Below are 144179 nucleotides of genomic sequence, written 5' to 3' on the forward strand. Positions count from 1 at the left end.
TCTATCAACTCTCTTCTTTGAGCAGACTGTGCCACATGACTTGTTCAAAAGGAAAGGACCTAATTGACTTGGTGAGAAGTTAAAACTATTTTGAGAAGTAATGTATCTCTACATAGATTTTTTCCCAGAGAGTACTTACTTTGCACACAGTAGATTCTCAGTAAATATTTGTTGAATAACATTGAATTTTAGGGTAGAGCACAATAAAAAACATTTGGTGCTCATCAACTAAAACAAAAACCAAACAAACCAGGAGTAGAAAACAGTAGCAGAAGACCAAGGAATTACTAGCCAGATGGAAGAAATAGATGGTGTTTTCCTACCATAAATTACAAAAGCAAAACTGAAGCATGATATTACAGAAATGAAGAGAATAGGATGCACTTTTTACTTCATTTAATAATTGATTTATTTGGACCCCCCCAAATGCCATCGCGGCCTGAATTCTGACCAGCAAGAACGAACCCATTTGTGAAAGGGTTAGAGCAGAAATCTGTGAGAAAGCTGTTCACGCCGCCTCAGCGTTGACATGGCCGAATAAGGGCTGGCTGGGCGTGGGTAAAACGCACCTGAGGCTTGAAAAAAGCAGATGTCAGAAGTTCAGAGGAAACAATTCCTCATCTGGGACACATCAAAAGTAAGTTGGAACTCTGAGCATGGGCAATGCTCCCCGGCAGTGGCGTCAGACTGGTAGTCCAGAGGCACAGGCGGCCGAGAGCACGCGTGCAGTTAAAAATAGTATCTCTAGCAGAACCAGAGCCTATGAAACAGGGGGGCCCTGGTTAGCAACAGAGTTCTGTAGGGAAAGAGGAAAGTAAATATCACTATCACCCTTCAGGATCCAGATAAAGTTCTGCTTTGGAATGCAGCATGACTTATTCATAGAATGAGATGTGTAGACAGTAGGGAAACTCATTTTCTTCCATGAGGAATACATTACAGAAGACATTTTTATCAGTTAGAAAATGGACTGGTCTTCAGCAAAGAATCAGTAAAACATGGGTCATGGAATTACTGTGACTGAGCTTGTTTCCCAAATCCTAAAATACTCTGATTTTTGTCCTGAGGCACTGGATTTAAAATAGAAACAATAAGGTTTAGTCTGCGTGTTACTCCTGAACTTTCTTTCATAGCTTCCTCATCTTTCCAACCACAACTGGAAGAAAGCAAATGGGCTGCTGCTGACCAGCATCACATGACTCCACAAAACCTAACTGGTCTGTCCCCAAATCCCAAGCTGTTTGTGTGGTGATGTTAGGATATAAACTCTAGTGGATCGTAAATCTAAATGTAAAAACTGAAACTACAAAACACTTGCAGGAGAACAGGAATACATTTTATGACTTTGGGCTGGGTGATGATTTCTTAGTTACACACCAAAAGCACAAGTGATAAAAGAAAAGATTGATAAATTGGAATTCATCAAAATTAAAAATGTTCGTGGTTCAAAGGACACTATCAAAATAAAATGACAACCCAGAAAATGGGAGAAATATTTACAAGTCATATATGTGATAAGACACTTGTATTTAGAATGAAGAATCCTTAGCTCGATAATAAAAAAATAGCCCAATTTAAATATGGGCAAAGGACTTGAATAAATATTTCTCCAAAGAAGATTCATGGTTGGTAATAAGCACATGAAAAAATGTTTTTCTAGGAAAACACAAATGAAAATCACAATGAGCTACCAATTTAAATCCACCAGAATGTCTATAATAAAAAAAAAAAAACAGACAATAACAGGTACTGGTGAGGATGTGGAGAAATTGGAACCTTCACACATTGCTGATAGGAATGTAAAATGGTGCAGCCGCTTTGAAAAAAGCTTGCCAGCTCCTCAAATAATATGAGACCCATATATCCCACTCCTTGCTATCTATACAAGAGAAATGAAAACACAAGTCCACACAAAAACTTGTGCATGAATGGGCATAGCAACATTATTCATAATAGTCAAAAGTAGAAATAATCCAAATGTTCATACAATGGAGTATTATTTGGCCATAAAAGGAATGAAGTACTGATTGATACATTCTATATGATAGATGAACTTGAACCCTCTAAGTGGCTGAGCTTCATAGTATATAAATTTATGTTAATAAAATCATTTAAAAAACACATATATGTATATCTGTAATGATACACATATACATGCATGTTATATATGCACACATGTATACACATATGTATTTAAACACTAAAGTGGCATGGCATTCTTTGGCATTGCAGCATGCAGCATGATCTTGGAGTTATAACATGTGTAACATTTTGTAGGTTCTCTGAGAGGGAATCGTGGGGTCCTATGAGAAGCCAACACAGTAATTTGGCTTTTTAAGTGCCTAGTTTCGAGGCAGATTCTCTGGACAGGCCTGGGTTCAATATTATGCTGAGCTGGAACCAAAATGATAAGACCAAGGACCTTCCACCTAGGATGCTGTATTCTGAAGTAAAACTTCTAAGGCCCATTTTCATTGTTCTCAATATCCAGGTAAGTTTATAAAAAATTGTATAATCTTTGCTTCCTGAGCACAAACTTCTTTATATACATTAGACCTGCCTTTTAACCGTGTTCAACTCCTGTGCAATTTATTTTGACCTACCTGATTTATCCATGTCTCAGAGGAGTGTGTAAGAGATTTCCATGAAAGTTGTGAGTTTTTCAACATGTGTTCGCATGCCCGCCGGTCCTTCCCTGATTTAGTAATGCTCTAATGTTAGGGGGTGGGGTTTGTGATTGCTCTGCCCTTTTAGTGAATCGTTCTTCCTACCAGTATGAAATGTTTCTCTTTATTCTTCTTGATAGATTTCATCTTGAGTTCCATTTTGCTTGATACGAATACTGCTACTTGCTTTCTTAGCTTTTGCCTGGAAAATGCCTTTTTTTTCCTTCTCCCTATTTCAGGTGTGTCTATTACAAATAACACACAGTTGAGGTTTGTTTCTTTATTTTGTTTTGTTTAAGCCAGTCTAAGAACCTCAACTTTTTGATAAAGAAATTTAATCCATTCATACTATCATGGTATTGATTATTATACTTATGTCTGCCACATTATTTTTACCTTTTAAAAATAGTTTCATACTTGTGGACTATTTGTAAGGGTAGTACAAAGACTTCAATATATTTTTTTACCTACATTCACTAATTGTTAGTACTTTGCCACATTCTTTATCATTCTCTCTCCTCTCTCTCTCTCTCTCTCTCTCTCTCTCTATATATATATATATATATATATATATATATATGTATATGTATACACACACATCAGATATATGAAATCTCTGATTTCAGTATTATTGATGAGATGAGATGTGAATATGATTTTTGTCCTCTGTTGGACATCTATTTTTTACCCTCTCAAAGCCTTCAAAATACCCTGTTTGTTCTTTTGTTTCTCAAATTTTACAAGAATGGATCTAGATGAAAATTCTTTTTTTTTTTAAATTTATCCTGCCTGAAACCTGGTGGATACCAATATAAATATTTTCTCTCTCTGAGAATTTTATTTTACTAATTCTTAATTATTTCCTATCTTACATTCTTTCTGTTCTTTCTTTCTGGAATCCTTATTAATGGTTATGGAAATTTCTGAGTCTGTTCTTTCTGAGTCTGTGTTTCTGAACTCTTTTTTTCATATTTTTTGTGTATTTTCTCATTCTATTTAAAGAGAATTCCTCAGCTTGGTATTTCAAAATACTATTTATATATGTCAATTTTACTATTTAGCTGCCAAATTGATTTCTTTATTTCAATTATCAAAGTTTTAATTTCTACAATATTCAGTTATATTTTAGTTACAGTATCCTACATCTTTCCAGATATATTTTTATACTTATTCTAAAACCTTGTGTGCTCTTTTAACTCTGATTCTTCAACATATTTTATTTGATGAGCTTTGGCCTTTGTTTTAAGGTGTTCATTTCCCTCAGTCTAAGTTGTTTGTTTGCCTTTTGAGAATCAGTAAGTTTGTCTGTTCTGTTTAAACTCTCTGTGAGCGAGGTGAAATGCACTTGGGGTTCAGGTTGGTGCTGGTACCTTTCCTACTGTATCTTTCCCAGCCGATAGAGGGCACCCTTGGCTTCTTAGTCTGCGTCGCAGACCAGGGCACAGCTTCACTGCCTTAGCTTGTGAGTCAGTATCCCGCTTTTCTCCATCTCCCTGTATCCTTCAGACGTACTTGGCTGGCCCACTGCCCCCTTCCCGTCGCTGGCTGTAATTTCCTGAGTAAAGGAGAGAAATACGATGGTGAGGTCTCTGTTATTCTTGAATTGTATTGTTTTAAAATATGTTTTAGGAGCTCAGGGAATTACATATCTTGAGGGGGGGAAAAACATGAATGTTTCACCAAGAAGTTGAGGTCCCCGCCTCAAACTATATACCGTTAACGTCGTTAGCCTGAAATAGCACTTAAAGCCCGGACACGAGGTCAGGAAAGCAGGTGTTTGCTTTCTGCTTGTGCCAAGTTTCCTAGGTGTTGTGATCAATCTCTAAGCCTTCATTTCTTCATCAATGAGTTGACGATAATAAGAGTATCTGCTACGTGTGTTATGTGGTGATGAAACATAGCAGGAATGTAAACATCTTTTGTGAGTGTCAAAGAGCAACCGAAAAGCTATTCCCCATCAGACGAAATAACGCTTCCCTGCACCTTCTGTGTGTGGGCGGAGAGGGGGCGGGGAGCAGGAAGTGGGAGAACACAAGAAGGGGAAGAGGGGACCGCCGCAAACTCTTGGCCCAGACCTCTGGGTTAAAATCACGGGTCTCAATTCCGCAGAATTCATAGCACAAGATTTTCCGTATGACAAATACTGAAACCCTGGTTTCCTTATGGTGTGAAACCTAGCCAAAAGAATCATTGTTCACAATTTAACTTTGCTCCCATTTAACTACAGCCCATAATTGGTTATTGGGGGCCCAGGTAAGGGAGGGGGGTGATAAAGGATGGCTATTGACAGTAAATAGAATTATAAAATTATATTAATTATTTCTTTGAAACTTTATCAGAGTAGCAGTGTTATATGTATCTTGTCCCCTGTGTTAAAAAAAAATCACAAAACCTTGGAGTTATCTAAAATCAGAATCTGAAAATATCTTCTATAAAGAGAGGACTTTGACTTTTTTTCCTCAATGATGAAAATCTAGATAGAACTGTAAACATCTAAGGATCTGAAATCTGTGTGGGCTAGAGTCCCAGACAGAATTCCCACCAGGATCCCTCTCCTTGGAGGATTCTCATGCTTTTTCTTTCTTCAGGGACTACAGGTTCCCAGGCACCTCAGCTCAGTTACAGGTACTCATTTGGGGTTTAATGTGAAAAGTCACAGTGAGCATCGACACAAGGCAATGCGTAGATTTCTTTCCAATACACTTTCACATGGGTTATAACAGATGGCCCTTCCTAAGATTGGAATTCTGTATTTTACTTCTTAATTAAAATAACCCTTCGCCAAAAAGTTTTCTCACTAGTGTGAAACCGTCTAGCTGAATGAAAATGGTGCTGCCTATGGGTTTCTTACATGGGTGATTATGGTTTTTGAGAGAGGGAAGAATATTTGTTTCCCTCCATTTTCATTCTTCAGAATCATTCTATTGTACAGGATTCGCTATGATTTATTCAACACTCACTCACTCTTTTGGGTTGAATTAAAGGATGAGTTTGGTCCGAGGTTTACCATATTTTAAAATGGAGCCTCATGCTGGTCAGGATTTGGGAAGAAAGTGGATTTAATAGACCCAGGGAAGGGAAAGGGACCGGACATCATCTGGGGCTATTTTTAACGAGATCAGCCAGATTGTACTGACCAGAAGCAGGCAGGTTTTCTGTGGCCTACACAGCATGGACATAGTGAGCTCGGCCAGTTCTCAGCCGACAGGCACTCATATCTCTGGACTTTCCAGGAGTGGTTCCCAGAAAGTAGCTTCACGGACAAATACAATAAAAAATAAAAGATGGGAGTCAAGAGGACTCTGGCCAAGATGGAGGCATAGGTGTAAATACTGTGCCTCCTCGCACAACCAAACTTAAGGACAACAAAGATTTAGAAACAAAAACACAACTGAAACAGACAGAAAATTGAACTGTACAAAAGTCCAACAACGAACCATTCATCCAGACCAGTAAGGGGGTGGAGTCAGCGGCCAGTGGACAGGGGTCCTGGCAGGAAAAGGTGGTGGTTGGCGACCCAGGCTTGGGGAGGAAACCAGCAAACCCAGTAAGGTGTGCAAGGTGGTTGGCTGGCCGCAGACACATTAGTGCACAAATAAACCAGGCAAAAAATGGGCAGTGAGACAAACCGTGCAACTCATGGCCCCAGCAATGGAAAATAAAGCCTAAAAGCACCAATCGAAAAAACTTGTGGGAGTTGAGGTGAATGGAGAGACTCCCAGCCCCACAGGAGAGTTTGTTGGGGAGACCCACAGGGTCCTAGAATGTACACAAGCCCACCCACCTGGGAACTAGAACCAGAAGAGCCCAATTTACTTGTGAGAAGTGGCAGAGGGGACTGAAATCCGAGAAAGCCCAGAACAAACAAATGCCATTGCCCCCTCTCTAACCCCACCCCCACATACAGCGTCACAACCCAGTAACTGGGTTGCCCTGCCTGGGCGAACACCTAAGGCTCCACCCCTCATACATAACAGGCGCAAACAGACCAAAACATTATGGCTCAAATGAAAGAATAAATTAAAGCCCCAGAGCCAATACTTTTAAGCGACCAAGAGATAGCTGACATATCAGATGTACACTTCAAAACACTGGTGATCAGGATGCTCACAGAACTGGTTGATTTTAGTCACACATTAATTGAAAAAATGAAGTCTACACTAAGTGAAATGAAGAAAAATGCACAGGGATCCCATAGTGATGGAAAGAACACTGGGCCTCAAATCAATGGAGTGGACCAGAAGGAATAAAGAAACAACCAAACAGAAAAGTACGAAGAAACAAGAATGCAAAAAAATGAGGAGAGACTTAGGGCCTCCAAGACATCTTTAAATGTTCTAACATCCAAAGTATAGGGGTACCAGAAGGGAAAGAGGAACAGCAACAAGTGGAAAACTTATTTGAACAAATAATAAAGGAGAATTTCCTCAATCTGGCAAAGGAAACAGACTTTCAAAAAATCCAGGAAGCTCAGAGAGTACCAAAGAAGTTGGACCCAAGGAGGAACACACCAAGGCACATCATCATTACTTTAGCCAAGATTAAAATGAAGGAGAGAATCCTAGAAGCAGCAAGAGATAAGGGGACAGTCACCTACAAAGGAGTTCCCATCAGACTGTCAGCAGATTTCTCAAAAGAGACCTTATAGCCAAGAAGGGGCTAAAAAGAAGTATTCCAAGTCATGAAATCCAAAGACCTACATCCAACATTGATCTCTCCAGCAAAGCTTTCATTGGAAAGAATGGAAGGGTAGATAAAGTGCTTATCAGATAAGGTCAAGTTCAAGGAGTTCATCATTACCAAGCTCTTATTATATGAAATGTTAAAGGGACTTATCTAAGAAAAAGAAGATAAAAATATGAACAGTGAAAGGACAGCAAACTCACAGTTATTAACAACCACACCTAAAACAAAAGCAAACTAAGTGGACCACTAGATCAGGAGCAAAGCCACAGAAATGAAGATTGCATGGAGGGTTAGCAACAGGGGAGTGGGAGGAGGAGAAGGGGGGAGAAGGTACAGAGAATAAGTAGCATAGATGGTAGGGAGAAAATAGACAGGGGAAGGGCAAGAGTAGTGTGGGAAATGTAGAAGCTAAAGAACTTGTGACACATGGACATGAAGTAAAGGGAGGATTGTGGGGAGGAGGGGTATGCAGGATGGAGGGGAATGAAGGGGGGAAATGGGACAACTGTAACAGCATAATCAATAAAATATATTTTAAAAAATAAAAGATGTATGAAGGTACATAGAAGACCAAAAAAATCTTAGAATAAAGATCAGGTCTTTAAATGGAATAATGTCAAATATATGAAAAACAGACTCACTATAATGTCCTTAATTTTCTCATTTTTTTCCTGACCAGTGAAAATCAAATCCTGGGTCAGCACTGGGACCCACACCCAGATGTTAAAGAACCACTGTCTCTAGTTTGTGGAGGAGTCTGTCACTTTTCTTTTGTTTTTAATATATTTTATTGATGATGCTATTACAGTTGTCCCAGTTTTTCTCCCTTTGCCCGCCTCCAGCTGGCACTCCCATTTCCTCCAGCAATTCCCCTTTCATTCATGTCCATAGGTTGTGCATATAAGTTCTTTGGCTACTCTATTTCCTATGCTATTCTTAACATCCCCCTCTCTAATTTTGTGCATACCAATTTGTACTTCTTAATCCCTATACCTTTTCCCACATTCTCCCCTTTACCCCCTCAATTGATAACCCTCCAAATGATCTCCACATCTATGATTCTGTTCCTCTCCTGCTTGTTTGCTTAGTTTGTTTTTTAGATTCAATTGTTGATAGTTGTGAATTTATTGTTACTTTATGTTCATAGTTTTGATCTTTTTCTTAAATAAGTCTCTTTACCATTTCTTATAATAATGATCAACTCCTTTAGTATCACCTTGTCTGGGAAGCACTTTATCTGCCTTTTCATTCTAAATGATAGCGTTGCTGGATAGAGTAATCTGCATTGTAGGTCTTTGCTCTTCATCACTTGGAATATATCTTGCCAATCTCTTCTAGATCGCAAAATTTCTTTTGAGAAATCAGCTGAGAGTCTTAGCTGATTGGAACTTCTTTGTAGGTGACTCTGCTTTTCTCTTGCTGCTTTTAAGATTTTCTCTTTATCTTTAAACTTGGCATTTTAATTATGATGTGTCCTACTGTGGTACTCTTTGGGTTCTTCTTGTTTGGAACTCTCTGTACTTCCTGGACTTGTATGTCTATTTCCTTCACCAAATTAGGAAGATTTCTTTAAATATTTTTTAAATAAGTTTTCAATTTCTTGCTTTTTCTCTTCTCCTCCTGGTGTCCCTATGATTCAAATGTTGGCACTTTTGAGTGTGTCCCAGGGGCACCTTAGCCTATCTTTGTGGGTTTTTTCCCCTTTTTCCTCCTTGCTGTTCTGATTGAATGCTTTTTTCCCCTTATGTTCAAATTAAATTAAATTTGAATCAAATTAGATTCTCAGCTTCATCCTCTCCGCTGTTGGTTCCCTGTAGATTTTTCTTTATTTCATTTAATGTAACCTTCATTTTTGCCTGAGTCTTTTTTTTTATGCTGTTGAAGTACCCAATGAGTTCCTTGAGTATCCTGATCACCCATATTTTGAATTCTGCATCTGATAGGTTGGTTATCTTCATTTTGTTTAGTTCTTTTTCTGGAGTTTTCTTCTATGATTTCATTTGGTTCATATTTCTTTGTCTCCTCATTTTGGCAGCCTTCCTTTGTTTGTTTCTGTGTATTAGGTAGAGCTGCTTGGACTCCCTTAGTAGTATGGCCTATTGTAGAAAAGCGCACCTGTAAGTTGTATGGGGTGGAGCCTTACATAATTGCCAGGGTGGGGCAACTTGTGCCATGCCTCTGTGGCTCTGTGTGGGGGGAGGACTTGGAGAGGGGACAATGCCACTGCCTGGCTTCTAGGGCTTAGACCAAGAGAAAGCTGTCTCTCAGCACTCACACCTTAACTTCCCCCCATATGCCATTGGAGCCCTTCCAGCTATTGCCCTGGTGCTGAATTCCAGAGGGAGTGAGTCCTAAGTCTGTTGTCTCATGGAGTCTCCTGAGAATCCTGCAGTTTCTTCTGCTGCCCCAACCCCCACTGATTTTTATAGCCAGAAGTTATGGGAACTTATCTTTTTTGTGCAGAAACCCTGGGCTAAGTGGTCTGGGCTGGGGCTGGAATCCCTCATTCCCAAGGTATTCCTCCCAATACTTATCCATCACACGTGGATGTGGGATCACCTGTTCCACATCTCCATGCCTCTCCATTCCTCTCCTGATCTCTGCCCCTCCTACCCATCTGGATGAATGTGGATTCTTTAATTGCTTGGTTGTCAGACTCCCATACAGCTCAATTTTCTAACAATTCTGGCTGATATTTGTTTTGTAGTCTGGTTGTAATTTTTGCTATAGTTGTGAGAGGAGATGAGGCATGTTTACTTACACCTCCATCTTGATCAGAAGTCATCTGTCATTTTCAATCTGCAAATCCACTTCAAATATTTAGAGAGTACCTACCATGTGGGAATAAGAAAGTGAATAACAGTTCTCCATTGCAAACAAACCTGTGCAACTATTTGTTCAGAATCCTTCACCAGTAAGGTCTTATTTGAGTTCACTATTGCTTTTAAATAAAAGGTGTATTTGTGCAATTAAAATCACTCAAATAGCCAGTTTTGGCTATTGTTTCAATCACAAATCTCAATGGCCCTGAGGTGAGGAAAAAGGTAATGTTTAAACATCAAGAGTACTTTTATATTTGAGCTGATGACTTTAAACCTCTGCTTGCTGAAGAAGCAAGAAAGCGTGAGAAGCCTGTGCTGTGTGTGTCTGTGGGCCCATTTCTTTGGTGTCTGCATGTGAAACTCAAGCCAGAACTCAGATGAATGAATTGCAGTGTTAATATCAGCTCCAGGAAGGCCAAAACTGCATTTCTCTTTTGTCAGGACTGGAAATATGCAAACCAATTGCCCAATTAAGGAAAAGTTGACTAAAGGTAAGGAAGATTTTACCCTTACTGCTCAAAAAGCTTGTTGAACAGGCTAGCCAGGAGCAAGGCAGTGTTCTGGGGGTGGGCAACAGACTATTTCTCTCCAAGTATTATTGGGCAGCTGCCAAAGACCGTTTAAAATAAAATAAAATAAAATAAAATAAAATAAAATAAAATAAAATAAAATAAAATAAAATAAAATAAAATAAAATAAAATAAAATAAAAAAATAAAACTGCTCAAGTGTCTTAATGCCATGAAGTGCATGACTGACATATTGGGGCTCCCAGTTTTAGTTATAGCAAACTACTTTTCATACAAGTAATTTCTACTTATGGGGTGATTTGTACGGCATCTAGTACTTTTTATGTTAATGTTATCTCATCCTGGAATCTGCAAATTAGTAGCGGTGATATATCATTACAGAAAAGGATTGACTCTGGCAATGATCTCAGACACTGAAGGAACCAGCTGTCCCCCAGCACATGTAATTTTTCATGCTTCTTGGGAGATGGCGTTCTTAAACTTTAACTGGTATTTGTTTTTAGCAGTGAGTTTTACCCGGCTGGCCTTAGGTGGCAGCCCACAAACTGATGTCACAAGCTAATGCTCTGCCTTCTGCCAGGAGTCTCTGCTGTGGGCACACTTTCCTGATGACAATCTGCCCTGTTTTGACTCTTGATGGCATTGGTCTCTGCAATTACTCTTGTGAAAGAAAAACCTTTTTAAAGCCTGCAGTGTGTTTGGTTTTTACACAACGGTCTAGTCACAAACTCTCTGTGACAGCTCTGCCTTGAGTAGTCCCTTTGGAAATCAGAAGAGCTAGGGTCAACAACTGTAATAGCATAAACAATAAAATTAAATTAAAAAAACAAAAACAAAGGAAAAAAGAGCTAGTGTTGCATTTGGACTCTCTTTTCACTACAGCATTCTGTTGGCATTTATACGGGACTAAAACCTGGCATAAACAGTGATTTTTGTACTCGCTGACTGGTGTTTCCTCACCCCTTTCTGTCATCAACTCAAAAGAAACATGAGGTTGTAGAGAAAAGGGAACCCAGGGCACCGCTGGTGGGAACACTGACTGGCGCAGCCACTGTGAAAAACAGTATGGAATTTCTTCAAAAAACTAAACATGGAACTTCCTTTTGACCCAACAATTCTACTGCTGGGATTATGCCCTAAGAATCCTGAAACACCAATCCAAAAGAACCTATGCACCCCAATGTTCATAGCAGCACACTTTACAATAGCCAAGAGCTGGAAGCAACCTAGGTGTCCATCAGTAAATGAATGGATCAAAAAACTGTGGTACATTTACACAATGGAATTCTATGCAGCAGGAAGAAAGAAGGAGCTCCTACCCTTCACAATAGCATGGATGGAACTGGAAAGCACTATGCCGAGGGAAATAAACCAGGAGGTGAAAGACAAACACCATATGATCTCACCTGTAAGTGGAACCTAATCAACAAAACAAGCAGCAAAATAGAACCAGAGACATGGAAATAAAGAACAAACTGACAGGGACCAGAGGGTAGGGAAGAGGGGGAAGGGGAGGAAGATAACTGGGAAATAAGGGGAAGGGTCAAGTCAAAGAACATGTATACAGGACCCAAGAACAAAGACAAGCAGGGAGAGGATTGAATGTGGGAGGTAGGGGGTAGGTAGGGCAGAGGAGATAAATGGGGGGAAAAGGGGAGCAACTGTAATTGAACACAATTCTTAAAAATTGTTTATTTTTTTACATGTTTAAAAAAAGAAACGTGGGCTATGGGCCCACAAGTAAGATAGTCACAATAACAGGTCACCTTTATTGTGGGCTTCCTATGTGACAGGTGCTGTGCTGAGGAATTTAAATTGTGCTGTCTGTCCCATTAATCCCTCACAGCCACTCTGTGGGATGGACATAAGTTCCCATTTTATGGTTGAGGAAACTGAGACTGAGAAAGATTAACAAAACCTGTCCCGGGCCTGGCTGGTGTGGCTCAGTGGATTGAGTGCTGGTCTGCAAACTGAGAGGTTGCCAGTTGAATTCCCAGTCCAGGGCACATACCCAGGTTGCAGGTCAGGTCCCCCACTGGGAACATGCAAGAGGCAACTGATTGATGTTTCCCTCACACATTGATATTTCTCTCCCTCTTTCTCCCTCCCTTCCCCTCTCTCTAAAAGAAAGTAAAGAAAATCTTTTTAAAAAGAAAAGAAAAAAAAACTGCCCCAAATCACTTAGTTTGTATGTAGCAGAGTCAGGACTTCAGAGTCAGTCTGAGTCCAAAGCCATGTTCTTACCTCCTTACAAGCCATTCTCCTAGACAAGCCATTTGTCCTTGGGCCCCATGGGGAATCCTGGAAGAGATCAGGCAACACGCACACACATAGACACCCCCCCACCCCACCCCAGCTTCATCTTTGCTGGGCGTGTCTACTGTACTGAGGACATAACGTCTCTCCAGAGGAAAGCCCTTTCTTCCAGCCTCACCTGGTGTGGGGTGCCTTAATGAATACTTTTTGTTCTGGCTGGTTTGGCACCCAAAAATGGAACTTTGCCTCTAACCCACCACTTAAGGATCGCTCTCTCAAAGGAAGGCCAAGCCAGTTTCCTAAAAGGCCCCAGGGCATGCTGGATGCCTCTTTGGGCAAGACAGAAGGCATGTTTCCCAGCTTACTCCCATGTCATGCGGAAGTTTGATCTGAGGCTCTGCTTGTGATCTGTGCCATGGCACCCGTGTAAGGGGGGCACCTAGGGAGGGCAGCCTCCTTTGTCGGGTGATGCTTCCCTCCACTCACTTGCCCTGTAACATAAACCCTCTTTACCAAACTCCTTTCTGTAGTAAACAGTGTTAGGAGGTTCTAGTCTAGATTTAGTGAACATAGGGCGGCGTAATAAAAGTAGGTTTGCTGTTGTGAGTACATGAAGCATAGAGTTTATTCTTGCGTTATTATTTATTAATTATTATATTATTTTCCATATGAAAAACTGGAAACCTATTGCCTCACCCCATATACAAAGTATTCATCCCTCTCCCCCAGAGTTGGGAAAATAAGAAAAATAGCCCTTTTTACAGTACTGTTTTGAGAACTTGAAGCTAACAAATAATACAGAATAAATAGGAATTCCAAAATGATAAAAATTTCAGCATGCCATTCTAAAGTGATGATGAAGAGAGCTCTCCTTTCTAAAAGCAACTGAGCTCTGATGAGGCGAGGTGTGTTGAAAGTTTTCTGTTCACTAAGGCTTTTCGAATTCTGCTTGGTAGTCAGGGGTAACTGGGATATCATTTAGAAAATGAGAGAGCCCAACACTCAAAAAGGGCCTGGTTGGAACTATCCCCAACGCTGCTGAATTCTTTTTAGCTTCAATGATAAGAGAGATGAATTGGGCAGAAATATCTTCCTTTGAAGGCCCCTTTGATGAAAGCTGAATCATTTCATTGCAAAGAGAAGCTGAAATGATAGGAATTATATTACCTAAACTTTCTCTATTGAATTTATCTTTAGGAAACATTCTGGAAGATCTTAAAAATGGTTAACTATTTGCTCAAATTACACTGAGTGATACTGCCTTAGATATGACCTTGGACCTGTTCACTGCTCAGTCCATGGGCTGGTCTGCAAGGAAGCACGGCCAAGGTCTGCGGTTCATGATGCATTGTTCTAGGTAATGGATGATATTATTAGACAGTGGTTGGCCTGGCTCATTTGTCTTGAGCTAACTGGTATTTTGAGGCATATTTTAGCCTCAGGTTCTGCTGTGTTCCTGTATTCGATGTGAAACCATTCACTTTTTCCAGAGACAACCCTTAAATTCAAAGGAATTATTGGTCTGGAGTTGAAGATGAGGCAGTCTGAAAATTCAGCAAAAGCCAGACTAGAAGAACACAGCGATCCGTGTGCCCAGTTAGACATGGGTTGATGCCTCTACTCCCCTACCTAAAAGGAAGGAAAGTAAAATAAAATGGTCCCAGGAATCACCGGATCAGGCAAATTCCATCCCTAGCTTCCCGGTCAGTTCCAAACATGGATTGTTTTCAGAATAGTCTTTTTAAGTGTTCTTCAGAAGTGAAGGTACGAGTTGAGACACAGAACAAAAGATAAAGCAGCATGGACGATTTAGACTAGAGCACAGTGAGTCCTTCCCCAGCAGCAGTGGCACTAAGGGGAGCATCTGAGTCCGACACACTGGATTTTATTCCTTAAAATTTCTTCAGGGAGTGAAATTTCATAAAATGTGGTCAAAGAAGCCTGAGCAGAGAATCTCTGGGACCCACTCTTGGTGTGGGGCTTGCATACTATTTCCCCACCTGGCTCTGGATTATATACATTACATTCAGGTAAAGGTGGGGAGCAACGACAACACTCTGCACACACATGTGCATATCTACAAGTTCTAGACTCATTAATATCTCCTACAGATATATTCTGAGATGCTTATTTGGTCATTAGCAAAGGCTATGTTTAGTCTGGTCTATGAATGGACCCTTGACCTTGCTTTCTTCACATCTGGACCACATAGAACTGTCTGAGCTCCAATCATGGCTGACAAGGGAGCTCTCAGCCGGGCCTTACTCTGCTCCAAGGTTCGGGGAACTGCTGGCCGTCTTCTCCCTTTCCCTACACCCGCCTTTGCCTGCCTGGACTCCCCTGTGCAGAGTCTTTGAGGTCGTCTCCCTCTACAAGCTCTGACCTGGCCCAGTTCCTGACCCTGTTTTTTCTGAGTTAAATAGGATGTGAACAGATTTAGATTCCTACTCCAAACCAGCAGGATTTAAAATTTAAATCACCTTCCATCCATTCAACAGTATATGAAGTACATGCTCAATGTTTGAGTGCCTACTACGTGCCGGGCGTGGTTCTAAGCACTTGGGATAGATACATCAGTGAACGCAACGCAGGGATCCCTGATTTACAGAGCTTATATTCTAACAAGGGAGACAGACAACAGACAATACATATTATTAAGCAATAAATGTTATGAGGAAATGTAAAAGTAGAGCAGGGACTGTGTGTGAACTGTGGTGTTGCAGAGAATGGTCAGGATAAGCCTTGTTAAGGAAGTGAGAATTGTGCAAAGATTTGGAGGGGGAGGGTGTTAGCCAGAGGCTATTTGTGGGAACGCTCTAGCCCCAGGGTAAGCGAGAGCAGGGGTGTGACTGGCAAGTTCAAAGAACAGCCGGGAACATACAGAATATCCAGAGACACATGAAGAGGTGCTCAATATCGTTAGCTATCAGAGAGATGCAAATTAAAACCACAATGAGATACCACTTTACACCAGTCAGGATGGCTATAATAGACAAAGCAACAAACAACAAATGTTGGAGAGGGTGTGGGGAAAAGGGGACCTTAGTTCACTGTTGGTGGGATTGCAGACTGGTACAACCATTATGGAAAACAGTATGGAATTTTCTCAGAAAAATAAAAATTGACCTGCCTTTTGACCCAGCAATTCCACTGCTAGGATTATACCCCAAGAATCCTAAAACATCAATTTCAAAGAACCTATGCACCACAATGTTCATAGCAGCACAATTTACAATAGCCAAGAGTTGGAAGCAACCTAGGTGCCCATCAGTAAATGAATGGATCAAAAAATTGTGGTACATATACACCATGGAATTCTATGCAGCAGAGAGAAAGAAGGAGCTACTACCTTTTGCAACAACATGGATGGAACTGGAAAGCATTATGCTGAGTGAAATAGGCCAGGCATTGAAGGACAAATACCATATGATCTCACCTTTGACAGGAAGCTAAAGAATAAAACAAACAAGCAAACAGAATAAAAACAAAGACACTGAAATAGAGAACAAGTGGGCAGCGACAAGAGGGGAGAGGGAAGGGAACTTAAGGGGAAAAAGGGGGAGGGATTTTGAGAAACAAGTATGAAAGACACAGAGATGAGGACTGGGGGTGGGGGGAATGGGAGGGAGGGGGGAGACCGGGCGGGGGGGGGGGTACGGTGGGATGGGAGAAATAGATTAAAAAAAATTGTACTTGAAATGTAACTAAATAAAATAATATTTTAAAAAAAAGAGGTAGTGGTGGGGAAAGTCAAGAATAACTAAAATTTTGTGTAAGCTACAAGAAGATTGGAGTTGATATCAGCTGAGGGAGGGAGGACTGTGGATGGAGAATGTTTAGGGAATGGGAAGAAATCCAGGGGTTTGTTTTAGAAATGCCAGAAATCTAAGTAGAGATGTTGGGTATGCATTTGAGTACATGAGCTTAGAGTTCAAGAGAGATAAATATGAGAACCATCGACATATGGATTTTATTTAAGACCGCCTGAGATTATCAAGGTGTAAATAAGGAAGAGGTTGGAGACGCTTCCTGGTTGCTGTGTACCGCTGGCGCGAACCCGGCAATCACTTCTGAGTCCCTGGGGCAGTTTCACCAGTAGGGGGCACCCGGCCACTTTCCTCTGGGACTCGACCTTTCCGGGAGGCTGGGCACGACTGATGCCGGGATGACGCTGCCTCCGGGCCTCGCTCACCTCTCTGCACCTTCCAAGTCCGCCTTGGCTGCTGGTACTTCCTCCAAGAGCCTGTCCTCAAGTGGCGTCATTCTCCCTCCGTGTCGGTTCCTGCCACGAGGGAGTCATTTCCCCCGGAGCCAGAGGACTGAGTTATGAATATACGGCCGAAGGGAGGGTCTAGGAACAGACCCAGTAAAAGTGGCGGATACTAGTCACACAGCAGTCCTTTCCAAATAGTCTTCCATGCAACTCCAGATCCTGCATACCTAGAGTCTACTCTCGTAAATATTTGCACAATACCTTTTTAATTCATAGCTAAGCACAAGCATTATGTTAAACTTACTGGCAAAGGAAAATAGTTAAGTCAAATATAAAGCAGAAATAGCTTTGCAAACATACCGCAATTTTTTAGAGCTAGACTAATGATAAACTTTAAAAGAAAAAAAGAATGCCAGTGATACTTTAATAATGGTGAGACGGTAATTCTTCTACTGACATAATAAAATAAAGGAATCTGGGTCTGCTAATAATTAATTACAAATGGAGATGGGGGAAACATTCAGTTTATAAGTTACAAAAATTGTGAAATTCTTAGAAATAAATTTTTAAAGGAAGGAACAGGACCTTTATAAAGTAGACTGTAAAATCTTTCTGAAAGGTATAAAATAAGACCTTCATAAATTGAAAGACATTTTTGTTTTGGATAAGGAGAAAACACAATATAAAAAATGTCTATTCCTCTCACATAAATAAGACTAATGGACTGCTATTCCAACATGAATCCTAAAAGTCTCTTAAAAAACAGGAAAAATGATTTCAGAATCAAGATAGAAGATTAAATATCCAAGAGTGACCAATAATTTTTTAAAGAAGGATTTGGAGAGGCTTGTCTTAGCAATGATGAACCACAAAGCGGATGCGGATGTGGTTGTCAGCAGTGTACTATGGAACTGAAATTTGCTAAGAGAGCAGGAGGTACCTGTTCTCGCACGTGGACTGCAAGGGGCAAACCCGGCAGGTGACACTCGTGTTAGTCAGCGAGATGGGAGGGGTCCTTTCACAGTGTATGCGGGTATCAAATCGTTGTGGTGTATATTTTAAATATCTCACAATTTTACTTGTCAGTTACACCTCAAAAAAACTAAAAAAAAAAAGAAAAGAAAAAAGACAATGAGTTAAGTCCATTGCAAATGTTTGCAAACCAAAAAAATAAAAATGAAAAATTCAATGATTGGAATTCAGATAGTTTTAGCACAAGAACAGAAAGATTGATAGGAAGGATAGAATAGGAAGCCCAAGGACAGATCAAGATTTACTTATAAACTTAATAAAAATGGACAAAGCGTGGTTTATGTAATATATGATGTGAGCTTAAAATGGCGTTCATCCACCGGAAAGTTACACTCTCACCTCACATTCATGCACAACTATACCTCAGTTCTTCAGAGGAACTGAAGATCTTAAATGTTACAAATAAAATAATAAACACTTTTCCTTTATTCTCATCTGAGGACATTTTTTGTCATTGCTTTTTAGAGAGAGGGAGGGAGGGAGAGAAACATCAATGTGAGAGAGAGGCGTTGGTGGGCTGCTTCCTGTGAGCATCAGGACTGGTGACCAACCACACGTGCCCCAGACCGGGGACTGCACCCACAACTTAGGCATATGTCCTGACCGGGACTGAACCCTCAAACCTTCAGTTATGGGATGGCGCTCCAACGACTGAGCTGCACCACCCAGGGCTGTAATAACAAACACTTTAGATGAATTTTAAAAAAGATGCTCTTACTGCCAGGTGCCAAGAGAGAATTTCTTTATAAAGTCTAGAAATATGGAAAAACTAAAACCATATAGAAAATAAAGATAGTTACATTTGCCTATACAAAAGCAGAAAATGAAACGATGCAAGCTATCATAAAGTCTCAAGACAAATACCATAGATGAAAAATATCTTTTTAATTTTTAAAGTATATTTTATTGATTATGCTATAACAGTTGATCCATTTTTTTCTTCCCTTTATTTTCTTCCATCCTGCATCCATCCACCCACCAGCACCCCCTCTTAGTTCCTATTCATGGGTCATACATATAAGCTCCTTGGCTTCTCCATTTTCTATATTACTCTTAACATCCTCCTATTTTGTACCTACCATTTATGCTTCTTATCACCGTACATTTTTCTCCATTCTGCCCACCTGCTCCCCACTGATAACCCTCCCTATGATCTCCATTTCTGTGATTCTGTTCCTGTTTTAGTTGTTTGCTTCGTTTGTGTTTGTTTTTCAGGTTCAGTTGTTGATAGTTACAAATTTGTTGGTTCTTTTACCATTCATAGTTTTGACATTCTTCTTTTTCTTAGATAAGTCCCTTTAACATTTTATATAATAAGGGCTTAATGGTGATGAACTTCTTTAACTTTACCTTATCTGGGAAACACTTTATCTGCCCTTCCATTCTAAATGAAAGCTTTGCTGGAGAGATCAATCTTGGATGTAGGTCTTTGGATTTCATGACTTGGAATACTTCTTTTTAGCCCCTTCTCGCCTGTAAGGTGTCTTTTGAGAAATCAGCTGACAGTCTGATGGGAACTCCTTTGTAGGTGACTGTCCCCTTAGCTCTTGCTGCTTCTAGGATTCTCTCCTTCATTTTAATCTTGGCTAATGTAATGATGATGTGCCTTGGTGTGTTCCTCCTTAGATCCAACTTCTTTGGGACTCTCTGAGCTTCCTGGACTTCCTGGAAGTCTATTTCCTTTGCCAGGTTGGGGAAGTTCTCCTTTATTATTTGTTCAAATAAGTTTTCCACTGGTGGCTGTTCCTCTTTCCCTTCTGGTACCCCTATAATTCGGATGTTGGAACGTTTAAAGATGTCCTGGAGGTTCCTAAGCCTCTCCTCATTTTTTTTTGAATTCTTCTTTCTTTTTTCTGTTCTGATTAAATGTTTATTTCTCCGTTCAAGTCCAAACCATTGATTTGAGTGCCAGTTTCCTTCCCATCACTGTTAGTTCCCTGTGTGTTTTTCTTTATTTCACTTTGCATAGCAAAGTGAAAATACAAAGTGAAGCAAACTTCACTTCTATTTTGCACCTGTACTCAATCATTTCTATGAGCATCCTGATTACTAGTGTTTTGAACTCTGCATCTGAGAGTTTAGCTTTCTCTTCATTGCTTAGTTCTTTTTCTGGAGTTTTGATCTGTTCTTTCATATGGACCATATTTGTTTGTTTTGGCACACCTGTTACATTGTAAGGGACAGAGTCTTATGTATTGCCAGGGCAGAGCAACCCAGGTTGCTGTGTTATGGCGCTGTATGTGGGGGAGGGGTCAGAGAAGGCACAATGGTGCTTGCTCAGCTCTTGGCTGGCTTTTGGTCACTTCCCCTGCTACCCACAAGCAAATTGGACCCTTCTGGTGCTGATTCCCAGGTGGGTAGGTTTGTGTACATTCTAGGACCCTGTGGGTCTCTCCAATGAACTTTTCTGTGAAACTGGGAGTTTCTCCCACCACTGCAACCCCCACAGTTTTTATAGCCAGAGGTTCTGAGGCTGTAGCCAGCATTGGAAACCTGGGTTGCGTGGACTGTCTCACTCCTGAATTTTTTTCTCCCAGCTTATCAGCGCGCAAATGTGGGACTGACTGGTCTGCTGCCTTGCCGTGCATCCTCTCTGCCTCAGCTGCCCGTCTCCACCCATCCTGCCAGTCTCCATGAATGTTTCTTCTTTAATTCCTTGGTTGCTGGACTGCCATACCATTCAATTTTCTGGCAGTTCTAGTTGTTTTTTGTTTTATTTTAATTTATTTATCTTTAGAAGGGAAGAGGAAGAGAAATATCAATGTATGGTTGCTTCTCATGCGTGCCCTGCTGGGAACTGGTCCCTGCTGGGAACTGGCCTACAACCCAGGCATGTGCCCTGACTGGGAATCGAACTGTGATCTTTTGGTTCACAGGCCCGTGCTCAATCCACTGAGCTACACCAGCCAGGGCTGTTTGGGGTTTTTTTAATTGGCTGTTGTCCTTCTTTTGGTTGAACAAAGAGAAAAAGTGTATTTACCTATACCTCCATCTTGGCTGGAAGTGCCGACAGATGAAGAAAAAATATTTTATAACACATGTAATAAACAAGATGTTCCTTTGTCCCTTCTGCACGTATTGATAAAAAAAAGACAAACAACCCTATTGAACAGTGGATAAAGAATATGAACAGGCATTTCATAGGAAAGGAAAAGAAAACTGCAAGTAAATATATGTAAAAATGCTCAATTCCATTAATAGTTAGCTGTTTAAAATAAAAACAAGATCCCATTTTTTGGTAAGACTTTGGCAAAACTTTGAACATGTCACAGCATTCAGTTCTGGTGAAGATGCAGAAAAAAGGGGCAGTCATATTATTGTTTGTGGGCATGTAGATTATAACTAATAGCTTATAAAGTAATTTTATAACATTAAAATCAAATAAGCACAGACATTTTGGCCCAGCAACCTCACTTTTAGAATTTTTATCCTAAAAAGAATCATATACCAGGACCTCGTAAAATCATTTACAAGGATCTGCAGTCATGGGTGTTTATTGTAGTACTAGATGTACTGGTAAAAACTGTAAAAATCTGTATGTCTATCAGTGGGAGAAAGATTGAAAAAAATCACCACCTTGGCTTACCCATATTAGTGAATGCCACGCAACTGTTCCTAGAATGAGTTAATCTATAGGTACTATTTTGAAGGGATCACCAAGATCAGTTGTTAAGTGGGGAAAAAATTGGATAATTTACTTTGTGCCCACAGTACAACATATACTATTTGAGCTTTTGTTGTTGTTTTAATTAAGTCATTTAATCCTCAGAGCAAGTCTGTGAAAAGGTCTCGTTATTACTTCTATTTTACAAAGGCAAAACCAGGCATCAAGGTATTAAGTAACATGTCTGAGCTTGTAGAGTCTAATTCGAATCCAGACAGTCTGACTTTAGCATCTCGCGTGTAACCACCATGCTGAATGCACTTCTGATGTTTGGTGTCAACTGGGAATTTAAACACAGAGTCAGCCCCGCATCTCTGTGGGTGTGTGCGTGCGTAAGGAAAAGCTGGTCATTGTGGCTACTCCAGGTGCTGGGTTATAAGGGAAGATCATCAACCATTTCTTGGTGCGTGTCTGTAATATTTGACATGTGGAAAGGAGGGGCTTATAATTTTAAGAAATCTACAAAGAAAAATATTTTAAAGTTAAAATTTAAAAATTGTAAAGGGGGTTACCATAAAAAAACAAAAAAAATTGTAAAGGGGGAGAAAATCAAATCTGGGATCATGATCTTGAACACTGTGTCTGATTACTACACTTCAGAAGGGAAAGGGAGTTAATGCCAACTCTTTAATTTATTCATTCACTCACTTAACAAATATTTATCGTATGCCTACCCCGTTCCAGGTACTGAGGATATAGCAATGAACAAAATAGACACACACCCTGTCTTCACGGAATTACACCATGGATAAGGATAGACAGACCATACACAAACAAGCAAAGTGAAGCCTTTCAGAGAAAGGTTCCTAGCAATAGGATTCAAGCAAGCTGAGGGATACAGGGAGTGAGAGATGGGAGCTATGGGTAGGCAAATTGCTATTTTTATAGAACAGTCAGAGAAGGTCGTAGGGATAAGGTGGCATTTGAGAAGAGACCCGAAGGCAGTGAGGATAACTGCCATGTGGATGACTGTGGGAAGACTGTAGCAGCAGGGGAAAGAGCGAGTCCAAAGTCCTCGAGGTCAGGGTGGGTTTGGCATGTCCAAGGAACAGGAAGGCCAGTTTGGAGTGGGGTTGGTCGGGAGGAAGAGATGCTGGGAAGACCACGTAGAGAAAGGCTTTCGTGGTGTGAGCAATGTAGGAAGCCACTGGAAGATTTTGAATAGACATGACAGGACTTAAGCTACGACTTGAAGACTGTTCAGTTGGCCATTTCAGATTTGAAGGTGGTTCAGTGTTTGCCATTCGCTCCACATCAGACACACGGACACTGCAGAGTTCCCCCGAGAGCACGGTTTCAGAATGCCCCGGGAGAGTCTTCGGTGGAGTCTGAGAGGGGCCGAGTGGGGTGGCTGAGAATGTGCAGAAATACTGTCACGTGAAATGGGCCCCACTGCCAGAACACGCTGGTCCACACGGTTCGTTCTGTGGCTGCCTGGCTCTGAAAAAGAACCGTGGAACATTGACGAGGACGTTTTGTTCCTGAGGGAATATTGTTTGTTTTGATTTTGAGTGAGGGAGGGAAGATTTGCAGGACTCGGCTAAGGCCGGATCCCCTATAGTCTCAAAACAAAAAACAACCCCCCCAGGATTTTGATTTGTCAACAAAGCTCAAAAAGCTTAGGTCATTTAACATATATTGTACACACTGTGGGCTGAGACACAATTAGTGTTTCAGGATGGGCTCCCCAGAAGCACATCTTAAGATGGAATTTGTGTAAAAGTGATCTATGAGATGTTTCTAAGAAGAAGACACAAGGGGCCAGGGAGCGAGGCTTGGGAGGGAGGCCGCCAAGGAATCGGGCATGTTGTTGAGTCTGGAGGGAAGCCCTCCGTCCCGCAGGCGAGTTCTGCAGAGCGGGCGCCCCTCCAAGCCCGCTCTCAGGCCAGGGTCGCTGAGCTCTCTGTGCACCTCGTCCCTCAGTCACTGGCCAGTGCTGTGGGGGTGCCGGGTCCTCAGGCACGCAGTTCACAGAGTGGGCTCCGTGGAAAATCTCGAAGAGAAAAGAGCTGGGAATAAAGACATCATTTGACTGCCGGAGGGAGTCTTTGAAAACTGCAATGGAAAGTAGATCTCCCACTTTCCCTCGGACGCTTTCACATCATCAAGCTGTTCCACCAGAAGAGAATCCTTTGCCTCAGAAATCAACTTTGATGTTTGAGAAGTGAAAGCAAGCTGCTTCCCCAGGCAAAAAGGTCGGCTTCTGAAGGACTCAGAGGAGACATCTTTTCAGAAGGTGGTGGGGATGGGATGGCACATAATCCATCCTCTGATGCCCGATTTTTAGGCACCAGGCTGGCGTTAGTGAGAGACCTACTTTGCCTCCAACTGCCTGATGGAGGAGAAAGAGACCAGCTCGTGGCCAGGGACCGTCCTGCTCCCAGGCTGTTCTGTTTGGCCTGCAGAATATGTTTGAAAATTGGAATTACAACATTTTCTCCCAATAAGATGTATTTTGCCCACAAAAAAGTATCAAAAATTATTCTGTGTCCAGAGTGTTCATATTATAAATACAAGGCTGAGAATCAAATATCAAAAAATAATATCACAGGCTAGGAGGGCAGTGAGTTTGACAACATAAAATGTCACAACAGGGATGAGAATTGAATGTCTAAAGGGAACATTTTATTTTTATTAATAAAAATAATAAGCCAAAGGTAACACACAACCAACCTGAATTAAAATGGTAAAACCAGAGTAAAGGGTATTTGGAGAAAGTGGTTGTTTACTGATATTTAAAAAGCAATGATAGAATAAGACTGCTAAATTAGATACAAAGCTTTTTAAAAATAATTAATTTCTTTTTAGAGAGAGGGAAAGGGAAGGGAAGGAGAAAGAGTGGGATAGAAACATCAATGTGTGGTTGCCTCTCATGTGTCCCCTACTGGGGACCTGGCCTGCAACCCAGGCATGTGCCCTGACTGGGAATCGAACCAATGACCCTTTGCTTCATAGGCCCGCGCTCAGTCCACTGAGCTACACCAGCCAGGGCTAGATACAAAGCTTTTGAGGTTATATTTTTACTAGACAGAAATCATATGCATCTCAACCAGACAAAAATCTTAAGTTAACATTTAACATGTAATACTTGCATTTTATAATAAGTAATATTTATATACTATATATTACATTGCAATTATGCAGTTATATATTACAAATTACATGTGCAAATGTGCAATTACATGTTACATTTAAATATTATAATATGTAATATTTACATATTACAACTTATAGATTTATTGCAAAATTGGGGTCTTTAGTAAATAGTAAACAGCATATCAAATAAAAATACAGTCCTCTAGATGATTAAATGATCTATATTTGGCCCCAATAAATAATGTCCCTGTCTGATACCATGTCCTGTCTTAGCTCTAAGTTTTGGATAGTTTTTGAAACATCTCTGGCTATGTAGGAGATATTAGATTGATAGATGATCACGATAGATTATAATTTAATTGGCCTGAAAAGGAATCTGGCATAATTATTTTTTAAAGTAGTCATAAATTCATAAAACACATAAAACTTACCCACTCACCATTTTGGAACTAGCTTTGAAGAATCAAGTTGTGGTCGAACGGGGACCTACCAATTAAAATGTTCTGATGCGTAAGATCAAGAAATGTCTCTAGTTTCCCCGGTGACATGGGCCTGGGCAGACTGGGAGCCTGGACGTGGAAACAGGGACTGGGGTTGCATTTAGCGGGGAGGGCTGTTAAAAGGAAAATTGCACGAGAGCTTATTAAGTAACGTTAAGTAAAGAGAAGAGGTGAGGAGACCACACAAGGGACAATAGAAAACGTCAAAGAAGAGAGACTGGGATGTGAATTGAGATGAAGAGATAAGAAGAGAATCTGACCGTGCACTGCCCATAGTTTGAACCTTCTTGTGAGTGAGAAAAACCCGCAGGCACGGAATTGATGGGCAAAAAGTTAAAAGCATTTATAAAATTAGTAGATATTGCCAAATTTCTCTCCAAAAATGTTGCAACAATTTACTCTCATCGACTGCACATGACTATGGCTGTTTCTTACATCCCTACCAAAACTACGATCTTTGCCAATATGAAAGGAAAAAACTTTAAAGGTATACTTAGATGTTGTGATTTGCATTTTTTTAACTTATGAGTTAGATTATTATTAGATTGAACACCTTTCTACGTGTTTATTTCTTTTTTCTGGTAGATCCCTTTATATTTTGTTACCCATTTTTCTATGAGGCTTTTAATTTTTTTTATAGTGATTTTTAAAAGCTCTTAATTGGTTAAGGAGATTAGCTCTATGTTATTAGCCAAGCACTGTGTTGGCAGAACATTAAGAAGCCTCTGAGCGCTTCTTTGAAAAGACAATTCAGTCACTTTAAACAAGGAAAAGTTCATCAAATGGGCCCTCTTAAGTTCTAAGTAGGAGCCAAACAGGCAGGCACCGCCCCAAGGGAGGAGGGTGACTGGAACATTTTTGTGGTTGCAGGGCAGTCCTAAGCCAAACTGCCCTCGGTGCACCGGAACAATGACAGCGGAAAGGGTCCGGTGAGTGGGCAGAGGCGCCAGGGAATGTAGTGTTGAGTCTGTCACCAGTTCCTTCCCTGAGGAGTTTTACTAGTTTTAGACCCTCTTTCACAGATCGAGATGACCTCAGAAAGGGGCAGGAGACAATCCTTAACGTCCGCAAGGAGGAACTCACTGTGAGGGAAGTCTGAGGTCCAGACCTGAGATGGGGTATCAATCAAATGGCCTGGGGTTGGGGAAAGGGAGACGGTTGGCTCTGATATGGGGGCGGGGCAGCTACAGGTGGAGCCCCTTCTGAGCCAGACAGCCTGGAGGGCATGTGTTGGGAACAAACTGAGGTGCTCTTTTTTGCTTGGGTGCTAAGGTGACAGCCACCATAGCACTGCATCATTTATCCTCCATCAGGGCAGCCATAGACTGGTGAGCCTATGAGTCAGGATTGCAGCGGAGACACAGATGTAACAGATTGTGCAGAGCCAGGGTTCAGCGGTGATACTGTGTGGCAGGCAGGCAGAAGCTCTCCTGCTCTGGGAAAAAGCCTGCGGTGAACTGATTAGTTTCACCAGTCCACCCTCCTTTGCCTGGGGTTCTGAAGCAGGCACCTCTGGAGTTCACGGAGAGGTGGGAGTATCAAGAAAGAGGTGTTGGGCATCTTGATAATTTGACATGGGAGTAATTTGAGTAATTTCAACCTAAAACTTGAGTGTCGGATCGTATCAGTTGCAACATACGTGCTGCAAATGTTAGTTTTGTTTCTTTGGGTTTTTAAAAAATACTTTGGTACTATTATAAGTCATAGAGTTTTAAAATATTTATTAATTAATTGATCATCCTTTGTGATGCCTGTGTTTTATACCAAGAAAAGCCTCCCCCTCTCCAAGTTAGCATACAGATGAGGTATAGATACAGAAAGACTGAAATGTGCACAGATTACTAGGTGACCTTTCAGTGCAATGCTACACAGTTCTTCAAGATTATCTGGAACGATACCTATGGTAGAACGCATGCCTACGATAGCATGGACAGCCATTGGTTACTATAATAAGTTAACCGCAGCCTGTCAATCGTTTTATTAAATAGGTTTCTGCTTCCAGAAACTTGCCTGAGGCGGTGCTGTAAGCTACAGGCCAGATTCTGGTTCTTGAGCGAGGACACAGCCCCAGAGTCTCATGGAAAAGGCCTGTGCCAAGTACATGAAACTATGGACATTTCAAGGCATAGACTCTTGGGTACAAGCTTCTGAGCTGACATCACGTAGACACCTTTCAGGCTGTATGTAGAGTGAGGGTGGATTTCCAGGACTCTTTTCAGTCCAGAAGCAGACAACTTTATGAAAGCAGAATGCTAACCCAAGACCCAGCAGAACGGGATTACACAGGAGGGAATGAGCTGATGCACTATGAATGGGTGAAGGAAAGTTGCTGTGATTGTGTTGAGGCTGTTCTAACGCCCTATTTTCTGGATATGTAGGAGGCCATTTCTCTTTCTTCTTAAGCTATCTTTAATCTACAACAAGTCAGTGGACTCTGCTTTTGTAAAGTGAAATGAAACTTGTTTCTGCTTCTCACTGAACTTCCCTTCATTGCCCCTCAAAATTAAAAATCTATTTGCTTTTTTACAATATTGTTATTTGCATAGGTACAACAAGAACTTTTTCTTTCTACCAGTATACATTAAAAAAAATCGATTATGTAACCATGGCTTTTTTTTTTAATGTCATATTTGAGAATGATGTTCATTTAATCAGTTATGTCAAACAACTCTAAGGAGCAAAGGTTATTTTCATTATGGAGCCAATGAGTACAAAACCACCCCGGGGAAGCTGGCCTGCTACCAACCTTACCTAGGATAGTTGGTAAGAAAGGGCACTTCTTTTCAGGCCAGGAATCTTAGCAAATTCTGGTCAACTCGAGGACAGAGGAATTCCCCTGAATTTATAGACACTGTTGGTGACACATGGGGGAGTTTCTTGGGCTTGCTTCCCTGGCCTTGAGCTAGCAAATAATAGATTTGTAAAAGTGCTACTCTGTGGCTATGAACTATCCAACCCTCCAGATTGCAAAGCAAACCCAAGGAAGCCCATAGGTTAACATTTGTTGGACCTATGCAAATAATCAGGCTAGACCTAATAACACCAGCCTTTTTCTTAAGACCAAGAATAATCTTTGAAATTTTATATTCACAAAGAAAATGGAAAACCTTTGAGAGGCAAAAGGACTACTGGGTGAATTTTCTATGCAGTACTAGATGACCCTTGTAAGTTATCTGATTCTATACAAATTTTGGCACCCCACTCACTTTTTTTTTGGGGGGTGAGCTATTTTATAATTATGTAAATTTTAGAATAATGACAATTATGGCATCTCGCTGTCAGGTGAGATGCAGTCAGTTGCCCCTGTGAAGGCCCCCTTTGCATCTGTGACTCATGTCAGCAAACCTTGGTTGCTCATGTGTGTGTTGTTCCTCGAATTCTCCTTCGAATTATTTTTAAACATCTTACTTGTTCCTTCATTAATAATGAACTGAGTAAAATTTTTGACTTCTTGAATAGATTTGCATTTGTAAAAAAAATGTATCATGTTTAAAGTCTAATATATTTGAGCTTTCTCCAGATATAAGGGGAGATACAGGGGTCTAACTTTTCTTCAAAAAGCTAGTCATTACCTTTTAACATTAGCTCTGTAACGTCAGGAAATGCAATTAAACTTTTCTGGCCTTGTTTAAAAAAAAAAAAAAGCTAGTCATTTTTTTCACCGTTCACTGAGTAACCCTTATTTTCCCCACTGATTTGAAAGGCCACTTTTCTGGTGTTATTTGGGCCATTTATATATGTGTTCTCATTATATTCTCTCTCTTTATTCCAAATCTGTATAAATCTGTTTCAAGTATTATAGCTTTATAATACATTTTGACACCAGGTTATTTTAATGTTGCATTGACCCTACGGAAGAATTGACTATCCTGTACATTCGGGTTAGTCTAAAATTTAAACTAACGAAAGGTAAAACATTGGTATACAAAGAAATTGTCCTTGTTATTTTGGCCTCATGGATCCCTCCCAGACTATGCTCACCAGGCAGGACACAATTATAAATCTAGCAGGTAAGCAAACAGGCCCTGAGTTGCAAAGTTACCAGTGAATCTGTAGTTTATTCCACAGGAGAGGAGACTAACCCTTACTCAGACGGTGAAGTGTGAAACAGGGCAGAGTAGAACAGTAGTAGCAGACACTCCTGGAGCCATAGTGGAAGAAGACGGAACCATCAGAGGACAGCAGGACTGGGGACCTGCCGATTTAGAGGAAAACCCACAGCTGCCTTTCAGGTGTGGGCACGTTAACTGCTTGGGTTTGAAAGTGATCATTACTCACATAACTGTTGCCCTGGGAGTTTTGGTCAGTTATGAAATACAAACAGAATGCACATTAGGATAAAAACGTCAGCTTTATTGTTAATGAAACAAAAGTGCAGTACACAACTTGGACTCTTGTGCCTGAGATTTCCACCTCGAGAACCCAGGTCTGCACCGGCACCGCCCAGAAGAACGGGGCGACACACCCAGGCACCCCTGGAGGCCCACTTGTTCCCCCACCAACTCTGCCCACAGGAGGGATCAGGGTATCAGACTCTGGCCACCTTGCTGGTCTGATAAAGCTTTCCTAATCCATGCCACGGAGCTGGTGATGGACGAGAAAAGGCCAGGCTGCGAGAGCTTTCCCTTCCATCATTCCTGGACAAGTAGGAATGTGGACAGAATGTCCTGCTTTACAGGCAGCTGCAATCAGGTAAAGCTGGGAGTCCCTCCTCCAACATACAACAGAAAATGATATGTGTAAAGATGAACCCGAGTTTAAAGTGTTATGTTCAACCTACTCTGATCATGAAGGGGGGAGAAGGATGTACCACATTTCGGACAGATGACAGGATTCTAGAGTCCAGATGAATGGGTGCAAACCTGTCTTCAGCCGTCCTGAATAGAGTGCGTGCTAAGTCCTCAAACACCCCTCCCCCACCCCGTTTTAGGACAGCATCCCAGAAGAACGAGCAGAAGATTCAGAGTTTGAGTTCATGATTTTAATGTTTAAAAACTATGTTAATAGAGCAGTTATAGAACAGAACTTCTTACATTTCTTTATTTACACCAGATCCTGGGGGGCGGGGAACAAAACTTCTATTTGATTAACCAGGTTTTGTGACTTGTGACTCACTTAAGTTATTCCTCTAAAATTCATTTACAAGGTTCTTACATGAATAAAACAGCAGTGTGCCTACACGCACCGGACTTCAGTGACGTCTAACACACACCGGACGCCAGGGAACGATCGCACGCAGGCGATGCAGACTCCAGGGCTTTGGGGAAAAGTTACTTACGACAGTCTATGTTGGCGTGGACACTGAAGTCAAAGGCAAACATGCACAGCTCTCAAAAGTTCCATAAAATACTGTTTTTTTCCCTCCTTCAAATTTGTGCTCCTAGTGGATGTTCGGGTTCTCCTCTTTTTCAAAAATCCCAAAGTTTGGGAAATGCAGCAATTCAATTTTGAAAAGATAACATTCTCCTCTCCAACTTCTGTTTTTAAAAATACTGTGTCGTGGTGTCAGTATTCATAGCGGAAGAGCATTATGAAGAAACCATTTGTTGTTTTAGGTCATCTATTTCTATGTGGTAATAATTCGGGTCTAAGTATTCCTTAGTTGTAGCTCAGAGGACTACCTTTTAAATAACTGATCTTACTATCAGTATAAGAAATCGATACAGCTATTTCTCAGACATTTCTCTTTCTAAACAATTAAGTAAGACTTTTAGGTTCCAAGTTTACACTGAGAGAACTATGTTTCCTGTGAGAGAATGTAAAATTTTCTAACTCCCAAATGAAACCACTAATATCTATGAAAACTTTTATTCTTCATATGCAGAAGCAAGAGACTTCTATTTCAGTGTGGATCAACAACTGCAAAAATATACAGCCTATTTATTTACAGTGTATTTACATACAAATGAAGTATTTCCCACAATAAGCCTCAGCTGCATAGATACTTCCTTTTAAAAACAAAAATTCAAGCCTGTATACAGATGAGCCAGTTTCATAGCCCTTCCTCCGAGAAAACCCAGAAGGGGAATGCCTAACCCTTGTGAATTTTATTTATTTTCCAAGTACTTCTTTTAGGTTTGGTGATATTTTTTCAGTTGTTAGCCACCCCACTCCATTTTGTACCCAAAAGACTTACATCATAAACAATTCACTGTATTTTAGAGGAAGTATGTTCTACTGCTAAAGGGTCCTCTGCCTGCCATCCCTACAAAAGTCATCTATTAGCACTGCTAAATGCTGTAGTCTGCAACTTCCTTGTTTTGAAAATGGCTAGAAGTTTACTGTGCACTGGAATGGAGGAATTATATCCTTCAGGCTGATGCCCTAAGTCTGAAGCCATTTACATGGATAAACTGAGGGAAACTGATGGCTTTTGCTCTAAGGCATGAACTCAAACATCTGGTCATCTCCCTGACCGCCTCCCCGCCCCACTTAACTGTGCTGTCCAGCATCCAGATGCACCGGAGTGGAACTGAGCTCTACATTCTTTTCCAAGCAGTTTGTAGCTCCTTATTCAGTGTAGACCTTTTCGTAGAGAATTCACTTTAAAAAGAAGACAGATCGATCACTGCACCACAAACTCAGACATTCTGCAGAACTTCCTCCTGACTTGAATTCAGCATTCCTCTAAAGCTGCATTTACATAGGGTGTATTCTTTTAATTCCTCTTTTAAAAAACACCCCAAACCAGAAAAGTTAACACCTCACCTTCTTCCTAGGTCTAAAAAATGTGCACTTATTGTGCCTCAACCCAAAGTTACCCCAGAGTGCAGACGGCCTCTGCTCACCATTCAGCACCTGCATCAGCCTTTCCAGGGGGCAGGGGCTGGAGGCTCTGCTACTGAGGCCTTCCCCAAGTCCTGGCCTCCATTTCTCGTCCCACGAGTCCTATGAACTGTCCTCTGGCAGGGGGGATGAATAGGGAGAACAAGGGTGAGACTAACTGGCTCAGGGTGGCACTCAAACTTAACATGCATCAAGACCACCGAGGGGGGGGGGTGTTAAAAACACCAGTCCGGTCACTCCTCCAGTCCCCAGCCTGATTTCACTAGGTCTGGAGTAGAGCCTGAGAATGTGCATTCCCACCTGCTGCCGCTGCTACTGCTGGTCTGGGGGCTACACTTTGAGAACCATTGGCTCAGAGGCTCAAGTCCAGAAGAAAGTCAGCCCTGGAGTAACTGCAGGTCCTCTGAAATACTGTGGAATCCTACCACCGTCCTTTGTCCACGCCAAACCCCATGGCCATCACCCACGTGTGCCTTCCTTTACTAGCTGTGCAAATGTAGAAGGAGGAAAGTGGGCAGAGAGCTGTTTCGCCCCCGTCTGATTACCGGGCAGTGAGACGATGGGTTGTTAGCACTGAACCATTAGAGGTGTTGTGTGCTGGCTCCAATGACGGGCAGATGGCAGGGGCTCTGCAGCAACGTCCTTTTTGTGTGTGCAGTGAGCAGGAAAGGTGAACTATGGCGGCAAAAGGCCCTAAAAATAGAAGCAGGCAGGCCAAGCCTGAGACCCCAGAGAAAAGAAGGTATCGGCCGAAAAAGGCCCCCAGAGGTTTACAGCTCACAGAGCCCCTTATCCTCCTTCACCTCCTCCTACCGCTAGGTTCTCGGGCAGCCCCGGGCTTATCCTTCCCCTCCTTTGCCGGAGACCCGGCTTCAGGCCACTCTGGTCACCTGACTGGTGGCAACCCTGCACACCCCAACCAGCAGGCACGGTGGCAGTCGTGGACACTCCAGACACCACCACCAACAGGAGTGATGCATCCTTGGCACTCTGAACAACTACCCCTAGAAGGAATATTTAGTGGTTAGGTTCTTCAACAACCTTGTGATATTATCCAGTTTCAGCTAAACTATGGGTTGAATTATCTTTTCCAGCTGTTCTGGGGGCCTAACCACCATGAACACTGGTTTCAGTCCAGGTTGCAATCAACGGACAGTGTTTTGCAATATGATCAGCTTGTAAACTGGGGACTGCCTCTGCCGAACAAGACTGAGTTTCCTCCCTGGGCGCACTTTGCTGCCCGCACTTCTGCCAGGTAACATGAAGGAAACGAGGGCTTCATGGTACCCCGTACTGCACTGACGAGAGAACAGTTCTGAACGCCAAGCCTGAAACTGGCACTGCCCACTGGTGTGGAGACCTGTCTACCCAAGGACAATGTGCTGCTCCCAGTGGCTCAGGATCATGTTCGGTAGTCTACTAATTTAGCAGAAAAACCTCTATAGTACTTGACTATATTGTTTAATTCTACCTAACTTCTGTGATACATGTATTTTTGGCTACCAGTTTGCTACTCCGAACAAGAAGAGTAAGTGCAGTATACTTTACAGTTAATCTGACACAAATGATGTCATTAATCAGTGATATTGGACAAATTACAGTAGGGACTATTATATTCAGTCAACAATAAACTTAGATAGACATATAAAGAATATTTTTAAAAACCTGTGTTATCACAGACATCAACAATGTATCTCCTCTAAATAAATACACTTTAAATAATTATTCCTTGTACTAACACATAAAATCCAGAGATCCAAAAATATCACTACGCATCCTTCTTCCCCCAAGAGTTAATGATAAATCTCTAAATTGACTTTGGGAGTGTAAGATAAATTGTTCTAAATTAATGAGGAAAATAAAAAGAATAATATAGCTTGGGAACTAAATTATGTATTTTTTAATGGAGGTTCATCCCACTCTCTGGCTACTTCAACCCTCGGTGCTCTGGACAAGCTCCAAGGGCCAGCTGCCCTGACTTGTTTTGCTCAGTGTCTCCCCACCCCCACCTAATGTGGAAGACACTGCTGAAAAGGACGGGGTGTTTTATGGGTTAGGTATTCGCCCACAGGTAGTTATTCATGTCTAAACATCTGAACTCTGACCTAATGTGGATGTCATTCTGGGACATTACATTAAAAGTCATGATGGCCCTACCAAGAAATGCAGGGGCCAACCTTTCTCCTCCCCCAGGGGGATCGTGGCGAGGCGCCTACCTTTTCCCTGGGGCGCGGGTCTAAAACGGAGGGGATAGTTCCGTGTTCTCCCAGTGTATGTATATGGGGGGGGGGGGTTCTGGGGATTTGAGTGAGGGGGGAACAGAGGCCAGAGCCTGGGACCCAGAAACTCTGCCCAGAGTCTGCAGTTAGATCCTACTTTTCTCGGGATAAGAAATCTGTGCTCGGTGAACGTCGGTGTCTGAGAAATCCAATCAGAGTACACAGATTGAAACGCAAGGCCTGTTTCCAGAGACCGGCTCACGGAGCACAGACATTCCTTACTGTCTGGACACTTCGGTCACAGGCGATGGCCTGGCTCTGGGGCGATGCAGTTCTGGGCTCTTTTCCCCACTGCTCCCCAAGCCACCTTGTCCCGCACTCTCTTCTCTTCCCGCCTCTGAGCAGCTTCCTTCCTCCGCCTTAAGGACAGGGGCTGGGGTAAGAGTGAGAGGCGGCTCCGTCCCCGAAAACAAGCAGCCAGACACACAGACAGCAAGGCCCTTGTCTGGGGGAGGGAAGGTCCTCAGTGATTGCATCACATGTTCCCCTCAGAGACTACCTCTGAGGGGCCTCTTTCTCCAAGACTCTGGATGGATTGTTAATGGAGAAGGAATAGGAATGAGGCTTATTTAAGATATAAAAATCTTACATTTGAAATAACCTAAATTTATAGATATAAAACAAGTCTTTTAAAGACCCCCCCAGAGTACCCAATATAAAACAGGAATTACTTATCCTAGATCCCCTTGGGTAGATACATGTTATTCTCTGTGCAAAGAGCTGGCGGACATGAACGAAAGCTGCTGCACGTGTCACGTGAGGAAATGCGTTCCCTCCTCCACAGGGCAGGGTGGGGAGCAGGGCTGGGGGCCAGCGGCGGCAGAGGGCCCTTCCTCAGGCATTCCGGACACTCTTTCTGTGGTCCCTCTGCTCCTCCGTTTACTACAAAGGCGTCCCCGGGACCCCTCCGGTAGAAACTGACTCAGATCAGAGCAATTTTGACACAAGTCACCAAGAGGGAAAAAAAACTTAATTTGCTAGATTACCCAGATGTGTAGTTTGATGCACTGACCAAGGAAAGAGTCATTTCCGCCACCCAGCCCCACCTCCCGCTGAGAACACTTCCCCAGAGAACATCTCTGCGTGGGCAGGACGCAGTACCGGTGAGGCCGCCGGACTGCCCGGGTCAGCGGCCGGGCGATCACAGCCGCCTCAAACGTCGGGCGGGCTCGGCCCCTGCCACGGCCCACACCCTGGGACTCTTACACGATTTTCCCTGTGTGCTGTGTTAATAGGCAAATTATTTATGAAACCTTTTTTTTTTCTGTAAAGCAAAATAAATATATACAATTTAAAGTTCTTTTCTCTTCTAAAAAGGTACAGATCGTATGACCTGAACATCAGTAAGAAAATTATTTCAGACCTGGATCTCTAATAAATAAACATGATTGGTGATCATGGTTTTAAAGTTCTAGGAGACCATAACATCACAAAAGATTGAGTTAGGAGACTGAAAAATAACTGACTGTGGAAAGTACTAAGAAATATGATTGCATGAAATTTGGAAAAAAAAAAAAAATCCATGATCCTTAAATTGATCCCAAACCTTGAAAGGACATGAAACATTATAGAAACAGTTCTGTTTTGCTACCAAAGTGTTATTCCACTTTAAGTATCTCATAAATTTCTCTTTGCTTCTGTAAACTTGCAAAAGAAGTGATGAGGGTGGCCGACGTATGGTGACTGGACTGCGCAGCAGACGGGACTGTTTCCTCCTCTCGGCCGGTCTCAGTGGCCCTCGTCACTACCCGACGAGCAGGCCCAGTCGTAGATGACCAAGGGGATGCTGATCAGGGAAAACAACACCCCCAGGGCCAAGAAAAGGGCAGCCTGGGGCAACAGAAAGGCACCGGTTACCCTCAGGGACGCAGGCGTGCCCCACCTGCACCTGGGGACAGGCATGAATGCTTCCCCCTCCTCTTGTGCACCCCTGTGCTGGGAGTTTGTTACAACCACTGCTGGACCACGAGAACCTTTCTGAATCTGATCCTCCCAGGATGGGGAAGTAAGAACAAACTATACAGCGCTGCCCTCTGCATACTGTTTTTGCCTTTGTGGTCACTCAGACTGAAACCTGTTCCCCAGCTGCCTGGGTATCCTTAAAGCGTCTCTCTAACTAAGACTACAACTTAAAAAAAAAGCCCTGGAAAACATACAGGCCATTTCATTACTCTTTACCAACCAACCTAGGTTATCGCTGGCAGCAAGCATTTCTGTTTGAAAAGTGAAAAATGATATAAAAGCAAAGTAAATTGAACCAAGTGAGATTAGAAATGGAGGTCAAAAACTAATTGGCCACAGTAATAATTCTATACAACGCCAAGTGGGCGCTTGAAATCGCAGGGGGGGGCCACTGTGTAAATGACTGTCTAACCACTACGCTGTACTCCTGACACAAATACAAAATACTATTAAATGTAAAAAAAAAAAAAAAAAACCAACTAAGTTACTTAAAGGGTTGATGAAGGCCACACATGGACAGGTTGTTAAATCCAGAGTCTGGAGGACACGGGCTTATAAACTGTTTGGCCTTGAGACTCTCCACTGAGGGCTCTGCAGGGACAGGGGCACCACGAGGGCCAAGGGGCTGGATGGGAGTCCCGAGGACAGAGCTACGGTGGGACTGAGGGGGGTGAGCCGGGGCCAACCATCATGGGTCTGGTCTAACTCCCAGTGGGTCCTGAAATGGACTGCAGTCCTTATCTAATGTTATTCAGTAGTAGTTCCCACCACAGGTTTTATTATGGGAATGGGGTTGTGGAAGCCCAGAGAATTCACAGGCAACAGGTCTCTACCATTTTCAGATCTTAGTATATTTTACTGCTGAGCCAGAGAGACTGCTCCTTCCTCTCTGCCATTGTAAAATAATGATGGGTAAAGTTGAAAAGGATTTAGGATTTATGGCTTTAGGGATAATCCTGTTGGAGAAGTAGATGCATCAACACTACTTCTCCCAAATGCACAGGGCCCATCCCTCCTGCCTGCGTCCCTCTTCAGTCCGGGTCAGCTGACTCAGGTAGTGTGTGACCCAGGAGTGCTTCCACTGTCTGGGAGGGCAGCCGAGAAGCCTTCTCCGAGGCCCAACAAAATGGTGCTCCAGAAGGTACTCATGTAACAGCCACTTCACCCCTGCTTCCCTCACTGTCTCCAAGTGCACCACCTTGAAGATGCCCTTGAACTTTACCAGACCTGGAAACAAGAGTCCCGATACAGAAAGGTAGTTTCTGAATCCAGGTCTGTTGCTCCAAAGCATTTCTGTCACATCATAAGAGGACTCTTTAAGCCCCTGCAGCCGTTTACGGTAAGGCATGACATATTTCCCGAGCTGCAGGGGGAGCGGCACGACCTGGAACTGCACAGACAGTGGGCTCCGCATCACGTCTCTGAGTCCCTCTGCACTCCGTGTTGTTGCTAAAGATAAGGCACCGCCTATAGAGACACAGGACGATAAACGTCCATCCTCCCAGCAGGCCCTGCCCTGGCTCAGAGCAAAAGCAAAGGTTCAGTAAGAATAATACCTGAAAAGATATTTTTGAGGAAATAGGATTCTGATGAAATAGTTTAAATCCCCCAAGGGGAAAACTACAGGGCTGCTGCCTTTCTTCAAGGCTGCTAAAAGTTGTGTCAGACGGCAGAGACGGACTACTGCTTTGGTAAATTTAAATGAAAAACTAATCAGAAAAATTAGGGTGGCTGGCATAAGACATACCCAAATCCTTTGAGTTCCTTTATCTCCATCCTGGTTTGTGATTTTTAAATAAAGAGATGAAGGAAGAATGAAAATAAGCATATTAGCAGATGTAACACCTGTAAAATAAGAAAAAGTTTGACATTACTGTGACATTTTCACTTTCTAAGTAGCTGCTATAAGAGAGTATGAAGTCATAAAGCCATACCAACGACTCCAAAGATATCCTTCATAGTGGGAATGAAGATCACCAACAAGTTGATGATAACCAAGAGTATGAGGGTGACAACGATGTGACGACACAGATTGAACTTTGTTTTCTTAGCCAGTTCAAACAAAGACGAGCGAACCTGTGGGAGAGGAAGAGGAAGGCTCGGTCAGGCCTGCAGCACGCCGCCCCCCACCGCTCGCTCTCGGCAGAACCTGACGTGTTGGCGCAGGGCTCTGTGAACTGTTTCGTCATTTACAGACAGCTTTGCAGTGTGGGAAGCAGGGGGGCTTGGTTTAAGATGGACAAGCATTTTTATTTACGAACAGATTATTTCCTTGTATCGGGGATAATTTCCATTTTTGTTTTATCTATGGCTACCGTGTTCCCTTCTGGTCCCTCTCCGTTCTCTCATTGTGTACGATCAAGATTCGAACATTCTATCTGCATTTCTCTACAAAAGAGAGCAACAGGCCAGTCAGAATTAAGATCCGTTCCATCAGAATCTGCCCCATCTCACTGATCCCACTTTCCTCCCGGAGAGTCTCCGCTGGGTCTGGGATCCTCCCCTGAGGCGGTGTCAGTGACACAGGAAGCCACCTGCATCTGGCCTCCCCTGGACCGGGCTCCTGATGACGGAAGGGAAGGCGAGGCCTCGGCGGTTCTCGGGTTGCACGGAGGCTGTACTCACCGTGAAAAACAACACCGGCACTGTGAGGATGACGGCGACAATGACAGCCAGCCGCACTGTCAGGATGAGAACGTCGTCTTTACTCTGGTACTTGTGGAGGAGGTCTGACTGCACGCCTTCTAAAATGAGGGGAAAGGAGGTGTTAACGAGGAACCAAGCACACCCCCAACGACACGGAATCTGTCAACTATAATCTAAAGGGTAAGAAACACAATGACCTAAAATGTCAAAACAACTCACAGAGCGGAAAAGTTCCCTGGGTGAGATGTGCTCTACCTGTCCATCGTGACTTTAACTCAGAAGAATTTAGAGTAATCACCAGAAGCAGCTACCCAGAATGCGTATGCTTTGTTTATGCTAAAATTAATCCTAGGAGTAAATGGGGACTAAAAATAATACAGATTGCAGCACAAAGCTATTCTTAATCTAGATTTCCTCCACTGGGCGCCACCCACCGAACAACGCCAAACAGCCACAGTCTTGTGAGTGGATGAGCGGGTGGCAGGCCATTCGGGCGCCTCTTTCAAACTCGCCTCTTACAACTCAACCTTCAGTAGCCCAGCAGCAGAGGTGCCAGTGGAACTTAACCACCATCAAGAAATTATTCTTCTCTTTCATGTGTGTTTCTTTTACCAAAAAAACAAAAAAGATTATTTTGCTTATGTACCACTTTGAACTTTTTCCCACTCTGAACATCAGAAAGTTTATTTCAAAGATGCCCAAGAGCTAGAATGGCAGTCACTGCGAGTGGAAAACGCTCACTCCTTTGACGGGAGAGCAACACCACCTCCCCACCCCCCCTCCTTCCAAGGGCTTCTCACTGCACCTTGGGTTTCGTCCCCTTTAACTTTCTATGTCATTCCTTCAAATCTTTGCAAGCCTCCAACTTCTGGTGAAAAAATAGGCATTTTATTTTTAATTAATGGGAAGTGTCATGAGTGTGGTACTTTGCTCTTTCTCACTTTCAACATCTGTCTGTCTCTCTTTTCTATTAATGGAGTCTGACTTAATTCGCAACAGCAATTAGGAAATTCTGATATAGCTTTCACTTTCCTCAGTAACAGGTGGTATGCTTATAAAAGGCTATTTCTTTTAAGAACAGTATTAGGAGAAAGAAATTACAGTATATTGTTTTTGGTAACTATTCTACAGTACAGTGGCTTTAAGCAGAGGAAAAGACCAGCGAAATCGATGGATACATGTGTTTCTTTTTAAACTGTCATGTTAAAGGTTACTTTGATATTGATTTTTTACCAATTCATTTACAGTTACCTACATCCAAGTACTGACAGAAGTTACTTACCATAGAATGTCAAGTAGCCAAAGATGGCAGTCAGGAAGTACATGACAAACATGGCAAAAAAGGAGATATTGGAGACCATCTGCATCTTCTTCTGTGATCGACTAAAAACAAAGATAAAAAATTTTGAAAAATTAAAAGCCATGTTACAGAATTGTAACACGTTCACATGGGAGTGTTCATTAATTCTAACCTAACTTTCTATCAGGGCGGGGCGGCCTGGCCAGCTGAAGTTTCCCGGGCAATCTCCCTGGTTTAGAATAACTTCATTTCTACTGAAGGGGTACTGTGAGAGAGAGACATCCATGGAACTAACACTTCTTTGCATATTCTTACCCATTCTTTTGAAAGAATATCAAGTTATTATGTGAAGGACAGAGAGTATTTTTTTTAATATTGCTTGATATTATCTACACAACCAGCCTTCACAGGAGATAAGGCAGAATAAATTCAAATAGTGTTCTCCTAGCCCCAGAGACTGAGGGCAGAGCTGGAACCTGACCTTGGGGGTTCTGTTGCTAAAGCTGTTACTTAAGTTCCAGTTTTCCCACTGAGTAGCCTGCGAGACACATGTAGAAGTCTATTTCTCCACAGCAGTAAGTTCCCAAAAGATCACAGAAGGGTGATACAGAGGGACTCTGTCTCTCAGGTCAGGTTTACTCTGGGATGAGCCTTTAAGTCTCTTTAGCTGCCCAAACAAGGAATCCACGAGACTCGTGCTCAGTGACCGACTGCCAGCAGTCATGGGTGGGCATGTTATAATGGGGAGTATGGAAGAGCGGAAAATTTGACACGTGCACACATGAGAAAAGGACAAATTAAAAGCAGGACAATAAAATTTAAAAGATGCCAAAAACATGATTAAATACTCTAAATCCAGGATCCTAAAGTTGGCACTGATATACCCACAGATAAGTAGATATAAATATTTCAATTTACCTATATTGATTAAATAAGAAAAAGGAAGAATCATGAGTGAATTCAATGCTAAATGATTTCAACTTTTTGTTTCAAAATGGTAATAGCTATATTGTATATCTTTTCTGAGCTTAAGACTATGCCAAAGTGACTTTTTATACAGAAAGTATGATAACAGTAAGCTAAAAAGAGAACCGATGAGGAAACTTATAAGTAGGCCTTTAGTTTCCTCCAGAATAACAATCAAAAACAAATGCACAGAAACATCTTACTAATTTAAAATGAACACCAATATTCTTTTGTCTCATTTGTGGTCTTAACATTAATTTCTCTCTGCCTGATTCACAGCCTTTTCCACCTAAACCAACAGGCGAGTCAGAGATGATGTATTTAGCAGTTTACAGATGACCCTGAAGGTCACTGTGTGCTACTGCCAAACAGGTATAAGTTACAAGAGCCCCACAAATACTTGAATTCGCCTAAGTAATACACATTTGAAAAACCAGATAAACAGAAAAAAGCCCACAGAGTTGGCCACTTTATATATTTATACCCAAAATATACTGCAGGTTTCTGGTTTTCCTTGCTCTTTTTTTCCCCCTTAAAATACAGTACTTGCTCCAGAGCAGCACAAGTAAATGCTGAAGCTGGGTGATACGGCCACGTGAGTCCGTTTATTTTTACATGGCATTTGCCTAGTAATGAGGGGTTATAAAGTGATTAAGATGAAAAACTCTTACTCTTTAAGCTCGCTGTAAATTGGCAGAACTGACGGATGGCAGACAAATGCAAACGCGATGGTTGGTAGCGCATACACGGTCTATTTCAAAGAAAAAAAAACATTAAAAAAGGTATTTTTACCATAAAATTATATAGCCCCAGTAGTTCTGAGCTGTCTTTTATCTGACAGCCCTTCAGAGTCCCCGGATTATTTGGTTATTTGGAGGGCTTTGATATCTGAAGCAGGAGCAGCTTTTCTCAGAGAGCTTATCCAGCTTGAGACATTAGCACTTGGCACAGAAGGGGTTTGGATTCAGCTCACCGACAGCGCACCGTGCGTACTCTAGTCATAGCGTAACCGCATTTATGCGGCGCTAACCAGTTACACAGCACTTTCCTACGTTCTCTTGCTGGGCCCCTCCCAACCCTGAGCAGTGGACAGACCACTGCTGTTCTCCTGACTCCCTCCGAAGGTTAGGGGACATGCCTAGAACTTCCACATCCATTTTACTGCTCTTTGCTATCTATAAGGTGCATCGAATCAGACTTAAAGGATGGCATCTAAAAAGAAAATTAGTTCCACATTCACTGCTTTGGTTGCATCCTTAGAGTTGAAAGAGAGAGACTGATTTAGTTTTCTTAGATAAGACCTTTTAAAACTTTTAAATTCAACTTCTTATCCAAAAAGAAGCTGGTAGAGAAGGAAGGAAAAGTAGCATTTCTCATGCTTTAATTCTGCCCAAACACTATACCAGGCACATTCTTAAACACACAAAACCTGGTAAGCCTTGGCCAGTGTGGCTCAGTTGGTTGGAGCATTTTCCCACAAGCCAAAAGGCTGCCTGTTTGATTCCCGGTTGAGGCCCATGCTTAGGTTGCAGGTTCGGTCCCCTAGTTGGGATGTACACGAGAGCCAACCAATTGACGTTTCTCTCTCACACCGATGTTTGTCTTCCCCTCTCTTTCCCGCCCATGCCCTCTTTCTAAAATCAATACATGTGCTCGGGTGAGGATAAAGAAAGATAAAAAGATTCTAACCAAAGAAAAGAAAAAACCTGTCAGACACAGAGTAGATATAGAATAGAAGACTCATTTTCACACGTGGGATTGGGTAACTTGCTTGAGGATTCTGATCCACGCCTCAGTGGGGGGGTCCATAGCCCACTGTTCCCGATACCGCCGACAATACCTCAACAGTATGAAACTTAAGGGCCACCGTGGCGCCATCTGTATTTCAACTGCGCAAGCATGGGAAATCTGAGGTATTCCTTTTGTCATGACCAGATAGGAAGCTGTGGGCTAAGGATGCCATTCATCTATTTTTTAAAGATCTATAAGGAAGAACTGAGATAATTATCGAGAAAGAGATTTTCTCAGACAATGCTTAAAGTTGTCCTACATGTAAACTGGGATAAAAGGGAGCATGAAATATTTGTATATTTTTCAAAGGTCTCTAAAAGAATTGTGGGATTCGGAAGTAGGGGTACTGTGTTCTTTTGAGGTTGAATACATTGAAAACAGTTTAATTACTATGAGAATAAGAAATATAATACCCTTAATAAAAGTGTTCTTTTTATACTTAAGGATAAAGAAACTTACCTTTGAATTGAAGGTAACATATTTTGGCGTACACATGTCAGCATTTGTTGCATTAGCACTTGTTGAATTTAGCGCTGAAACAATGCAGGGAATTTGAAATTTCTTGTAGATAACCTGATATAGGAGAAACAATATAGACTTTATCAAATAAAGCCAAATAAGGAATAATTTTTACATGGCGTTGTACTACAGCAAAAAGCAAACCAACCGTTCCAACCAGCACTTACCACTATTAAAAAAAATACCATACAGCTCAAGGAAAATCCACTAGTATAGCCAAGATACCCTAAAAAAGTTTAAGAAAATTATTATTATTATTTCATCCATCACCTGATTTTTTTCAATGAATTTTTTTCATGCATAGTTTGGGGTTCTAAGAGTACACATACATGCTAATGTGAATATAAGTTTTTTTATTCGATAGTGCTACTTTATTTGGCAAAAACGTGACTTTAAATACAAATATTATATTATGTGCTTTGATTCTAATTCTCCCTGACCCACCAGAGAACACAGATTCCCAGAATCCAGGGAAATGTAGTCACAGATTTCTGTTGCTATATTCTGGTAGACACCCGGGGCCAAACCCACTATTCTTTATTATGCGCTTAGTGTGTGCACATAATGACTATCAGCCGCGATACTTCTCTTCCCAAATGAGAGGCATGCACAGAGGAGATGAAGTGATTCCTAGGGACAAACTGAGCATCTGCGGATCTTGGCCACGCTCCCCTCCAACCGCCGTAACCTCCAGAAAGGCAGAGTTCAGTGGCCCTGGGGAGCTGTACTATTCTCATCCCTGGGGGGGAAGAGCCCTTCTTTACTTAAAACAGTTACGTGCATATACATAGAAAAGCCTAAACGCAGACCCAGAAACCAGAAAATTAGGTAGATTTGGTTTTTTTGTGTTTTTTTTTTAAGTCTTACAGGATCTTACAGGACAGCTACAGAGAGAGGCTTGATATTTATACAAAACAAGAAACTATGGTTAGCCATCATTTTGGGGAGAACTTTAAACGTCTACCTGGAATTAGGCCAGAACTAAAGGAAATGCATTTTAGAGGCTTTGGACTAGCCGCCAGTGCGGCCACATGGTCCAGGCTGTGAAATTCCCATAACATCAGGCACACTTGTCTCTGACTGTAAGCACACACAGAGTCCAAATGGGCATGACTCAGTGACCGTCTATCACTTCTGACTTGTCGCTTCTCCTTCCCTTTAATGAGGCAAATAAGTAAGACTGCTTAGACTTTGATAACTTAAAAGAGTAATTCATTTTACTTTGGGGTATAAAAACATGCAACTTTCTGACCTGATATTAGATTTAAAAATCTAACTGTCTAAATAATCAGGGCATTTAAGACCTTGTATGAGGGAAATTCCATTTTTTGGCCTTTTCTCAGAATAGCCCAGGAGCACTGTCTGCCCGCCTCCACAGCCTACTGAGTGACTGCTCAGGGCCAGTACTTTTATGCCATTAGAAAGCTGACACTGATCAACAGTAGTAATTTATCACTTACTTCATCTTCACTATACACATAAAAGTAGAAGGCAAAGTTGTTCATTTTACTAGGTTTCTGATTCATCTGGGCACTGTAAGAGTATGATAAAAGCAAGATCTTTCCTTACCTAAATTCTTCAAGAGACACAGAGGGAGGATTATGCCGAAAGTAACTATCACCACGAGAACACGGCCATCCACGTACCAGGCTCTGAAAGACATTTAAGCGGTTAGGTTGTATTTCCTCAAAAGGAACATTTTTTCTTAAGTGTAAAACTTCACAATATTTTCTAACTGATTTTTTACTATTATTGTTTTTATCATTATTCAGGTTTTATCCAAACACTTTACTCGTTTACTATCAACTGACTTCTACTCATTTACTATCATCTTTCTCCCACGTGATGGAAGAAGGCACATTGTTTTTTCTCCCTCGTTGGCTAAACGTGGCCAATGACGCCTTTGAATTATTTATCTGGTTTCAAAGCTGAATGCACACAGTGCATTTTGTCAGATTACAGCTTGTACTATCAATTATTTAAAGAGAAAGTTTCTTTTTGTTTTGCTAGGCTAATATCATCAAAAAACAAGTCACCACAGGTAGGCACTGTTCTCTCCCTTAGCTCTTGTATTTGACCTTGAATCCTGATTATTAGAAGACTAGGAACTATGGCTTCCACGATTCTGCCTTGAAGGAAAACAGGGAAACTAAGACTGACAAGAACTGTTAAACAAAGGAGAGTCAAAATGTAAGGGACGTGCCAAATGTGGCTGTGACATTTTCCAGGGTTAACTGCTCATTTAATGACGGGGGCTCATATAAACGGTGCTTCTCAAATGCTATGCCCCTTCTTTAAGAAAGGGCCTTATTATTATTATTATTATTATTATTATTATTATTATTATTATTATTTTCACATGTTCCACCTCTGTGTTAAAAATACTCCCTATCTGCTCTATTTCACAGGAACCAGATATAGATTTCAGGCTCCTGGGAAAACCTACCGTTCGCAGCATGACAGATAAATCTACCTTTTTTTTTCCTTTTGGGGGGCTAGTCTGGGATAAATCTACCTTTTAAATGCTCATATTCATTCAAGCGGTTCTCTCTGCTGCTTTTATTTATATGACTCCAGAGAAATTTATTGAAACAACAAAGAGAAAAACAGCCTGGGGAAAATTTTGGTTTGACAATTTTCATAAAACAAAAACTTTGGTGCACTCACATTTAAATTAAAAACATTTCCGTTATCTCACAAAATAAAAAAGGGGCCTATAACTTACGAAAATGTCTCTTCCTTTCCCATCAGAAACTTCAGGGCAGAGGGTAGTTCATTTTTTACTATGAAGAGGTAGCTCAGCATCGCTAGAGGAAAACGAGAACCTTTTAGAAAGAAGATACTAGGGCTCGTGTTGCAAGCTCTACAAAAGGTTACCAGCCTGTTCTCAGACTGACCTTCAGTAAGACACAAAGACAGCTTTAGATACTCTCCCAGGACCCTCGGCTTTACAAGCTGTACTGCCACTCTGCCTTACTCCCCATGTGCCGTCTCAGTGAGATGAAAACTATCCATGTGGCCGCCCAACCACCAGAGCCAGAGAACACAGCAGCGCTCATCCACTTCACAGCTAGGCACAGAGAGGCACGTTTCGTTTTTACCTCCGGTGTTCTGTAGAGAGGTGGCCCCGAAGATGACAAGCTTCCCCGTGGTGCCGAAGACCTGTTCTCCCAGCTTTTCGTAAACCATGCAGCCTATTTAAAAATCGTATTTGAGAATACAAGAAATGACAGGGCTCTAAAAGTTAAAAACAGCCAAGATTTGATCATGCTGTGGACTATTCTCCAACTTACTTTGTGTCTTTCTCAGAATCACACAATCAGCCTTCGTGGCTTGGCAAGGGTTAAGGCGTTCTCAGTATAAAACAACCTCCTAACATTTAAAAATGTCAGGCGTGACCACAATTTCTCCTTTTTTCACGCTGGCTGCAAACAGTTAAACTATTAGGTCATAAGGCTCATTTTTGACTAGTGGTGCCTCAAATAGGCTTTTTACTTTACTGGGGGGAAATTCCCACTCTGATCTATTCTCGGGTCTGGCGAGGATCATTAAAAAAAGGCTGAGTCTGAAACGAAAACTGATGGTTGAGAGGAAAGGCTCCTTTAGAATTAATAACCTGAGTGATTAGCTAACCAAGAATGATTGTAATCACATTCCATCAATGCCTGTGTCCTAAATATAACAAGGTTAGAAACACGCAACAGGCATGATGTCAGGATTCCGACTGTTTGTGAAATTTAGTTCAAAGATAAACAACTCACAAAAGAGCAGTAGAGAAGTTTACCTAAGAATAATTTGGCTATAGCAAAATTCCCAAGTGTTCAACTAGCTTATCTCAATAAATACTAAGATTGTAAATGATTCATTTAAAAATGTTTATATTTCTTTATGACAGTTCAGCTCACATTTTCAAAAGGTTCACAGAAAGTAATATGGGTCAGGCTAAGTTAAACTTTTGTTTAATTTCTCCTAAGATTGGTGTTTAAACCAGACAATGGTTGGATCCTTAATTTATTACAAAATGTTCCACTTACGGGGAGTCGTCTATATACAATAGTTGGCCGGTGTGGTTGTAGCTAATGTAAAAGTCAAAGTATTACAAACACAGGCCACTGTCCCAGGACTAGAAAGTAAACACTTCAGTTGTTACACTGCCCAGAGAACGTGAAATCCTGCCATGGCACACGCACTCCCACGCTGCCTCGGCAGCGACATTTTCTCCCTGGAACTTGTACCAAAGAGAATGAAAGCTCTGTTTACTTCTAAGAATTGGAGGCTATAATATGAAAAACATGGGATTCTTGTTCTGAATTTATCAAGACCCAAGGAAAAACCGGAGCCTTTAAAATGAAGTCACCTTAAACTAGAAAAAATGGGTCCAACTGAGGGTTTACTTCGAATGACACCACTGTTCATTGTTCATGACCAGTTGCTTTATAGCTGCTCTGTCTGTTTCTCTAGGGAAACACTAATACGGGTCTTCCGGCCACTGCAGGTCAAAGTGCCCTTTTTCTTGAATAATCAAGTTTCTGGACAGGAAGAGCATCATTTGCTAACAACATCGCCACTGCAATCATCCATCCTGGCCTTGAGGAGATTAGGCACATCATCAGTTTACCTGTTTCCTTCGAGCAGATCAGCAGAAGGTTTATTGAGTATATAGACAGCAGTGTCACCGAAGACAGAAGGATCCTAAAGCAAAGACAAAAGGTCTTGCAATAACTGTAAAAGAACATACTCTCACCTTCCATTCTGGAAGGACAAAGGCTTATTTATATGGTTAACACCATTTGTTGACAGTATCCACATTTGGGAGCCTATGAGTCACGTCTTCTTTCAAATCCTCAATAAAACTGTTCTACCAGATGAAGAACTGCCCATTAGAATCTGAGCAACTGAGAGTTCAAAGCCTAAACAGCAATCTGGGATCCTTTCAGTTGGGATGGTTCTAAAGCAACATTATGAAAGAAAGCTTCTGCAGTCTGTGGTGCCCTGCTCCATCCGAGTGGGAAGCTGTGAGAAAGGGGTGTGGCTGAGGGGAGGCTGGGGAGGCCCCTTAGGTCAGCGACCATGTGACTTTGGGCAACTGGTTCAGTTTCTCTCATCCCTAGATCCCTCACCTGTAACATAAAGACACAAGCCAATTAGTATCTAAAGTTCTTTTCACCTAATGATCTTATGGCTATTTATGAATCTATACATTGGACCACTGAGATAATCCACTTTTTTTTTTTGCACTTGGTGTTCCTCTTGAAAGAATAAGCACCTCTTTTAATGGATGGGAAAACTCTGACAATTAAGCACAATGAAAACAGTTTTCTGAATGGTGAACTCATGTTTTTGTTTTAGTACATCTGGCTCATCATGAAATTTTCCTCGAGAAAAAGCAGTGAAAAATGATGTGGCAGATGACACAGATTATCTCTGAATCCTTTGGCTAAAACAGACATAATAATTAAAACTAAATCTATTTATTAAAAAGAAAAAATTTCCAGTGCCCCAGATGAAACCACTCACTTCCTGCTATAAGGAAACATATCCCTAGAACAACGTATTACTGTGACTGACTCACTGTTTGAGTAACTGAGGCAATTATTTCTCTAGCAAGTGCTATTGAGAGGTACTCGGCACAGCATGCAGGCCCCTCTGTGGGGGCCGTCTCCTCCAAACCTGTTCCCCACCTCTCAGGCCTGTGGAACCACGGCCTTTTGGCCCAGCTCACATGTCACCTCCTCAGGGGCCCTCCCTTGCCCCCCGACAGAAAGACTGCTCTCTCATACTACAGCATTGTGTTCCCACCGTGGGCAGTACAGCCACGCAGAGATAAATGGGGAGTAAAATGGTCAGCTGTAGAGCAGACAGGCTGCCAGAGAAGGCCAGAAAACACAAGAGGGACAGAGCTCAGCAGAAGTAAAGCAAACACTGGGAGAAGCAATAGGAAACCTAGCAGTTTGGACGAAGGTTAATAAATAAAAAGGACTAGCAGTTAATAAAGGGAAATGTGGGTAAGGAAGTGCATTCGGCTGTGTAATGACTTAGCCAAGGTCCTGAGCAGGAGGGTGATGAACAGGGGAAGTCCCTTGTTATCTGTATTGGTTGAGGCACACAAGAAACTGAGAGCAAGCGTTTATTAATTAACCCATCCCGTAGTTTTGAGATACGAAGGGAACCTAATTTGATATGCTCTGCCAGAGAGTAAGATAGAGGATAGAGTTGAGGCCTGATTCATGGCTCAAGAACAACTCAGAGCTCCAGAGCCAATAAATCTAAGTGATGAACAAATAGCCAAACTTTCAGATGCACAGTTCAAAACACTGGTGATCAGTATGCTCACAGAACTGGTTGATTTTAGTCACAAATTAGAGGAATGTATGAAGGCTAAACTAATTGAAATGAATGGAAATGCACAGGAAACCAATAGTAATGGAAAGGAAACTGGGACTCAAATCAAGGGAGCAGACCAGAAGAAAGGAAAAAAATGACCAAATAGAAAAATATGAAGAAACAAGAATTTTAAAAAATGAGAGGCTTAGGAACCTCCGGGACATCTTTAAACGTTCCAACATCCGAATTACAGGAGTACCAGTAGGGGAAGAGGAACAGTCACGAGTGGAAACCCTATTTGAACAAATAATAAAAGAGAACTTCCCCATTCTGGCAAAGGAAATAGACTTCCAGGAAATCCAGGAAGCTCAGAGAGTCCCAAAGAAGTTGGACCCAAGGAGGAACACACCAAGGCACATCATAATTACAATAGCCAAGATTAAAATGAAGGAGAGAATCCTTGAAGCAGCAAGAGATAAGGGGACAGTCACCTACAAAGGAGTTCCCATCAGACTGTCAGCAGATTTCTCAAAAGAGACCTTACAGCCAAGAAGGGGCTCGAAAGAAGTATTCCAAGTCATGAAATCCAAAGACCTACAACCAAGACTGCTCTATCCAGCAAAGCTTTCATTTAGAATGGAAGGGCAGATAAAGTGCTTCTCAGATAAGATCAAATTCAAGGAGTTCATCATCACCAAGCCCTTATTATATGAAACGTTAAAGGGACTTACCTAAGAAAAAGAAGATAAAAAAGATGAACAGTGAAAGGAAAGCAAACTCACAGTTATTAACAACCACACCTAAAACAAAAGCAAATTAAGAGGACAGCTAGATCAGGAGTGAACCATAGAAATGAAGATCTCAAGGAGGGTTAGCAACAGGGGAGTGGGAGAAGGAGAAGGGGGGAGAAAGTACAGAAAATAAGTAGCATAGATAGTAGATAGAAAATAGACAGGGGGGAGGGTAAGAATAGTAGGGGAAATATAGAATCTAAAGAACTTGAGACACATGTTCATGAACTAAAGGGGGGGAATGGTGGGGGAGGGGTGTGCAGGGTGAAAGGGAATGAAGGGGGGAAATAGAACAAATGTAATGGCATAATCAATAAAATAAAAATATATATTAAAAAAGAAACTATTTATGTTTGAATTTTACTCAGGAGTTCACACATGACTTTAGAGGGACTGAGCAGGAAGGGGCAACTCCTACACGTGCGTGTGACAGGCTGTTGAGGATCTGTGTGTGGCACAGAATAGCACGGCCTTCCCAGGGTCGGATGGAAGCAATTTGAGGGTCAGCTTGTGCTGTTCCAGAGTGACTGTGCAGCCCGTTGAGTTAGTTGTTCCGGGACTGGCCTGGGGAAGAAAGGGGTTTTACCACTGGGCCCCGGGGTAATGAGTCAACAGTATGACCTAGTAGGAGTTGTGTGCTTAGCAGAAGTGGTAATTACTGACATCTACCTAATGATTAACAAAAGGCCTGATGTCTAGGATAACTGGTTACTTATTAGAAAAGAAACATTCTAAGGAAACTGTGTTCCCTAGTGAATAGCCCCTGGGACCACCACCTGGCTCTTGCACTGGTTACCTCTTGACGAAGTCTTTTGGGCTGAATCTCTTCATAGATGATGCTTAGCTGGCCAGTGGGCCTTGGCAAAAGGTAATGGATTTCCTCGTGAACTCCTACCACTTATTTTTCTTTCTCAAGTAAGAGGAGTATTTTTTACAGACATTATTTATTTACTTTTAGAGAAAGGGGAAGGGAGAAAAAAAGGGAGAGAGGAACAGCAACATCAGTGTGTGAGAGAGATCCATCGATTGGTTGCCTCTTGCACACCCTGAAACCTGACCCACGACCCAGGCAAGTGTCCTGACAAGTGACCTTTCTGCTCACAGGCTGCTGCTCAATCCACTGAGCCACAGCTGCCAAGGCAAGAGAAGTGCTGATCAGGGAAGATTTCAGTAGGGAGTTCACCTATCGTCTCCTCTACATGCGGAAGCAGCATGAGGTCCTCCCACAGTGATGAACACTGTGGGTGTGGGGCTTCGGGTGTGGGGCACACAATGCAATATGCAGATGATGTATCCTAGAATTGTACGCTCAGAACTTATATAAGGTTATTAACCAATGTCATCCTAATAAATTTAATTAAAAACAGTAGCAAGTCAATATGACCATCTAAGAATTTTAGAGTAATCAAATTTATTTTTTTTAATTTAAATATTTTTTAGTATCCTCTGATAATTTCTTCCCTCTTGGGGTAGGAGATTTTAGCTTCCAAGAGAAATTCAATAATAGTAGTAGTAATTAAAAAAAAAGAGGAATCACTCGAGAGAGTACAGTGACTTATTTGAACACTGCTTCTATTCTGGCAAGATGGTGCCCCTATTTGTCCACTTAGATATTTGTACATATAATTATGGTTTCTGGGAAGAGAAACATAGGCTGGTATTCCTGTGCTAAGAGGAATACTAATTATTCATTTCTTTCATTTCATCTGGATATCATATAAGCTTTGGCACTTCTAACCATTGATCTGAAGTTTTAATATGGCTGGGGCAAAAGCTGCTTGCTGAAAAAAATGTTTCAATGGGAACTAAACCTCAGCAACACGGAATTTGAGTTGCCGGCGTGTTGATATTTCAGAGTTACCATTCAGCCTTGAAAAGACGGGGACCTGGAACATGTAACTGGGCCCCGGGGAAAGCAGTAGCAGCAGAGTTAGTCTTCTACAGAATGTGGCCAGGGAACTTTTGAGAACCTTGTGTTAGCATCACTTTGAAAGACATGGTGCAAGGACATCCTAGGAGACTTTATGTCCCCTGAGAAGAAAGAAGCTTGTTAAGAAACACAATTATAGACTCCTGGAATAGGAAGAGACCTTGGAGACAACCCTGCCCAGCTTTTCACCCAGGACAGGAAACGTTCATGCTCCACACCAACACAGAGGCATCGAGGTTTGCTGAGTGTCTCCTGATGGGGTGCGCGCGCGCACACACACACACACCCCCACACACCCCACACCCCCCCACACCCTACACCCCTATCTGGTTTCAGGAAAGGGATAGGTATTGGGACTGAGGGCCAAGCTAAAACTACTGTAGCTACTTCTACCCCGGGGTCTTCGTTTTACTCTCTGGACCCACTGGAATATACCTGAAATCTCAACCCTCTTCCACCTAACAGTCCATCTGACGGTGCTCATTTCAGGACTGTGCTTTTCAACTTCAACATTTCTAATTCTTCAGGCTGTTCATCCTATAATGGAGATTCAGGCTGTTTATGTCTCAGTCACGGTCCAGGTTCTCAACTATCCTTTCTTAATGGCTGTGGGCCCAGAGAAGCACAATGCCACCACATTGGTTTTGGTCCTGACAGTGCAAAACATGGTAAAAGAACTGATTTGAGTTGGGTATCATGCTTCCCGTAGCGCAGTCTGTTTCAGTACTCACTTCCATGGCTTCTTTGTCACACCTTTCATTCTTACTGAGCTTCTGGTGTGAGCTGCTATCAGGCTAGCCTTCCGGGTCCTCTGCTGCATACTCTTTACCCCCTGCACTTATTTCCATTCCATTTTATCTTTCCAGTCTTGTGATTTTTAAAAATTGTTGATCCTTCTTACTAATGTATCAGCAACCTCATCAAGCTTTGTATCTTGAATCGGCTTTCATCCAAGTCACTGGGACTATGAATAGAATAAGACCGTCTGGAAAATGGCTCATCATCCAGCCAACTGCTCAAGCCAGACACCTGGAAGTCATCTTTGATGTCCCAACTACTCTCATCCTTCATATCATATTCATTGGCAAGTGTCCTATCATTTCTGCCTCCAAAATATATCCCGAATCCATACACTTCCTCCCCGCCTTCCATCTCCATTGCCACTATTCTAGTACAAGCAACCTTTAACTTCTGGGCAACCGTGATCATCTCTACCCATCTCCCTTTTCTTGCCCCCTCTGATCCGTCCTCAACCCAGCAGCAAGAGTAGTCACTTTATTATATTGCTTTATTATATTCTCTATGGACGGTCGGACAGGCAGTGATGATTTGATTCAGAGCCATAGCCTGTCCTATTTACACACAACATCAAACACGGCACACAGCCAATTCCTGGCTAAAACTAAGGGAACTTACAAACATTAGAACGACTTTGTAAGTCATGTGGGACTGTGCCAAATATCTTGCTAAAATCAAGATACACTAGGCCGAAGACAGTCTCATGACCTACTCATTCACTTATCTCAAAAGATGAAGTTGGTTTAGCACGACTATTTAGGAAAACCCTATTGGCCTGTACGGGACAATATTTTCTGCAGTAATTGCACATAAAAAGCTATTTAATAATTTATTCTACAATATTGCTTGGGATCTTTTGAAAGCTGGGATGATAGTTGCCCATTTCCAGTCCTCTGGGAATAGTCCTGCCTGCTGCCATGGTTGCTTAAATAGCCCTGCCGTGGTCTTAGATATGTTTACTCTGTTTGCTACAAGAAATTTTTGACTCATACTGTATACAACACCCAAATATCTATTTTAAACATATTTCTTCATTTCCTGTTTTGAATCATATTGATAAGACTGCAATTATTTGTTTTTCCCCAATTTAACCTAAAGATCATACAGACAATATTATAATAAATTTCATTTTTTAAAGTACCAAATGCTAATAAAATGGAAAATTGTGACCATAAATGGAACGAAAACACTTAAGGAGACTGAAATGTTCTATGTAATGATTATGCTGGTGATTTCTCAACTGTGGTTTGAGTAAATATATCAAAGCTTATCCTTTCCATTGGGACATTTTATTGTTTATAAATTGTATCTCCAAAATAAATTTTAAAAGGAACCCAAAACCTCATAACACCCTAAGGGAGGTGACACTACTGCATTTTAAAAGCCTTGCTCTAAAATGACAGATCACATGACACACACCCCTCCCAGCATCTGAGCGCTCGGAGGAGGTGGAGGTGAAGCAGCAGTCACTGCTGCGGATCCAGAAGTAGCTCAGGCGGGCGCGAGCGGGGCTGCCACACAGGTGAGTGCGTTCGCCTCTCCCAGGCCCCATTCAGCTCAAATACAGAACGCGTAATATACGCCCAACCCCCACCCCGCATATGACTCTGCCAGAGGTTAGCAGCTCTTCTCTGACTTTAACGTGTATATATGACTTATGTTGATCTGTTGTTAAAGTGCAGATTCTAATTCAGCAGGTCTAGGGTGGGACCTGAGCTTCTGCATGTCTAACAAGCTCCCCAGTGAAGCCGAGGCTGCTGGTCCAAGCACCACACTTGGGAGCAGTGAAGATTTAAAGCTGTGAGCTCTGGCCCTGGGGTAGGTACACCTCAGAGTTGCTGATTCTTGCAACCACTAAATTAGCACCGAATCACCTGCCACACTCTCTGCAGGTGGGGTGCTGTGCCAGCTTTACAGCGCAATTACCTGTGACGTGGGCCCCACAGCTGCAGGTTCACAGCTGAAGTTTTGTCGTTCTTGTGAGACACTGACCGGCCCTCAGTGTGAAGCAGGGTCTCATCTACTTCTTCGGGGTCAGCTTCCTCAGGGCACCAGGGGGTTAAGTACCGCACCAGCGTATGTGTTTTTGAATTATTTCCAACCCCACATCCCTCCTCTCCTGGCTATCTCTATCCTTCCTAAAGAGACAGGAAGCTTATCACTCTATATAGTTTCTTTCTCATCTAAATCTGGTTAAAACTATAAAACTTTTACCTCCCTCAATTAGATAAGCAGAAAGTCCATAAAAACTCTCCACACTGGAGGAAAGTGGTCTTTATTGCTAGCCCTGCTTTTATCTACCAGCATCTCCCACTGATCTTCAGGCCCTCACTCCAAAACTCATGGACATCTATGCTGGCTGAGGCAAAACATTTACAAGAAAATGTAAAACTTCAGTACAAGGGAATTGGATAAACTGCAGCAAGCACATTGCTTACTGGCCAACCATCTTTCTCCAGTCCTTCACCCTGTTGCTGGCCTCTCCCCAACTTTCTCCTACCTCTTACCTTCCCTCTACATTTCTGGGCTGTCTCCCCACTTCTGCACTTTTTCATTCATCTTTTATCACCACTAACTCTCCCTGCTCTTCCATTCCACCTCCAACTTCTCCTAAGGGAAACAGCTGTATGGAGGGAGTAAAGGTTTACAAACACAGCTGAGGAGAGCACAGCACTAGCTGAGGATGAAGGAAGCTCTGGGCGTCTTGGAGAAGCCAAACAAGAAAGATCAGACTCAGGGGGTTCCCAGGCCAGCATGATGGAGAGCCAGTGGAAAAAGGAAATTTAGGATGTGGGCAAGAGAGGGGTTTAAGTGAGGGACCGTGACATCTAAGCTAAACAGGGAAGGAAACACAGACCAGGGCTTCTCAACGACATTCAAGGACAGGCACAGTGGGAGTTTCCAAGGTGAGATCTCGGGAGTAGGAGAGGCTGTGGTCAGAGCAGGGTGACTGCAGAGGCGGCGTGGTGCCGTGTGGCTCCTGGCCCAGGGCAGCTGTGCTGGTGGGAGCTCACGGGGAGGGGAAAGGAGACACGGAGAGGGGGTCGTTTGTTTAATGAGAGCTCAAGTGGAAGGGGTGGAGGGGGATGAGGTATGTCCCGGGTCCCTAAGTCATGTGAAAATTTAAAATAGTTCTAAAAATTCAAAATTATCTTTTATGTACAAATGTACTTCCTAGAGCTTTATTTACTTGAATGGAGATTCAATACAATCCATAAAGTACTTTCTTGATCATTATTAAAGTCAAATTTAGGGATAGTCGCTATGCCAGGCCCCTACAAAGCACTAAAAAATATTTCACTTATGAGCAGTACGATTGCTATCTATTTTACAGATAAGGAAACTGAAGTTCAGAGAGGGCGAATACTTTTTCTCAGGTCACATACCACCAGAGCCCTCTGGGTCTGGCATCGGACCCCGAGGTCCTCACCACTACGCTGTGCTGTCTGCCAAAGGCCTGTGTGCACAGGACGCACGGCAATGACAGTGTAAAAGGCTAGACCTAAGCAGAAGACGAAAAAAAGAATAAAATACATCAAAATGTTAACAGAGCTTGTGTTTTCACAGTGAGACTTTGAATGATTTCTTTATACTTTATTGTATGTATTTTATGCATTTTCAAAAAGTCTTCAATGATTATCTTACTTTTACAGTAAAAGTATTGAAACAAAAAATATAAACAGCCTTTCAAGTGCCAGTATTATTATTCCAAACCTTTAGTGGGGGGGGGGGGGTTTAAGTTCCAAGCTCATTAATACAGCCCCTATTTCATTTAAAGAGTTCACAAAATACTTATAAAAAGGAGCAGAAACAGATAATCATTCAGTCCCACAGTGGACTTCTTAGTCACTAAATCCTGACTAAATTACACCATTCTGAGGGTCAGAGGACTAGCACACTAGGATCTGATAGCATGTGATTATTTGCAATGTTTACAGATTGAACTAGGGAACAAAAGAGATGGTTTTGAAAGGCTGGGCAGGGAACAGATGGTCCGTTATCTGTACTGTGCCTTCCACGTTTTTCCTTGTAGGTAAATCCAAAGTCTTTGGTGCAGAGCTGCTCTCAAAATAGCCTCACTGTTGGTTAAGTATTTTCTTTTGTCTAGAGAGGGAAATATGTATTGCTGATGACCAAATCAAACAGTTTCTAACAAAATCCTAAAAAGAAAGAGGTATCTTAAAGACGTATTCAAACAGAAATAGAATGTGTCAGTTTAGGTGGCACTTTGTGAGGTTAAACAACTTAGGAGGTGGCTTGAGTCTAAATGAGGAAGGTGGACCAGCAAGAAACCCAGCCCCACATCCCACCACTTCCTGTTTTTGCCTAGAGTCGTTGGTAGAAGCCGTAGAAGCCTGTGGTTTGGGGGGAGCTCCATTTGTAACTCTTAACACGAGCTCCCTCCTCTTCTTCCATTCCACAAGGATTGACTGATTTCCCTTCTCTTCCAAGGCAGACCTGACCTTTCAAAATGATGCCCCCTTTATCATACTATAAACAAGTAACTCCTCAGTGATAGAAAAATTCCACACGACCATTAAACAAAGGAATGTGCAGTACTGGGTGAGTATTTTGGACTTCGATCCCATTAGGAATGATGGATTTGGGGCTTCGTCCGTGCTTTCCTGCTGTTTCTGCAGTAACAGTGCACATCCAAGGGGAGAGGGGAGAGTGCAGAACACTCCTGGGGCTTGTTGTGGTCCCTCCCCACTCCCCACTGCCGGCTGGCGTCCTCCCAGAGGCTAGTACTTAGCTTCCTTGAATCTTACTTTCTTTATGTACAAAACAAGGATGATAAATACAGTTGTTATAAAGATCCCATGATACAATGTGTACTTTATAACTCTTTTTTTTTTAATCTTTAAAAAAGTGAAAGCCATGCTCCGCTAGCAAGCCATATAAAAAGAGGCTGAAGTGGCTTTGAGCTGTAGGCTGCAGTTTGTTGATATAGATGTAGATCAGTGATAACTACCTAAGGTGAAGCCTGTGGCCACAGAACAAAGCCAAACTGACTGGCCCACACAGGGGCAGTTTTTCCAGTCTACTACCACTCCGTAACAAAAGTTCAAGTTAACCTTGAAAATCCAAACTCTGAACTCGACTGACCTATTATAGTGCTGATATACACCTGGCCCCCTCTGGCCCAGGACAGTGACTGGAAAAGGTGTTTTTCTGTGCACCATGGAGGTGAATAACACTATTAAAACCTTAGTATAGTCAGTCACTTCTTGCAGGCTAAGAAATGCTCCAGAATGGACTGGATGCAACTCAACACCGACAGGCTCGAGCTCCGCGTACCTCTCTCGCACGCGTGTGCACAGACACACACCTCTCCAGGGCGGAGAGAACTGACTTCTCGGAAACCCTTATCAAGGCAAATCTCGATGACTCACCAACTAAGTATAACCGCTCAACTTTTTAAAAACTATGAGTGGGACTCATCTGCTATGAATGCCAACTCTTTCTGTTTACAAAGCACGCACTCATTTTTGGCACAACAGTCACCACTTCCCTATTTTCCTATTTTTGAAGAGTTTCTTAATCTGATGCATTTCAGCAGAGTCCAGTGGCACTGCACATGTATTTCAAATGTTGGCAAGCCTGAATGTGCCATTTCTCCCCTGCCAGTATTATTATTCCCAAACAAGAGACTCTGATGCCCATGATTTCTGCTGCCAGCTGAAAGACAATTTTCTCTTCAGATCATTTCTAAGGAGCAGTGACTATAACTCAAAGAATTTTAAAAACAAGTAACTGACTGACAAGACAGAAGATAAATATAACCAGACCCATGGACCTCCTAGGATATCATCCGGAAGAGCCGGGTTTCCTTATTCACTTCCTCTTTTGCCGTGTTTTTATATCACAAGATCCAATTTGGTTTTTCCTTGGAAGGCAAGGAACTTCTGGCTTAGGAGTGCACAGAAAAGGCAATGTTAACACGTAAAGGAATAACTTGAGAAATATCACGCAAACCATCTTTGTCACCGCTAAGAGCAACATGACCATCTTGGGGGGTGTGACCTGACCCTGTCATACATGTAAAGTAATAAGGCCATGACAGCTCAGAAACTTACAAAGGCACACTGCAATTTCACTCCAATTTAGTAGAATTTGCTGAAAAAATGTAGAGACTTCAGAGAGCTGTGTAGATGCAGTTATTTAAGAACACAAACCTGACCAGGAGAAATTTATTTCTGCAACACCACAGTAATGATCAAATACCTGTAAGATCTGAACTGGACTCAGGGAATGTGTGCATGAGTCTGTTCCAGTTCCACTTCTGTCTCTCCCGTAAGGCAGGCTCAACCATAAAACACTGACTTGAAAGGGAGAAGGTACCTGACAGTCTGACCTTAGTTTACAGAGACCCTTATTTTTCACACAAGGCCTTTATTACTCTCATGGCTATTTACTGGTATGTTTTATGAACACTATAATTATGGACAATACAAGGCTGCATCTTTTTGGTGGAAAGATAACGAAAATGTAAATATTCAGAGAGAGAGAATCCACCTACAATTGAAGCAAACAATCGACAAAGTGAAGGTAATTGCTGTAAACTGACAATGACAACTATTATCCTTTGTGCAAATATCCATTTAACAACAAATGCCCTTTTAGTTATGCAATACTAACCTTAAATAGCCTTTCTTAACAGACTCTGAACTATTTTGAATTTTCAAACAAAGGAAAGTAACTGTGGTAACCTTGTGATTATTATCATTACATCTCCATAGCCTACTTAAAATCTGAGGGTGAGCTAAGCCTTTCGGTTAATTTTATTTTCCTCTAATAAGTTTTCAACAACTATAAGAGCCATTGTTTTGCCCCAAAGCCTTGTTTTTGGTTTTGCAAAATCTAATTCTTATTTATTCATTCACTCATTCATTTATTTGAGTGAAACATTCTTGAGAATCAACCACAGGCAAGCACTGTTTTAGACCTTGCTGGGGGATAGACATGAATTGAACAAGGAAGAATTAGACATGAATCCTGCCTTTGTAGGGCTCAGAATTTGATAGGAAAGGGAAAACTTATGCCTAAATAATGCTTCCCATCTTGAAGAATCAGAGACATTTTGGGAGACAGTTTCTGACCTGGGTGTTACAGGACCAGCAGGCTGTACCACAGGGATGTACGTCCGCCCCCACGGCATGGGAGGGAGTGGGGGGAAAGGCCGAGGTGAGAGGCACAGTGCAAGCGGCCTCTACAGAAAAGAGGGAGGTCAAGTGTGGCTGATGCAGAGGCAATCTGAAGGCAGACAAGGCTTCAGGTTGAAAATACAGTTTGGAACAGGCGGCACAGAGGCCAATTTCTCATTCTAGCTCTCATGGTCCAAATATCTACACTGAAAATATTTTTTCCTCAAATGTGCTGTAAGTAAGAGGAAAAGAAAAAGTCTCGTTGCACTGGTTTTAAGTTCTCTAAAAAATAGGTGTTTTTAGTCATTTCTTTCCGTAAAAGCACGTGGTAAAAGAAAAAGTAATTTAAAGACTATAAACTTTCCACTCCCACTCCGTCCCCAGAGCCTGAGTCACTCTCCAGAAGTAACCACCGTCCCCGACAGTCTGTGCACATGCGCACACACACGATCTCACTCCACGCCCCTACACCCACCATTCAGCTTGTTTTTACAGAGTAACAGTCCTGGGGAACTTCTCCATACTAGTATATATCAGTCTATTTTATCCTTTTCCATATTCTACTTTATGAAACCACTATGGTTATTGAACCAATTCCCATATATTACCAAATAATAGCAGGACTTGGTATTTTGAATTTGGTATAACTTGGTTTTTAATTCTTAAACACAAAAAGTTTAGTTAAACCCTTAGAAGGAATTAAATCCAAGGGCTACAGAAGGCAGCGGGAAACCCTGCAGAGCACATGAGACGAGGTCAGGCACAGCTATGACAAATGTGAAGCAGTGCAGGGGGTACTGGTTTTGCAGTGTACTTTAGGCACGCATGTTACTGCCAGGACCGGGAACACGGGCACCCATCTCCGATTTGGTACACGTGATGTTGCAAGACTTCTTTCATGACAACAAAGGCGAGAGCCTTCAGTGGAACAGTAGTAAAATATAATGCAGGAACACTGATTGATTTTACAAGGTGATTTAAAAGCAAAGTATCCATTGATAAGATAAAAGCAAATTTCCATTGATAAGAATTTAATTTCTCTCACGCTGTACATTAGTAACACAAGTTTGGTTTCCGAACAAGCCATCACTGAAAGGAAGTAGTGTTTCAGATCACACAGTTTCCAGAATCAAGAAGGCCTGGATGGAACCCTGGCACCCCTACTTTCTAAGTTGTCAAGCCTCCATTACTTCATCTGTAAAATGGCACTGATATTCACAGTGCTGTTGGTGTGGATTAAATGAAATAATATGACATACACAGGGAGGGTAAAAGTAGGTTTACAGTTGTTCATATAGAAGAGAATATAATAACTAACAATAATATAAGAATAAACTCTGTGTTTCATGTAATCACAACTGTAAACCTGCTTTTGCCTCACACTGTATAGTTACTGTTCTATGAATTTCAACCATTATAGTGACTACCTCATTACTACTTCAATAAACATTTACTATACAGTGTTACCACACACTGGTGTGCTCACACTCGCTCACACACATGCACACACACACTCATTAACTTCTCAAACACAGCAGCCCTATGGGGTTGATATTAATTAATAAATGTCTTCTTACATGCCACTGTTCCAAATGTGCTTTTAGATACATTATCTTCTTTATTCCCACAAACATGACCGAAGTGAGATAGAAAATGAAAACTGAGACCCACAAAAGTCTGGGAGTATAATCAAAATAAAATTTAAACTGTTGTTTTATACAGATGTTATTTTACAATTACTGTTTCAAACAGATTGTTCACAAGCTCAGCGTTTACAATAAACTAGATCTTTTTGAGCTCTCAAAAGTGTAATGAATTACACTTTCCTTTTTCATAATTTTAAACTTAAGGGCTATATTATTAAAATAATAATAAATAATAATACATGCTAAAAAGTTATGAAAAATATAAGCACTTTTTGCTTTATCAAATTCTGTATGGTGCAATACATCTGATTTGCCTAGCACTATGGGGAGATGATATATTCTAAAAAGATTCATTTTCTGGCCCTAGTTGGTGTAGCTCAGTGGATTGAGCATAGGCCTGTGAACCAAAAGGTCGCTGGTTCAATTCCCAGCCAGGGCACATGTCTGTCTCTCTCTTTTCCTTCTCCTGTGTCTAAAAATAAATAAAGTCTTTTAAAAAAAGAGTCATTTTCTGTAAAATGTATGCCTTTTGTGGAAATCTTTAGAAAATGTAACTTTTCTGTTTTGTGTTGGGGCGCGGGTGATACAAATATAACACATAATCAAACCCATCATTCTTCTACACCAATATTTACTTTTCATGCCAATCCCTACTTTTGCTTTGATGGAATGACACAAAAACTATGTAAAAAGATTAACAGTAGCAAACGAAGTCACGGTGGAAGGAGGTTTCTTCAGAACCCACTGCCTTTTCCTTGGATGCCACCCTCAGGAAAACTCGACTCAACAGGTGCACTTTGCCATGAAGGACTTGGGTGGGCACATTCCCCAACTGCTGCTTCGTGACACAGCCCCTTTGTGTTCCCAACGGCAAACACAGAGTCGTAAACTGAGACTCCCCGACCAGGCCTCCTGTTCCTCACACAGAATTATAAGGCCTCAGGATTCGGGAAAACACAAAACCTCACAGCATTCTTACAACAGGGCAGAACTCCCTGAATCTGCCCTAATTGAATCAGATGTGTGTTAAAGAGGGATGACAGCCATTATGGTTAGGTCAAAAAAATGGGGCCCAAATTCATCTGAGAAAAAGAAATCATGCCAGTAAGTTTCCAGATGAGCCCCGGGAAGAGCCCGCGCCCAGCCTCAGGGAGACACAGAGGAGCCTTCCCAGCTGCTTTTCTAAAGAAGCCTGGGCAGCTTGGAGTCTTCCTCCGTGTTGGCCAACAGGCGTCTGGAACAGGGCCCTGTACCAGATGAAGTATCTTGATGCTGCCAACTGCTTCTTGGCTTTGAGCAGCTGTGGGAGCAGCTGGTTTTACAACACACAGAGTGAGTCCTTGTTCTGAGCGAGGAGAGTTCTATGTTTTACGAAAAACTGAGAGGTTTGGGTCCTTATGTACAACTAACTACCCTCAGGAGCTTTAACCCGAAGATTTGGTGTGTTGTGCTTGCTATTCCTGCGTCTTGCAAATAACCAAACAATCTAGCACAGTTTTATCCATGGGAAATTGTCCTGCAAGTAAATGTCAAGTTTATCCAATTCTTTGCTTTCAATCAGAAACTTTGGAGTCATGAGATAAGAATTATCCCTGGACCAGTATAATTAAAAATCACCTGAATTCCAGGAATCATAGATTGAATATAAAAATTTACTCCTGCTCTCTCCTGATATCCCAATAGAGGGATTTTTTATGGTACAAAACCACCAGGATAGTAAGAGCATGAGACAATAATAACAAAATTTCAAAAGCTGGAAAGGAGCAGAGCTGAGTCTTAAATTGGCCGTGGAGAAAGCCAAGACTAATCCAGTTTATACCACGGAGTTCCCAAAAGGCCCTGGTGGCATTACTGGAAGTAGGTAACAATGGAAGGGCTAACATAAAGAGGATCTGTTGAGCTTCTTTTAAGAAACAGCTACATTCCCCAGACCAGGCACCTACTCCATAAAGCTGAGTGACTGCACCTCTCCTATGCTGGCCAAAGATTCGTATCTCACGATGCATTCTCTGGAAAGTATACAATAAAAGTCTCTGAGTGAGGGACTCAGCACAGCTTATGGGGGAGTTTTAGTGAAAACCAGGACTGGATGAACACTGCATGCTGAGAGGGCCACCCCGACCCTTTTCTCCCACCTATTTCTCAGAAAGAGGGCAGCGATGCTCAGACCCTGCAGGCGGGTGGCTGGAAGATCCCTGGGTGGGTGAGCAGCCAGAGAGAAATGGACATTGGTGGTTCCCCGAGAGCTATTAATAGCACCTCAGGTGAAACCATTGCCAACAAGCTTCACCAGTGTGTACCAGGCTCAAATTAACTCTGTCCGCCCTCCCCATTCTTGAATAGAGTGGACAGAGAAGGACCACCTGATATCTGAGGAAAGATTCCAAAATGAGGGTCCAAAACAAACAAAAATATCAATTTGTACTGCTGGAATACAATCAGCAGAATTCAAATTGTTGAAAACTCTGTATGACAAACGGCCCAGTTTCCTCAACAATAAACTGCATGGAAAAAAAGGAGAGGAGAGAAATGGGGGAACCTATAGATTAAGAAACTTAAAACACATATCAACCAATTGCATTATGTGGACCTATCTGAGTACTGATTCGAACAATCCAATTGTTTTCTTAAAATGAGATAATCAGAGCAATTTAAATATTGGTTGGATACTTCATGATATTAAGAAACTTGTTAATTTTTTAGGTATGACATTCAGTTGTTTTAACTGAAATGTTTTTGGAGGGAAGTACATAACAGCTGGGAGTTGCTTCAAGACAGCCTGGGTGAGGAGAGTGACTGAACAAGCATGTTCCGTGAAGGAAATATGAGAATCTTTTACAGTATTATCTTTACTGTATGTTTGAAATTTTCTGTAACAAAGAAAACTGTTATTAGAAGGCAATGAAATCATAAAACAGAAACAAAAAATGTTAAAAATTGAAAGAATTTTTTAAAAATCTGTAAATAAACAAGGACAGAAATAAAACATTCAGTAAATATTTAAGGAAAGCATTGAGGACATATCCCAGAAGATACAGTGAAAAATGACAGAAATGAAAACAAAGAAAAGAATAAAAAATTAGAGAACTTGCCCAAAATCTCAGTAACAGTTTCAGAAAGAGTGAAAAGAGAAAGAAGAAGGAATTAATCGACTCAATAATGTAAGAGAATGTCCCAAACTGGAGAGCACGAATTTCTAAAAGGAAAGAATGCATGAACTGTCTGATTCCATGAAACAAGTTCCCATCAAGACACGTAGTGAAATGCAGAACATTGGGGGCAACAAGGTTTGACACGTTTCCAGGAAAAAAACAACAATAAAACAAAATAGGACACAAAAACAAAAACCCTGGCTATATCTGAAAATCAGGAATCAGAAGCATACGGGATGGACTTCACAACAGAAAAACCTAGAAAGCAATGAAGCAATACTTTCAAAATTCTGAAGGAAAATTAGTGCCAATCTAGAGTTTCTATATCCAACCAAACTACCGATCAAAGGAAAAAGGTAGAATAAAAACATTTTCCAGGCATGAAGCCCTCAAAAATTTTATTTCCATTTATCCTTGCTCAACAACAAAAGCAAGGAAATAAATACCGAAAGAGGACGGATGGAGCACCGGGAGCCGGGGGTCTAGCAGAGAAGAGAGGTGAAGGGAATGCCCAGAATAGTGCCAAACAGAGATTTCAAAATAACAGTTACTCTGCCTTGGTTCTCTTGTCTGTGAATCAGGGAACGGACAACAGTACCTACCTCACAGACCTGAAAGGGTTCAGCATAAAACGGAGTAGTGCCTGGCACAAAGTAAGAGCTACAAGAGTTGACTCTACCCTGTGTTAACACATAACTACTTGACATATTACAATAACTAAAAAAAGAGAAATCAATGTAAAACACACTTCCAAACTGAACATATTTCTAGCTTTGGAATGACTAAAAATAGTCATAGAACCATAGGGTTCTGCAGGTTGGCAGGGTTCTGAATTTTTCCTTGTTTTAAAGAGCAGGAAATTGAAGTTCAGAGTAGCTAACTTGCTCAAGGCTGCAGAGGCATTTAGAAGAGGAGCTGGGACCAGAAGTCGGGTGTTTCATGCCGGTGCCCTGAAAATCAGAGGTGCAGCTATCCCCATGGGTCCGAGTTTCAAACACAAAAAAATCACAATAGAAATATTTTGTCCAACTCAGCGATTTTTCCCTAAAACCTGGCATTTGGCTCAATACATACATAAAAGGAAAGGCCACATAGAAAGATCTACTCTGCAAGAAAGAGAGGAAGCTACGGTTGGGCTTACTACTGAGTTAGGTTAACCACAAGGAAGAAAATGCACTAATTCACTACACAGAGTTGTTTTAATTCTAGGACGGACGCCTCTAGTGGGTTCACACACAAAAGTGAGACAATGAATCCCTAGAGCTCTGGACCAGTAACAGGCAGCATAGGATGGGCTGCCTCCAATAAGATGGGCATTTCTGACCCCTGAGTAATGGGATGGGAAGCAATGCACTTCCATCAGAATGTTTGAAGTCTTTCTCAAAGAAAACACACGATTTTTAGAATTAGTAGCCTTTTTGGTCACTGCAACCAATGAAACATGATGCTCCCATCAAAATGATCTGACAATGAGGACTACTGAGCAAGGCCAATTAGAAGCCTGAGCATAGCCCGGGGAGAAAAGGCGACTCCTGGGAGAAGAGAATTTCTCCCATGCCTTATCAGGCAAAGCACCGCTCGTTGATACTCCTTTGAGGCTAGAGAGGGTAAGACTGAGGCTGGATGAGAATTTTCCTGGTAGAAATCCTAGGATCTGTCTTCAGCTTGTTCCAACTGAAAAAAACCCTCTGTATGTTGGCACAAAGTTCTACTCACCAGTTTGAGTGAACTTATTTTAAAAGAAAACTGCCCATTTTCTTTTCACTGAATCTCAGAGGAACAGTACATGCTAGTTTCTCATCTTTAAAACACTGGCAACATCTATGCTTCTTGAATATTTATTACAAACAAACTTGTAATAGCGTCTGGATACAGCACATGTCTCGCAGCAATCCAAATACCAGAGTGGCGACTGGTTGGATTAAATAGCCATTAATATTTCTACCATTTAGCTGAGGTTTAATAAAGTGACAGGTAAAGAGTTCGAACATACAAAAATGCTATTTTTAAATCTTTCAATCCTTTTTTATAAATGCCAGTTCCACGTTTTTTATTAAGGTTTTCTCCTTTCGCTTTCCTATAAACATTGCCTGCATCTTGGAAAATCACTTATACAGTATAAAAGTATGTACTGGTAACTTAGCCAAGTTAGTAAAAAGATAAAAAGAAATAAAAGCTATTTAGAGATATTTCTAATTTCTTCTGTGTCTGAACAGAAATATACATACAGAAAATACAGTTTAAAATGGAAAAAGATTGCAATGTCAACACTCACAGAAAAAGTAGGATTCCGGTGTTTGCCAGGGCAAAGGCAAGTCCCAAAATCCCACTGCCCATAATGGCGTTGCTCAGGTTGAAAACAGACATGCCCAAGGAGGTCGTTCCTGGAATCTGAACAGAGACAGACATTACACTAAGCGAAACAGCCCCCGAGTCTGTTCGTCACACCAAAGCCTTTAAAGCACTACTAGGAACCAATGCAAATTAAACTCAAGAAACCGTTCCCTCGTGGTCTGGTTATTTTTTTAAGGGGTTTCCAGAGACAATGCATAGGACCTGAGGAATATCCTGGTGAATGTGGGTAGCTGCCTTTGGTACTATGCTGCACGAGTTAAACACATCCGTCCCAATTTATGTGGTTAAAAAATAAGCATACTTATTATTATGACACTTACATATTCATCGCATTTCTTTTTTTCCAAATGGCTGTTTGTGAGACTTCTTCTACTTTCACGATCAGAAATAAATTTGCTGTAAAGACATGTATAATACATTTAACTTCATGGTAATGATGTGAAGCTTAACAATACATGTAAGAGATTTATTACTTACCAAAACATATTACACAGGAAAAGTTACCAATTTAATTTCAAAACATTTTAATGCTAACAAATTAAAACACTATATGCAATGTGTGTTAACTTTTATGTAGATTTTTCTCTAACTATAAATTACATAATGCCAAAAAATACTATAAAGCTGTCAGGTAAAAGAATACTGGAGGCAGGATTCCTTCTGAGCTCACATTCCTGGAGTACAAAGTTATTAAAGAGGAATTCTGTCTCCCCTGCAAAAAACGAAACAACTCGTTCCCCATCAAATATTCATTCAGCGCCGGTTACATACACGTCACTAGACAAGGTGAGGAGGGAGATGTGAGGGTATGTAAGAGAAGATGCAGACGCTAAGCTGTAGGAGTTCTGAAGGGGACACTGTGGTGGGAGAAGGCTGGACATTGGTCCATGGTTAGGGGCAGAGCCAGGGCTTTAAGGAAAGCATGGGATTTCCAATGCGAGTTTGAATCCTTACTAGCTATGAGGGCCTGGCTATGCCACTTCAGTTTCCTCTGTGAAAGTAAAGTAACCTTACTATATTATTTCATGGTGCTATTGGGAGAATTAAATTTTCAGTACAGCTCCAGGCACAGAATAAGAGCAACAGACATCAATCATTCCTCCAGGGAAGTGGGGCTAGAGTTGGGATGCGTAAGATTCAGACGGGCTAAGTGGAGTAAACTATCTGCAAATATATAGAAGGAATTGAGAATGCTCTTAGAATCATATTCAGAATTAATATCAGAAAATTATGGCCTAAGTTTCTAATTTTTAAACTATTCACCATTAAAAACATAAGTCCATTTGTTGACAAATTTTGCATATATTAGGAAAACATATTAGGTTAGCTTTTTAGCTCTTCTGGAAATTTAATAAACTGGTCTTCATAAGAACTAATCACAGTAAGTTTTTCATTAATAAATGTAAATAAAGCCACTTGACCTATTCCAAAGAAACATACATGTTTAAACTGTGCATTATATTATCCTATACTTTTTTGAATAACGCTATGTTTCACAATAAACCATTTTCAATGAAAAATATACATCATTAATTTTGGCTTTATTTACCTATCTTTTTCATCTTTAATTCCAGGGGTCTGGCTTCTCCCTGGCCTTACTTCTCCAAGTTTGCATTATTTTACCAAGACAAACCAAAGACAGGCAATGTACATACGACATGCTTCCTCTGAGATCATCGCCTGGTAGAAGCAGCAGCAGCTGCAGTTTTAATCCCCTTCAGCATCTGCCTTTGCCCAGGACCTGCTCAGTCACTGAGAAAGACCAAGCAGGAGGTGAAGAAAACCTTGGTCCCCTGAAACAGGAGCGACCACGCCAGCTAACCCCAGAATAGGAATGTTGGGCTGTGCGAAATTGAGATGAGATTAGGAATCCAGAGAAGGAAGAATCGTTATTGGGAGGGATTAGCCAGAGGAAACGCACGGCCAGAGGCCTAAGAAATAGTGTTACAGGAGAATGGCAAGATGAAAGCAGTATCTTTGGAGACCAGTCTGGCACCTGTATAAGAGCGTTTGGCCCTTCTTTTGCCCTTAACATATTAAATCTTTCCACAGAATTGATCTCTCGGATCTGGCCAGAGAGAGGCATGGAAAAGCAGTCTTCCTTTTCACACAGGGAGCCCAAGAAAACATGAGTGCTGGACTTACCAAAATGGAATTGATTTCCAAAGTAAAACTGCCATTAAAGAAAAGAGTATATTTAAGCAGGCTCATTTTAATAATCAATTCATGTCTATCAAATCTTTATCCAAAAGGTCCCCGATTTGCCTTTCTTGTGGAGGGACTTCTTTTCCAAAGAGAATTTCCATTATTTTTATAAAAAGGGAAAAGCCTGAACATTTTCAAACAAACTGAACAAACAAACTGCATGTGGTAGATGGAAGTTCCCTGGCTTGGCCACACTCTCCAGAATTGGTGGTAGAGGACTGCTGGGCAGAAAAGAAAGAGATACGGGCATTGCAACACAAGAGATATTCAGTAGAGTCAAACCCTGCACAATGAAAGAGGATGAAGAATAAGGGCCCTGTATCACCGCCAGCTCTCTCCTGCAGAACTTCTGCAGGGTGAGGATGATGAAACTGACCTACAGAGCTGCTGGAAAGAGTAACCATTGAAACTCATTGCCAGTCAAGTGCCTCTCAGATTCTGCCTCTTCCTGTGTACTTTCTGCAACAAGACTTAATAGGTTTTCCCAAAAATCTTCACTGGCTCCCCCACTGGAAAAGTTTCAAGTATAAAAATTCTTCAGTGCCAGACACCACTGAATTTGATTTTGCTTCAGTGTCCCAGGCTCAGCTCTCTGCTCCTCAGAATGATCTTCCCAAGAGTGGGTGAGGACTGAGACAAGATCATGGCATTCTGAGAGTCCACGGCGGCACTGGAAATCCACTCTCCACCCACAGCAGATCCTCTCTCCCCTCTCAGCCAGTGCCTTCCTGCCCGTTCAACCTTCTTCCCTGAGTCTTCTGGTACTCTGGTCTGAACTGAGTTTCCTGACTCTATGTGCTACTGACCTGATGTGACATCCACAGGGGATGCGTAGTGTTCTCAGTCCTTTGGCTCCTTCTTAAATACACCTGACCATGCATTAGCAACTCAGAGGAACCCTTCATAAAACAGATATACATCTTCTATCTGGGAATTAGGGAGTGGCTTAAGCTGTAGGGAAATTGAGTCCAGTAGGAATGAAGAACTTAGAGAAATCCTCTTTACTCTCTTTATATTTCAATTTTTCCTTCTCTTTAGTCTTTAAATCTTCGCATTACAGTTCTGTAAGCTTTTTTTTTTTTTAAACAAAATAAAACTAACCTTTTCAGTCATGGAAAAGTCCATTCAAAATAACTAGGTCAAGCAGCTTATCACAAGTTTCTGTTATCTTACCATTTCAAAAATGCAATTTTCTGTTAAAAAGCACTGGCCTCTGGCAAAGAGGTTGAGTTAAAATTTCTCTTTATTCAATTAAAAATGGGCTGTGGGAGAAGGTGCCTTTGACATGTGGTCTCAGGATGATAAAGGTATTATTTAAAAAGAGTTTTCACTGGGTCAGTCTGTACCCAGAAAAGAGGATTCAGTCAACTGTTAGGTTGCTAGTTGTTCTGAGAACAAAACCAAACAAAATAGGAGAGTGGCTGCTATGGTGACCTCCAATAGACAAAGGCTTAACCAGGAGTAGGCGTCATATGGAGGTAGTATGACAAAAGGCTGAGCAATACACAGCAGTTATTTAAAACCAGAAATAAATCAACACCAACAATAACTGAACAAGATGGACTGTACAATAGAAAGATAATCTTCCTCCTTTAATCTCTACTAATCAGATTCTTACTAGATTATAGTATTTCATTGGAAGATTCGTAACACAAAAGATAAATGGTTGGACTTAGACGACCTTTCCTAGTTTGTTCCCTGAAATTCTAGCATTCTACAAAAAAAGGAAAAGGGAATAGGAGGAAAGAGACTGGAGAAGAAGAAAAATTTAAAAATAGTAGGCACTTAAAGAGAAGGCTGAGAGGTAAGCAAAGTCTTACTTGGGGAATAAACTCTACTGAAAATAGGAGAAATCCAAACTTTAATTATAACAGGAGCTATGAAAGCAAAGAAAGAATTTTCTGATATAAAAACTGAATGTAGGAAGAAGTGACTGAATCTTGTTAAGGGGTAAAAAAGGTTATTAGAAGAGAAGGGATAACTTTTCAAGGATCCTCCCAAGTGACACAAATTTAGTACATAAACTCTGTAGGATATACAGGGACCAAAAAAAAAGGGGGGCGCTGATGCAGGATGTAGTGACAAGAGTTGGCCCAAATTTTTTTCAGAAAAATGTTAACTAGTGACTCTTAAACTTTGTTAGATGCCCCCTGAGTCATGACAACAATAACTATGCATAGAGATGAGAACAGTAAATAAATATTAAGATATGTGAGTGCTGGCTTAGATACAGCTAGGAGAATGTACTAATATTCTGGTAGCTTTAGTAACGACAGCCAGCAATCATCCAAAACCTAAAGCAACGTTGTTATTCCTTGGGGTAGACAAGAAAGAAGCGCTAGCCTAAGAAAGAGGATGCACTTTTATTGATAAAGACTCAGCTCCTACTAAAAGGCTTATTATTGCCAGGCACTGTGCCAGTACTTTACACGATCTTCTCATCTATTTTTACAGTTGTGTGTGGTTGGTAATATTATTAGCTCCATTTTATAGAAATTAAGTAACTTGACCAAAGAAACATTACTAATAACTAAGCCACTGAGCCAGGATTTTAACCTGAGCTGGCTGATTACAGAGCCTACGAACCTGAGTACATTTAATACTCCCCAGCACTGCCCTGAAATAAGGCATTATACTACCCCTGTCTCATAGGCATGGAGCTGAAGGTCAAAGCACAAAGTCACACAAGACCTACTGGTAAAGCCAGGATTCAATACAAGTCTAAATTCAAACCACTTAAATGCTCTCTTTCTCTCTCTCTTCTTTGTCTGTCTCTATTTTTCTCTTTCATTTAACAAATATTTTTGTAATGCCCATTCTGTACCAGGCGCTATTATCTACCATTTCAAGGTACAAGAGATATAAAAATGGCTAAGATAACTCCTCCTCTCCAGGAGCTCACATCTAGAGGAAGAGTCTAGAGCTTGCTACTCAGAGTGTGATTTATGGACCAGCAGTCTGGGCATTACCTGGAAGCTTGGTAGAAATTATAACCCCAGGCTCCGCGCCAGACCTACTGCCTCAGCATCTGCGCTTTAACCTGGTTTCCAAATGTTTCACGTGCACATTAAAATGGTAGCAGTACTGGTCTAGTGGACATTTGGAAAGGTTTGCTGTTCCAGGTATAGATTTCTATGACTATAACCCCAAAATTAGGACATAAAATAAAACTGAACTGGAATAAGGGCAGGTGTCCTAATGCCCAAATGGCTCTACTCTATTTTTACCTAAACTTAAAAAAATGATTCTTATTGTATCCTAACGGGGAGTTTCTAGGCAAAGCTATTAGCTAGATGGCAAGGTAATCAGAGATCACCATTTGTTAGCTTCCTAAAAAAAGGAACTGTTAATGGAAGTTCACTGTTTGGGGGGATGGCTCTCTTAGATGCACATAATTGGGCCTTCCTCCCATCAATGTGAAAAAGCTGCAAGAAGAATGAGAGGTATTTATGTGTAGCTTCTGTAGCAATCGTGGTGGGTTTTTTCCTGATTTTTAGTTACCTTTTTGGCTTCAGGCCATAATATGTTGCTTTTAATTTTACTTGTCCTAGAGCCAAAAATAAAGTGAAGTTCATTAACTGTGTCAGTGAAAAAGGGAAGGTAAGATAAAAGAAGCAATAAATGCATCACACTTTATTTCCAAGTATGGAACCAAATTCTGCAAAACAAATGGTCAACACCCAACAGCAAAGCTGCTGTACCAGCTCACTGCCTTACTCACAGTCGAGAGGGAAGTGAGCTCACTGGGCAAGGTGCCCAAGGGCCCCGAGTCGGGGGTGAGAAGGGCTGCTTCCACCCTCTGCAACTGGTAGCCACTTCAAAAACTTAATACTTTTAGTAAGAAAAATTTTTAAAGATCAACTTCAGATTCCAAACTGAGTATTATAAATGACTTAGACTTTAAGGTTTGCATTGCTTTGGGAATGAAGTTCCATTATAACACTGAAGTGGCCTACTTGTGAAATGGTTGGAATCCTGTGCACGGTTAGGTGGTCAGCGGTGACTAGAACGCTCCAGGAGTGTGGAGCGTAAATTAGTAGTGGTAGAGTTAATAGGACCAGTAAAGACTGTCTTTTCCACTAATGCCTGAGCATTATAATCAAAGGCAGCAGGATAGAGCTGAAAGACAAGGATTTCAGACAGACCTTTGTATGCCCTTGAGCAAGTTATTTTATTCCTCTGAGGTTCAGTTTCCTTATTCGCAAACCAAAATTTAAAATTTTCCTCATTTGCAAAAGAATACTTTGCATGATGTTAGAAGGGTAAATGGCAATATATGTAAACACAGCTGCCAGTTAAGAAATGTTGTTATTGTTAGGAATTTCTCAGAAGAGGTAAAAGAAGTAAACTTGAGTCCAACAATAACAAATATCGCAACAGAGTAAATGCTACTTGAATTATAATGAGGAAGTGTATGGTTGGAGACGTAAACGCTAAGAACATTTAAGGAAGAGAAAAAAAAGGAAAGGCAGGGCTGAACTTTTTGAGTACACGTAAGTGATGGCAGCTAAGTCTTATGCTGGCCTTTCATTCATTTATGTATACGCTTTATCACAATATAGAAAAGACTATGAGAAAGTTTTTCTATGAAGATGCCTGGTTAAGGTTATAAAAATGTTGTCATCTTCCTCTACACCAATTTTCTTTTGACAACCCATCTCCCAAAAAAGTGTGGCATCACTGCTTTTCTAATAAGTAGTCCTGTATATTCCTCTCTCTGCTCCTACAAAGGAGGCTTTGTGCTTCAAATAAGCCTCACTGCTAATTCCCAAGCTGGAGACCTTCCTGTTCAGGGATCCACACAGGCTGGCTGTCAAATCAGTAGGTCGGAGAATGCTCCCCATCAATACAAATAGTAAGTAAAGACATCTGACTCTACTCTTGTAACACAAGAGACACAGAACCCAGAAGAGCTGGAAAGACACGCTGAGGCCAAGAGCTTCCAGCCCACCTGCCTCTCTGCTCCTCTCACTCACTGTATCTTTCCTTTTCCTTTGGTTTCAGGTACTATTTCTCTGCCATAGTTTCTCACAGAGCCATTTGGTCTCAACTATAGTTGTTATTAAAGTCCATGTTGTAAGTGATGCTGGTAATGATGTATTTGTTGCTTCAACAGGGGAACATTAACAAATGCAGCTTTGACCATTCGTTAGTTGAAACAGTTCAACTGACCACAGGGGTGAGGTCAGACGAGGGCAGCGCACATTCAGATATGGGATGCAGCAAAACCCCAGCAGTCTGTCTCATTCAAAAGCACAGCGATTTTGGAAAGTTAGGACTGGTTGGGGTCCAACGTATTTACACATTTTTATTAGACTCAATTGAAAGATTTGAAAGAATGAATACATTACTTCCCTGTTTGTTTCATCTGCTATTGCACACTATGCCCAACAGATGTCACATAGGAAATTCAAATTACGTCTCAAATGGAGCTAACTTCAGTAATGAATAATTCAAGAGAATAACTGAAAATCAGAATATTTTAGAAACATTTCTTTTAGTAGATAGAAAGTGTTAGTGGAGCCCTGGCTGGTGTAGCTCAATGGATTGAGCACAGGATGCGAACCAAAGGGTTGGCAGTTTGATTCCCAGTCAGGGCGCATGCCTGGGTTGCAGGCCAGGTACCCAGTAGGTGGCATGTGAGAGGCAACCTCACATTAATGTTTCTCTCCCTCTGTTTCTCCCTCCCTTCCCCTCTTTCTAAAAATAAATAAATAAAATCTTTTTTAAAAAGTAAGTGTTAGTAGAAAGATACTCACCTATTTATCTGACCATTTTCCACCTCCGTGAAATCGTTGGAGTCATTGCTGACGTTATCATCTTCGGGGACTGTCATGTTCTGCAACTCAGTTAACTCAAGTCCACTTTTGAAATGCATCATGTTTAAAAAGCCCCTGGAGTCAAAAAATTCTTCCAAATTTTCCTGTTCTGAGCGTATTTACAATGAACAGCAGCAAAAATATAAGCTTGACACCCCTAAAATACAACACAATGAAAAACAGTTAAGCATATGAATATAACTGCTGACTAAAAATAGTTAAAGTGAACAAATAGTTAATTTACTGATAATGCAACTTTTACATCTTCCTACTTGATACATTAAAAGCCATCTTTGTACATCAAGTTATAAAGGCTCTAAATTGTATGCCTTTCATTAATCTCCCTCCATTTTAAGGTATAAAGTGAGTCAAGTCCACCCTGACGGGTGTGGCTCAGTGGGCTGGACGTCCTCCCACAAAGTGAGAGGTCACTGGTTTGACTCTAGTCAGGGCACATGCCTGGGTTTCGAGTTCTGTCCTTGGTTGGGATGCAAGCGAGAGGCAGTTGATGGATGTTTCTTTCCCACATTGATGTTTCTCACCTTCTTTTTCTCCCTCCCTTCCCCTTTCTCTAAAATAAATAACTAAAATCTTTTTAAAAGATGAGTCATGTCCCATAATCTTTATGCTCATGTTTTGTAGGAATACCATGTTGGTGGCAGGCAATATAGACACCCTTTTATAAAACACTGAGTTTAAAATGAAAACAAGTGGATTACTTTAATGTGTTAGCTCACAGGACACACATATAGCTGGGTACAGACCGCAGAGCCACAAAAGGACCTTTGATTCAACCACGCCAGTCGAATGAAAATGGAAACGTGCCAGAAATGGCATCATGAAGGATCAACTACCGAACCCAGGGGCCAAGCAGCAAACAACAAATCTGTGTTTTGAAATTTAGCAAACAGTTTATCCATCAACTGAAAGAGATTAAATCAATCTCTTCAATGAAATCACTCTATGTCAGGGAATTAGGGAATTAAAAATTCATACTCAGGGGATTTGGGTTAATCCACCTAAAACTGTATTTCCTCATCAGAGACAAAGACTTGCAGAGTTCACATTTCCCCCAACGTAGACGACTGTGATTTCAATTTCTGAGGGGTCCCCAGTAGAACACAAGGAGGGGAACAAGTTTCAGACACAGCATCACACAGCAAAAAGCAGGAGGCATGAGTGGCAAATGCAAGTTCGGAAGTAAGGCCTCCATACACACAGCAGCCTCACGGGGAGAGTCTCAGTGAGGTGATGAGGACCATGGACTGAAGCAGAATGTCAATGAGATTTTTTATTCACCTCCAATGGTAATTGAATGACATTTTGACATTTTTTCTGATCCTGCATCCCATTAAGATGATTGTAATCTAGTTAAGAGTCAAAACGCTCACTTGATGTGCCCATTTGAACATCCTAGTATTTGTCAAGAAGCATTTTGCTAATCGATGATATTTTCAGGACCCACAGAAAGTGTCCTACAATGATACTTGTTCCAGAATTTTCTTCTCTCCCTCCCCACAGCCAGGCCACGTTATTCCTTTTTATCCACACAGTCTCCTATCTAAAATGAAACCTCACAGGTTCCAGGATCCTATACAGGTTCCACAACGTTAGTACTTTCTAATGCCTCAGGCTCCAGGAGCGTCACCCTTCCTTGCAGGGCAGAGCCACTCCTGTGAAGCAGGGAGCCAGGGAGATGTGAGCTCCGTGAAGTGCTGGTCAGAGGCCAACCTGGCAGCTCGAGGCTGGTTCTTCCGGCCAGGGTGGTAGTTCTGGAGATGGGCCATCTCTAATTGCTTTTAGTGCCTTCACACAGCAGCAGTGTTTACACCCTGTCTTTACTTTGCAAAAGCCAAAATGCATTAAAACAGCTGAACACCACCTTATCCCTTGGCCCCTTTGAGGAAAGCTGCACCAGCAGACTGCACGGGGTGATTTCCAAGGACCCTGACACCCTGGCTCTCCCCCGCATGGCTTCCTCGGAGGCCAGGGAAGTGATACCACAGGGCTGGGAGAAGGCTGACTCAGTGATGGCATTTCCCATCGGGATTAAGAAGTCCTCTTCCTCCCACAAACTGGTAGGAAATAGTGCGCTAAACCATGGCTTTCTCAAGAGAGGAAAGGTTGACTAATAACAGACTGGGAGTCTACTGTTTGAATTTAAACTTTCATATCAATGTATGTGTGAGTACATAGATAAACATATATACATAAAACTATATATTTAAAAAATGAACAAAAAGAGAAAAGAATAAAAAGAATACAGGAAGTCCTGGCCACTAAAATTGTTAGTATTAGGCAAATACCAATACTAAGTTAATCACATAGAATGTTTTTTTTTTCCTTTTGGCTTGAAGAAAAAACTCTTTTTCACAGTCCTGGAAGCTAGAAGTCCAAGATCAAGTCCAAGATCAAGTCCAAGCTTCCTTCTGAGGCACCTCTCTTTGGCTTGCAGAGAGATGCTGTCCTACTGTGTCCTCACATGGTCTTTCCTCTGTGCATGTGTCATGACTGACTGACTGACTTGACTGGTTTGTTTGTTTCTTTATTTATGATCCTCACCCGAGGACCTTTTTTTCCATTGCTTTTATAGAGAGAGGAAAGGAGAGAGAGGGAGAAAAACACTGATGTGAGAGAAACATCAACTTGGTTGCCTCCTGGCATGCACCCCCACCAGGAATCCAATCTGACTGGAAATCGAACCCATGACCTTTTGGTCCACGGAACAACACTCCAACCAACTACCCACACTGGTTAGCACCTCTTTTTTATTTTTTAGAATAAAATTTAATTGTTATGAAATCATCTATCTGAAACCTAACTTGTTCTTAAAAATGAAAGCTGGAAAATAGAAAAAGATGAACAAAGTGAGTGACACCTGTCACTAAGGTGGAGGCCACACTTAGAAAACAGTATCCATTCGATTTATATGTTTAGTGGGTGCTATGTGCTGAAGGGGTGTAAAAAGTTTGAAAAAGTCAAATTCAGGGATCTGAGGCAGCATCACAGGAAAGTCACGTTTGGACGGGCTCTTGAGAAAGAAAAAAAAATTCTGATTCTAAAACTAAAACCAACTCAACTATAGAATCTTTAGAACAAACATTGTAAAAGAAATTCCACCACCCCAAAACGGCCACTATTAGAGTTTCATGTCCTCTTTTCTTTCTTTCTCTCTCTCTCTCTCTCTCTTTCTTTCTTTCCTTTCTTTCTCTCTCTCTCTCTTTCCTTCCTTCCTTCCTTCCTTCCTTCCTTCCTTCCTTCCTTCCTTCCTTCTCCCTCCTTCCTTCCTTCCTTCTCTTTCTTTCTCTCTTTCTTCTTTCTTCTTCTTCCTTCCTTCCTTCCTTCCTTCCTTCCTTCCTTCCTTCCTCCCTTCCTCCCTCCCTTCCTCCCTTCCTTCCTTCTCTTTCTTCCTCTCTAGATTCCCTCCTCGCTTCTCTCTATTTTATTTATGAGTGGGATCTTAGACTGCTGCAAGCTACTTTTTTTTAGCATTACACTGTAAGGACTTTGAAAAAGTGCTTATTAAAAATATTATTAGTTTCTTATGAATCAAGACTATAAGTTTTGTAGAAAAATTATAAATCACAAGTAAATGAAGGAAGAAACAAGTAAAAAGAAGAAAAGTCACCTGTTATCTCAGCAAGCAAAGACGATTACTATGCATATATGTTGGAGTATGACCTTCCAGGGTTTTTGTATGCACATAGATATGGAGCTGGTACACAGTAGGCACTCAATAAGTATCTGTTAAATGCAAAGAATGAATACAAATTAAAACTATGTATACATTTCCAAAAATGGAAATCATAGCATAGAGCTTTTATTTTTTAACTATATTTTATTATTTATGCTATTACAGTTGTCCCAATTTTCCCCCTTTCACCCCCCTCCATGCAGCCCCTCAGACAATCCCCACACCACTGTGTCCATGGGTCATGCATATATGTTCTTTGGCTACTCCCTTCACCTTCTTTCATTAAGTCCTCCCCCCCTCCCTGACAGCTGTCAATCTGTTCTGTGCTTCTATGCCTCTGATTCTATTTTGCTCATTAGTTTATTTTGTTCATTAGATCTGTCCATGTATACATGAGATCATATGGTATTTGTCTTTCACTGACTGGCTTATTTCACTTAGCATAACAGTCTCCAGGTCCATCCATGCTGTTGCAAAAGGTAAGAGTTCTTAGCATTCCATTGTGTAAATGTACAACAGTTTTTTTAATCCACCTATCTACTGATGAGCACTTGGGTTGTCTCCAGATCTTAGCTACTGTACATAATGCTGCTATGAACATAGGGGGTACACGTATTCTTCTGAATTGATGTTTCAGGACTCTGAGGATGTATTCATACCAAACATTTTTCACTTAAAAAGATATGGTCACCTATACTGAGTTATGTCAGTATACACAGGTCTATACCGTTACTTCTAATGATTGCTGAACTGTTTGACTGTGCCATAAATTGACATTCAACCTATTACTACTGGTAATAGTAGTCACACTGCTTGGGAACATGAGATTGACAGGCAGAGAGGAGTCCTGAGCTGAGACTTCTTAGTGCGGAGAAAACATAATCAACAGCACAGAAGCAGGAGGTGCATGTCAAGTTCAAGAAACAGAATTATACTGAAGACTGAAGCAATTACCAGACTATACAATTAATTAAAATGCCAAAGAGGGTCATCATGTGAAGATCTTGATGTTAACACAACCATAATTACTATCTCTCAATGTTTATATTAGGTTACAAATGATACTTTACTCATCACAGAATATTTCCGATCCTTTACTGCATTATTATGTTGGTATGCTTATTGGTATATTTTATTAATAGTACCACTGTAAAATACACAAACTTACTCTCTGCTCTTCATGGTGTTAGATAGCACAGGAAAGGATATGCAGATGAACCTGTGTAGACTTCCATTGCTTACAGTCTATTTAAACAAGCAAGACCATCCCATATTAAGTGACAACACACCATAAACCATTTGCATGACAGAACCAAACTATGTGGCAGGACAAGGAATAAGTACAGAAAGGTTTCAGAGACAGACAGACATATATATGTACATACAGGAAAGAAAGGAGGAAGGAGGGAAAGGAGAACGGGAGGCTGGATAGGAAGGAAAATAAATGGGACCTTGAGAGCTCAGGCAAGATTTTACAAAGTGTTAGAATAGGCCCTGCGCAATGCCTAAAAACAGGTAGAATGTAGACTGGGGGATACGGAAGGCACTGCTTGTACTGAGAAAAGTGTAGGCAAAGACGATGAGGCCAAAAGTACACAGAACAGCCCTATACGAGCCTAGCTAGAGTGAAGGGAACAAGGTGTATAAGTTTGGTAACAGAGCTGACTTAAAGACTGTAGAGGGAAAAGCAAACCAAAAAAATGTATTGTAACTTAAACAATGTCCGAAATTACTTTTGGGGATAAATAAGCAAAAATACAATTTCAATTGCCAACACACATTTGTGGTGGATTGGCTTACTCCATATTTGTTCCCACTTCTTTGTAGTACAGTTCTACAGAGGATGGAAAATGGAAATATACATTCCCCAGATTCCTTTACATCTTGGGTTCTAAATACGATTTAGATTCCACCAATCAAAGAGCAAGGTGCTGGGGGCAAGGCACCCATTAGGCTGGTGCAGTTCGAGCAGGTGAAGCAGACAGCAGTGGAGCCAACGGCTGTGTCTACGGATTCCTGAGAATCAGATTTGGCTCCAGTGATGTATTCCTGGAACCTGTAGTTGAGACAATGAGAAGCCAGCTTCCTGATGGAGGCACAGCAGCAGGTTCCTTAGTGGGCCAGTTGAATGGTAGTATTCTGCTAATTATTCCTAGAGGCCCAGCCTAAACCAGCTCTGTCATCACTTCTAACAACTTTATAGACACTTCATTCCTTGTATTTAATACCTTTTGTTTAACATACATAGAAAGATTTCTGTTATACTAAACCCTAATATTCTTAGTTTTATTTTTTCCTCCCTTTAAATTTTTTTATTATGCGAACTTTTAAACATATATAAGTGTGAACAGAATAGAATACTGAACACCCAATGTAACAAATCCAACAATTAACAATTCAAGCCAATCCTTTTTTTTTAAAGATTTAATTAATTTATTTTTTGGGAGAGGGGAAGGGAGGAAGAAAGACAGGGAGAGAAACATCATCTTGGTTGCCCCTCGCACGCCCCCTACTGGGGGCCTGGTCTACAACCCGGGCATGTGCCGGGACTGGAAATTGAACCAATGACTCTTTGGTGCACAGTCTGGCACTCAATCCACTGAACCACACCAGCCAGGGCCAAGCCAGTGTTGTTGAAGTTTTACCCCCACCAACACACAGAACTATGTTAAAGCAGATCCCAGTATCCTATCATTTGCACATAGTTCAGCACATATCCCTAAAAGAAATCTTTTTTCAAACAATAGCACCATATCACTGTCAAACCTAAAAAAGAACAAGAATTCCTTAATATCACTAAATATCCAGTCACATTCACTTACTTTTTAAATTTTTATGAATCACTACTTTTTTGTTGGTGGTGTTTTTAATTCTGAAGAACTAATAAAATCACACTTCTACTAGCTCAGCTCCTGAGATCAATCACGGTAGCCAGGTCAGCGGTTCTGAGAAAGTATTAGGCCTAAGGCTAATGATGGTCCTGTTCTTCCTGCCATCTTTTCCAATAACTGCATAAGCCTGTTTACCCCTTGGGGTCTTTGAGTCCCTGGCTCTTAGACAGTAATATGAATCTATGACTTGTTTTTTCATATTTTGAAAGACCTCAGACAGGCCAAACAAGCTAACTAAAATGTCAGGTACCCTTGCTTTCAGTTAGACGGCATTAATTCGATGGGATAACCCTAGATTCTGACTGGCAATTTCATATATCTTTCAGTAATAAAAACAGAAAATGAGTTCACAAATTAAAATTGTAGTCAAAACTCATTAAACAGTATAGTTGAGATCTGAATGTTGCACCGCATGTAAGTTATACTTCAATTAAAATAAAAGCTTAAAATTGATGGTTAAAAATCTTTGAAAACCTGAGTCCTTGGGAGATGGGGAATAATAAAAGTGGCCTTTGGTAGAGAACAGGCTGGGAGCCAGTCAGCAATCTCAGAAGGACAGGTGTCTTCACTGTCTTTCCTCAAGCCAGGCTAGTGATCTCAGCCCTGCCAGGACCCTGTATTTGCCACACTTCCTCCCTGTGGCATCCCTGACTCCTGTCAGCCGCTCTCAGTCCTGTATCTGGAAAGCAATCCTGTCTAGAACCAGGAACTACCACCTGCCGCCCCTCTCTTTAACTGCCAACAGTCTGAACATCTTGCTCCTCTCTTCCTCACTCCCCGGAAACCATGCTAATTCTGCCTCCACCATTTATGACCTGTGTGACCCTGGGCAAGTAGGTTAACTCCTCTTCGCCTCAGAAGTTTCCTCTTCTGTAAAATGAGATAAAGTGATACCCATCTCCTACAGTCATTATAATGATTTCACGGTTGGGTCCATATGCAGCACTTACGGGAATATCTGGCTTGGTTCTTCTTGTAAGCAATGGTGACTATGAGTGCTACTGTTGCTACTACTTCCCAATCAAGACAAGGGGACTGTTCATCGCTCTCCACCAACTTGCTCCTCCCTGCACCCTCCTAAGCACTGCTTCTTGGCGTCCTTTCCCAGGTCCCTTCCTCCTTCCTACCTTAGGGCAGGGATGCTTCTGCCCTCCACCCTTCACTCCAGACACTCCAAATTCTTTCCATTTTACAGTTTCAAGCATGTAGTGTCATGTTCATCTCCCAGGGCATCTTTCAGATTTTTCTCCCAGGTATTTTCATTTCATAAAACTAGAATTCCTTTGTGTTATGAAACAGGATCTCCCTCCTAAACACTACTTGATAATAATCCCACCAATTAACATGCCACATGTTTTTTCACCTGCATAATGAGAAGGCTGGAGGGAGATGATCTCTCAGGTTCCTTCCTGCTCAGAAAAATTTCCAAACATTCTTTCTAGACTAGGGCTGCCCTCTGGACTTCTCCGCGTGGATGTCCGCAATGACCTCAAATTCCACATGGGTAACTGGGCACATCGCCTGACCTCACGCATCAGCTTTTCTATTTCAGTTAAAGATAATGTTCATTCTCATCACTTAGACTTGGAGTCCAGCTGGATATCACTACAATGCTACCTCATATCTAATCAGCCACAAGTCCTGTCAACATTCTTTCATGGTGTCCCTTCCATTCCTCTCCTTCCTTTCAGCTCCCCCATCCTGACTTTGCCCACCGCTTTCCTCCACGCTACCTGCTGATCCCTCCCCTCTCATTCACAGGCCCAGATTCTTCCTGAAATATGTCTCGCACATTCCTCTTCCCTCTCTGCTCATCATAATTGCTGCTAATGTGTACAGGATAAAGTCTAATCTCCGGAACCTCAAATTCAAAGACCAGATTGCTCATAATTACCTCTTTAATTTCTCTCTCCTATGACTTTCTGAACCTTCCATTCTGCAATGGATCTACTCCTATGCAATTTTCTGCTTTGTTCACATCTTTCCCTTGGCCCTGAACCTAATTCCCCCATGACTTTCCATCAAGCCCATGCCTACATTTCTTTTAAAGCCCAGCTTTCTTGCTTGCATGCTTTTTTATTTTTCATTGTATGCTTTTGTAATTTTCCAATTTCAAACGAAACTTCTCTGTGATGTCTTTCTCCAATGACCAATCCGTGACTGAGCATATACCTCTGAAAAAGCGTTACATTAAAGCAGTGGTTCTCAACCGGAGACCATCTTGCCACCCCCTATCCTTTGCACAACATTTGTTAATGTCTAGAAGCATTTTTGGTCCTCATAAATGAGGGGGTGCTGCCAACTTCTAGTGGAAAGAGGCCAGGGATGCTGCTAAACATGTAATGCACAAACAGCTGTCCACAACAGTTATCCATCCCCAAACATCAGTGGTGCAGAAGATGAGAAGCCCCGTGTTGCAGGGAGCTCACCAGAGGATAAGTACTAACCATCTCTGTCTGGGCCAGGGAGGTGAGCTGCTCACTGCCTGGCACAGGCTTCCTTGTCCCTTTGCACACTCTCTCATTCACTGTACCTGGGCGCCTGCTCCTGCAGCTCCGTGTGCCTCTTCGTCAGGTGCCCACCCGTAGGATCTTTGAATGTCTGTTATCAATATGCCCAGGCTATGACATCTGGGAATTGGCCTACCCGTATTTAGGTGTTTTGAAAGTACTGTGATTTCTCTAAGGCAGAAAATACAGATAAACTTCAGAAGTTGATGAATTCAACCTGTAACTTTAGATGCAGGAGGATGGAACGTGTGTTTTTTAAATTGAAACTTAATTAGAATGCTGAGTATATTTGAGCAGTGTAAATACCACTAAATTTTAAAACAAAATCTTTCTTGTCAACTAAAAATCCACACATTTAAATAATTACGAAAAACTTAGAAATTTAAAAAACTTAGAAAACAGTCTCTCTCATCAAGCATTGCCATTGAACAAAAAACAATGAATGGGAGCTGGTTTGTTTCTGAGTCCTGTCTATGACAGTTAACTCCCAACAAAATATTCTAAAACACAAAATAAAACAAAAACAGATGGCAGACACAAGCACCACAAAGTGGTTTGTATAAAGAGGATCACTTATTTAAAAAGAAAAAACACACATTTAAAAATATACCTTTATTTAAAAAGAGAAAACAGGTTATAATCCAAGAATAGACGAAGTTATAGTCTTTGAACAAGCTTTTTCCTTCTCTTTGGGCCTCTATCTTCTCACCTCAACACAGGAAAGGCAGATTAACGGATACACTCTCAAAGATCTCCCCCAGTTCTAAAATCCTCTGAATTTATGCTTCCACAGACTATTTCCTAATGGATCATAATCAGAAATAAAAGTATGGGCTTGTGGACAAATCTTCTGAATAGCTGACTTACACGAGCGGTCCTCAGTTCTGACTAGAAATAGGAACCACCTCAGGAGCTTTTGAAAATAACAGTGGAGACTGCGTTGTGAGTTGTGTGGCTCTAGGATGCGGCCATTTCCCCTCACATGTCCAGCAGTATACAGTGCTCCCTTCATGCATGTGGTCAAGTCTTGGTCTGTTTGGGCCTGATAAATTTTGCTGGCCTCACCCTGATGACTCCCTGAAAACCCGCCCTGCCACAAAGGTCTGTGGGCATCTGGTGGGTGGAAGGTAAGCTTGATGTCCCCTGGGACTTTTGCTGATTAGATTCAGACCCAGCACTGGCACTGAGTCTGGACCTGTGTCATTCTGGTGAACACCACTTACCCTGACCTGGTGAGTCACTGAGAACCTATGACATGCAACCTGAGTACTGCTAGAGGCTCTCTCAGTGACTGACCTCAGCGAGCCTATCAGTCAGCCAGCCAGCAGGTAGAGCTGGCTCTCAGGGTGCCTTGGGATTTTGCTGACCAGCCCCATGGGCCTGATGCCGGTAAAGCTGACCTTGGTGCACAGCTTCATCCTCCTGCATACACCTAGGCCCAGCAGAGGCAGCCAAAAACCATGGATTGCTTTGTAGCTCCAAACAGGTTGACCAGAGCCCATAACAGGCAGTGCCTGACATTGATCTGCAGCAGAGTCCCTCCTGGGAGGTCCCAGAACCTACATACCCAGTGGCCCAGACAACATCAGAGAATGATCCAATTAGTTTCTAAAGCAGCATATCCAAAGAGAGATCTTGGCAGGCACTGGACACTGTTGAGGTGAATTCTGTTTCATGTCATCAGCACCTACAGAGCAGCTCATACACTGTGGTCAAGGCTGATTCTCACAGTCAGCCAGCCTGAGAGCTGACCTCACACATGAAAAGGCCAATAGCAACCAAGACTCAATTACAACAGGGGGGCTCACACAACCCACACAGGGACATTCCTAGAGCACCCAGATCCAGTGATTAAGGAGGCTATGCGACTGAGTCCCAAAGGACACTTACATACTATACAAGGCCACCCTACCACCACTGGGAGTCACAGCAGATCTACCTAATACATAGAAACAAACACAAAGAAGCAAAATGGGGAGACAAAGAAACATTCCCCAAATGAAAGAACAGGAGAAATCTCCAGAAAATGAGCTAACTGAAATGGAGGCAAGCAAGTTATAAGATAGAAAAGTTTAAAAAATGGTTATAAGGATGGTCAAGGCATTTAGAGAAACTCAGCAAAGAGATAGCGAGCATTAAAAAGGATATAGAAACCATAAAAAAGAATGAGTCAGAAATGAACGCAATATCTGAAATGAAAAATACACTAAAAGGTATAAACTAGATTGGATGAAGCAGAGAATCAAGTCAGCAATTTGGAAGGCTCTTGAGGATAGGTAAGGAACCTTCGGGACAACATGAAGTGTTAACAACATCTACATCACAGGTGTACCAGAAGAGAGAGAGCAAGGGATTGAGAGCATATTCAAATAATAACTAAAAACTTCCCTAAGCTGGTGAAAGAAAAAGACACACAAGTCCAGGAAGTGCAGAGAGTCCCAAACAGGATAAACCCAAAGAGTCACATATAATGACAAAGGTTAAGAACAAAGACTCCTAAAAGCAGCAAGAGAAGGACAGTTATTTACTTACAAAAGAGCTGATCATTCAACAAAAACCTTTCACGCCTGAAGGGACTGTACAAAATATTCAAAGTGATGAAAAGCAAGGACCCACAATCAAGACTACTTTATTCAGCAAGGCTATCATTTAAAAGTAAAGGAGGAATAAAGTGCTTTCTAGACACAAAAAAGCTAAAACAGTTCATTACTACCAAACCAGAATCACAAGAAATGTTAAAGGGTCTTCTTCAAGAAGAAGAAAAAGGAAGAAAACACAGAGGAATAGTTATAAAGAATAAAATGGCAATAAATATGTATCTATCAATATCACTTTAAATGTAAATGACTTAAATGCTTCACTCAAAAGATATAGGGTAGCAGAATGGATAAGAAAACAAAACCCATATATATGCTGTCTACAAGAAACCCACCTCAGAACAAAAGCTACACAATGACTAAAAGTAACAAGATGGAAAAAGACATTTCATGCTAATGGAAATTTGAAAAATGAGATAGCAATATTTGTATCATATGAAGTAGACTTGAAAACAAAGGCCATAACAAGAGACAGAGAAGGACATTTCATAGTGCTAAAGAGACTAATCCAACAGGAGGCGATAACTCTTGTAAACACTTATGCACCCAACACAGGAGCACCTAAATACATAAAGCAAATCTTGATGAACGTAATGGGAAACCAACAGTAATACAGTCAAAGTAGGGGATTTTAACACATCATTGATATCAACAAATAGCTCTTCCTGATAGAAAATCAACAAGGAGATGGCAACCTTAAATGACACACTACATCAAATGGATTTAACTGATATCTTCAGAACATTTAACCCCAAGCAGCAAAATATACACTCTTTTCAAGTATATGTGGGACATTTTCTATGTTAGACAACATATGAGGAGACAAAACAAGTATCAATACATTTAAAAAGATTGAAATCACATCAAGCATCTTCTCTGACCACAATGCTATGTAACTAGAAATCAATCACAAGAAAAAATGAAAAACACATAAAGACATGGAAGATAAATAACATGTTACTAAACAATAAATGGATTAACAACGAGATCAAGGAATAAATCCAAAGATACCTTGAAACAAATGAAAATGAGAACACAAGAACTCCAAATTTATGACACAGCAAAAGCAGTCATAAGAGGGAAATTCATAGCATTACAGGACTGCCTCAAGAAATAAGAAAAATCTCAAATAAACAATTTAACTTTACACTTAAAGGATCTAAATGAAGAACAACAAAGTCCAAAATGAGAAAGGAAATAATAGAAATCAGAACACAAATAAATGAAAGTCTAAAAAAATACAAAAGATCAATGAAATCAAGTGCTGCTTCTTTGAAAAGATAAAAGAAATCTGACAAGGTTAACCAGACCCAACAGAAAAAAAAAAGAGGACCCAAACAAATAAAATCAGAAATAAAATAGAAAAAGCAACTAACTGCAGAAATACAGTTTATAAGAAAATATTTTCTTATAAAGTAAATTATTAGGGATTATAAGAAAATATTATGAACAACTATGTGCCAACAGACTGGACAATGTATATGAAGTGGATACAGTCCTAGAAACATACAGTTTTCCAAAACTGAGTCAGGAAGAATTAGAGAATCTGAAAAGACATTGCAACTAGTGAAATTGAAACAGTAATAAAAAAAAACTCCCAACAAACAAAGGTCTAGGACTAAATGGCTTCACAGATAAATTTTACCAAACATTCAGAAAAGAACTAACACCTACTTTTCAAACCAGTCCCAAAAATTCAAGAGGAAGGAATGTAACAGGGTGCAGCCAAGCAGGGGGTCTCCAACTTCTGTCACGGTCATTTAACATATCTATAGCCTTTAACTGGTTTTATAGATATGTTAAATAGCTGTGGCCAAGCCTTGAGCCAGGGGGATGGGAGTGACTTCAACCCAGGACATGACTGGGAAGCAATTCCTCCTGGTGACAGCACCTGTGTGACAGATTGGAGATGACCGGCTCCAGGCCATGGGGTCATGCCTGTCCGGCCTTACTATGGCAGCCCAGAAAAGCTGGACGAATATGGGAATGCTGGTGGGTGTAACTGACTGTGGGAGGAGTCGGAAATGGGGCTGCAGAGGAAGATCCGCAGGGGATTTAAACCCAGGCGCAGCAGCCATACCAGTGTGCAGGACCATGCTGCTTGGGCAGAGGAGCTGGGACCACGCAGCTGTAGCCGGAATTACCACGTGGCTTGGGCCGAGGTTGGGATCACCCGGCTTGGCTTGCTCATTTTTGCCATGTGGCATGGGAAGCAGGAGAGACTTTGCTGGAAGAAAAGTGGTGAAAGGACTCTTGCTGGTAGACCATGAGAAGGTGCCACATGGCTTTGGGTTAACTGGAGATTGTGGTGGTGACACAGCTGATGGTGCCAGGAGTCTGAATCATGGACTTCTACTTCTTTTCCTGAGTTACGGTCCCTTGGACTGGGCAAAGGGTAGAAGGAAGGAGTATGTGTGTTTGTGGGTATTCTAAAGAACTTTAGTATTTTAATAAAGGTATTCAGTCATTACTCTAACTTTTAAATAAACAATTTCCTTTTCACCAATCTCTGGCATTGAGACCTCTTTCCTCTGGCGGCAGGCAAGACGAACCTAGTAGGTTGGGGGGACCCCCAGAGAAAAAAGGGGGGCCTTTTGGTAAGAGTATATAGTTCACCCCCACCGGGTCTGTTCTGTAACAGGAAGACTCCCAAGGTCATTTTACAAGGCAAGTATTATACTAATTTCAAAACCAGATAAGGACACTACGAAGAAGAAAAATTATAGGCCAAAATACCTGATGAACATAGATGCTAAAATACTCAACAAATATTAGCAAACTGGATCCAACAATACATTAAAAAAGATCATACACCATGATCAAGTGGGCTTTATTCTGGGGATGCAAGACGAGTACAAATCAATAACCAGGTACAGCCCTGGCTGGGTGGCTCAGCTGGTTGGAAGGTCATCCTATACACCAAAAAGGCTGTGTGTTCGATCCCCAGCCTGGACACATGCAGGAGGAAACCAATCGATGTTTCTCCCTCATATCCATGTCCCTCTGTCTGTTTCTCTCTCCCCCCCTCCATCCCATCTCTAAAGTCAATAAATACATCCTCAAGTGACAATTTAAAAAATAAAATATGTGATATTCCACACAAACAAAATGAAGGATAAAAATCACATGATCATCTCGCCCTGGCTAGTGTGGCTCAGTGGACTGAGGGCTGGATTGCAACGGAAAAAATTGCAGATTGGATTCCCAGTCAGGGCACATGCCTGGGTTACAGGCCAGGTCCCCAGTGTGGGAAGTGCTAGAGGCAACCACACATTGGTGTTTCACTCCCTCTCCTTCTCCCTCCCTTCCCCATGTCTCAAATAAATAAATAAAATCTTTTTAAAAATAACATGATCATCAATAAATACAGTAAAAGCACTTGATAAAATCCAGCACCCATTCATGATAAAAACTTTCAGCAACGTGGGAATAAAGAGAACATACCTCAACATAAAAAAGGCCATATATGACGAACCCACAGCCAACATCATATTCAATGCGCAAAAACTCCTGACCTTAAGGTCAGGAATAAGACAGGGATGTCCACTTTCAATACTCTTATTCAACATATTACTGGAATTCCTAGCCACCACAATCAGATAATATAAATAAAAGGCAACCAAATTGGAACGGAAAAAGTAAAACTCTCATTATCTGCAGATGACATAATACTATATAGAGAAAATCCTAAAATTTCAACCCAAAACTACTAAAACTATCAGATGAGTTCAGTCAAGTAGCAGGATACAAAACAAATATCCAGAAATCAGTTGCATTTTGGTAGTTCGTTTCAGTAATGAACTACCAAACCCCTTTACAATTGCTTCAAAAAGAATAAAATACCTAGGAAAAATTTTCACCGAAGATGTAAAATTTTTCCTGTATTCGGAAAATTATAAGACACTGAAAAAAGAAACTGAAGACTATACAAACTCCGGGAAGCATATACTATGTTCATGTGTAGGAAAAATTAACATAATTAAAATGTCCATACTACCCAACACAATCTATAGATTCAATGCAATTCCTATCAAGATACAAATATTTCACAGAACTAGAACAAATATTCCAAAAAATGCATATTGAACCACAAATGACCCTGAATAGCAACAGCATTCTTGAGAAAGAAAAACAAATTTGGAGGAATCACACTACTTGATATCAAACTATACTACAAGGCCCTAGTAATCAAAACAGCAAAGTAATGGCATAAAAACAGACACACAGATCAATGGAACATAATAGAGAACCCAGAAATAAACTTATACCTTTAGAGTCAATTAATATTTGACAGAGGAAGCAAGCACATATATTGGGCCGAAGATAGTTTATTCAATAAATGGTGTTGGGAAAATTGGACATATGTGTACAAAAAATGAAATTAGACTACCTTTTGCACCATACATAAGAATTAATTCAAAATACATTAAGGACTTAAATGTAAGACTTGAAACCATAAAAAGTTCTAGAAGAAAACACAGGCAATACAATCCCAGCCATTTCTCACGGCAGTATATTTTCTGATATGTCTTCTCAGGCAAGGGAAACAAAAGAAAAAATAAATAGGACTACATCAAACCAGAAAGGTTTTGCATAGTAAAGGAAACCATCAACAAAATGAAAAAGACAATGCGCTAAGTGACAGAACCTATTCACTAATGATACATCTGATAAGGGGTTAATATCTAAAATTTATAAAGAATTTATATGACTCAACTCCAAAAAAATTTTTGAAAATGTTCAAAGGACCTATGTAGACACTTCTCCAATGAGGACATACAGATGGTCTATAGTCATATGAAAGATACTCAAGGTCACTAATCATCAGAGAAATGCAAATTAGAACCACAATGAGATATAATCTCATACCTGTCACAATGGCTACCATCAATAAATCAACAAACAACAAGTGCTGGTGAGGATGTGGAGTGAATAGAACACTTGTGCACTATTGGTGGGAATGCCTTTTGGTTTAGCCACTGTGGAAAACAGTATGAGGTTTCCTCAAAAAATTAAAATGGGAACTGCCTAATGACTCAATAATTCCAATTCTGTGTATGTATCCAGAGAAAACCAAACCATTACTTCACAAGAATATATGAACTCTTATGTTCACTGTAGAGTCATTTTCAATAGCCAAGATTTGGGAGCAGTCCAACTGCCCATCAGTAGATGAGTAGATAAAAAAGCTTTGGTGCAGTTACACAATGCAACACTACCCGGCCACAAAAAAAGAAGAAAATCTTACCTTTTGCGACAGTATGAATGAACCTGGACAGTACTATGCTAGGGGAAGTTAGACAGTCAGAGAAAGCCAAATACCATATGATTTTACTTAAATGTGTAATATAATAAAATAAACAAACAAAATAGAAACAAACTCATAGATAGAGAACAGACTGACAGCTGTTAGAAGGGGACCCCAAGGGGCTTTGGGAGGCTGGGTAAAAAAAAAAGTTTTTTTTAAAGCAAAAACAAAACAAAATTCCTACACACAGACCACAGTATGGTGAATACCAGTAGGAAAGGGCGGGGTAGGAAGGTGGAAGAAGGTAAAGGGGGATGAATGGTGATGAAAGAAGACTTGACTTGGGTGGTAACACACACTAAATATACACATGATGCATTATAGAACTGTACACCTGAGGCCTACTTTATTAACCAATGTTGCCCTAATAAATTCAATAAAAATTAAAAATAACATTCAACGGTTTTTAAAGAATAGAGTAACAACCGCCCTTCCCCACACAGCAGTTTCTGATTTAATTGACCTAGGTTGGGATCCACGCACGGATATTTAAATGATCTCTAGGGGATTCTAATCTGCAGTAAGATCTACAGATTTAGACTGAGGGTTAAAAACAAACGCAGCCAGGGCCCAAACAGGCAAGATACATGAGCAAAGCAGATTGGGCATCAGGGACTGGATAATATGTGTCCCATCTATTTCAATAGGAAAAAAAAAAGCCAGGTGTTTGTTTTTTTTTCCAAGAAATGCCAGAAATACAGTTTAAATGAAATCCTGTAAATGTTGACAACTAATTCCAAATAATTTTGAAAGAAACCATAGGTCACACAAAATACACCCACAGGCTTTATTTGTTTCTACAGCCACCAGTTTGCAGCCTAAACAAAACCAGTTCAATGCAGCAAACTCAAGATTTTCTCTGTACTTTGTCCCGTCTCTCTCTCCCTCAGAGCCTCTTCCCTGTGCCTTGGGCAAAGCCTATCCCTTTCCTTACATGTTCCATTGTCTCTTTCTTTTCCAATCTTCGTCATTCCTAAGAGATGGAAACTGAGATCCACACATTAAATCTTCATGTGGCCCTGGCTGGATCACTGGACCGGTTGCTATGCCTGGGGAAATTCAGGTTATAAATTGTAACCTGAGGCTGTGGCTCTGTGATGTCAACAACTGGTTAGTTTAATTGAGTCAAGGGAAAAGTCACCATGATTTTGCATTTTTAAGACTTTATCAAATAACATATGGAGGTCTTCATTTAATTTCTGGTTTTGTTTTGTCTTCTCTTAACTCTCAACCACTGCATATTAGAATTATCCCTGGTGTTACGGGGGTTTGTTTTGTTTGTTTATTTATTTATTTTAAATGTCCATCCATGGCAAACTAAATATGAATATCTGGAAACAGAGTCTAGGCATTCATAGCCTTTCAAAGACCCCAGGTAAGACCAAAGTGAAACCAGAGTTGAGAGTCACTAATATAAACCCATCTTCTAAATGTTCGCGGTGTGTTTATCCTCGGATGATTATCGTTGTTCATAGTTCCTTCAACTCATTCAAGGATTTTCTAAGTTCTGTTCTCACCGTATCTTTACAACTCTATAAGCTAGGCAGCTCAGACATTATTTTTAGCATAAGACCAGCAGTTTTCAACCCATGTGACCAAGAATTTTAGGGGCACTGACCTCTTTTCCCTTAGATGGTCAAATTAAAAAATTATAACAGCCAACACAACAACAGCTGTTCCATGTGAATGAATCAAAATAATACCTACTTTTTTTGGTCAGGTTGGAAATATATAAAATATCTATTCTGTTATGCCACAGAATGTTAGTAATTAGTTTATGTGTGCCATGAGATGAGAAAGGTTGAGAGTGGCTGCATTAGACAGATGAGAAAATGAAGCATGAAAACATTCAGTGGGTTGCCCGAGTGCACCCAGCTGGTTACTGGCAAAGGCACACTGTGATTTTTTCACTGGAGGCAGGAACACTGGAATTGCTTGACTGCAACCCCAGGCCTGTGAAGTTTCTCTGGACCACAGGGCACTCCTAATCACTGAGTTCCTTTACTGAGAGTGAGCCACTTAACACACAGGTGGTAACCAGAAAACCAATGAATATAATGTGATCACATTTTAGGAGCAAGTATAACAATGACTCAGTATAGGGTTCCTGTTAAAAGGTGTGTTTTTTGAAGTCTATGATGTTGTTTAGAAAGTGCTTACTTCCCCCACCCCCACACCACGCCACCTTTCACAGATGCTTATTCTCCCAGAGACTGAAAAGATTCAGGTAGTTTCCATCAAGCTATTATTTTCAGAAAATATTTTTAAATGATTACATAGTCATAGAATATCAGAGGTAAGAGGAACTTTACTGATGAACTTTCCCCACTCCCTATGGTACATGAGAAACCTGAAGTTCCTTTTAATTCAATATATATAGAGTAATAACGCCATGCCAAGCACTTCACATCCATTACTTTAATTAAATCTTCAGGACACTCACTAAGATAGGTACCACTACTGCCACCACCACCATCGTTATTCCCATTAAACAAATGAAGGACAAACAAAACCCCCTGACGTTTAGAAATATGAACAACTTATTCAACCTCCCGAGGCTGGTGAGTCAAGAGTTGGTACAGTCATCCCTTGGTATCCTAGGAAGAATGGTTCCAGGACCCACATGGATGCTAAAATCCATGGAAGCTCAAGCCTCTTATATATTGGGTTGGCCAAAAGAGCCCTTTATGTTTTTTCCCTATGATGTGCTTAGTTGTCTTTAACTTCATTCAAAACAAGTTAGACTGTATTGTGACAGCTGTCATATCAGCATGCATTTAAAAAAACATCGAAATTGGTGAATCTTTGTTCAGCCATTTTAATACTGAAGATGGAAGAAAATACACATTTTTGGCATACTATGCCATTATTTCAAGAAAGGTAAAAATGCAACTGAAATGTAAAAAAGATTTATGCGGTGCATGGAGAAAGTGTTGTGATTAATTGAACAGGTCAAAAATGTTTTGTGAAGTTTCTTGGTACTATTGACATTTTGGCCAAATAATTCTTTGATGTGGGGCTGTCTTATGCATCAGAAGATATTTAGCAGCACCCCGGTACCTACTCTCTAGAAGCCAATAACCAGAGAGAGCCAACATACTCAAAATAACCAAATCAATAAAAATTATTGGTGAAAATGAAAAATGTCTTTTATTTTACGGAAAAAATGTAATGGACTTTTTGGCCAATCCAATACAATGGTCTAGTGTTTGTATATACCTAAGCATATCTTCCCATATACTTTAAATCATCTTTAGATTACTTATAACACCTAAAACAATGTAAATGGTATTGTAAATAGCTGTTATACTGTATTGTTTAGAAAATAATGACAAGGAAAAAAGCCTGCCCATGTTCAGCACAGATGCAACCATGGTAGGTCTAACTACATAGTACAAGTCAGCAAAACATGACATTTTTTAAAAGACTTTTTAACCTGTGGTTGGTTGAATCCAGGGATGCAGAACCCTCAGATCCCAAGGGCTGACTGTATTTACATTCGACTCAAAGCCACCTTCCATCACCTGGTGTGACAATAGTGCAATCAGTAAAAGGTAAACAATTTTATGAAAATGCTAAGAGGTAAACACTTATTCAGAGAGGTAGAAAATTGGCATTTGGGCTAGTCTTCACAAATATATAGAATTTCAGTAGGCACTCCAGTCTGGAATCAACACATCTTAAGTCAGAAAAGTGACGGGGAGGGAAAGGGTGAACTGGGACGAAGAGATGGAGAAAGGTGAGGAGTCAGATTGTGGAGGGTTCTGAGTGCCTGGTTAAAAATTTTTTTTATTCTTACCAGAGGGCATTTTTTCAGTGCTTTTAGAGAAAGAGAATCATCCAAGGGAAAGAGAATCATCAATCCATCAATCAGTTGTCTCTCGTATGCGACCGGACCTGGGACTAAACCAGCAACCTAGGTATTGTGCCCTGATGGGGAATCGAACCCACAACCCTTAGGTTACAGAAGACACTCCAACAGAGTCACACCAGCCAAGGGCTGGTTAAGGAATTCATACTTGGGAACCCACTGAAGGTTTTTAGAAGCAAGTTCATTAAAAAATGCAAACTGATTTTTAGGAATATAGACCTCATGGGTGTGTCAAGACTGAACGAAGGGAGCTTGGTATGAAGGAGACTCTCTAGAAAGCTGTTCCACCTCATTAATTAGCTGCTTCACTCTTAACGATGAATCGCACTTGCGTCCTCCTCTCCTGAGCGCTGGTTTCTGCAGGGTGCCTCTGTGTCTGTTGCATGATTCTTGCATTCCACACCCTACTTGAATTGCCATATCTAGGTCAGGTGACAGGGGACTTGAATTTTGACAGTGGGAATGGGGATGAAAAGACAGCTTTGAGGGGCATTTGCAAGGGCCTGGTAACTGCTCAGAAGTGTGGAGTGGGTAAGAGAGACGGAAAAGCAGAGTAGAAAACGAGTTATGTTTCAATTTAGGAGAAGGAACAAGTAATGAGATGTAGAAAGGAGGGTCAACATAAAGAAGTGAGTGAGCTTAGGCAAATTCTCAGTCCAACCGGCGTTTCATCAAGCAGCTAATCTGCTGGGCATCAGGGGAACAATGATGAGTAAGATCGGTTTGCTTTCAAGTATGTACCATCCAAAGTGAGGAAAAGAGAAGACTTGCAATAGCCTGATACCTGGCCTCCTAACCTTAGGACAAATGTCACCCTCTCACACAGGCACCCCTAGAGGGTTAGTTACCTCAAGCACCCTCCCCCATCAAATGACCCTGTTTTATTTCTTTCTTGCACTAGTGAATACCTGAAATTCATTTATACGTGCCTTTATTGCCTGTCTCCCGTGAGCACAGAAGCCGGAAGTGTATCTGGTTAATTGCTAGTTAATTGCTGTCTGCTACAAAATAAGTCCCCAACTAGGAAATATTTATTGAATATGTTAAACAAATTTAAAAAGTGAATAAACTTCATGAAGGTTAAGACCTCAAACCAAACCAGGCAGGGTATCCAGATGCTTAAGGTGACACACTGAGGACTGAAGAGTAAAGCCATTTGAAGCTGGGGCTGCCCCCAAATCCGGGGGGCCCACAGGAGATCAGTGCCCCGACTTGACAGTTTCCCACGGCTTTCAGGGTTCCCAAGCCCGCGGGAGATGTTTAACAATGAGGGCAGCCAGCCACCTAGATCAGGTTTTCTTTCCGTTGTCTTTCTGACGTCAGGAAAAGCACGAGTTGCTGCACAGTTTCTTCCATCAAAGTGACAAATTACAGCCTTGCTGGGCCCTGCAGTCTGCGAACCGTAGATTTAGTCTCTCCTCCCCCTTGTACTAAAAAATCTTAAAGCCACCGCAGAGATGTCAAATCCGTAAGTAGCGTTTCCCAGCTCTGGAGTCTTTTTTACTACATACATCACCATGGATTCATCTGACAAAGTACGTGATCCCGGCGGCAGTTAGGTTTACACCGGAGTAATAATGCGATAAAAACGGGGTCTGCGCCGCAGAGCGAGACACAAAGGACTTTCAATTTTAGCACCACCCTCCCCAGCCCAAGACAGCCTGTGAAAGGCACCCGAACGCCGTGACGCTGTTACCGCGAAATTCCTTTTGCCGCCATATGCACGTCCACCTTCTCTGACTACAGTTCTGCCCAGAAACAGGGGCGAAAGATTCCGCAGGGAAACAGCGTCTAGGCAGCGCCGTGTCCCGTGGGGGCCCCAGGGGGTGCCGAGGGGCCCGACGCTCCGGGAAGGGGGATCGGGCGGCGAGCGCCGGGCGACGCACACTGGGGCGGTGGAGTGTCCCCGCCGCCGCAACGACGCGGCCAGTTTAAAGGCCTTTTGTGGCAACATTCTGGGGGGACGCGAGCGAGCTGCCGGGATGTGGGGAAGAGCTGCAGTGGCGGCCAGGGCAGTTCAGCCCGGACCCCGCGCAAGCGGTGGCTTTTGTTCGCCAGCTCCGGTGATCCCAGCGCCCAGAACAGCACTTCCCTCTGTCTCCCCTTCTTGATTTTAGAAAGAACCTCTTTAAAGCGGGAAAGGACAGTGAGTCAGTGCTAGCATCCTTTAGAAATTCGCCCCCCCCCCCACCTCCAGCATCCGGCATCTGCTTACTCCTCTCCGTTACCGAGATCGGGGCGGCAAACGTACCCCGGTTTACTCGCGCCACGCGGCCGGTCACTGAGACCCAGGCGACCGCACTCACACCCCGGGGGCATCACATGCTCCCCTCTGGGCCCTAGGAACACAGGAAACTACCCCAAAAGCCCAGGATGCAAACTCTCCTCCGGTAGGCAGTCGCGCCCTCACGCCGGCTGAGCTCTGCCCGCAGACCCGCGGGTCTCCGACCCTTGTATATTTAACCAGAGCGGGTGCCACATGCTGCCACTAAGAAAACAGAACGAAAAAGTAAGCCACAGCCGACGCGAAGGTGAAACGAGGGGCCTCTGCGCCTCCGGACGCTACCGCGTGCATTCGGAACAACAGGGGAACCGCACTTTTCCTTTCCCGAAAAGAAAATCCGAACGCGTCCGGCGCAGCAGCGCACCCCTTCCTTCCAGGCCCGCCCCGGTGACTTCTGCGTTCCCGCCGCCTCCTCGCACATCTCCAGCATCCCTTCTTCCCGCCGCCGCTCCCCCAGCTCTCCCGAGTCCGGAAAAATCACCCTACCTCGGACAATAAAGGGAAAGGTGTCAAAAGGAGAGAGCCGTCAAGGTGTCCGCCCTTCCAGATTTTCCCACTGGCCGTGAGATGTCCTTTGTGCCACGGTCTGGCTGCCTCAGCCGGTAAAACGTGTCCTCCGTCTGCTGGAGGTGGGGGGTGGAGGGGAGCTCGACGTGGCGTGGCAGATTTCCGAGTAAGGTGAAGGGCGGAGGTTACCGGCGACCTTCAGGCAGAGTGGCGTGGCCGCCCCAGCCCGCGCTCCACTGTCTCTCCTCCTCCTTTCGGGGCGGATTGCATCAGTCACCCCCCTCTCCCCCCACCCACACTCTGCCCGCCAACCTCGCACTTACTGCGACACGCTAGGGCGCTGAGGGTCTCGAATCGTGGTCTTTCTCTTAGTGGGGGGGCGCATCGCCCGTGCGCATCCATGGCTCGTGCTGGTTTAACGGGAAAAGTCAAGCCATCCCTCCACGTCCCAAGCGCAGTCACCTCCTCCACCGCGCGTCCGCTCTTCAACCAGAACCGTGTGTCACGGAGCTGCGCCGTCACACGGTGTCTCTGCCTCTGCCGGCGGCTGCGCCTGCTGCCTCCCTCTCGCCGCCGCACGCGGAGGATGCAGCGACCTGGGCTGGCGGAGACTGAACATCGGGGAAGGGGTGAGGGAGGGGTTGCGGGGTGTGCGTGTGCCCGGCACACTGACTGTGGCAGCGGGAGCGGAGGCTGGCGCGGAGCTTGGACACCTGCCCCGCGCCCTCCAGGGGTCCGGCGGCGAGCCCAGAACCCGACTGCTGTTGCGGCTGGAGCCTTTTGGGGATGGAAGTGGTGCGGCTAGGAGGGCGCAGGCGGAAGAAAGGAGGGCTGTTGCCTCACGGGGAGGCGCATTTTGGGGTACGCCGGTGTCCGGCCAGGCCGCGGGGGAGAGGGATGTTGCATTGTGGGAAGGGCGCCGAGCGAGGGCGGCCGCGGGAGTGCCGGGCCCCTGCGCAGCTCCTGGAGGCGCAGCGCCAGCGCCTCCAGGAGCTGCGGTCAGCGACGCAGCGGTGTGTCGTCCCCCGGGGCAGCACGGAGGCCGCGTAGATTGGCGGGTAGGGGACCGAAGAGACGCGGGCAGCGGGGCGCTAGGGCACCTTCAGAAGCCTTTGTCTCCAACCCGCAGTGGGAGGGGCCTCCCGTCTTCCGGAACCTGCAGCCGCAGCCCTCGTCGGCCCTCCCCCGAGACCCGAGCTGTGGATCTTTGTTGTGGGGCCTGGGTGTGCCTGGGCGCGAAGAATTTGCTGAGCCTGGAGCGCGCACCAGGCTGGGCGCGAAGGGGCCTGCAGGTCCGTGGCCTGGAAACCCCACGTGACACCGGCCGGCTGGCCGGGCGCGTGGGGGGTCAGCCGAGCAGGGGCGTTCAGAACCCGCGGACTCGGGAGCGGGATGCAGAGGGCGGGAAGACTGGACCCGTTTCTCTCTTTGGCTTATTCTTTGTTTCAGTCCTTTTAAATTGACTGGGCACTTCTTGCAGATTTGTTTTCTTAAAATGGGGACAGGAAATCCCACCTGCGTGTCAGCCAATTAGACTGTCATTACAGCACGAATTTGCGGGGTGGGAACTCGAGTTTTTCATTGACAAGAATGGTTCAGTCTTCGTGTTCCATCAAAACAGGAAAGGGAAGATGAATCATAAAAATTAATCTACCTGGAGTGTTTCAAGCGGGCAGACTGAGTAGTCATTGTAATTGAGTGGCTATGGCTTTTTTAAAAAATTTAATCGCCACTGGAAAAACGAGAGGACAACCAAATTCCATAAATCTCCTAACTTACTAAAATCCTTATGCCCGTTAAATGGCAGTAAATGCTCTTTAGTTCAACAATGGCTTCCTGAGAACCCTATTTAGGAGGAATGGTCTTGAGTAAACCTGAGAAACTGAACTGAACAGTCAGGGCCAACAGAAATGGGTAAAATGATGGGCGGCCTCAGACCTGCGATCAAATTCTGCCTCCGACAGTATTGCTTCCTTCATCCACTTTTGCCCTAAATCTGTTTCCCCACTTGGTTAAAAAGCGGGTGGATAGTGTGAGAAATGCCCTTACCCCGTCCGCAAACAAAGGACTCAGAGGCTTGGAGCTCAGCGAGCGAGGCGTTTATTTACAACCTTGCGGGAACGAGTGTCCGACCGTTAGCAGGCAGCACCGGAGGCGCAAAGCAGGTAGTTGTATCCGCGACGCAGTCGGTCCCTCCCCGTTTCTCCATTGGCCGAATACTCGGGTTGCAGTCTGGCGCGATTTTGTTTAATTCTAATTGGTTCCCTGTGCGGTTTTGAACTTCTGTATCTTCTGGGAAGTTTCCGCTAGACCTCAGGGTTTGAGAGTCACCTTATTTTGAGTTTCTCACAATTGTTCCCACATCATAGTAATATTCTGCAGGTTATCGAAAAGTTGGTTCTTCCCCGGCCTCCTCCTTCCTAGAGGCAACTCATTTAGTATAAAAATTACTAATTTGAGCCTGTGCATCTCCTTTGGCTAGCACCATAATTCCTATGAAAAAAGGTAAGAAGTCCGAACAGGCAGTGTGTAAACTGTGAGCACAGCTTCATAAGCCTGTTGAAATATTTACGTTATTAGGCAGAATACACATTCACCGATATTTGTTTGGAGAGCTTATCGTTTGATTACAGTTTTAACTTACTAGTATCAATGCACTGAAAGACCGCAGTTACCTGGTCTTTTTTTGAATCGGACTCAGTAGTAATGAATTGAACTCTGCCAGCTACTGTACTAAGAACTTTAGATGTCAATATTATCTCATTTAATGCTTTCAACCACTTAATTAGGTATTATCCTCTTTGTATGAATAAGAAAGCAGGTTCAAAGTTGTTATATTGGCCATGTTCGCTTAAAGACCAGTAGGAAAAGGGGAAGTGAGGGAAGTGATTCCAATTCAGATCTCAGTTCTAAATGTCCATGCTTAGTTAGCCCTAACCATGACGCTATGGCCATTTGCAGCTAGACACTCCTGGGCCTAGAACTTGCAAAGACCTTCACCACCGCCCACCCCCTACCCCCATTCTGGATTTTAGTGGACAACCTGTACCTGGAAGGCAAACGCCAATGTGGAGGCTGAAATGAAGGACTGTTGCTGTGCGGAGAATTGCGGGGGAGGAGGGAGGAGGTAATGTTTAGGACGCGTAATTTCAGTGTGAGTTTTTCACCAGGACTGCTTGGAGGTGAAACTTCTTTTCAGAATAAGTTTCAACACTTAAACCCAGTTGCACTGGTCTCAAATAGGGGCAAAGGGTGCCATGACAACGACTGTTCACTGTGTGTTTACTGAGAGGTAACAGAATAAGCAGTTCCCAGACGGTCTCTCCTTTAATCCTCACAACATTCCTAAAAGGTACAGACCACACTAATCCTTAACTCAGACAGTAAGAAATTAATCCTAAATTCCCACAACTCATTATAACTGGCACATCTAGGTTCTGAATCCAGAGCTGACTCCAAAGCCGATTCTCTATGCCTGGCTCTAAAGTGTTCCCTGATGCTGGCTAAAAAATGTGCAGGGATTAAGAAGTAACAAATTGGTAATTATAAAATAACCCCAGGAGTGTAGAGTACAGCATAGGGAATATAGTCAATAATATTGTAATAACTATGTATGGTGCCAGGTGGGTACTTGACTATTAGGAGGGTCACTTTGTAAAGCATATGATTGTCCGACCACTATGCTGTATCCCTGAAATGAAAACAAAATAATACTGAATGTAAACTGTAGTTGGAACTACCCTTTCTGGAGGGTTAGGAGGTGGGACTGGTCCCAGACCACACTGCCTTCACGTGGGAACCACTGCCCTGAGTTTTTAGAGAGTCCGGGAAGTCAGTTTACCCTGTGATAGGTTTGCGAACTCCAAGGGCACTGTCAGTAGTATCTAATGTTCTCAAATTGGTACTGAGGTAGTCAGAACACATCAACAGGTTGTACTGAGAAAATAAAAAGTCTGTATCCGCTCAGAAAGTGAGGCTGGAGAAGGAATTTGGACTGTAAAAGAAGAATGGAATTCCCTCAGGTCACCTGGGAGTTTCAGGTAGCCCCACAGGTCTTTTCTATATGGTTCCAAGAAGGAGGGACAGCTTTCTGAAGAAATACCAATCACACCCCAAAGAGGATTCAGCCTCAACTTAAGCCACATCTGCTGTCAACTGTGCTGGGTTGCACTGGCTCCCCATCTGAGTTGCCCAGTAGGGTAACTGGAAGCATTACTACTGGCTGCGCACTTACAGAGAAAATGAGCTTTCCTCTGTAGGTCTTCCAAACAATCTGGTCTGATTCTGGCAGACTTCGTCTGTGTGAGTTTCAATAATAGGCTTGGAGCTGTCTTCTGAATAAGTAGAAAAAACTTGTACGCAGAAGCAGTAGAACCATGTATGAACGAATTTTACCTTGTTAGAAAGTGAGTTATGAGTTCTGAAATCAGCCCTTTGTTCCTGTTTATAGGATCTACCCTGAAGCAACAGATGGTCTTTAAAATGACTGGGTTCTCCTTGGATCGATGGAGTCACCGTTCCTTGCCTGATTCAATTTTTTTGACCACCTTTAACGTTCCTTGGATCTCATCCACAGATGACAATATTTTGACACTAGTAGTTAAGCACACAACAAAAAGTGATTTGGTCATCCTTCTGCAGATACATGGCACGGGGTGTCCTAACCCTGCCCACTCTAGCATCGTGACGGGACCTGCTGTCACCTCTCCCAGCCTCCTGATGCACACTCCACCTCACCAGATTTAGAATTGGTTCTGGCCAGAGATCATCAACCCCCAATGACTCAAAACTGAATTTAAATTAGAATCCCAGAGTGGGCTTCTTAATCTCTATTGTCTGATTTGGGCCTGAGTCAGCTTTGTAGGGTCACATATTTTCTTTCTTAGGGGAGTGGGGAGTAGGACTTGTTAAGTATTATAACTGAATGGCAATAATAGTCTTAATACCCCAGCCAAACTAAGGAACCAGGGCCAGTGATCAGTCCTGGAAGTGTAGTGCCTAATTTACCTGACATTTACCCATCATCATGTAGCTCAACTTGCATGTATCTCCCTAGCTTGTTGCCAAGATTGGGTAATGATACCCATCTGATGATCAAATGACTCAGTGTCTACAGAACAACTTACCACATAATAAGTACTCAGTAAATGATATCTGGTATTATTTTGTGCACTTTGCAGAAATGAACTCTGGGCAATGAATTTTCAAAGCCCTAGTTGATAGGCACAAAGTATTTTATTATACTCTATACTGAAGCAGCTATCAAGCAAGCCCTCACCTCTATTCCCATTCTTCTCATTGTGGGAATGAGGAGACAGATGGTATTTCAAAAGTTATAATTCTAGCTAATTGTACTTTTTAATTTTTTTGTTGGCCCTTTTTTGATGTTCAGAAGTTTAAAAAATTTTCAATTCTCACCCGAGGACATGTTTATTGATTTTAAGAAATAGAGGAAAAGACAAAAAACATCGATGTGAGCGAGAAACGTTGATTAGTGACTCTTGTATGCGCCCTGACCTGGGATTGAACCCACAATCTAGGTATGTGTCCTGACTGTGAATCAAACCTGCATCCTTTTGGTATACAGGAGAACGCTCCAACCAACTGAGCCACCGACCCAGGTTAGAAGTTTAAATTTTTTATGCTAATGAACTATTGCAATTTTTCTTAGACCTACAAATTAGTTTCTCATACAGTTATAATATTCACCAGAATTTGACCTTAGTTTCTTATGGCTTAGATTTCCTCCCACCTAATTCTTTAATCCATGTAGTGAAAGTTAAGAATCTAAATTGATTTGTTCCAAATCACTAACCAGTTATTTCAGTGCCTGTTGTGAAAACTCCTCCTCCAGTTGTGGTGCCTCCTTATCAGATGTTATCACATTTAAATAAATACATTATATATGGTTGTACTCCTGATCTAACCTGTCCACTGGTCTGTCCATTCTTTTATTACCTATTTATTAGACCTTTGTTGTGTGTTTAATACCTTCTAGGATATAAGTCTACTCATGTTTTTCTTAGCTACTGTACCTGTTCATTATTCTGGGTGAATTTTAGGATCATTACAAAATCAACTAGAATTAGACTGTTGTTATACCTGTAAGTAGATTTAAACACATGCATAGGCTCAGTGGATTGAGCATGGGACTGTGAACCAAAGGGTCTCTGGTTTGATTCCCAGTCAAGGCACATGCCTGGGTTGCCAGCCATGTCCCCAGTAGGGAGTACTTGAGAGGCAACCACACAGTGATGTTTCTCTCCCTCCTTCCCCTTTCTAAAAATAAATAAATAAATAAAATTTTAAAAAATAAATAAATGCATAAAATATAACAAAAAAACCAAATATCTAAGAATTTCTTTGACAAAAAAATATGTAGACTCTATAATTTTTGAAGTATAAATTTTTGCCTACACGTAAGTGAAGATCTGAATACATTGATAAATATATCATTCAGTCTGAAGATAGCAATTTTTCCTAAATTAACTTATGGAAAATTAACTTTGCACATAAAATTCTTTTTTAAATATAAAAAAATTATGCCAGTCATTCACAGCTAAGGCAGTCATTTTTAAGTAAATGACATTTGTACATTACAAAAGCAAAAAATAAGAACTTGTGTGCTTAAGTTTTAAACATTCACAAAAATTTATTGACATTCTTATTCTACAGGTAAAAATAAGTAAAAATAAAAGACACAACAGGTGTTTGCTACATGGAGTAAAAAAGAATCTGGGTCACCCTGGCTGGTGTGGCTCCGTGGTTGAGTGCTGGCCTGTGAACCAAAGGGTTGTTGGTTCGATTCCCAGTCAGGGCACATGCCTGGTTTCGGGCCAGGTCCCCAGCTGGGGTGCGTGAGAGACAACCATGCATTGACGTTTCTCTCCCTCTGTTTCCCCTTCCCTTTCCTTCTCTCTAAAAATAAATAAATAAAGTCTTAAAAAAAAAGAATCCGGGTCTATGTCACCAAAATCACTGAAAACAAATCAACCAATGAGGTATCTGTCACAGATTGGATTCCCTGGTAAACCCGTCTGAGACAGATTAGTGAGCAGAACAATTATCAGGGAGTGCTCTTGGGATCTGCACTTGAGGAAGGGAGGAAAGGAAGCAAGATTCGTGAAGAGAGAGAAGTTGGGGTGTGCCATAGCCTCAGAGAAGGCCTCAGCTAACCCCACTGGGGGCTCTGAGTCTGTGAGACCCTTTAGAACTGTCTTGAGTTAGGCGGAGGGACCAGATATTTTACCCCCATGTTGACCAGTCATTAGACAGCTGCTATGGGTGAATTGAGTATGACCTTGGGTGAATGGACTTCCTGTAGCTGAGATACTTCTGTAAGAGGGCAGAGAAAATGAGGGCATCTGCCAGCGGAAATTCTAGCAGCAGTCCTAAAGGAGGACACGGGCAGTGTCCTCCTTCCTATAAACTTTAAGTATCGTTTCCACATCATGTGTCGATGTACACTCAGTAAATGTAAACGTTAAAGTAGGAAATTTTTGAGAGAATTATTTTTACACACAGTTTATTGTATTTCATATTGTAAGCAGATAAGAAATATAAGAGCCCCAGCTGGTGTGGCTCAGTGGATTGAGCACTGGCTTGGGAACCTAGAGGTTGCCGGTTTAATTCCCAGTCGGGGCACATGCCTGGGTTGCAGGCCAGGTCCCCAGTTGGGGGTGTGCAAGAGACAACCACACACTGATGTTTCTCTCCATCTCTTCCTCTCTCCCTTCCCTTCTCTGAAAATAAATAAATAAAATCTTTTTTTTAAAGAAATATAAAAGAAAGGATCCTAGGGTTCTCATTGCTCTGACCTCTCTGACTCTTAGACATGAAAAAACTTAATGGAAGAATTTGAATTTCATGTTCTTTGCTTTCCCTTGCTTTCTTTAGTGAAGCAGTAAAAAATTGTTTAAAAACCAGTGGGACAGCAAGGGACACCATACATTCTTGAACAGAGAGCGGTTGTTTGTTAATAGTAACCTGTCCATATAAGGAAAAATAGCTAGTCCTGGCCAGATAGCTTAGCTGGTTAGAGTGTTGAAATGATGCACCAAGGTTGGGAGTTCGATCCCCTGTTAGGGCACGTGCAAGAATCAACCAATGAATGCACAAATAAGTGGAACAACAAATTGATGTTCAACTCTCTCCCCCCCACCCCCCTCTAAAAGCAATAAATAAATTTTTAAAGAAGAGTAGATCATCTTCTCACCTTTATGAGGTGAGGTTGGGGAACGAGGGGACAAAGCAGGTGGAGGTAGAGGGGACAGTGAGGAACAGGCTGAGTGTGGTTGCTGAGGAACCGCAGGGAGAGGGCGGGAGGGGGATGACTCCCGCCGGTTTGTGCCTGTCTCTGGGCCGCGTGTCCGCGTGTGGCCTGTTCCGCCTTCCCAGCATCCTCTGAGACAGATACTATTATTCTGAGTTTTCAGAGGGAGGATTCGAAGGGCAGAGAGGAGATGTAACTTAGCCAGGAATTCACAGGCAGTAGCTAAAAGAGAATTCAGGCTCAGATCTGTCTGCTCTCTGTTTCTATTATTTGCTATACGTATGAGGGACAGAATGACACAAAAACAATTACAAATTTTCTCTCCATTTTTGCATAACTAATTTTTTAAAAAACCTCACTTGAGGATATGTTTACTGAATTGAGAGGAAGAGGAAAGAAGAGGGAGAGGAAAACACTGTTGTTGTGAGAGAGCAGGATCAATACGTCAATCAGTGTCCTCCCACACATGCCCCAATTGGGGATCAAACTACAACCTAGGTATGTGCCCTGACTGGGAGTCGAACCCACAATACACGTGGGAAGACACTCCAGCCCACTGACCCACCCCACCAGGGCAGCGTAACTCACTTTTTTTATTCAGTGATGTAATGAATGTTTATCGAGTGCTTACCTGGCACTTTACTATTTGTGGGGATTAAAAAGATATGAGCATTATTCATGAAGACTGACTGAGTTTATCAACCCTGTTAATTATTAGGGTGTTGGTTTTGCCATTTTGTTCCTGTTCAAGTGTCGAAGTGACTGAAATAGTTACCCAATTAACTCCTTGGATAGCTTGACCAAGTTATCCAAATGCGTGTCAGGCTGGCATCTGAAAAGCACTAAAACCATAGGGCGCACCCTCGGTGGAGTTTTAGACATGAAAGGAGGGTGTGCTGGTGAGGACTGGCGCCTCACCTTTCTACTGGAGGCAAAATGTAAGAATGTAATGTAAGGGGAGTAAAAATGTGAGGTGAGAGGGGCATTCTGGAATTGTTTGTTGACTTTAATGAAGAGCTGAAAATGGTGAGTTAGATGCTCTTCATTTTTTCTTCTGATAAAAGGGTCCTGATTATAACAAGCATGGGCTTTGCCAATGAATATACCCACTTCTAGTTTTCTTCACCTGCAAGACGCGTGTGTGGGCAAGTGACTTTGCCTCCTTAATCTTGAGTACGTTCAGTTGCAAAACAGGGATAATAGTACCTATCTCTTCGGACTGTTGGGCGGAGCACGTGAGATACCAGCTTCAGAGACCCTGGCGCTTAGTGCTCACCATTTATGAGCTCTTGTTAAGAATTTGTGTTCTTCATTGGAAGACTCATTTAACCCCATTTTATATGCAATATGGAGACAGTCTACTCTATTAAGAAAAGGGTCTCTAAGCCCTGGCTGGTGTAGCTCAGTGGATTGAGCGCCGGCCTGCGAACCACACGATCGGTGTCCGATTCCCAGTCAGGGCACATGCCTGGGTTGCAGGCCAGTTCCCAGCAGGGGACTCACGAGAGGCAACCATACATTGATGTTTCTCTCCTTCTCGCCTTCTCTTCCCATCTAAAGATAAATAAATAAAATCTTAAAAAAAAAAAGAAAAGAAAAGAAAAGGGTCTCTGGACCCAGACATTCTGAGTTCAAACCCAGGCTGTGTGACTTTGGGCAAGTTACTTAAACACATTGTCCCTCAATCACCTTCTGCAAAGTAAAGATTATAACAGTTCCTACTGATAGTGTTGTGAACATGAATCAAGTTCGTGTACATAAAGCCTCTAAGACCAGCACCATACAGGAAGAGCCATGAGACTGATGCCATCACCATCATCATCACCGTCATCATGATTATCACCACTTGGATTGTTAGAGACATGTGCTCCTCACCCTGACTGGTGTGGCTCAGTTGGTTGGAGCAGAAGTTCACTGGTTCAATTCCCGATCAAGGCACATGCCTGGGTTGTAGGTTCGGTCCCCTGTCCGGGTGTGTGTGAGAGGCAACCAACTGATGTTTCTCACATCACTGTTTCTCTCCCACTCTCCCTCCCTTCTCCTCTCTCTAAAAATAGAGAAATAAAATCTTTTAAAAAAAAGACACGCTCCTCTACATCAGATGACATAGCAAAACACACAAGCCCTCAGATATATGTAAACACATCGGTATACACACACACACACACACACACACACACATGCATATACACACACCAGCCTTAAAGAGTCCAAGGTGACACAGACCCTTCTCTAAGGAGACCAGCAATGCATGCTTCCCCTGCTGAATTTCCCTGGGGAGGGAGCTGACTTCTGTAACAAAATCTAAGGACACGTTAAGACAGGAAGAATGAGCAGCCTGTGGCACAGCCAGCTAAGGACAAAGGGTAACACTGGTGCCCTCCTCACCTCCCTTATCAGCTTACTTTTCTTCCTTCTGCTGTTCTCACCCAACCCTGCCCCCAGGGTCTCTCCTGCAGCTGGTCCCTGATTTCAGTGATTTTTAGCAGCGAGTCCTCCTGAAGTATGAACTCTAATTAAGGTATGTGCTACTAACTCACTCTAGTCACGAAAACTCCTTGAGGGTCTTTTTTACAGGGGGTAAAGGGCAATGCCTGCTTTGCTGCTCACACCCATCCCGCCTCCCTCTTCTTCACATCTGCTGGGGGCATGGTGGGAGCCCACAGCAGGCTGGTGCTCCTGTGGTGGTGGGGGGGCGTATCGGTGCAAGGTGAGCTGCACACAACCCACGTCAGCTGTTCTGATCCCTTCCCAGATTGTGTGTCAAATCAGGAGTCCCTGTTTTTAGTTTATGAAGTGTTGTCACCAGGCATCTAGTCACTCTCTTTGACTTTCTTCTTTTTAAATAGTCTCTTATTGACGAGAGAGAGAGAGACAGACACACAGACAGACATTGCTTTTGTTGTTCCACTTATTTATGCGTTCCTTGGTTGATTCTTGTATATGCCCTGACTAGGGATTGAACCTGCAATCTTGCAGTATATGGTTGATGCTCTAACCAACTGAGCTATCCAGCCAGGGCTCTGACTTTTTTCCAACAAGAAACTTACACACTTTCAGTTAAAGAAAAGAAAAAAGCCACATTAAAAAGAGGAAGAAGTTTAAACGAGGGCTTTGACAAGATCCCTGAAAAGACTAGACATGCCTTGAGTGTGTTGTGTGTGCCAGTGTCGACGAAAGTGTCAGCTAGAGAAACGACCAGAGAGATCGTGGCAGCATCGGGGAAACGCCGCATTCCAAGCTGGGAAGCTGCACCTTCCTCCACGCAGTCCCTGATGAGTGGTCTTCTAGCCGTTGGGGGCTGTTTATTTTGTTTTCAGGTTATTCTGTTCGTCCTTGCTCTGTCCTTCCTCACCCACTCTCCTCTTCCCTCTGCCCTGTGACAGACGCTCCGGGCATTTGGGGGAAGCTGCTCCTGTGTTCTCCCTGTTGCCACCACCATCTCCCCCACCCCAATCTGCCTTGTCATCTCTTCCGCAGCGTACATGTTTCTACTTCCCTTTATCTCTCCCTATATGTGTATTGGCAATATGCTCTGCACTTAAAAATTCCAGTACTGATCTGTGTGCACGTTGGCTATTGCATTGTCATCCATGTGTCCCGCATTTTGTTTAGAGGTGTTGTTCTGAATCGCCAGGCCCCTCCTTCAGACTCTAACTCTGACCCCTGAGATTGCTCTCTTCCTCTCCCTTCAACGAATTACACCTTCCTTAATACTTTCCACAGGTATCTGTAAAAGCTGCTGATCTGCGAAGAACTCTAAACGTTCTCGGGTGCTGGGGGGCATGGCACACAGGAGTGAGCAGAATGTGCTGGGTGGACGTACGGGCAATCAACCTTGTGTGGTGAAGGGGAGAGCAGAGTTAAGGTCTAAATACAAAACAGCAAAGGTGCATCCAGCCAGAGTTATTCCCGAAACCCCTTAAAATGTTGGGTCTTCCTGTTACTTAATAAATATGGGTCCTCTGTAGCTTATTTTTGTTTCTCTAACTAGTAATTGATATTTTTATGGCGCTCCATTAGTTTTTCAATTTCTCCCTTGAACACACCTACTCAACCCTTGCTGCTCACAGACCAGCAGCGTGGGCATCACGGCATCACGTGGGAGCTTGTTAGAAACACAGGATCTGAAGCACTACCTCAGGTCTACAGAATCAGAGTCTGCGTTTTAAGCAGATCCCTGTGTGATTGCTATGCACGCTCAAGTCTGAGAATCGCTGCACTAAACCATCACAGCCACATGCCTCTTTGTCGGGGGCTGGAAAAATCTTAAAATAATAGTGCTTTATTCCAAAATTCCACCAACATGTATCAGTCATTTTATCCATACCTGCCTGCATCGATTTTTTAAAAAGGTGAGTATAGTTCAATTCAGGGATGTTCAAGATGTGGGTGATGTACTTCCAGAAGTACTTCGCACTTCTAGGAGAAGATGGAGATTTAAGTCTTTGTCTTATGATGAAAATGGTAATGAAGAAAGTAACCTTAGGACTTGAGCTGAAAAGACAGCAATGGCCACATTGGGTAACCCAGTACCCATGATTGGAAAGCTTAGATAATATGGGCAGTTAACAGAATACCTTGTGAACATTTGAGCTAAGAAATAATGGGACTAAAAAGGATTTGCAATTTTTAAAAGGAGTTGTAAAGGATGGACTGGAACTTTTCTAAACCTCAGTTTTCCCATCTGTGAAATGGAGGGTAATTTCTGGTGTACAGATTGTTGTAAGGAATAAAAGTAAACCATGGGAAGAGCTTAGACCAGAGTTGGAACACGGGGAGCACTCAGTGGGCACAGAGGTAGCTACAATTGTTCTCGTGGGGGGGTTGAGAGACTGAAAGCAGAGAAAGCATCCAGGAAGCTCCTTCAGTAGTAAGAATAATAGAAACAGTGATCAGGTGCTCACTGTGCTGGGTGCAATTCTCAAAGCACTTCACAGAAAGTAACTCATATACGCCACACAACAGCCCTATGAAGTAATACTGTTATCCCCATGTGTCAGAAACTGGGGGGCTTGCATAAATCACCCCAGACAGGATTCAGATGCACAGCGTGACTTCAAATCTGGCAGTCTCCACCATCAGGTCATTCCATGAGAGGAGTTCCAGTGAAGACAGGAGGAGACGAGTGAAGGGAGAAGTGGAAAACAAAGGGAGGACCAAAGTCCCATGGGTGAGGTAGAGATGGCAGTGCGTGAGCAAACAGCTCTGGATAAATACACCAAGTCTCAAACAGCTCTGAGCTGGTGAGCAGAGCCAGAGGAAAATGGCACCAACGCCAGGATGGAGGCTTGTTTTGTTTTGGGCTTATCATCCATGAAATGTTCAAGGTTTGATCAAAATTGCTTGGATCACATGGGAGCTATAAAAAATTACTTTGGAAAAATAGGATTGCTTTTGCTTTTTGAACAAAGAACACTCAGAATCGGTCATTCACCTGAAGCTGTGTGTTTAGTGATTAGCTCTGTACATGGGTGAACATTTCTCTCAAGTAGCACATATTTAAAGAGCATAAGTGGCTTTTTCTCACACCCCATTTAATTTACACTGGTTTTACCTTCCTGCACAGATGGCCTGCTTTTCCTCTTCCTGTGCTTAATTCTCACTGAAGCCGGAGTGTTAGACACCCGTGAGGATTCGGCGGAGTTAAGGGATACAGGAAGAGGAGTCAGATGGTGCTAATATTATAACAAAGCTGCAGGAATGGTTCCTAAAGCTATGACAATGTGCACAAAGGATTTAAAATATATTTTTGCAGCACATTTAATAAAATAGGAAGATGCAAGTAATGTTAACTGAAAATAAAATAGAAAACTAAAACATATATGCAGTATAATTCTCAAATGATGATATTTTAAAAGTGTATATAAATGTATATTTTATGTATGTGTATCACATATTTTTTTAAAAACAAAAAATTTATTTTGAAATATTATTAGTGCTTATTGTGGGTGAAAGGCCTTGAGAAATTTTAGTTTCTTCTTGAAATTTATTTTCATTTTTCTATACCAAGTACATATTAATTTTATAATCAGAAACATGCCATACTTTTTAAACTTTTTTTTAGAGAAAGAGGAAAGTGGGGGGGGAGAGAGAGAGAGGTCAGTTTGTTGGTCAGTTTATTTATGCATTCATTGGTTGATTTTGGTCTGTGCTCTCACCAGGGATCAAACCTGCAACCTTGGCAGAAGGAGTGGGGAAGGGATTGGGAAGAGAAAACACACTTTTTAAAAAGAAAAGTGACATCTAAAGTTTTTTGCTTTGTTTGTTTGTAGGTCTTTAAAACTGAATTAAAGCTGCAACTTCTGCATAGTGTTTTGTCAGGCAGGAGCAGTGTTGGTCCCCAAGATTTCTGCAACTGCCACATTATTGGTGTGTTCTGGAGAGCTTCCAGTGCATGGAAGAATCGAGGGTCCTTGTCTATCAGCACCTGTTAATTGTGTAGGGACAAGAAGTAGACTTGCTCTTCCTCTTAAGTGGAAACGTCAGCCTAGGCGGTCAGTGGAGGGGGGGGTGGTGAAGGAAGAACCTTCAGGAGAGTCTTCCTCTTCAACATTTTCCAGTGGTGATTACTCCAGGGCCTCCGCCAGCTGCAGCCTGCAGCTGTGTTTCCAGCTGTGTTTCCAGCTGTGTCTAGTGGGGTTGGGTGGTGCTCATGGCGAGGGCCCTAGTGGCCCGTTTCTGGGGCATGTAGACCAGCCAGTAAATATGGTAGAGCTGTGGCTTCATGGAAACTCTAGGGAATGGGCTTTCTGGACAATTTTCAAAACGTCGAAGTTCTGCCTTCCGGGTGGCAGAAAGATCACGTGAACCAGCGTACATAAAATTGAAACCTACAAAGCACTATATTGCTATGTTTGTGCAAAATTACATTTCTCCCCATAAGCTCTAAAACTTTAAAACTTAGTCACCATCACCTCATAAATGAAGTTGACAACATTATGTATTGCTTTGCATGTTTTATAATTCCTAAAGCAATAATACAATGGCCATAAAGAGTGCTTTAGGACAAGAAAAGAATGAGCTATCATTCAAGAACTCAATTATTTCCATATTGGGGGCTTTAAAAGGTTTATGCTTGTATTATAAGAATAATTAAGTTATATTTGGGGAAGAGCATCGACCGTCTGGAATCCCATTCTTCTGAGACAACTGTCATCAATTCTGTGTGTTCTCGTCCAAGGTTTTTCTAGTGGGAAACTGTTCAAGTTTAATGGTAGTGGATATAATAATTTTTCAAATCTGGTTTCCTTTTTCTTTTCTGTTTAACACCGTATAAAATAGGAGACAGTTTAGGGTACTGGTTTAAAAGGAAACATGCTCTGGAGTCCGGTCAGAGCTCCTTTAAGGAGTTCTCGTCCTGTAAGTGGAAAGGGAAGTCAACCTGGAGCAGGCCAGGGGCAATGAAAGAAAAACCTTCAAAAGAACGTGAAGGGAGGCAATACCCACTTCACAGAATTACTGTGAGGCGGAAATGAAGTAATATCCACAATATGGCTAATACATGGCCTGGGGCACAGTAAGCATTCAGTAAGTGGTAGCTTATTATACCATATATACATCATTACATAGACTTTATACAGAGTGGGGCACAGGTAGGCTTACAGTTGTTTATATGGAAAATTATACAAAACTTAATAAATAATATTAAGAATAAACTCTGTTTTCCATACAACTATAAACCTGTTTCCCATGTTCACCGCTGTTAACCTACTTTTGCCCCGCCCTGTACTAATTATTTTAATATCAATATAAAATTCCACCAGATAAATAAACTCTAGTATCTTTATTGTTGACCATTCATTTTCTTATAATTTTCAGCATTATAAATAGAGCAGGACATGGATCTTGCCACATTTTAGATTCTCTCTTGGGACTATCTATAATTTAACAGAATAACTGGTCCATGAACATTTTATGGTTCCTGTACAGCAAAACTGTCTGTCAAAAGTGAGGGGGAAATTAAATCATTCCCCAAAAAACAAAATCCGAGTTTATCACCACTAGAACTTCCCTGCAAGAAAGACTGAAGTGAATCCTGCAGGTTGAAATGAAAGGACAGTAGACAGTAACTTAAGGCCAAATAAAGAAATAAAAAGTTCAATAAAGCTAAATGCATGGGCAATTACAAAATCTAGTATTACCGTAACAATGGTTTGTAATTCCGCTTTTTGTTCTCTGTGTGATTTAAGAGACTAATACTTTAAAAAACAAATATTTATCTAAAAGCTAGTATTACTGCAACTTTGGTTTATAACTGCGAATTTTGTTTTCTACATAATTTAAGAGACTAATGCATTTTTAAATTATTACTTTATGTTTTTAAACACACAATGTATAAAAATGTGATTTTATGACAAAAACGGAAAGGTGTGGGGGCAGAAACATGACCGAACACAGTTTTTATTTATTATTGAAGTTAAAGTGGTGCAAACTCAAATTAGAGCTTTATAACTTTAGGATGTTAAATGTAATCCCAATGGCAGCCACAAAGAAAATAACAACACAATTCAAAATGGGCAGAGAATCTAAATGGACATTTCTCCAAAGAGTATGCAAGCATTCATAAGGCCAACAAGCACATGAGAAAGTGCTCACATCACTAACCATTAGGGAATGAAAATCAAAACTACAGTGAGATACCACCTCATATCCATTAGGATGTCCACTATCAGAAAAATGAAAACAACAGAAAATAGCAAGTGTTGGCGGGGGCGTGGAAAAATTGGAACCTTCGTGCAATGGTGGTGAGAATGCAAAATGGTACAGCTGCTGTGGAAAATAGTATGGCAGTTTCTAAAAAAATTTTTAAATAAAATGTCAGTATGATCCAGCACACCCCATTTCTGGGTATATACACCAAAAATGAAAGCAGGGTCTCGGAGGGATATTCGTATGAACGTGTTCATGGCAGCATTATTCACAATGGCTGAAACATGGGAGCACACCAGGTGACTATTGATAGATGGATGGATAAGCAGAATGTGATGCACACATACAGTGGACTTTATCCCACTTTAAAAAAGAAGGAAATGCTGCAATAAGCTACAACATGAATGCACCTGGAGGATATTATGCTAAGTGAAATACACCAGTCACAAAAAGACAAATACTGTATGATTCCATTTGTATGAGGCACTTAGAGTTTTCAATTCATAGAAATGGGAAGTTGAATGGTTGTATCCAGGATCTAAGCCAAGAAGGAGATGGGGAGTCATTGTTTATGGCATTGAGTTGCAATTTTGCAATTTTCAATTTTGCATCCATTGTCCTGGACATGGCTGGTCGTATGGTTGAACAATAAGGAGATACTTAATGCCAATAAATTGTATACTAAAAAAAATGGTGAGGGTGGTAACTTTCATGCTATATTAACTGTAGCAAAATAAAATAAAATCTGAGAGAGAACCTGAGAATTACCCAATAAGCAATAAGTGTATGTTTTAGTGCACAGGGTTTATAAAATCTGTTTTGATTCCTTATTGGTCTTTTTTGTTTCTATCTTGATTCCCAGCTCCATTCTATACAAAGAAGTTTGTCTAATAGCTAAGCTCTAAATAGGTGAAGCCCTTTGGCAAATTTTTTATAGGTTTTTTTTTGCCCTCATCTATGTCCATAACATGTAAAGAAAGGCACTATCATGGAGTGGTAAAAAAAAAAAAAACTTAGGCACTGGAGGCAGAAAAGGGAAACAAGACGGTTTGAATCTAAGCTCTACAAGTAACTACCTCTGTGACTCTGGGAAGTTACACCACCTCTATCTCAGTTTACCTGTGAAATGGAGATAGGAGTTACCTTTCAGGTCTTTTGTGAGGGTCAAAGACAAAATGCATTTGTCATGATACAATGCACCATGCCTGACGCTGGTAAAAGCCAATGCATGTTATCATCATAGTGAGAAGCCCCAGGAGGATGGTGAGAGGATTCTCTTCTCATTCTACTAGATGAACTGACCATATCAGTATAATATAGCTGGTCCACTTTGCAATGTGGAGTGGGAATTAAATGCAGAATGTTGCGTTATTGATTATTAGATAATATCAACAAATTGGGACCTGTAATAGATTCTGTAAAAGATAATATTTTTTCAATTAAATTTAGAAAGTAGGCAAGCAGAAAAAACTTCTTTCACTTGAGTTTACGCTATAATTACAATATGGACCTGAATGAGCTTATGGTTTCTTAGAACAAAGGTTAAATATTGAGACCTACTTGTGCAACTTTGGTCTTCACTAAAGGACCTGGAAATCAGGTATTCAAAAGAGATACTTTTAAAACAACATTAATATTTACATTTGAAAGTCTTCTTTCTCAATTACTTTTTATTTGCCTATTGGATGAAGGTTTTATACACACATATTCATAGGTTTATGTTTATGTGAATGTCTATATGTTCTTAGTTTGCTTACTTACATATTTTTCACAGAAAAAAAGAAATATGTAATTGCAAGATAACCTTGGTGAACCCACCCCTTCATTTTGTATCAGGAAAGGGGAATTTGGGGTTCAAGGTCACCCTGCCTTTGGCCTCCCTCACCTTCTCTCATCCCCACTCAGGCTTAAAGAAAATGTGAGCATGTATCTTGTCTCTCAGGAGAAGGCACAGAAGAAAAAAGCACATGTCAATAAGCTATGCAAATATGTATTTAAAACATGACTGGGATGGAAACATATGTCCAAAGACTTGTACATGAATGTTCATAGCAGCATTGTTCATAGTAGCAAATAAAGTTGACACAACCCCAAATGCCCATCTCCTCCTGATGAACAGACATGTGGTATATCCATGCCATGAAATATATTTATACTCTATGTAAATATGTGTGTATTTATACTTCGTATAAATATATACATATTTATATTTAGCAGGTTAGACTCTGTTTGTATTTAAAACCCACTGAGGTGCATGCTTTGTAGGGGCGAATTCTATGGCATGTGGTCTGCATCTCAATAAAGCTGTTAAAAAGGGGGGCATGACTGTTCTGATGAACTGTTATAATTGCTTTACTACATCTATATGTAATTTCACCATAGCGAGTTATAGCATTTTCATAAATAACTTGAAGTTTATTTATATAAAACCAACTCTTTCTGAAAACATCTTTTCTTTGGAAATCAGAGTTTTCCAGAAAAAGCAGGGAACATTAATAGTAAATTTGCTCAAGCCCTCTTGGAGGATTATGGAAATGTTTGCATTCTCTATTTACATTCACCAGTTGAAACTTCGAGGCAACGTTTGTTTTCTGAACATTTAAAGCTTCCTGGAGAGTTGGAAGCATTCTTATTCTTAAGAGTGATGCTACAACAGCCTACACATTTGACGTGAAGAGTTAAATAGAATGACTAATGAAGTTCTAGCAGAGCTGCTTCTAAATTCTACCACTGTTCTCTACAGGCATGTATGACCCTTGTTTTCCTGTGCCCAATTTATTTGAGTAATGAATTTCTTCGAGAAATTGAGACACCAGCTAGCAATAAGGAGAAAGGCCGCTCTAAAGACAAAGCTGAGGTTTTGATTGCTTTTCCATTGGATCTTCTTTTAAGGATTAAAATGAGCAATGTCATCAATATGCTAAAATAAGGAATTAGATTGAAATAATATTATAGGCTTTATGTTATGCAATATTTTTAATCTTATAGATATAGCAACTAATATTTCAGAGCTCACGGTAATTTCTCAATAGAAAAATTCCTAAACAGAAAAAAATGTAATTGGATTCAGAGTTTATTTGGATCACACATTTAATTATACTAATGGAAAAAATTATAATCTATAAAACAGATTAGAAATGACCATACAAATCTCCTTAGTGTACCAACCAGTATTACTATCAGTTATTATCAGAAATTATCTATACTATTTAATGAGTTAATCTACTACTAACCCCTGCCCCCAGGAATATAGCTCTGAGAATAAAACAAAAATAAATTAAGAGAAATTGAGGCAGAGTCAATCCTTCGCAACCTCTTTAAAATCAGGTAGAGGACTCCTTCCAGGTTCTAAACAGCTTTCTTTTCAGCTATTGTCAGCAAAGAATTCCAGGCCCAACAACGCCGGAGGGCAATGGAAGTGAACAGCCAAAGAGTGGAAACAACCCAAGTGTCCATCAGCTGTCAAGCGGATGAACAAAATGTGGTAGATCCATAAATGGAATATTATTCAGTCATAAAAAGGAATGAAGTACTGATACAAACTGCAACATGAATGAACCTCAAAAACATTATGCTAAGTGAAAGAAGCAAGTCACAAAAGATCACACATCATGGGATTCCATTTATATGAAATGTCTAGAATGGGCAAATTCATAAAGACAGAAACTAGGTTAGTAGTTGCCTAGCGCTGCAGGGAGGAATGAGAAGTGACTGTTAATGGACATGAGGCTTCTTTGGGGGGTAAAGGAAATACACTAACATTAGGCAGTGGTGATGGTTCAGCTCTAGCAACTGGCTCACTGAGGAAAATATAGGCTGGAAAAAATGAGGATGGACGCCCCCCCACACACCTCAAGAAAGCCTTAGGATGAATGAAGATTGTCCACCCACAACAGGACAACCCAGAAAAGAGCCAGCCCGGACAGGGCAGAGGTTGCATCTGTATAAAAGCCGGTTAGGAGCAATGGATCCTATTTAATGTATCTGCCCATGTCCACCTTCCTTTTCGTTTCCTCGACCCATCTGTGCTCATTAGGCTTCATTTGCCCCACATCCAATCTCAGCCCATCATCTATCCTTTCCCACCCTTGACTGTGCTTCTAAAGGTTGACATTCACCAGTGCATCTCCTGGGTCCTCTTGCTTTTTGGAGTCCAGTTAGGTTTGACCAGTGAGAGGCACAAAAGGTAAGACTGAAGGGTCAAAAGGAAAGATTGGGATATTCGTTCTTCTGGTCTTCCTCTCCAGCCCCACTCCACCCCTCCCCTTCTGTGGTCCTGGCAGTGATTTCGTTGCTCTGGGTCGGAAATCCCCTCTCCCACATCTCCAGAAAAGAAGCGTGATCTCAGAGAACTAAGATAATCTGACGAGAACTTAAAATTATTTCATTACATAAAATATAGATCCTCCTAGGTCAAAAGTTTAGAATGAGTTGAGTGCCCAGGCTTAGCCCACTCACCCCAAACTACTAAAAACAAACCTTCTGTTAGGTAAAATCAGACCGACTGACCCAGTGATATGGGGGAGACCGCACACTGGAGAAACTGTGGGGCATCTCGCCAAACAGAGGGGAAGACAGAGTAGGACAGACAGAAGTCTGGGGGAAAGTAGAGTTAGGTAACTCTGTTTTTTTCATAAGCATCAAGCTAAACAAGGCTGCATAAACCAGTCAGCGTGACACCCAAACTGCAAAGTAGACCCAGGGTCTTGTTTCCTTAGAAAAGAGGAAGTGAAGACTGATGTGTGCAGAAACCCCTTATCTGAAGCTCTGCACCTGGGCTGTGGGTCCGGATTGCTTCTCCACCACAGTCACTTAGACCCCCGGGCAGAGGGGGGTTCTGTCAGTCCTACGAACATCATTTAGAACAGCAGTTTAAATCAAATTACTTAAATTTATGATAGTCTCTGGTTTTAGAGAACAGTTTCTCGGTGAGTAAGAAAGCAATAGTCACCAGGGTTGTTATGACACTTTACAACTGCAATGTGTCCTTGGGGGAAATAATGTTTCCTGTTTACTTTGCAGCTGGCTTTCTCTGTCTTTTATTCCATTCTGATGAATGGTGGGGCAGATTTTTACAGTCCTGGCTGTTTTTACTTTCTCATTACCTTGATTAACTTCACTTGGACATGTGGCATAAGCAAGAAATAAACTTTTGTAAGACTAAGCTGCTGATATCCTGGAGTTTTTCTTTTCTTTTTCTTTTTTTGTTTGTGCGTTTGTTTTTATTAGAATATAACCTAGGCTATGCTGGACGTCCTAGATATTTTTGTTTTAATTAAATTCCCATAAAATGAAGTACTGGCTTAGGGGCCGGTAGCAGGTGGCAGAAAACTGTTATTACTGGTGGATGAAAGGACGTGTAGTCACATTATTCAGTGGCAAACATTAGTCAAATTGGCATCGGAGCTAATTTGGAAGGCACATCAGTTTCCTATTATTTTGTAGCCTTAGAAGAAGAGGTTGGAAAATAGAATGTTTATAGCCTGTGTTGGTTGCTGATGACTATGTTTGGCGAGGTATTATCAGAAATGGATGAGCTCAGGAAAAAAACTGGCCAGTTTGCAAGCAGGAAAGGAAATAGAAAGTGCCCACCAATTTGGGTAATGGTGTGCAAAAAAGCAAACATTTCCGAGCCTCAAACAGTAAAAAGTAGCACTGACAAATGTTCTGAAAACAAAGTCTAATTAAAACTCAGCCCTGCCCTGGCTGGTGTGGCTCAGTGGATCGAGTGCTGGACTCTGAACCAAAGGATCACCAGTTCAATTCTCACTCAGGGCGCATGCCTAGGTTGCAGGCCGTGTGCCCAACATGGGGCTTGCAAGAGGCAACCACACACTGATGTTTCTCTCCCTCTCTTTCTCCTTCTCTTCCCCTCTCTCTAAAAATAAATAAAATCTTTTTTTAAAAAATTATATCTCATTAGTAATTAAAAAACCAAACAAACAAACTCAGCCCTGCAGCAAGAATCAAATCAAGGCAAAGCCATTAGACTTAAATTGTTAAAAATCTCTCTACGTGTTAAGGTGGCGCCTGCTGTCTCTTTTTAATTGGACTAAACAGCTCAGGGTAAATGAACTAAAGCTGTGGCTTTCCCAACCAAGATAGCCCCAAAGTAATTGCGATTGAGAGCATGAGAGAGAAAAGGGGAGAGGAAGGGAGGGAGAGAGGCAACCAAGCAAGAAATGTAAAAAAGTTCAGGAAGTATAATGAAAGAAACGAGAATACGTTCATTCAAAAATGTGTAAACAATTATTTATAGCAGCATTATCCATCATAGCCAAAATGTGAAAACAATGCAAATGTCTATCATCAGTTGGATAAATAAAATACAATATATTCATTCATACTGTGGAATATTATTTGTCAATAAAAAGACATTAAGTATAGATACGTGCTGCAACCTAGATAAACTGTGAAAACATGATAGTGAGTGAAAGAAACCAGTGAGAAAGAACCTAATACTGTATGATGCTATTTATATGAGATGTCTGGAATAGGTAAATCCATAGAGACAGAAAGCAGATTTTCGTATTTGCCTGTTGCTGAGAGTAGGGTGGGAGGGATGGGAGAAGATGGGAGAGTAGGGAATGCCTGGTGAGGGGTATGGAGGTCCTTTTTAGGGTGATGAAAATGTTCTGTAATTAGGGGTGATGGCTGTACAACTCTGTGAATATACTAAAAACCATTAAATTGTATCCTTTAAATAGTATGTTCATTCTATGGTATATTAATTGTATATCAAAAATAAACTTGAATTTTAAAAAAAAGAGTATGTCCAGGAAAAACTGTGGGTGTAATTACTGGCATATAAAATTCAGTGAAATCAGATGAGAATAAATTTTTGAGACAGTTAAACTCTTACAGGGATCAACGGCTTAGAAAAAGAAAACTTGACTTCTCCGGCTTTAAAACACTTGGCCCCAACCTTCTATGAGCAGGAAGTAGGCTAGAAATATTTCCTCACCTCCAAAGAAGATTCCCACTTTTGGTGAGAATTAAGAGAATGTCAGAAAAAGAAGAACCGTGGAGACAAGTGGACTATGGGGAGGATGCAGAGAATGCGGCACCCCGTGCATTCGCTTGTGCGAAGGTGCGGTGGTGCAGCCGCTGTGAACAGTCCTGCAGTTTCTCAGAAGGGTAAACACAGAGTTACCATATAACCCAGGAATTCCGCTCCTAGGTGTGCATCCAAAAGAACTGAAAGCAGGAACTCGGATATTTGTATGCCCAAGTTTAGTGCACAATAGCCAAAGGGTGAAAATAACCAGTATCTATCAACAAATGAATGGATAAACAGAATGTGATATACACAAACAATAAAATATTATTGAACCATAAAAAGGAATGAAATTTTTATTATGTGCTGTGACGTAAATGGACCTGGACAGCATTACGCTTAGTGAAATAAGGCAGACGCAAAGTGACAAATACTATATTGCCCCACCCATACGAGGTATCTGGCGTAGGCAAATTTATAGAGACAGAAAGCAGAACAGAGGTTCCAGGGACTGAGGTGAGGGAGATGGGGAGAGTCACTGTTTAATGGGCACAGAGATTTCTCTGGGGGATATTGACAAAGCTTTGGGGATGGACAGTGGTGATGGTAACATGACATGTGTTTAATGTCACTGAATTGTACACTTATGAATTGTTAAAATGCTGAATATTGTTATTCATACTTTATCATGATCACCCCTCCCTCCAAATACCATGTTTTCTCTAGCATCTATGTTACTATGTCTTCCATTACAGATAGGCAAACTCAGCCTTTGGAAAATAGCATTCTCAAGTTCACACATCTAGGAAGGGCAGCAGGGGGACTCAAATCTAGTTATGGATTCAAGCCTTTTCTTAATCTGACGCTGCACTAAATTATACCCTTCTTTGCTGTACCACTTTATGATAGAACTTCTGATGTTATTAGATTGTAGTATCCTGTTGGTCTGTTCACCTGGCTTGACTGTGAACTTCTCAGAAGAAGGGAAATATTTCTCTGTCATTGAATGCTTCATGGTTATTTTAGGGTCTGACATATGGAGTCTTCTGGAAGCTGAAGGAATTGCTAAGGATAGGCCAGGACTCGGTTGAGAGCTTGGTCTTAAAAGAAAGAGGCCATGATGAGCTCTACTGACTGACTCGCCAAGCCTTAGATGTTGGGGTGCAGGGACAAGCGCACAGTCTCTGCTCTCAGGAAACTTCAGTCTAGTGGGCCAGGTGGACAATAAGAACTGAATCTCTGAGAACAGTTAGACACGTGCTCAGAGAGTGCACAAGTTACCAGGGAGGAACTGGTGCTCAATCTGAGTTTTGATTAAAAAAAAAAATTGGGATTATCCAGGAGTAGAAGAGCAGTAGACGATTTTCCAAACAGAGGACAGAGCATATGTGAAGGCACAGAGGTATGAGACTGTGGCGGGCTCTGGGAATAATCCTTTGAATTCTTTGTGGTTGAGATATGGAGTAAAGGGGAGGGGCGGGGAGATGTGCCGGAGAGGTGGACAAAGTCCTCATCCTGAAGGCCCACAAAAATGTGGGACTTCGTGCTGATAGGAAGCCACTGCAGGGCTTTGCGGAGAGAGTGTGGAGCACAGAGCCCGGAAACAAGGACTGGAAGCCAGGTCAGACCGTCTCAGGAAGCTGCTGTCTGAGAACCACTGCAGAGGTCAGAGATGGGGTCTGGGAGCCAGACCGAGAGAGAGGGCAGAAACTAGATGCTAACATGGGCGCAGGATCCAAGACTGTGATACCAGAGAACCTGCAGAGTCTGTAACACCAGGAAACCTTAAAGCAGCAATGCGTGCCCCCCTATTACAAGAGGCAGGACAAAAATGGAGCCAACCATTTGGTCCCTGAGATCTTTTCTGATGTACTTCTCTGTGCCCAATCCTCTGTACCTATTCTGCGTCCAATGTAATCTTTTTCTTCTCCCATTGAACTACACTGAGATTTTGAGTGGTCATTAATCCAACAATCATTCATCATCCTACCTGAACCTATCACTTTGACAGAGCTCTTGGGAGAGACCTATAATTGGTATTGGGGTGGAGGTACCCGTCTTCCTCATAGCCCGTGCTGGGGGTGCTGACAAGTTTAGGGTGTTGTGGGATTGTGTAGGCACCTCATCCTGTCAAGCAAACTAGACAAAAAGGTAAATAGAAGAAATCAATATTTATATTGGTTTAAAACATATTAATTTTGAGTTTTATTAGTGAAAACTGATAAAAATGGGTAGTTTTATGTGTTTCAGACTATGCAAGTCACTCTTTTATGGACTTCAGATGTGCATAATCGGATTAATCAGCCACATTCACCGTCTTTTGTCTACCGTTTTTCCATCTCCCCCTGTGAACACCGGGGAACGAGAACACTGAGAGTAACTTCCGTCTGCGTACCTGCCCTCCATATTATGCTCTTTCTCCCTCTTCAAAAATAACATCTATCTTGAATATTACGTATATCATTTCCTTGTTTCTTTTTAAATTGTTGTATCAAATGTAGAAGTATCCTAAGTCAAGATATTGTTTGGTTTTAGTTATTTTGAACTTTACAAGTAAGATATAATGTTGTATGTATGTGACATTGAAACCTGCTTTTTTTATTCACAATTTTATTCCTCAAATGAACTGTAGTTCATTGGTTTTCATTGCTGTAAAAATGTATCCCATGGTGTGATGTTCCCACTGAAAGGCACTTTCTGGTTACTTTATTTAATCTCCAAAACAATCCTAAACACGGGCATTTAATATTCATCCTTACTTTGAAAGTAAATTAATGAATAGCATGGAGTCAGTACTGAGACTTGAATCTCCACTCCCCCATTTTGTAGGCAAGCCTCTTCAGGTGGAGGCTTAACCAATAAGCCTCAGTTTCTTCTTTAGTAAAATTTGAATTTTAAAAAAAAAGGCCCTGGCTGGTGAGGCTCAGTAGATTGAGTGCCAGACTTGAACCAAAGGGTCGCCAGTTCGATTCCCACTCAGGGCACATGCCTGGGTTGCGGGCCAGGTCCCTGGTTGGGGGGCATAGGAGACAAACCACACATTGATGTTGCTCTCCCTCTCTTTTGTTCTCTCTTCCCTCTCTCTAAAAATAAAATCTTTTTAAAAATTTTAAAAAGCACCTACCTCTGGAAACTGTAGTGATTACCCTCAGTGCAGTACCTGGCATGTGGTAAGCACTACATGATGTGAGTTATGTTAAAGTTCATTACCAAGCAAGCTAACGGAAGCATGAACAGCTTAAGGAACTTGCTGGAGACCACACAGCTTGTGTAGTCTTGTGCCACATAGTGACATTTCGGTCAATGATGGACAACACGTACCCAGGTGGTCCCATAGGACTGTAATGAAGCTGGAAAATCCCTGTCGTTGAGTGATGCCACAGCTGTCCTAGCTTCACAGCGCCGCGAAGTACACAAACACCATTGTGTGACTGTCCCTGGGTTTCCCCCCACATCCTTAGTTAAACTTTAAACTTCTTCTGACCTTCTTGTATTGTCTCTAACATGTCCCCTGACAAGGCAGTCTGAACTCACCAAGGAAAAGCAGAAATCCCAGGACTGGTTAAGACTGCTGACAGGAATCAAACAAGAAATGTGAGAACTACCACCGGCTCACGCCCCAACAATCCAAGATGGCACCTGAAATCTCCTCCCAAACAACCTTTTGGTGAACTTTTCTTCTTTACTATACAAAAGCCATGCCCAAAGGTGGAGGTTTAAAATTAAAATGAGACATGGGATATATGGCTAGGCACCTTCCAAGCACGTTTGGGAACTGCACATGCTCCCTTAGAAATCTGAGAACTCTCTGCCATTGCTTCCTCAGAATCCCCACCCCTGGGCTGGCCTACGAGCCCTAGACTCTTTTATTTAATTTAATGTATTATTTAATTAAATTAATTAATTTATTTAATTTATTATTTATTACTTGATTTGAGACACAGAGAGAGAGAGAGAGAGAGAGGCATTGATTTGTTGTTCTAGTTATTTATGAACTCACTGGTTGCTTCTTGTATGTGCCCTGAGCTAAGATGCAACCCACAACCTTGGTGTGTCTTTTTTTTTTTTAAATATTTTATTTATTTATTTTTCGAGAGAGGGGAAGGGAAGGAGAAAGAGAGGGAGAGAATATCAATGTATGGTTGCCTCTCATGCATCCCCTGCTGGGAACTGGCCTGCAACCCACCCATGTGCCCTGACTGGGAATTGAACCGCGATACTCTGGTTCGCAGGCCCGCGCTCAATCCACTGAGCTACGCCAGCCAGGGCCTTGGTGTGTCTTGATGGCATTCTAGCTGCTGGTGGCAGCAAGAAGGGCACCAGGTGTGACTGGTGGAGTCAGACTGGACCTTGATTCAGCAACCTCAGTATTTGAGTTCTGTCTAGGAAAGAATTCAGAGCCAAGACAAACGACAAGAGAAAGTTTATTTTAAGAAGTCACAGAGGTAGAAGAAGTGAGCCTAGGAGAAATGGGTTTGGGAAACAAAATACAGAAGCAAAAGAAAGGGTCCTCAGAGCTCAGGAAAGAGGATGATAAAGGTTGAAGAGGAGAAAGGGGAGGAGAAAGGGAAGCAGAAGGGGCGGGGGAAGGACAGGAAGACGAGAGGGGAGGGGGAGGCCTGGGCGTACTCCTGGGAGGCAGAGCACGCTGGGTCCTCAGTCCTGAGGGCTTTCAGGGCAGGGATTTTAGGAAAGGACCTCAAAAGAATATTCATCAGCTTTCCAGGTGTGTCCTTTCCGAGGTCGTGGTTTCCCCTGATTGGTCTGCCCCAGGGAAACTGGTCCTTGGGTCAGCCTTGCATCATTTGTCTGGTGGTGGTGTTTTTCTGCGCCTGGAGCTAAAACACTACTGGAAGCCTAAAGTATCTGATGCAGGTCAGAACCTCATTTTCCTGGGGGCTTAATGCTTAAGGGCTGTTCTCTGGCTCTCTTGTTTGTCCCCTCTCTGAAGGGGTCTAACCTGCATGACTAGCAATATGCCAGGGAAGAAAAGGTCAGGGGAGGGTCCAAACCACAGAGCCAGCAATGTGCTCTTACCGAAGGCCTGGAGAGGGTCTGCCTAGGGCCTGCCAGTAGTGTGTGGGTTCTAGACTACACGTAAGAAAGATTTCACAACACAAGTCCAGGTGATTATGAGGATGCATTTATTAAAGCTGGGGCAGTGGAACAAGGAAGGGCTTAGCATAGAAGGAACAGGAGAGCCTAACTAAGCTGGGCTGCCTTAGCTCACTGGGGAGTCAGAGAAAAGGGGGCTTTGGTACTAGTTCAGGGGATTAGCCTGGGGTGAGCTGCTTCTGTCCATTGCTCCCCGGGTTGCAAGTCTTGTGGGGACCCTTAAGGTTTAGAAGATGCATGCCCATGGGCGAAGAGAGGAAAGGGAATGGGTGGGTTCCCCACAGGGGTAGGGCACACGGGGTCCTTTGTCTTGAGGCTTTTATTTTTCTCTTGCTGGTGGGAATTTTCGGGGAGGATCTCAATAGAATACTCATCAGGTTTCCAGGTGTGCCCTTTCAGAGTCGTGGTCTCCATTGATTGGTCAGGACCAGGGCACAGGGTCATTCGTCTTTGCAGCTGGTCCTTGTGCCTCCCACCTGGTTTTGCTGCTTTTCTGAAATACAACTGAGGCCTGGATGTTATCTCTAGGGAGATGACCCGTATCTGGCTGTAAATTGCTCAGCTGGTTTTTGTTCAGCTCTCTGTCTCAGTTTCCCTATTCTACTTGTCCTGGCTTACTTACTGGCCTGTCTCAACACTAGGGGGTAAAAGGTCACCCTAGGGCTGAGGTCCTTATTTTCCCAGTTTCTCCCATGCTTAGGCATGCAAGGCTTTCTGCCCTGTTGACCTTCTGTGCCTGGCCCATCTTCCTTGCTCTGCCCATGCTTAACTGCCTACCACATAACCATCCGAGCTTCCAGCCAGGTCATCCCTGCCACCCCGGCCCTTTGATACTTTCTTAACCCCCTATGATTGGGAGGAGGAATCATTAGGCATTTGATTATCCTTCTCCATTCTTTGGCCAAGGAATGAAGTTTCCGCTGTGCTTTTCCAAATACTGTCCCGCCCTATTGATATGAGTGACACTTGGCAGACCAGCCAGGATCTGGGTTCTCTGACCCACAGGGGTGGTAACAGAACAATTGCCTACAGCATTCAGGACAGTGACATGCTATGCAGGTTTGTGTTCTAGGAGCTGTAGGGGAACAGAACTTGTCACTGCAACATGTATCTGCTTGGCATACGGGCTATTTTGGGCTGGTTAATTTTCAGAAACAGCAGACATGAAAGAAGTTACCCTTTGGGACAGACATTTACATTTTTAAGGGAAATCTCCATTTGTAAGGTGTCTCCCCAGCTGCTGGGGGAAGAAGGGGATGGATAACTTTGTCTCTAGAAACTCTTATCCATGCAGAAGACAAAAACTGAAATCTGCATTACCACCCTGCAGCGGTTCTTCTTGGTTACCTCCCTTAACCAACTCCCCTCACCACCACCACCCCTCCACGTCTTTTTTTCTGTCTTCAGTGAAGATGGTATTTACAGTGGCAGCTTCCGTCGTTTTGGCGAGTGACTCAGTTTTCCTGGGGTGCTCCCATGTGTACAGGAATATACATGCTCTTTCACTTTTGTTTTTCTCCTGTTAATCTGTCATTTATTACAGGTTTGTCTTAGCCAAGAATCCAGAAAGGTAGAGGGAAAATTATTTTTCCTCCCCTACAGAGCAATAAGCTCTACCATACAGCTTGGGTGTGTAGTGAGCTATACCGTCTAGGTTTCTTAAGGACACTAGATGATCACACAAGGATGAAACTGCCTGACGCAGTTCTCAGAAGGTATCCCCGTTGTTAAGTGGCACAGGACTGTAACGGCACACCAGAACTTGAGCCTATCTGCACAGCTACAAGGTCATGCTTTTTCCCCTCAGACCAGGAGAGCTTTCCATAAACAACTAGTAAAAACTAGTCTGGGGCAATTACTGGTCCTGTTGATTATGAACTTCTCTTCAGTAAATATTGCAGAAAAATCTGTGATAGCCTTTTAAATGTATTATTGTTTGCTTGTGTGTGTGTGTGTGTCTGTGTTTTAAGAAGAAAGAGCACTTATTTAACATGCAATTCACCAGTCTCTCCCCCGCAAGAAAGAAGGAATGTCTTCTTTCTTGCTTCATCGCCTCCAGTGCAGGTGGTAGGTGAGTGCTAAACATCTCTTTTTGGAGCGATTTATGAGAGAAAACAGGTTTTCAAAGTAATGAGGCTCTTGTGCATTTTGAGAAGAGATTTTTATACTCCACATATTCCCTTTTTTTGAATCTATTGAGGGATTGGCTTAAACCTAAAGTCCCTTTATTTGGAGCAGAGGGTTGTGAACCATGAGTGCCACATCTCCTGAGACTTTCAGTCTCTTTCAAGGGGAAATACAAAGAAAACATAGGGAAATAAAAAAGAAGTACAGCTTATTTTTGGCTTGGAACACAGTGCGATTCCATGATAGGCTACAGTAGATTGGAGATACAGGAAGAAGATCTGTCACTTACCCAAACTTAAGGGGTGCTTTTCCCCCTTGAGAAAAACAAACAGTTGGTTGCTGGAATTGTATCCTTGAAATAAGTGTCTTAATATTTGGCTCCTTTTGTTGCCTGTTGACCAGATACCTCACTTTAAAAAATTATATCGATGTGTGATTTGGCCAAATTTCCAGTAAGAATGTATATAACTTTGGAAGTTTAAAGTTATATGTTTAGGACCTAGGGATAATTCCCCAATTTTCTAAGAAACAGATGACTCGGATTGATTTATGATCACTTGTTCTTTTAAAGTTAAAGAGCTCCAGAACTAGATCTAACCAAAGGACAATATTTTTTTAAGGTTTATTCCCCTACCTGTGTCGAAAGACTGCAGTTTCTTTGAGCAAACCTAAGGCAAGTCTCAGCAATGGCATCACTGTTGATGAGGGGACAGGAAATGAATTTTTCGATCAGTGTCTATTTTCCACTTTGATTTCTTTACCTCCTCCACTTTAGAGATACCTGCAAAGACTTGACTGTCTCCTCAGAAATGCATTCACCATTGAGACTTGACCTCTGTGTGAACTGAGTGTCCACCTTGTGGAGATTGGCTTGTAGACAGGAGGCTAAGGCCACTATTCTGTCAATGCAGGGGAAAAGATGCTGTTTTCAGAAAATGGTGACTTGGTAACTGAGCCTCAGATGGGCAGGATGTTTGTTGTTTTGGGGTCTTGATCTTCTGGAAGAATTTAGTGCCATATGTTTCAAACCTTGCTGTGCAGGGCCCTAGTTTAAGGCAGCCTCTCATGGGCCATGGAGGGAGGAAGCAGGTGGAAAGAGGTGGTAAGAATTAGCCTTGTCCATCAGCACAATTCTTATCTCCTCTGTAAATTGGGCTCTACAGCAGATATTTTTTTTGGATTTTATTTATTTTTCTTTAGAGGGGAAGGGAAAGAGAGAAATATCAATGTATGGTTGCCTCTCATGAGTCCCCGGCTGGGAACTGGCCTGCAACCCAGGCATGTGCCCTGACTGGGAATCGAACCGCGATCGTGTGGTTCGCAAGCCCGCGCTCAATCCACTGAGCTACACCAGCCAGGGCCTACAGCAGATATTTTTAATGTGATCAGATGAAAACGTTGAACTTATCAGAACCTCTTTCAGGGAAAGTACTGTAAGTGGCTAGAAAGAATACTAAAAAAAAGTCCTTTGGGAAGGGTGGGAGTAGAAGTGAGATCTTCAAAAGAAATAACGAAATGAGAATAATAAGTGGCTAGTAAACTGCCATCTCAGGAAAGTGAGTCCTGATGATGTGAACACATTTTTTACCTGAGGAAGATAGGCAGACTTGAGGACACAGCGAACCACTCCGGAGGGTAGGGGACAGGCAGTGTATGGTGTGGGAGGAAGGACAGACAGAGTTCACTGCACAGCCGGAGGTACGTGGGAGAAGGAATACGTCCGACGGGATTTTACGAAGTGGAACACAGTGGGATGTACAATAGAAAAATTTCTCTTTGCTATTTAACCCTCCTAACACCCCACACCTGAGACAATATTTAGTAAAACTTGCTCAATGCTTTAAGGACTTTAGTTGTGGATAGATTCCTCCTGGAGGAAGCAAGAGATGCTAAGGTTTGCAAACCTATGGTGTAAAGAAAAATGGGAACATTGCATGTTTCATTTGCTGATCCACCAGAAGGACTCTCTGGATTCAGTAGCACGTAATACTACTACTGTGATTTGTTATAGCAAAGAACATAGAGCAAAAGCAGCAGGAAAAAGATTAGCAACAGTGGGGTCCAGAGAGGTCCCGCATGCGCTTCTGAGAGGTTGTCAGAGGTGACAAAAGAGTGCTTTTTTCTAGCAGTGAACTACAGGGACACATGTGAAATGCCTGTCCAGGGGAGCCCAAACAGAGAGGTTTCAGGTCTCAGGTTTTTAGTGGGTGCTGGTCACGTAAGACACATTCCGCTTTGCCACGGGCCTTGGCAACCAAACCCAAGGATAGCAACAATGAAACCAGGTACACATCATTAATCTTGGTGTTTGCGTAAGGCAGCTCAAAAGCCACTATAGCATGGTCCATTGCTTCAGGTATAACAAATTCGTCAATCACTGACATAAAAAACATTCTGAGGACCACATTTCCAGGAATGTCCCAGGAATTGGCCAAGGTTCACTCCTGGATCCTTTGAAGACATAAGTCATAAGCAATCAGGCTTCCTGTGTCGTTTTTTTCCCCCTCACAATACCAAATCTGGCTAGGACTGGAAAAAGGGTTTCACAGCTATGAAATCCCTCACATGGGGTAGAGGTTGAAGATGGCTTCTGCCACCTGGAGGCAGATCACAGGGTAGGCAAGAAAGCCTCTCTTGGAGGGAAGCCTCTGGCTGAAGAGAAAGAAACTGTATCTTTCAAGTCAGTGTTTAATTTCATGCTAGTTGCTGTATTTATTTTGTAAGCATTTAGTACATTTCTTACGTAAAAGTTTGAGCCTGTCTCAGTGACGCCATAGGAAATGAAGGGCATATTTATTCATCCTACAAACTACACTGAGGACTTATGTGCTGTTTGCTTGAGACTGTTATAACCATTGTGGTTAACGAAAAGGGAGATGACTGCTCTTACCAAGCCCACAACTCTGGTGGAGAGAAAATGTGACTTGAGGAAGCTAGAATCCGTTGCCTTGGAGCAAAGTCATAAAAGACGACTGGTGTTCTACCTGGAAGTTTAGAAAAAGGAAACCCAAGTGAAACGAGTTTCTGAAAAGTCTATTTTATCAGACTTTTTTTTGCATGCCTAACTAGGTGACCAACCACCCCAGTTTACCTGGAACGAGGGGTTTCCCAGGACACCGACTTTCAGTGCTCAAACTGCGACAGCCCTGACCTGCGTCACTACTCTGTGGACTGTTCTCCCAGCCCCAGGGGTGGATCCTGGAAGCCATGTCTGTCTGCTGAATTAGAGATTAGCCAATGTTTGTCTTGAGCAGCCGACTGAAGAAACTGCTCAGAATCTAGGTGCAGAGCTGGAGAGTGAACTCTCACACACGCTTGTCATTGAGGTCTCTAGGACAAATCTAGTGTCTCACCTTTTGAAAGCCCGTTTAACTTTTCTCTGAGGTATCCCAATCTCCTTTTAAGTTCTCTCTGCCCCTATTTTTGCTTAAGCTAATTTAAATGGACTTTGTTATCAGAAACTTGACTAAATCAATTCCCCAGGTAAGAGTATTTCCAAGTCTAGACAAACAGCTCTGGTTTAGTGAAAAATGCCCCTAAATTATTATTCCTCAGGCTTACTGGAAATACATCTTGGGAAGAGCTGGCTGCCTGGTTATAGAACTGTACTTTCAAGTTCTGAGTGGACCTACCTATTGAATACACTTCTCATTTTAGATTAGTAAATTGGCTTTATTTGGGTATTGCTCTTTAAAAATAAAGTGTACAGACTCTATTACAACCCAGGTCTGACGCATAATCCCACCCGTTCCCCCAGGGGCACGTTAGTTGCTCCCAGGTGTTCAGTTTAAGCTTCTCAGATGAGTAACTTTGGTGCTCAAATCCTGCTGTACTTTCTGCTCACAAGTAACTTCTTCCCATTTGACCATTGTTAACAGTGGGGTTAGTTTTGCATAGAACCCCCTTGCCTTTGGAAGCTCTCAGGCACACCTGCTATTCTGTGGTAACCCCCTTTTTGTCAGCTTTGGGTAAGTCACTTCAGGCGCCCTAGGCTTTGAAGGCTGTCAGCAGGCCATACCTAACTGTCCTGTGTATCTGGGTAGTCCTCTTCCTACCCAGTGCCACTCAGGTACACCTACGCACCGCACCCCTCAGCTTGTCTATTCCTTTTCTCCAGCAGTTCTCCCTCGCTGACTTCCACCAAAGTGGAATTAATCAGACTTCTTTTCAGGTCAGCTTCAGCACCCCTTAATTTTAACTGTGCATCAGGTTATTGCCTGGGTAGCTTTCTAAGGGGGAAAAAAAGATGCTGGGCAGCCCTGCAGACCTCCGGAACCCTTCCTGGGCATGTGCTCCAGAAAGCTGAATTCCAGAAAGCTGCCCCGGGGACTCTGATGCACTGTTGGCCTACTTACAGCAGGCCTGAGCCTGGGTTCCCGAGATAACTTCTAGTGTTTTCCTTCCAACTCTTCGTAAATTTATCATCCTTAGGAACTTAAAAGTAGAACAAACTTTTTCCTGACCATTGTAATCATTATGATCACTAACATTATAAAGAATTAAGTGTTGGGTGCTGCCCCTACTAAGTCCCTGAGACCCCCCTGATCCCATTACCCGAAAGAAAACACTGCCATTCAAGATTAAGCACGTATTTATTTTAGTTCAGTTAAAACATACATTGTTTCATTGAAACGGTGTAGCACTCCCTGCCAACAAGTCATACTGGAGTTGTTGGCCTCTAACAGTGCAAGAGGGATTTTTACACTATATACATAAGATGAACATACCCAGGTTTTCAAAAGTCTTTTTGTAATTACACTAAATCACATTTTGATAACTACTGCATTTTGAAAATTTAGACTTTATTTAAAATTTAAATAAGAGATCTGAACTTGCACCAAGTTTTCATGAAAAAAAAAATGTAATGGACAGCCAGTTTATTGCAAGTATAATTTAAACAATATTTAAAATTTGTAGTGTTTACACAATTTATCAACTTGTTTATATTGAAATTTCTGTACAGGTAATTTGGGGACAATTCTCAGATATATGTGAACTCATCAAAATGCAGTTGAGAAACTTACAGGACTATATACACTTGAACCCAAGACCCAACCTGACCTATGGAATTATATACAGCCTATTTACAAACACGTATGGACAATGTATGTACACAGGTTATCATAAATATTGAAAAATAGGTTAGCTTTAATGGATTAATGCTGTTCTATAAATAACATTACAGTTGTAACTGAAACACCCATGGAAGACAGTAATGCAAAATGAGGTGACGGGACAGTGGTTTCGATACCGCAGACTGCTTACTGATGGGAATCCACTGTTTAGGGGCCTCAAGACAGACAAGATCCCTCCAGGAACATTACATAATGGAATTCACCCCAGGCCGCTGACTCTGAACCTTTAATAGTCAAAGGTTGACTGAGCCTCCCCATACCCATTGGCTGTGAGGATTCTTTCCTGGTTCACAATGTTATCTCCTCCCATTAAGAAAGGAGGTAAACTAGAGAAAAAACGGCTCTCTACTTGATAATCCCTGGTGGGTCTTAAGAGACAAAATCAGCAATTCTTTTAGGAACTCAAGCAGAAGTGCCAGTTCTTGGTCTGAACTAGAGGTGAGGTTTGGATTCGGAGGGAATACCAAAAGCCCAATTAAATGAAAGCAGTGCTGTAGAATACGCCTTCTCACTGCCTTTCTAGATGGTCCCCGATTCCTTTATTTGTATAAAAACAAACAAAAATGGACCATTGGTTTCACCCAATGTAGCACTACAAGGCGTCTTCCAGTTCCACAAGGGTCTTTAAGTACAGACATAACTGGTCTATAATCTAGTCACATATAATACAAGGATGTGTCACAAAAACCATGTCTGCCACATTTCTGGCCCTTGCCCAGAACTAAAAATGTTTAGTTCAAGAGAAAACCTTAACAGCCAGATGACCAATCGATGATTCCATTACTTGCTTCCCTCAACCACTAATGGAATTATGTATATTAGATTGTAGACATTATGCCTGATAAGCAAAGTACCACATTATTTAATAATATATTCACCATACACCGTAACATACAATAGATGTGCTCTTAAAAGCCAAGTAATTTTTTCAGTTCTAACTGGAATTTACATGGAAGGGTGATCATGCAGTTGGACCGACTACTTACACTCAGGTTGCACTGTTTTCCCTAGCTAACCATTTGTTGGATGTAAACAAATAATTCTATGTTGTACCAGAATGAGATGACAATCCAGTGCAAGTAAGTTTTGCAAAAAGCTTACTGCATGAGAAACCCAGTGGCCTGTATGAAGAGAACTTATACCAAATGTCGGTGTAGCCTGTGGATTAGACCTCCACTGTAGACAAAACACGAACACGACTAAGCCATGTATTTTATCAAGTAATTCATACTTCCAGTAGTAGGTGAGCATTTTTGAAAAGTTGTACTCTGGATAGAATAGTTTTGGCCTATAGCCATCAAATGCCCATTTTCCACTGCTGGAAGCAAAGTCAAACAGAGGGCTGGCCCCAAAAACCCAGAGCTGTCAATCCAGCTCCAGAGACAGATGCAACTGAATAAACCCTGTCTTACCCAATTGCACTATTTGGTACCTCAAAATTAGTTATTTTAATTCCCACAGAAATATCTGCATTATCTTCCATTCTAATAGATTGAAGCCATAAATATTTGTCTGAATGAACTAAATATTTGGGAACAAAGGAAAACGATGAACACAGTTCATCTGATTTGGTATTAACAATAAGCAATCTATTACCCTTGAACAGTGAAGTTTGAATGGAAAAACTATGCTCCTATTCATGGTACAGTTTTTCATTACATCATTTTGTCTAAAAACAATTTTGGGTAAAAAAAATATTTGGCTTATTATGCCTACAAAAAGGCAATTCATTTCATAATACTAATATCTTTAAACACCAATGAAAAAAATTTTACGCAATTTATTGACAACTGTTTTTGGACAATGTTCAAAAAAAGCATTTTTTAAAAGTAAAATAGTGCTTCTGAGGTCTTTAAATATTTTTGGTACAAAAAATAATAGTGTTTTTCTCAATGGTTATTTCAATACTTTGCTGCAAATTAGGAATTGTTTCTCACATCAAATGGTTCCATTAGGCACATTCAAGTAAAACCATAAAATATCCAAGTTAAACAATGACACAGCCAAACATGTGGCTTGATAAAAGAGTTCGTCCATTCTCTGGAATGGAATAAAATTGTCACTTCCGTTAACCCGAGACTCGTGGTTTTGTTGTTAATGTCCATTTCTATCATACAGAATATTTTCTTTAAAAAAAGAAAAAAAAAAGTTCACTTATTCTGCACTCAGAAGAACCAGCGAGGAATCTGCACTTCAAAAGGAAGTGAAACTGAGAACATTAGGTGAAATTTCATAGTAGTTGAGTTGACTCAACACTGGCATCAAATGGACTCCTGAAGCTGAAGTGGTGCTGGTTAATGGCCACCGCCGTGGGCATTGTGCACCCAATCCAGAATGATCAAGGCCATGCTCCCGATCATCACCACTATGCCACTTAACAGGAAGAGCGCGGCCTGCAACGAGGACACACAGAACACTGTCAGAAAGCAACACACTGTATGTTTACCAGTACTCTTTCTATTTTAAAAAATAGGCTTATAATTACCTAAATTATGTCAGTATTATTTTACAGAGCTCCAATTTCACCTTGCTAAAGATGATTTAAATGGTCTTAATCAAGGGGTCATCTATAATACAAAACAACTATCTCTAAAACCTTCAAACATTTTACTTTTAAATTTCTTTCTCTCAAACGAAAAGGTAATCTGCTTAACAAACTACTTTTGGGGGAAAAGGTACAGGGAATACGTAGCATAAAAGGTAGATTGAAAATAGGAGGAGGTTAAGCATAGTATAGGAAATGTAGAAGCCAAAGAACTGACATGTACGACCCATGGACATGAACTAAGGGAGAGAGGAGGGAATGTGAGCGGGAAGGGATCTGCAGGGCAGAGGGGAATAAAGGGGGAGAAATGGGACAACTATAATAGTACAATCAATAAAATTTATTTTTAAAAATACCTACTTTCCAAAGTAAAACCAGCCTAGTTAGGTTTTCCACATTTTTTTAAAAGCAAAAAAATTGAAGTCACAAACTCAAACCCAAGTCATCCTAAAATGTAGCCTGAGCCAAAGCCAGAGGTCTAAGAGACAGTTGTACTCCTAATTCCACCCTTCAATTACTGCCACTATATACTTTGAGTATAACCAGATGACAGCTGTTGGCTTATAAACAATTCTAGTATAACTTTAATCAGACTAGAAATAGAGAACAAGAACTAAAAAGTAGTCTTTTTCCTAAATAGCCCCAGCAGAATCATTTATGCTTAACTTATCATACCCTTTTAAAAATTAGTTATTACACGTTGAAGTACATAATAGTATTTTGAAGTGTAATAACAGCCCCATCCCAGGCTTTGCTTTGAAGATGATTTGTTTTGCTCAACACCCCATCTTTTTCTCTTTTACATACTCAAGGCGCATTCAAGTGTGTGTCACACAACAGGCAGCCAAAAAAATACTGGTTCAACAAATGCTGAAAGCTTAAGTGCCTTTACACTTAATATGCTATCTCTGATACACCTAGTAACTTCCTTGCAATTAACTTAAGCATGTATTTAGATGGCAAACTGTCTTCCACCCCCTTCTCCAATCTTTCACCTGTGCAGACACTGTCAAAGACATATTTAATTGAAACTTAAAAGGGAAACTACCTACATGACAGCTAAGAGATTAAAATTGTAATGAAATGAGGAGTTTCTGATATTGGAAGGTTTTTACTGCTTGTATAGTCATCTTACTTACCCCAATCTTTTGTACAGATTTCATAGATTCTTTCTTAACTAACTTTATATAGAAGGCAGATGGAAGAATAAAAATCAACATAGCAGCTGCAGATGCACCTGTAAAAGAACATTTATGTTTATTGAGAATTCAAGGAATCATACATTTTATAAATGCTAAAATTCCTCATTATTTGAGTGAACCTTGATACTTTCTAAAACTTACCAATGAAACCAAAGATATCTCTAATAGTTGGGACAAAGATGACGAGCAGATTGGTGAATGCCAGGATGGACACTGTGATAACACTGTGACGCAACCAACTGAAATCTTTTGTTGGACACAACAATTGAGTGAGGGAACCCCGGATCTGCAAGATAAAGAGATCAAGTTCCAGCTTTAATTAAGAAAAATCATTTAACACCTTCAACTATGGAAAAACATGCCCTGGGATGTTTTGAACTTTTACAAAGCATTTCATTTATTTTTTTCTGTAACTATCTAACATAAAGCGAGACACAATCTTTCCCTAACCACTTGAGATTTATTTTAAATGACAAAGTATAACTCAGTGTGGCTATAGTGGTGTTTCCCTTCTCCCAGAACATAAAAATATCACAAATCCTCACATTTAAAACTCATTCGTATGGGGGGGGGGGGAAGCAACTCATTACTTACTGGGAAAATAACGACTGGTACCGTCAGGGTGACGGCCACTAACACAGCCAGGCGGACGACAAGAAGGAGGATATCTGTCCCCAGGACTGTAGAGTACGTGTGAAGCAGTTCTGACTCGACGTGTTCTATGGAGAAAGAAGGAAAACCAAGACTTTGTGTGCTGTTTTCTCTGGAGATTAGGTAGGAACTCTTAACTTGCAGCAAAATCTGCACCAGAAGTGTTGACTGCTGACAAAATGACTACAAACTAAGAGATTAGTAAGATTAATTTGGAATTAGGGTTAATGCAATTAAAATAACATTGAAGAAAATTTTTTCTAAATACCAAGTACAGATTTAGCCACATGATCCCCATTAAAATCAACAGGAGCTAAATAGCTTAAATGCCATGGTTTGGCTTACAGTTTGTGTGTGTGGTATCGTTCAAAAGTAATGGGAGGAAATAGGTAGGATGAACTTAGATATAAGCACATCATATAAAAATGGCATCATCTGATGAATGATATACGTCTGAACCAGGATTCTAAAAATTAGTGATTAAATATACCACAGAGAAGTCTGATTAAATATACTATAAAAAAACTTAAGCTCTAGTAAATTCAATTTCTCACCACAAATGAAATATACTAAAAACAGCTGTGATAGAACTATACACATCAAAATATCAATTTCATTTCACAACATGATTTTTTTTTTTTTTGTAAACCAGACATTACTTACCATAAAATGTCAAGTATCCAAAGAGGGCAGCAAGCAGGTACATGAGGAACATAGCAAAAAATGAGAGCTTGGATACATTCATCATTCTTTTACGGCTACGGCTATATAAATTCAAAGAAAAATACAAAAATGTATTTCAGCAGTAGTTATGGCAATGATCAAATAACACTTTTCCAATAAATCAATGTGAAAATAGGTAAAGCACTCACTCTTTCAGCTCTTCATAAATGGGAAGAATAGCAGGATGACAGACAAATGAGAAAGTCAGAATTGGCACAGCATACACTGTCTGCAAAACATGTAAAAATACACTCAATATCCTGATGTAACAAACTCAGGTGTTTTCAGTTCCGTAACTTATATTTTTTATCAACTAATCTTAGAATCAAAAACTAAAATAATTAGTTCTTCTACATAATTAGCTTCCAATCTTCTATTTTCTTTACCACATGATCATATCAGCATCCCTAACTTCTGAATATGTCAATTATTAACATCCTATGACTTTATTTTCGAATCTATTTTAAGACACAAACCAATGCTTTCTTCTTAGTCCTCCATTAACTAATCACGTTTTCTAAACAGCTCTTACCCTTCCTCCCTTTATTTTGAGAGTTCTTTTAAAATTTTCAGTAGATAGCTTCCCTCTTTTCTTCCCTAAAAGCTTCCTTTCAGAAAAACAAAGATTATATTTAGTTACCTGTGAGTTGAAGATAAAATAATGTGGTTTGCAAGAACCATTAGTTGCATTAAGCGCCGCATCAGGTACAAGAGTTGGGGGTGTGATGGTGCTGTTTATTATCGTCTCACTAATTATCCATGCATCCTCTGAAGGACAAGAAATCTCAAATTTCTTGCAAATCACCTGAAAATATATTATTTTTCATTTGTTAAACTTAATAATGTGACAAGGTTTTTAAAAAAAATCACTAGCTTTAAATAAGTTATACTTACCACAATCAGAAAGAACACCATACACAACAAGGAAAGGCCACTGGTATATCCCAAATATCCTGTGGGGGTGAGGGGATAAATGTTAGTTTAATGAAATACATTTAGGGCAAACATGTTTTCTCTGCTAAATAATTCAATTCTGCCTGAAAGACTTCAGTGTGGCTATAATATGAAGTTTCTAATTCTTACAGACTATGCTATAGAATTACTTAAAAATAGCTGCTAATAAGTAATAAAAATTTCCATTTATTTTGTACTACTATTGACAAAGTACAAGATATTATAAAATGTAAACAATATATAGCGCCTTAGTGATCATGCTAGGATTTTGAAAGACCCGTGGAGGTCTGTGTGCTACAACCCCCAAAGGTAGGCTTTCAGAGCTTTTTAGCTCTCAGTGTCTATTACGAGAAAGCCAATTAGATGGTGAGATGATCATTTCAATGTTCTTTAGAGATGGGTTTGCTCACCTAAATTTCTCAGCAACGACAAAGGAAGGATGAGCACCAACGATACCAGCAGAACCAAATAGTCACCATTCAAATACCACAATCTGAGTTAAAGAAAAGAAAAACAAGGTCAAAACCAGTCACAACTATGCTCCGAGTATCTTCTCACAGGACACATCTTATAGAAGATACTATAGAAATACACACTAAAAAGATAGGTGCAGAAGTATCACTGATTCAGAAAGCCTTCAAACAGGAACAAATGTCTCACTTTGTGCGCTACATGAATATTCACTCAGGTTAGAAAACAGGGCATGAAACAGTGTAACTTTTGTCCCACAGTTTGCTCTGGGAAGGCTGCCAGATGATTCATAACACAAAATACTTCTTAAATGCTTGCTACTAATATAGTGAACAAAGAGGCACTGTTAAGCCAGCAATCTTATCTTTCAGCATTTTTAGAAAAATTGGACACCAACTTTGTCTTAGCTTTAGCTTTCAATTTTCAATGCTAGAAACAAGAAAATTTTAAAACAACCTTCTTTGAAAAATTGGTTAGCAAATATACATATGAGATACTTCAACAAAGAAATTTCTTCATACTCAGACAAAATACACAGGCAAAAACAAAATAAAAAAACCCAATTCCCAAACCAGGACTTATTCTAGGTTGTCAAGAGTATATTTTAATACCCTGACCACCTTAACTCCAAAAATAATGAAAAGATCCCTTCTGAAGTTAGAAATCAAGTATCACTCATGTGTCCGAAGAAGACTAGTAAAGTTTTTCTTTTTAGGTAATCCACTCTTTAAAAATCACTATTTCAAATTCTAATTGCCCTATGAATTTTACACCACTCATTTCAGCAACAAAGACTTCACAGAAAACTAGTACCTAAAGATCAGATTACTAAAATAAAGTTTTTTTTGAAATTTTTTATTTACTTGTTTTTAGAGAGAGGAGGGAAGGGAGAAAGAGAGGAAAAGAAACATCAAGGTATAGTTGCCTCTCGTGCGCCCCCTGCTGGGAACTGGCCCACAACCTAAGCAGGTGCCCTGACTGGGAATGGAACCAGCAACCCTTTGGTTCACAGGCCAGCGCTCGATCCACTGAGCTACACCAGCCAGGCTTCTAAAATAAACTTCTAACACACAGGGGCCAAACACAACACCTCTCTATTTTGAGACAAAGTAGGGAAGTAAATTATCACTACCATAACCCCCACACACACACCATTTTTCCTTTTTAGTCCCCTGGGATGAGGAACTTTGCTAGAAGAATAAGGTTGCTATGGCATGGTCATATATTTTCTGATATTACACAGTTTAAATAGATTAGGTTTTAAGAACTTCTAATTTACAAAAAGCAGACAGGAATTGGTTTTTAATGTAAGTCAAAGCCATAGTCCTAACACTGGTTGCAGTATGTGTTAATCAGCTACCATTTCTTAAAGAGTAAATATAAAGAGAAAGGTTTAGAAAGCCTGCTTTTACATGCAGATTAAAAATTAGTCATCCAGAGTTACAGGACTAGCTACCATCTTTAGCCTTTCATTCTAAAAAATTCTTGGTTTCAACAATAACATTTATAACAATTTACTGATAATTATTTCGTCTCCAACTTTGATAAAATTATCTAACCATTTTAGACCATAAATTGTTTCTTATGAGTAACCTTACTTAGCACCTACCCAGTTGCATCTTCAATGTTCATTAATGCCTTGATCACCAAAGGTAACTCATATTTCACTATGAAGAGGTAGCTTGACATAGCTGGAGGGAAAAAAATTATACCATTACAAGTGCAAAATGTGGCACATGACACCTAAAGCAACGTGTCACCACTGTGCTACACAAAGAAAAAAGTCTACCCAAAT

At 41.6% G+C, this 144179-nt stretch overlaps 2 protein-coding genes across 5 annotated transcripts in view; both read right to left on the reverse strand.

The window, feature by feature from the left end:
- Window positions 1–30430: 30430 nt before the first annotated feature.
- Window positions 30431–100409, reverse strand: SLC38A1 (solute carrier family 38 member 1). 4 transcript variants are annotated; one of them, XM_037162333.2, is made up of 17 exons: window positions 99864–100409; window positions 79507–79622; window positions 75819–76035; window positions 68175–68250; window positions 67775–67890; window positions 48332–48405; window positions 46815–46907; window positions 46439–46520; window positions 45283–45365; window positions 43881–43939; window positions 43654–43767; window positions 42075–42154; window positions 40420–40520; window positions 39117–39235; window positions 38426–38567; window positions 38239–38336; window positions 30431–36359 (listed from the first exon to the last, which is right to left on the reverse strand). In XM_037162333.2, the coding sequence occupies exons 3-17, from the start codon at window positions 75938–75940 to the stop codon at window positions 36258–36260; spliced, it is 1461 nt and encodes a 486-aa protein (XP_037018228.1). In that variant the 5' UTR covers window positions 75941–76035; window positions 79507–79622; window positions 99864–100409; the 3' UTR covers window positions 30431–36257. The 4 variants fall into 4 exon arrangements, with proteins under 4 accessions (XP_037018228.1, XP_037018227.1, XP_037018230.1 ...); XM_037162332.2 differs by lacking the exon at window positions 99864–100409 and adding an exon at window positions 99520–99803; XM_037162335.2 differs by lacking the exon at window positions 79507–79622.
- A 34867-nt stretch (window positions 100410–135276) lies between these two features.
- SLC38A2 (solute carrier family 38 member 2) overlaps window positions 135277–144179 on the reverse strand; it is a 13965-nt gene continuing 5062 nt past the window's right edge. The window contains exons 7-16 of the mRNA XM_037146010.2: window positions 143994–144075; window positions 142324–142406; window positions 141854–141912; window positions 141600–141764; window positions 141109–141188; window positions 140900–141000; window positions 140180–140304; window positions 139727–139871; window positions 139523–139620; window positions 135277–138231 (exon numbers count right to left, since the gene is read on the reverse strand). Coding sequence (XP_037001905.1) covers window positions 138133–138231; window positions 139523–139620; window positions 139727–139871; window positions 140180–140304; window positions 140900–141000; window positions 141109–141188; window positions 141600–141764; window positions 141854–141912; window positions 142324–142406; window positions 143994–144075 — 1037 coding nt within the window. The 3' untranslated portion in view covers window positions 135277–138132. The remainder of the gene's footprint in view (window positions 138232–139522; window positions 139621–139726; window positions 139872–140179; window positions 140305–140899; window positions 141001–141108; window positions 141189–141599; window positions 141765–141853; window positions 141913–142323; window positions 142407–143993; window positions 144076–144179) is intronic.

Source organism: Artibeus jamaicensis, unplaced genomic scaffold (assembly GCF_021234435.1).
Source record: "Artibeus jamaicensis isolate MK-2021 breed Jamaican fruit bat unplaced genomic scaffold, CSHL_Jam_final contig_233, whole genome shotgun sequence".
NCBI lineage: Eukaryota > Metazoa > Chordata > Mammalia > Chiroptera > Phyllostomidae > Artibeus > Artibeus jamaicensis.

Excerpts from the sequence above, each read along its gene's own strand:
- SLC38A1 (XM_037162335.2), bottom strand. The coding sequence starts at position 75,940 with ATGATGCATTTCAAAAGTGGACTTGAGTTAACTGAGTTGCAGAACATG. Across the intron at positions 39,236-40,419 it reads TGGCTACTTGACATTCTATG|AAGGCGTGCAGTCAGACCTC; the intron begins GTAAGTAACTTC and ends CCCTCATTTTAG. Across the intron at positions 38,337-38,425 it reads GGATATCTTTGGAGTCGTTG|GTGTTACATCTGCTAATATG; the intron begins GTATGGCTTTAT and ends CTTATTTTACAG.